At 41.4% G+C, this 139,745-nt stretch overlaps 8 protein-coding genes across 10 annotated transcripts; 7 read left to right on the top strand and 1 right to left on the bottom strand.

The window, feature by feature from the left end:
• The first annotated feature begins 17,710 nt into the window (after positions 1–17,710).
• On the top strand, positions 17,711–24,789 carry GCM1 (glial cells missing transcription factor 1). Its single transcript, XM_036379785.2, has 5 exons — positions 17,711–17,812; positions 19,339–19,591; positions 20,521–20,633; positions 21,588–21,716; positions 24,184–24,789. Exons 1-5 carry the CDS (start codon positions 17,711–17,713, stop codon positions 24,787–24,789), a joined length of 1,203 nt encoding a protein of 400 aa, XP_036235678.1.
• A 12,000-nt stretch (positions 24,790–36,789) lies between these two features.
• FBXO9 (F-box protein 9) lies at positions 36,790–55,612 on the bottom strand. 2 transcript variants are annotated; one of them, XM_036380617.1, is made up of 13 exons: positions 55,390–55,612; positions 51,572–51,645; positions 50,403–50,561; positions 49,912–49,969; positions 47,487–47,586; positions 44,305–44,435; positions 42,989–43,103; positions 42,360–42,478; positions 41,996–42,086; positions 40,896–40,991; positions 40,094–40,187; positions 39,242–39,396; positions 36,790–38,207 (listed from the first exon to the last, which is right to left on the bottom strand). In XM_036380617.1, the coding sequence occupies exons 3-13, from the start codon at positions 50,547–50,549 to the stop codon at positions 38,099–38,101; spliced, it is 1,215 nt and encodes a 404-aa protein (XP_036236510.1). In that variant the 5' UTR covers positions 50,550–50,561; positions 51,572–51,645; positions 55,390–55,612; the 3' UTR covers positions 36,790–38,098. The 2 variants fall into 2 exon arrangements, with proteins under 2 accessions (XP_036236510.1, XP_036236509.1); XM_036380616.2 differs by having other exon boundaries at positions 51,572–51,649; positions 55,390–55,501.
• A 224-nt stretch (positions 55,613–55,836) lies between these two features.
• Positions 55,837–82,422, top strand: CILK1 (ciliogenesis associated kinase 1). Its single transcript, XM_036380762.2, is given in 16 exon segments — positions 55,837–55,928; positions 56,126–56,227; positions 61,684–61,866; positions 63,740–63,794; positions 65,264–65,385; positions 66,628–66,707; positions 69,088–69,220; positions 69,652–69,755; positions 69,758–69,822; positions 70,369–70,536; positions 72,804–73,100; positions 74,185–74,375; positions 74,911–75,065; positions 76,358–76,489; positions 78,224–78,337; positions 78,808–82,422. Coding segments are annotated over 14 exon segments (1,872 nt in total). The 5' UTR covers positions 55,837–55,928; positions 56,126–56,227; positions 61,684–61,765; the 3' UTR covers positions 78,963–82,422.
• A 1,284-nt stretch (positions 82,423–83,706) lies between these two features.
• On the top strand, positions 83,707–92,691 carry LOC118685361 (glutathione S-transferase 3). The gene is made up of 7 exons (XM_036380861.2): positions 83,707–83,813; positions 86,145–86,251; positions 88,038–88,089; positions 88,805–88,937; positions 90,072–90,213; positions 91,246–91,377; positions 91,923–92,691. Exons 2-7 carry the CDS (start codon positions 86,165–86,167, stop codon positions 92,064–92,066), a joined length of 690 nt encoding a protein of 229 aa, XP_036236754.1. The 5' UTR covers positions 83,707–83,813; positions 86,145–86,164; the 3' UTR covers positions 92,067–92,691.
• Positions 92,692–106,762: 14,071 nt separating this feature from the next.
• Positions 106,763–112,915, top strand: LOC118685002 (glutathione S-transferase-like). The gene is made up of 6 exons (XM_036380331.2): positions 106,763–106,870; positions 107,551–107,602; positions 110,751–110,883; positions 111,206–111,347; positions 112,334–112,465; positions 112,606–112,915. The coding sequence occupies exons 1-6, from the start codon at positions 106,784–106,786 to the stop codon at positions 112,726–112,728; spliced, it is 669 nt and encodes a 222-aa protein (XP_036236224.1). The 5' UTR covers positions 106,763–106,783; the 3' UTR covers positions 112,729–112,915.
• Positions 112,916–115,506: 2,591 nt separating this feature from the next.
• On the top strand, positions 115,507–121,794 carry LOC118685611 (glutathione S-transferase-like). The gene is made up of 7 exons (XM_036381220.1): positions 115,507–115,534; positions 116,595–116,708; positions 117,319–117,370; positions 119,123–119,255; positions 120,130–120,271; positions 120,927–121,058; positions 121,379–121,794. Exons 2-7 carry the CDS (start codon positions 116,622–116,624, stop codon positions 121,499–121,501), a joined length of 669 nt encoding a protein of 222 aa, XP_036237113.1. The 5' UTR covers positions 115,507–115,534; positions 116,595–116,621; the 3' UTR covers positions 121,502–121,794.
• Positions 121,795–124,531: 2,737 nt separating this feature from the next.
• LOC118685610 (glutathione S-transferase-like) lies at positions 124,532–130,539 on the top strand. Its single transcript, XM_036381217.1, has 6 exons — positions 124,532–124,878; positions 125,489–125,540; positions 127,735–127,867; positions 128,731–128,872; positions 129,528–129,659; positions 130,021–130,539. The coding sequence occupies exons 1-6, from the start codon at positions 124,726–124,728 to the stop codon at positions 130,141–130,143; spliced, it is 735 nt and encodes a 244-aa protein (XP_036237110.1). The 5' UTR covers positions 124,532–124,725; the 3' UTR covers positions 130,144–130,539.
• A 2,066-nt stretch (positions 130,540–132,605) lies between these two features.
• On the top strand, positions 132,606–139,278 carry LOC118684979 (glutathione S-transferase-like). Of its 2 annotated transcripts, XM_054514311.1 has the most exons (7): positions 132,606–132,647; positions 133,710–133,823; positions 134,434–134,485; positions 136,680–136,812; positions 137,674–137,815; positions 138,526–138,657; positions 138,967–139,278. In XM_054514311.1, the coding sequence occupies exons 2-7, from the start codon at positions 133,737–133,739 to the stop codon at positions 139,084–139,086; spliced, it is 666 nt and encodes a 221-aa protein (XP_054370286.1). In that variant the 5' UTR covers positions 132,606–132,647; positions 133,710–133,736; the 3' UTR covers positions 139,087–139,278. The 2 variants fall into 2 exon arrangements, with proteins under 2 accessions (XP_054370286.1, XP_036236186.1); XM_036380293.2 differs by lacking the exon at positions 132,606–132,647 and having other exon boundaries at positions 133,443–133,823.
• Positions 139,279–139,745: the final 467 nt, after the last annotated feature.

The following is a 139,745-nucleotide window of genomic DNA, read 5'->3' as shown; positions in this document are numbered from 1 at the left end:
AGATGACAGAAGTGTGAGAAACAGCCCTGCAGACACCAAGGTGGGAGAGGAAGGAGGGGGAGGAGGTGTTGCTGGAGCAGATTCCCCTGCAGCCTGTGGAGAAGCCTATGGCAAGGCAGGTGCCCACAGTGCAGCCCATGGGAGGCCAAGTGGTGGAGCAGGTGGACGTGCCCTGAAGGAACTGCAGCTTGGGGAGAGCCCATGCTGCAAGTTTTGCCTCGGGGACTTAAGCACATGGGAAAGGCCCACACTGGAACATGAGTAGGAAGGAGAGAGGAGCTGCTATGGACTGATCAGAACCACCCCCACAGCACTTGGAGCATGGAGGAGGTAGAGGAGGTGGGAATGAAGGAGTGAAACAGCCTTGGAAGAAGGGGATAAGGAGTAAGTGTTTTAGTTTTTGTCTTTGTTTCTCACATTCAGCTCTATTTTAATTGGAAATTAATTAAATTATTTTTCCCAGAATCCATTTGGGCCATGACAATTATTGCTGAGTAACCTTCCTGTCTTTATCTCAAACCTCAAGCTTTTCATCTTATTTCCGCCCCCAATCCTGTTGAGGAGGGGGAGAGAGCAGCTGGGTGGGTGTCTGGCAAGGGGTAGCCAAGGTCACCCCATGCCACAGGGACACTTTGTTCTCTCACAAATCAGCAGCCAGGCAGAAGGCAGCTTCCTTGATCAGAAGAAAGATCTGCCAAAGGCCACAAGGTACCAGGCACCAGAAAACCTGAAGGCCATCGTGGTACAGCTGGCAGTCTTGTAGATCTGGGAAGATATGCTCCCTGGAGTGAACCAACTGCTTTGGCTTTGGGGTTTTTTGATTTGGTTTTTTTTTTTATTTTTTTTTTTGGTAGTTTATTTGGGGTTTTTTTTTTGTTTTGTTTTGTGGGGGTTTTGTTTGTTTGTTTGTTTTGGGTTTTTAAATTTTTTCTTGGTTTTTTTTTTCCAGATCTAACACATGTTAAAGCAACACATTTTGCAGGAATCTGTCCCATAATTCTTGGAAAGTTTTTAAACGCAGTGTAGGAACCTCCCATGTGCTAATGGAAGGTACTGCAGTGGCACACTGTGTGAAGGAAGCCTGTGTTCAGAAGATCCTGAATTCCCTCATGAGAGGAGTTGCTTCACACCCTTCAGAGGCAGCTGGAGCTCCAGCTCAAACGGGGATGGTCCAGCCACGCGACAAAAAGAAATGCAAAATCATACTCATTGTCACATTTCATTTGGGAGCAGCTGAGACTTCCAGTGAACTGAATGTGTTGCCATAAAAATGCAGTCCCACAGAGTTGTTTACACCTGTGCATTTGCTGCTCCTGTGCTGGTGTAATGGGGAATGCAAACCCCTGGGGCACAACTGCACTTTTACTGCCTGAGACTTGCCTAAGTGGATATTCACAGCATTTCCACCAGGATTAGCCAGCACCAGAGGTAATTTTATGTGGTGATAAACTACTTGGTAAAAATACTTACAGTGAAATTAAGTGAATTTTTTTCCAAACATACTGAAGCAAGGTATTGTGCTATTTGTGTAATTGATTAGACATATGGTGTCTCATCCCATTTAGCAAGCAGGAAGCATGTCTTTATCAGCTGTTCTGTCTGCTGCTGGAGGCCAAATGTTTACTAAATGCTACAATCCAATTTTACCAGATGTTGTAGAAAATCAGAATCTCAGCTCACCTACCAGAAGAGCTTTATGAAAATAAAATTAAAAAAAAATCTGTAGCTTTGTAGTTATTCAAGTGCCTTTCTTCCTTTAAAATCAACGGCATCTCAATGCTTCAGTGCCTTTCTAAGTCTAACACCTTTCTGTATATTTAGAAAGGATTGCCTCACTGAAAGATCTTCTGTTAATTTATCAAGTTGCTTTGTTTCCCACAGCACTTGGGGTTGGAAGGGAGTGTGAGACCAGCTCTTGGTGTGCTGGCCTGTTAGGGACTTGAGACATCTTTGATGCAAATGCACTTTTGCTCAGTAGAATAGTGATGAGTTTGTGAGAAAGACCAGGAAATGCATCCCATGCATATAGATGGCATAACTATTATAATCTAACTATTATCAGCTGTGCTTCCTTTTAAAATTGTTTGTACAGATTTTTTCAAATCATCGTGAAAAAGACTCTTGTGTTCTCAGAAGTTTTAATAATAAGGTAATAAGTAGTCTTTACATCTGACTCTGGTTTCCATGCTAAGTAGATGTGAAGAATTGCTGCCCAGTCCTACTGTATAAAGCTGTACAAGTAGATTTTTAAATGAGTGGGAACTCCTGAAACAAGGCCAGGCAATTTGGTGGTGGATGCTCTGCTTGGTTTCCTGGTATTTTTGCAATATGCAGTATTTGCCAGAAGCTTCCTTGCAACATAGGAAAATAGGAATAATTAATAACTAACTCTCTCTTGCTCAGAAAGGAACAACATACAAGGTTTCAGAAACCTCCAAAACTATGGGGCCAACTACCTGGCTCCATCCATCCAGAGCACTTAGAATAAAAATTATAGTCAATGTGAGATTTTACTTTTTGAAGTAAAAGTTAAAAAGTCCCAAAACCAAGTAGACAAATACCCACCCCCAGCTGCTCACAACCAAACCCCATTCATCTCACCTTGCAAGGATAATACTAAAACTAAACAAAAAAACAAAAAACCCAAACACAACTATGTTCAGCTTTGCCTTCTGGCCTCAAAATCGGAGCGAGTCGATCTAAACAGCATCTGCAGAGGTGTTTTGTCTCTTAGGCAGATGATTTTAAGGAGGTTCAAGAACGGTGTAAGCACAAGCACTGGGGTTTTAAACCTAATCCTCCAAGAGTCAAGACTGGTTAAACCCAGGGCTGATGCCAGCCTGGCGGGCTGAGAGGGGGAAGCGGAGGAGGTGGCAGCGGGGCCCGGCAAGTACGGGAGCATCCAGGGCCGCAAGGGGTGTGGGCGATGCCCGGGGGCTGCGCTCCCCGGGGATGCGCTGTGAGCCGATGCCCTCTCCTGGCGACACCTGGCAGGGGACAGCTGGGGACACGCTGCTGCTCCTGCACCCGGAGCAGGAGAATTTCAGAGCAAGACACCAGTGACAAATATGCCAGCATTTAGTACAGGCAAGGATGGCAGATCAGTATCTATATAGAGATAGAGATCTCACAGCCAGAGACTTTTTCCTTGCGATTGCACTGTAGTGTGTTCTTTGAAGATCATGTTTAGCCCCTTCTTAAAAGAGGAGGGCAGGGCAGAGAGGTAAGTATTAGACAAACAGAGCTCCTGACCTGTATTGGAAACATCTGCACAGTAGTTCCTGATAGTAGCACAGATGATCAGACTGCTTTTGAATACCACGTACAAGAATAAACCACTGGGTTGTCTTTCATTTCACTGTTGCAAAGACTTTGTAATCAAGAGCATTTCCTAGTGTGGAAACAGGGATCATAAAGGGAGAGAAGATTAAAAGCAAGCATATCCTACATAAGGGCTTTTATAATGCACCTGACCTTGATTGCACAAATAACCTTGGGAACTTTGGCTTTCATGGAAAAGCAGGAACTGTTTTGTTTTGAATTATCAGAATACTGATCTGTGCATCCTGATACCTAAGAATATTTTATAGCATTTTATAGGTAGAGATGAATTTATCCATTAAAGCAGGGAAGAAAAAAACAACAAATTCATTAAACTCAGGCCAAATCTCAAATCAAATGTATTTTCTCATTACAGCTTGCTCTGTAATGGTTATTAACATAATACATCACCAGCTGTCCTGCACATACAAGTGACTGGTAATTATTTAAGAGCACTCAGTATTCATCATGCTTTAGAGTTGATAAATTTAGGAGAGCAAACCCCAAAATGTCTGGCCTTGTAAGAAGACCATGAAGAGTGGTGCTAGGACAGCAGCTCCTCTGCATTACAGGAGACAGCATCCTCCCTGCTCTGACACCTCAGTAACAGAAGGCTAGTTTGGAAAAAATGAGGAAACAGTGCAAAGGAAAACATATACAGGAAGCAGAAAACACACAAAATGCTGGGAAAGAAAGCTAATGGGGAGAGAGGCTCTAGCAGGCAAGAAGAGAAGTTTTGAGAAGAGGGACGGGAAGAGAAACTGGAGAATATGAACTGAATTGCTCTCATTTTCAGCAAGGCAAGGGAGACTGTGCAGAGATGAGAATGTGACACCGGATCAGTTTTTCTGACTGGCCACAGTTACTGTCTCTCTCAGCAGTAGGTGTTTGAGTAACACCCAAAACCATCCCTGCTCTCTGCAGAGCAGCCACAGCTCAGCTTGATACGGAGGTAAGCTTCCCTCAAGCAGCATTACAAAATATGTTCCCTGTCTTTACTCCTTCCTTCCTTTGGCCTTACCTCAGAAGACCAGGTCCCCATCCAGGCAAGGATTTGCTTCTCGTGACTCAGTCTGGGTCTGCTGCCACCCTGCTGAGCCTCCTCCTCTCCTCTGCACAGAAACCTGGGGCTGCACTGCCACCACACATGGGGATGTTGCTGTTTGCTGCAAGCATCTTCTGCACTGGTTGTGTTTTGTTGAGTGGGAGCTCCAAGCATTTCATAAGCCTTGTCTCCAGACTTGATGGCTCTTGCTAAGCAGAATCATTTAAGTATCTGTAGAGGAAGAAATAGATTGACATCGGAGAGGCATGAATAGCATCCCAATACTGGTGTTGAAACAAGTGCCACAGATCTCTGTGGCCATGTTAACCCTTGATGTCTTTAACAGTGCAGCTTTGTGGGTTGTGTGGGAACACCTCTGTCCTGGGCAATGGGAGCTCAGCAAGAGCGGAGACCAATCCGGCAGGAAAATCAAAATACAGTGCAGTATGGGAGCAATGGAAGAGGTAGGAAAATGGTTACTAGGCTTCCTCCTCCCCTCATTCCCTCTGATCTGATCTTCCTGGGCCCATCCCCAGCACCATGCTGGGCTGGATTATCTCCTGAGGAAGTGAAGATGGCCAGCGTCTGCGAGTGAGTTTTCAGTCTGTCTCCTCATTGAAGCTCCTCCAGTACCATACTGTCCCTTCAGATGCTCCTACAGGGATCTGACAGCTGGTCTGACAGCTTCCCTGGGAACCCTCCCCCAGGGAATATCACATCCATTGCCTGAACACCAGGTGTCACTGAGGCCCTAAGGTAACATTTCCTTGCTTTTTATTTCAGATGGTATTTTTCAGTTATTTTGTTCAAAATATCGTGGATTTTTTTCCTTATGGAAAAAATATATGACTCCATTTCTGTCAAAGTGATTTATAGAAAAACACAACACAAAAAATACTCTCCACAAGCAGCACTGAAACATAACTTGAAAGAGAACACACAGCCTTCAGTGTCCAGAAGTCTGCTTGATATTTGTCATACTAAAGCAGCTGTCTATAAAAGCAAGCCTTGTCCAGCAGCTGCTGAAAGAGCAATTCACTTCCATGGAGCAACTTTTTCTCAGAATAATGATCAGAAACATATTTATGATTGGACCAGAAGTGCACTTTTGTTGCAGAATTGTAATAACTTTTCTGACTATTGAGATGCAGGATCCTCTCAAGGGAAAGGTTATACATTAATCATTTAAGGTATAACATGAAGAAACGAGGTCATAAGGAGACTGAACAAGTTCTAAAAATAATCTGGTGGAGAAATGAAGAAGTCTGCGAGATGCAAAATTAGAGGACATTCTGACTTGACTCTTTTGTCCTTTGAAACTTGAAGACCCCAGATCAAATCCTGACTGGGTCTTTAGGAGAATAAGAACTGACTATGTAAAGGAAGCATCCCAGGTTTAACTTTTAATTGAGTGAGGCTGTGTACCCTGCTCACCAATGTTCAGTGAGGATGACCTTTTTTACTAACTCCACTGTACTTTTAGGCAAAATGAGATATTTGGAAGTAGCTTGTCTGTACCTAAGATGTCTGAAGTCTTTCAGTTGTCCTCACTTTTTGAGGATGCCTATTGGCAAAGCACCTGTGTTTCTGGGTCCTTTGTCTGCCAGAGAGCATTGAGATTTAGGGAGCTGCAGAGTAAAGAGGGGGACACCTCACTGCTGTTATCAGCTGCCTGAGGGGTGATAAGGAGGAGGATGGGCAGAGTCTTCTTGGCAGGGCACAGAAGAAGACCAAGAAATGCAATGGAAGGACAAATGCATAAGTTGCAGCAAAGGAAATTATGATTAAGCATATGGGAAAATAATCCTTCACAATGAGAGCAGTCAAAGACTGGCACAGACTTTCCAGGGAGGCTGATCTCCATCCTTGGAGATGTTCAATGGCTCAGCCCCTGAGCATCCTACCATAAGTTTGAAATTAGCTTTGCTGTAAGGTGGGTGCTCTCCAGAGAGACTCTTTATCCCAAATTATTCTGTGATTGTGTCTGTGCAGAGAGACAGAGACAGACATCTGAGATTTAGTTTACAGGAGGGAAGCAACTGTGATAAAATCACTACTCTGAAAAAGTGGAAACACAGTGCCTTGGACTCAGCCCAAACCAAGCATGCCTGAACAGGAGTGGAAGGCTGGTGACAGCTTTGTAGCATAAGAACTTTGCATAGATGAACTCTGAGAGGGACTGAGAGAGAGCCTGGTTTGTAACCAGCACTACTGAGCTACCCATTAGTAAGCCAGTGGTGCCTCTTTGTTCCTCTCTCTTACAAGGATTCAGTCAAATAGAAGAACAAGCCTTAAAGAAAGGCAAGTTATAAAGATAAAAGAGCAAAGCTGGAAGAGAAATGTGTTGCACACTTGGGGATAAGGAAAGAAAATATCACCAAGGGCTTGCAGGTGATGTTTTTTGGAATTTGTTTCACCAAGGGAACAGCCTGCTATCCCCTACTGACAGAAATAAAGGCATTTATCAAAGACATGTTGGCCTTCTTCATCAGTGTTCTCTTGGATTGCATCTGGGAGATGGTGCTGTTCTCTGTGACAGAATGGTGGCTGATGGCACGTACAATTCCCTCTGTTACTGATTACACGGTGTGCTGAAGCATGCATGTCAGCTCACTGGCATGCCTCTCAATGTCCTGTCAATGCTCGCTGGCTCCAGGCTTTCAGTGGTGCGGAAGACAGCTTTGTTCCTGCCCTGGGACACTTTGTTCTCCTGCTCGGCCGGAGCCCCACAGGAACATTGCTGACTCCTTCCTCTAATTGCCTACACGTGGCAAAGACTCTCAAGATTAGGGAGCCCAAATCATGTTTGGTGCGGTTTTGCTTTTTTTTCCCCCCCCCTCTTTTTTTGGTCTGTGCTCTCATTTCGTGCCCAGATAGTAAAAGACACAGATCTCGATACTGTTAGGAAAGGAAAGGCGCCTGAAGGAGGCGAAGGAGCGGAGAAGGCCGGGGGAGGGGCGCGCTGGGCGCGGTGCGTGCTCCGCCGTGAGGGGGCCGGGCGGTGACTCTGATACGGCAGCGCCCAGCACGGCCAGCCCCGCCAGCGTTTCCAGCTAGCCCGAGCATTTACTGCTGCGAAATGATTCAGTGACCTTAAGAAGCAGCCAGGGGCTTTCTCTGGAGACTGCTGGAGAGGCAAAGTAATCTAATAGATGGGAAACTGCACTGAATACATTTTTTCTCGGTCTTGTTAATGATCTCAGCGTGCACAGCTCATTTCAGCCCTCTGAAAATAGCTGGCAAGTTGTTCCTGAGATTTTCCAGTCATTTTAGGGCTGGTATTCAGTTACTGCTGAAGATGATAAGAGATCTTTTGGCTGTGTAGTGTAAGCTTCCCAAAGAGATTTTTGAGGCCTTTTGTAACATAGGTGTCCATCTCTTACTTATTAAGGTCACTACAGAGCACTTTCTTCTAACAAAATAAAAATAAAAAAACGCCCTAAGGCAAAACTAAGGCACAATCTGGGTGCAAACTGCACACAGCTTGGAGTAGAAAGGAGCAATTCAGACAAGCAGTGGGTTTAGGTGAGTTTTGAAGTTTGTTACTCCCAACTTTACATTTCTGGAACATTTTTTAAATTACATGTGACTGTGCTAAATATGAAGGCACAGTACATGAAATAGGAGCTAGTAACATCCAGGACAAGCAGACAGTGTCTGTCCAGAGAACAATTTCAACACCTTATACATGTCCCTTTCAAACCTGTGCTTAGGAATGGTTGCTCAAGCTCCCACACGATTCAAATGGGAACTCGCCCTTTGAGCAGCTCAGGTGACATAGTGATTCCTGGAGTTATGCTGGAGCACACACAGCATAGTGGTGATGGTTTTCTGTTCCATCTCTGTAGAAATTGCTGATTTGTCAACATCCTGAAAGTCAGGCCAAGTCTTCTGCTGTCTGTAGACTACAGCAAAGCTCTGGTTTCTTAGCAATGAAGAGCCAGTGGCAGGAAACGAATGCTGGAAAACTGACACAGCAAACTGCCCCACAGCCTTTCACCTGGGAATACTTTGGGGCTGTTCCACCAAAGAAGGGTTTGAAGGTGGCTGGAAGTCTCTTCACTTTGTGAATTATTTCCATAGTTTGTCAAAGACAGGGACAGAAAATGGATGAGAGCAATGTGTAAGGACATTTTGCATCCTGGACCTGCACAAAGGCCCTTTTCCATGTTGTCCTCTGTTTTCTCTCTGTGTTTCATTACATGGTGGGTATGATACTAACAGTAGATGTTTATCACAAATCCAGCCAATTTTTAAATTATTTTCCCTAAAAAGTTGTTTGTTCCGAATAAGATGACTAATTCAAGTTTTTTTTTTTCTTTTGAACAGTTTGTTGAATAGGAGTGAAAGAAGCAGCTTAAACTTTGCATTCCAAGTAGTTTCATGTTTCTGCTTTTTTTTTTCTGCTGTTACGTGACTAATAGATGTTGTAATTGTTGCTATAATCATGGCTGAAAAGCCCCTTTGCACAAATTCTTTGTATATAGATAAGTGAATTTTATGGCTTAAAAAAAAAAAGCCTTGGTGAGCTCAGCTATTGCTGTCAGCAGCAGTCTCCATCTCTGGGATGATCACTCATTAAAGTGATACTCAATCCTCATTTTCCACATGTGCCTCAGAGAAGCTGCATGACCAAATCTTAATGCCAGTAGCCAGTATTACCCCTTTTGTTGATGTTGCTTTTCTCTATTTTCCTGTACAAAATCTTCTAGAGATTCATTTCTGTGATTTAATTTAAGGGATCAAGAGATATTAGTAATTTTGTGCATCCCAATATGCACAATAGCAGCAAAGGTAGAAGATATCATTTTTATGTCCAAGGTAATTTATAAGAGCATCTCTTGCTTGTACTTACTTAAAACTTACATAGTTCAAATATTTTACATTTTAAATGAGGAGAAGGAACAGCAACATTAAGCAGCAGCTAAGAAAGGAAATCATCATTTGCAAAGCCAGAGGACTAAACCATAGTCAATACATGTGGAAAGGAGAGAAGGCTCACCAGATGAAGAGAGGATAGTAGGAATTTGTTTCTGAGCAGGCAGCAGGGTGCAGGCAGTGAGCTTTTGAAGAAGGCATGAAAACTGCTGCCAGTTAGAGCATTAGGACACTATTTTAGCAGCTCTCTTCAAGTTGTAGTTCTTCATATGGACCTTTCCAGATCAGTTTGCTGCCTTTGTCAAGGTGGAGTCATGCATATACTGTGGAAGGAATGGACAAGAACATTCCCACTTTCTTTGTCTTTCTGACTTTGCAAGAACTTCTGCTTAGCAGCTTTGAAGGTAATTGGAAAGGGTGTAAAAAGCAATTTTCATTTATTTATCAACAACAATTAAAAACATGCATTTTTTTGCCACAAAATTAGATGATCCCCAGAGAAGCAAGGAGCTAAAAAGGCAGCAGGAAAAAGGGTAATTCAGAAAACAGCAGTAAAATTATTCTGGTCTCAGTGCTTTGAAGTGAGATGTACAGCACCCCAGGCCCATTGTTTCCATAAGGTTAAGATGTATAAATAACACCATAAAATAAGTAGGAGTTCCTGCCATAGGTTGTGAGTGTCCCTGAAGGATTCTGCCCAAACACACAGGTTCCCTGTCTGCTGCTGCCTCTCATTTGTTGCCTTCCTGTTTCTGGTGGCCCCACGAAAACAAGGTCTGGGTTTTCAGGACAGTCAATGACAACTTGCTTCTAATTAATGGACACTGTGCTGTAACTTCTGTCCTTGGTTTCTGCTTTCCCATGCTGATGCCAGTAGCAAGGTCCCTGGCCAGTGGCACCTGGGCCACATTGCACAGTGCCCTGCCTTGCTGCTGTGACAGATACAAGTCCAGAGACTTCAGTGCAGTGCAGTGCAGAAAAAGCTGCTGGGCTTCTTCTTCATGAAGGACAAATGGACAAGCAAAATGAAGAGAAAAGGAAAGACAGGCTTGTCCTTCTGTGCTGAGAGGACCAGGAGGTGTAAGGAAACCCAGTGGTGCTTCCAGACTCCTGCTGCAGTTTGTGCCATAGCATGACAGCAGATACTCAGGCAGACACTGGAGTGTGTCATCAGATTACCTGAACATTGCTGCTCTGTGTTATTAGATCTGCTGAAAACTGTACTGTATCTAGTTCCAAATGCACAGTCCATCTCCTGAGAGGGCAGTGGTTTCTTTGGAGCAGTCTCAGAACAACTTGCAATACCATGCCACTCATGTGGTTGGGCTTTTACAGCAAGGCTGTACAAACTAGAGCCAGCAGAGCTGAGTAACCTCGGCAGAGCAGCCAGGTAGTGTAGCTGCACAGCTTCCAGTGCCTGACCAGCTACCTTGCTTTATGGAGGCATACCCACTTTTGGTGGAGTGGAGGATCAGTTTGTAGGAGTACCTGGCAAGTCAGTCAGTCATTCTGCAAACATGATTCAATCCAGGCAAGAGCAGAGGTCAGCCTCACAGCTAAAGAACAAACCAGGCATCCTAGGCTACTAGTTTTGCTGCCTACTATTCTATACTAAAAAAAAAAAAACTACTTGGAAAATGTGTAGGTGTTGTAGATTGTAGATCATTGTCGTGCACTTTACTGTGCACTCTTCAGATAGCTGGGGAATAGGTGAGTGTGAATGGAGAAAGAAAGTGAGGAAAGGAGCATGACATGGAAAACAGTGCTGCTGTCATCACTTCTAGGAAGTGAATCTGTTAGCATGTGAGGACCTTAGCTGCAGTAGAGAGTCTACTGTATTTTCAGAGAACAAGGTGTTGTCTTGTGCCATTGGGTTGCATTACTGGAGTTACAGGTATCCTAATATGAATCCATGCTGCCAGTGAAACGAGGTCTGCAACGTGGCTACCACAGATAGAACCAGAGGAAAATACAGGGAAGGTGCACAGGCAAATATGGGGGTGAAGTCCCACCCACAGGGGTATTGTAGGTGTCAGACCAGATCACGAGCCTGGGAAACTCAGTTGTGTTCCTTTTCCTGGCGGAGATACAATAGCAGAGACAGGCAAAACTTATAAGAGACATTTTTCTCAAGCCAGTCTTGAGAAAGAAATAGCTTAGTTGTGCACTAGTGTGATAGATAAGCACCAAATGAGAAAAGGGCATGCTGGCCATTATATTGACAAAGATGCAATTATTATCACCTGATCAGTACAAGCAGGGACTGCCCATGTGGGTGGACAGATCTGTCTGGATTTGGCTTGTTACCAGTTTCCATAAGGCAGAAGTGTAGCTGGTCTTTACAAGTTTGTGAACAATCTACAAAAATAGTTGCTGGGGACTGCCATGAAGGCCAAGGAAAAAATTTTTGAATACAGGGTATTGGAGGAGCTTTTGTTGGGTTGCAGCAGATGAGACCAATGGCATGGAGGGAGCTGAGAAATTCCAGGGTGTGACAATGTCAGGAAGCTACACCAGACAGGCAAACCTGGGCTTATAGCTGGGATTCTTCTCTCCTAAAATGAACAGAGATAGGACCTGGAACCAAATAAATAATCAAGTGTAATCTGGCACTTCTCAAATTGTAAAAGATCTGATCTTGTGTCTCTGTTAACATTTCCACCAGCCTGCTGTATACTGAGCCCAGCCCGATAGGAAGAGTAGCTGTGATTTCTCAGGAGTAAAGAAAGCTGTGCTCTGTTGCAAAGCAAGTGACCAGAACAAAGCTCAGTTTCTCCACACAGAGCTCCTTCCAGTGCTCAGGCTGTGGAAAAGTGCCTCTCATTCTTGAAAGTATGGCAGACCAAATTAGTTAAACTTTTACAGTTCTGCCTGAACAGTTGAATCTGTGAGATAACATGGTTAGTAGAATGAGGAACACACACAGGATCTCCACAGCAGCTGATTATCCCAGAATCTGGCTGTGTGAAGCTAGGGCATGGTTAACTGATAGGAATTTATTTTGGAATTACCGTCAGCTGAGGATGGATTTAGTAGATATGCTACTCCTCCTGACCCGAAAGCAGAGCATGCTGTCAGAGCTACCAGAAATTAGTCAGCTCCAACAACTCAAAAATTAGAATGCATATTGCAGCAACAGAGTGGGAACACAGGAAACAGCAATCACAGTGACATATCAAATTCCTGTTCTGAAGCAGAGGGACGTGAAAGACAGCTCATTTAGCAATTACACATTCTTTAAATCACAAAAGGGAAAATCACAGAATTGTAAGGAAAAGCACTGCATTCAGTAAGTGAGTGTCAATCCATGAAATGAGATTTTTGCATGCACGTGATGTTCATGCCAGGCAGAACTGCAAAATTAAATGTATTTATACCAGATGCAAAGGCAAGATAAGAAATGGAATATCAGATCAAGAAACAAAAGGACTGAATGCCTTATTCTTTGAAACTAGCAAAATAAGAAAGCAGAGTGTCCATAAACTTAGGTAATTTTTAAATTGCATCATAATACTGTCACTAAGAGATTGTAATTTTTAAACATGACCTACAAAAAGTATTCCAACTAAAATTTTAGATGCATAGAAACCAGCGATTCCAGCTAAAGCATGTGAATTTATGATCTTAGTGAAAAAACCTCACAAAAACAAACAAACAAACCCCACAAAAGAGGACAGATAGTTTTTATGGTCAGACAGATGAACAAGTTAAGCCAAAATTTTACCCAGACCTACATTTTTTACAGCATCAAAACATTAATTCTGATATATTGCCCTGGTGATTTTGCTTCTGTGGAATAGCTATCATTAATTTTATCCCAGTAAGTTAATATGATGTCTAGAGCATCACACATTTTGCAGAGTGTCTGATATGTTAATACAGAAAAATTAAAGAGATCAATAAAGTAAATAAAAACCTAGACTTCACTGCCAAAGATTTATAGAACACAGCTTTAATAACATGATATCAAGAAATAAAGTGAAATATGTATTTTTATATACTCAAGCATTACAAACAATGATTAAAATGAGCTCAGGCCTCAAACCTTTCACTTGGAGCTATGTTCTTCACATGGCAGAAAAAGACACATTCCTAGAATTTGATAGTAAAACACTGTCCTGGAGAAAAAGAAAAAATATTAACAGAGTATTGATACTATTCTGTTCAATAGTAAGTTGTTCAACTACTAGGTTCTCAGCTGAGAACATGTGAACACAGCTTGGAAGCTAATTCAGATGTAGATGGATATCAGTTTGACTGAGAAGCCTGGCAAAAATATTTACCCTATGCAATACAAGTGTGTGGACATGAACCTCATGTGGCAGAGCCTCTGAAAAATCATGCCCCCAGCTGCATCTCTCTGGAAATAGCCAGAAAAGTAAAATAGAAAATGAAAAATGAGAATATTGCAGCCAAATGACTGTTCAGTTGACACAGAGGAAAAACTAAGATGGTTGCCGGCAGTTGAGTAAGAGCTGTTCAAGAAATTACCATCCCAAGAGCAGGATTTGAATATGCCCTCAGTAGATGGTCCATGTGTCCATCCTTGGTCTGTGCAGTACAGGCAGAAACACACAGCACCTCCCAAGCACTCTGGCAGAGACATCCTGAGTGCCTGAGTAGTAGCCTGAGCCCATGAGGGCAGGAGTGATGTAAGAAAAAGGAGGCCAAGACATGAATCAATGGTTGAGCTTTGAGATGAACTCTGTGCTAATCTGTCTGGTTTACAATCTGTGGTGTAGATATGTCTCTGTTACATGATGTCACAACCAGAGAAGCCTGCAGACTATGTCACCTGAGACAGTGCTCTAGAAAGAGGATGTTTGGAAAAGGTAGGAAACCAAAACTTGTTTTTAAAAGCATTTTTTAAAATTGTTCACTGAATGTGACTGAAGTAGCAAAGCCAGGAGAACTACACCACCTACAACTGACTTTTTATCCAGAGCAGTCCAGAATTCAGAAGTATGGTAACCGAACAAAAATATGAGCTCATCGTCTGTTACAGATCTCAAGGGCCATTAAAATAACAGTTTTGAGAAAAGAATTAAAGAGAAACAAAGTATAAACAAAATCAAGGATTTAAAAGTATTTCTGTCTCAAAATACGTCCATCTTCCTTCTAAGACCCAGATCACAGGGGAGAAGCTTCCACTTTTGGATACTGAATGCTGAAGATAGCATAAGCATTTCCAATGAGGTTGAATATAGAGGCAGCCAACTTGAGGATATGTCAGGACAATCTGAAAACAAAAGTTTGTCTCCTTGCCTTATTGAAAATACACAGCATCCCCAGTGAGTGCATTTTTCCACAGGCAGAAACTGTCTTCTCATTTTAAATGACACATCCGTTTGCAGTGAGTTTATACTCCACATCTGGGGATAATTGTATTGCTTCATCCTGCTGCCACAGTTATCAAACAAAAGGCTGAACTGGAAGATAAACTTGTTTTTATTTTTAAGTTTACAGAATGTATTTGAAAAAAAGAAAAAAAGTCAGGCCAGTCTGGAGCAATATTCCTCAAGGAGTATCAGTAGCATCTTGATATAAACATGCACATTCCTTGGTTCCTGTGGAGCAGCACCATGAAACTCTGCAGTAATAGAAGTGGGATGAGAAGCTTGCAAAGGCAAACAGCAGCAGTGAAGCAGGAGAGCTCCCACAGTAGGGTGAAACTTGCAGTGTCAGAGAAAATCATGAACTTGAGGCAAGGCACAAAGGCAGCCATGGATGATAGTGCAACATAGGCTGTTGGTGGGACAGGTAACTCAGCCCAGGTAAAGCTCCACTGACTGCACCTGACGTCACTTAAAGGTTGTCATGACTGAAAGATGACACCAAAGAGCAAAAGGAAGACTGATGGAAGCACTGACTAAAGAACCCTCTTTGTGTGCTGGTGAAACGATGCAAGGAAGGAGCCTGACCTGGAGACTGCCCTGTGACAGGTGACATCCCCGTGTTCCTGCTGCCAGCCAGCAGGACTGCAGAGCTGGCAGCTGGACAGGCACAGCTGCTTTCCTCCGGGGCTGCTCTCAGGGTTTGCACAGCCCTCTCCAGAGCAGGAGCCTGAGTGCAAGAGGCCTTTTACAGCTCCAGGGCTTTTTCAGTCCTCAGTCTCTTGCTGTAGATGGTTGCTGAAGAACTGCTGAAATCTATCTGTGCTTATGGTCTGCCAGACTGTCCTTCCAAATAAGATTTCACAGATGATATTGAATTAATTTAACCTATAGGCTCATGTAAATTGGTAATACACATCATTTGTTTTAAAAATTCATAATCCTTTTCCTAAATGGTCAGTACCAAGTACTTGTAAGGAAGATAGAGGAAATTTTCCAAATCCTTGCTAGTTAAGTTAGAGAATATATGGCTTAAATATCTTTCTAAATGTATTGTAACCCATCTCAGATGTTATATAGAAATAAGAATTAAATAGCAGAACTTCAAATATTATTTCTTTCCTATGTTTTTGACTTTGTCTTCCCTAGTGTTCATCTTCCATGACATACCACAGCAACACTAGTAGCAATGCTGTAGCACAAGAGTCTAGAGAAATAAGTAGTGGAAGGCTTTGCCTGCAAGTAGTTGAATATGTATGATTCTCTTGAACTTCATTTTTTGTGTGCATTATGATGAAATTATCTGTGTCTTTTGTTAATCTTTAAGGTAATATTTCATTATTGTTGTAGCCCAATTAATATAGTATAAAGAAGAAATATTCCATTTTCTCTAATGAAGAAAATTAAAAATCAATTTCCAAGCCATCTCATTTAGAAAAGTAATTTTAAAAGCAATGAGACTATAATTTTGAATTGTGTAACAAATCAATTCATGTTTTAGAGCACACAGTAGTCAAGGGTGATTTGTTTAGCAAATTCAACTCAGTTTTCTAATGCAGCTCATATTTTGTTTGTCCTGACCTTACTATCTCCATTTTCATTGTAGCACAGTAGGAAAATACATGGAGACCCAATGCTTCTTACAGAGGTTTTTATTTCTGATTACTGTGTTCCCTTCTCCTCTGTACTAACATCTCATTTGAACCTGTTGGTTGCCCTCCAAGTACAGTGCCCTCCGTTCAGATCTCTGAATTTAATGCTGACCACCAGACCCCCTCTGTGGGAGTCTGTTCCCATGGAGGATGTTTTGCTTCTTTTTCCCCCACAATCTGAGCCACAACATGAGGCAATGGTGCTCTGACTATGCTGCCAGAGAACCACACAGCCAAACATCTCAAGTGCTCTGCAAAAATCCACAGACAGAGTCTTCCTTTAGAGGTGATAATATAACATGAGAAAGTAAGATCACGGGTATTTTATAAATAAGTAAACTAAGGGCATAGAGGCCAATTCACTTTCTGAGGGTCATATATATATGCAGAGCCAGAAATAATAATGAAATAAATTATCCTTTTGAAAGTCTGTGTACTAGACTATCAGGTAGATTTTACTTCTCTCACTACCCAGTAGTCTTTAATAACTCCTTAATTGGCATAAATATAGTGACCTTCCTGAAAACACAGAAACTTCGCAGTTTCCAGAAAGAGCGAACTGATTCACCTTTTCTCTCCTTAGCAAAGGAAACAAAGTTTTTCATGCATGGGATCCCTGAGGATCAAACTCAAAAACATCTCTACATTATCAACCCTGTGTTCAGAACAAATCCAAAACTGCCCTATATCAGCCACTGTGAAGAAAATTAACTCTGCCCCAGACAAAACCAACACAATATTTTATTAAGCTTGGCTGGTACTGAAATTCATAGTAGGGCAGCCACATACTTTAAAAATTTCAGGGAAAACCTGTTGGTTTTAACAAACATACTTTGGTGGGGTTTTTTTTCAGTGTGCCATTGAAATAGGAAAATGCAGATAAGCCCAACCTCCTTTTCTATACTTCCCTGGTGCAACTGGTAAGCTCTCAGAGATACCAGCAATATTTGAAATGGTGGAGCACCATTTCTTCTGAAGTGGTAGAGCAGACCCCTCTTTTGCCACCTTTGTCACATGCAGAGTGAGAAATACGTAACAGGTAAGGAGCAACTCAAAGACCCCTCAACAGCTGCTGAGCTGTTCAGCCAGTTTGGCTCTGGGAGAACAGAGCCAGGGTTGGATCAGATGTATGAAGAGCCTGTGAGCAGAGTTACGTGGCTATAAACCTGGCATGAGAGGAGATTGAGCAAGCAAATCAGATGCCACAAGCACGATTTGCTTGCTGCTAATGATGTCTCTGTAACATCACAGGCTATCTCTAAGCTATATTTTCCACTGCCTTGCTGGCTTGCAAAACTTTTAATGGAACAAGTTTTTCTGGCAGAAGAACACTGATTTTTATCTTTAATGAGCAGCCTCTCTATCATTTAGCTTCAGGAAACAGCTTCCTGGTTGTAAACTGCTTGAGACTGCTGACAGCCAGGCAACTTCAAAAGCAGCCAGGAGCAACTTTCTTGCTAACTTTGGGAAGGAATTCAAAAATGCTGAAAGGTGCAGATGATTCTGTTATGGAGCAGGAGGACTCTGCTTCCCAACATGGAGAAATGACGAGTTGGGATATCAATGACATCAAGCTTCCCCAGGTACGTGCCTGTGTCATAGAAATTTATTTAGTTCTGACCAGTCATCTCCACCACTGATCTTAAATGCTTTCTCAGCCATCTATGACTCATTGCCTTTATTCTCTTTGTCACCTCGAGGTATGGGGGAGTTTTGCTAGAAAATATTGAGAAAATATTGACATTTCCATGCATTTCTCCTTAAATGTATTATTGAAAGAGCTGTTGATGCATGAAAAATAGCAACGCTGCAAAGGCATTGTTTTCGCTGGTGGATTAGGTGCAGAGAAAGCAGAGGAAAAAAAGATACCTCCTGCTGTGGGCACTTAATTAGAGCTGTCCAGGATTTGCTTTTTGCCCTGGATAGTGTTTTTTTGAGAAGGGAGCACAGCACCCACCACTGCCTTGCTACTGTGGATGTTCAGTCTCGTTGCAGATTGGGCTGCAGCTCCAGAGCTCAGATGGAGGCAAGTCTTTTCACGAGCACCTAGGGAAGCCTTGCTTCATGTTTGCAGAGGTTTGCTGGGAGACACGAGAGTGATCTTCCCCTCCCTCTGTCCTTTTCTAGTTCTCTTAGCTAAAAGTTTCAACCATGCTCTCCAGTGAAAGCCCACACACCCTGCACACCAATGTCACCTCCCTGTCTCTCAGCTCTGCATATTTCTGCCAGATTCCTCTAGCTGCAGTGCTTCAGCATCCAGCTCTGCCTTTCAGCTCCCAGCCCTGCCTTCTTACTGGATCCCAGCCTCCTCCCTACTATAACAGCGTTGTTTGCTCAAAGCCTCCATGTTCCAGAATATCCCCTTCCCTGCCCTTCAGCCCAAGGTCACCTTCACCTGCACTTCAGTCTAGAGGCATCATGGACACCCTTCCCTACACTATCCAGTGGCTACCAGGGGAGCATGGGAATTTTTCTCTTCTTGGTTGATGTTCTTACTGCTGTCATGGCTCTCAGTTCTGGGATTGGCAATTCAAAGGAAATTTCTACTAAGCTTTTGTATCCCTTACAAGAACTTTTCCCTCAAAATCATCATCAGGTATGGTAGATGCTTTACAGCTTTCTGCATTTTACTATATTGACTGTACCCACTGATGTACACTGATGTGATGTGTACATCACATCACATTTGTGATGGTGTTTGATTACATTACATCACATTTGATTTGGGTCTTTGGAGTTTTTTTCCCAGTTTTATTTTTATTACTCCTCACTCTGTTGTCCTTGAGGCATGGTGTTTGTTCTGGGTGGTTTTTTGGGGTTTTTTATTCTTTTTGGTTGGTTGGTTGGTTGGTTGGTTGGTTGGTTGGGTGAATGAGAACAAGCTCCTGGCCAGGCCTTCCCAATGCTCTGGGGCCTGCGGGGAGACACAAAGATCTGTGTTTTTCCTGCCTTATCTCTACTGCTCCCTCCTGACAACCAGCTTCACCTGCTGGGGTGCTGGAGTCACCTAGGCTACAGGAAACCCAGCAGGGGTCCAACTCTGCTCAGCTCCTGGACAAGCTTTTGTCTTCCCCAGCCTAAAATGTGGCTTGCTTTTCTGTTTTCACAGCATGTGAGACAGACAGACTGGTTTCAAGAATGGCCAGATTCCTATGTAAAACATATCTATAGCTCAGAGGATAAAAATGCTCAGAGGCACCACAGCAGCTGGGCAATGAGAAACACCAACAACCACAACTCTCGCATCTTGAAAAAGTCCTGCCTTGGGGTGGTGGTTTGTGGTAACAACTGCTCTACCTTGGATGGGAGGAAGATCTACCTGAGACCAGCAATATGTGATAAAGCCAGGCAAAAACAACAGAGTGAGTACGAACATGGCAGTTCATTGTATGGCAGCTCATAAGTGAACACATCAGAGAAATCAAAGTATAGGATACCCTTTGGATTACCCAGCCTTCCTTCTGCCATTCTTTATATTCCAATGCAACTCTTGATTTGGAACAATGCATTTTACACTTCTTATTGTTGGAGCGCAGTCATCTGCTTATTTTCTTTTTTTCCCTAAACATTTTTAAATCTCTATTTTTGCTGGTTAGGGATTGTTTCCCAGCCTTCTCAGGCCCATTAGTGAGGGTACTGAGAAAGCTGCACAGTGCAGGCAGTTCCTGCACTGCCCTGCTGTTCCTGCCCACCAGAGTGTTGGCTTCATTATTGCACTGGCCCAGGAGGCAAGACTTGCAGGAAAGAAGTTGCTCATAAACTGTGATGACTGGAAAATAGGCCCCACAGTCACGTCACTGGAGCCAGACAATGCAAACAGAGAACATGAGCTGCACACACATTTTTAACAAGACCATTCCAAACAATGTGATTGCTCAGTAGAGCTAGCACATACTGATTTCTGGATCTGAGTACATTTTAGCTAAGAAAGGTATTATTCAGGTGCTCACTGAGGCCAGAACAATGTTCTCTAGAAACACATATGACATTCCAAACACTGACAAGAGAAAAACTAAAAATAAATTATAAGATTGTAATAATATTGTAATAGAAATAATTTTTGAAGGTTATATTTAATAATGGACAGAATAAAGAATAAAATCCCTTCCAATGATTAGTTTGTTTATATTGATTTTTGCTTATGTTTGGAAGTTTTTCACATAGTTTCTCTCAGTGTAATTTCTGAGCACCAAACCAGAAGTGGCAATCTGCCACCAATGAACCATTGTATCACATGGGATTCATCTAACTGGTGTTGTATAGAAAATGCTTCCCCCTACCCTTGCTCCAGGGAAATGCTGTCCAAACTGCAATGGACCACTCCAGCTCCTTTCCTGCCGAGGCCATGGTGGTTACCCAGTTACCAACTTCTGGAGGCATGAAGGCCAATTCATATTTTTCCAGGTTGGTATAAAATTACTTAACATTATGCACATTAATTTTAAAGACTGGTGTTTTAAGTTTTATTTTGCAAATTTTTTTTGTTCCAACATATAGGGGTTATTGAATATGACAAGGTCAAATGACTTAAGGAGAAAAAATTTTCACAAGGTCCTAAGCACCCTGATCTAACTCTGAAGTTAGTCCTGCCTGTGCAGGAGGTTGAGCTAGAGGGCCCTTCCAGCCTAAATTAGCCCATGCTACTATGATTTTACAGCACAGCATCTTTTTTATTTAGGCTTCTGTGAAAACTTGTTGATTTTGAAGTGTTTTGCCTCAGGTACATAGGAACCAGCAAATCGTCAGAAATCCCATATTATGTCTTCTCCTTATCCAAGGCACTATGCATAATCATGAGGGAATCTTGGAAGAGGAAATGGTTGTACCCAAGGGACTGTCTATGGAAAATGCCATCTATGTATTATATGTAACTTATATCTGGAACACAGTGTATGCAATGTTTAAATAATGGGCACTATTTCTGGAAGCTGTAGTCCCGGTTTAGTAACATTACCACTTGCCTGCTTTCCACTCTTTCACTTATGTGCAGGCTAAATAAAATTAATTCTCTGTGGAAGCTAATGAAAATTAATGTTCAGGTAAATATGTAATATGTCTAAACTGTAAGAAGAATTAAAGTGACTGCAGGGAGTTCAGCTGGGGCTCTGTTGGGGGAACTGTCTTCTACAAATAAATGTGGTGCACTGATTTTATTATTTCAAAGGGTTTCTACCCTACCCATCCCACATCATCTGGGATATGCTTGTTATTTGAGCTTACAGTAACTAAATCCTGTTAAATACAGAGCATTAAATTAGGCCATAATATGTGATTTTGGCCTGTGGTATAAATTCTGTTCCCTTAAGATTATTAACAAGATTGCTTCTACCTTTAATGTACCATAATTACTTTCTAAAGTGCAAAGGAGCTCACGACCACCCACGTCCAGAAACAAAACTAGAAGCAGAAGCAAGAAGATCAATCCAAAAAGCAAAGACAGCTTTTTCTTCATCTTCTCTAAGACTAAAAAGAATCCAGGAGATTGAGGTAACTCTTGCTATTGGTCAATGAAATTTTGGTCAAGCAACCTGTGGTTCAAGGCGTGGTGGAGGCTATCTGGGCTTTGGGTCTGGGTGGGAGCAGGCTTTACATCTCCACATTCTGCATGCCCATGATCAGGCCAAGAAGGACCAGGGCTGTCCTGAGCATCCTGCTCTCCTTAGTGCTGTCATCCACTGCCAGCAGCTCCTCTCCAGAGGAAATTTGCACCTGGTGGCATCAGGAGATTGCATCTACACTGGTAAACAAAGCAGGGCTGCAGGGCAGGCTAAGTTTCATCACCATTCATGTGGAGCTTCCTGTGCATAAGTTTCTGCCCATTGCCTCTTGTCCTATTTCTTGGCACTACTGAGAAAGGTGAAGGCATGCTCCACCTCTGCTTGTTCCCCTTGAGTTTCAGCGAGAAAGGGGGAAGGTGCATAACCTGTACCTGGTTTGCCTGGTTTGAAGGCAGAAGAGTGCTTTGAAGGACTTTGTGAAGCATTGATGTTAGAACATCTACTCTGATGGGTGTGGAAACATTTGTGAAAGCATCTCCAGAGATCCTTGGGACTGCTGCATGACTGATGGAGGGAATCCCAGTGACTTTCCTGCAAAGGCTGTGTTAAACTCAGTTGTCATCACCAGTATTCACATGCAGTTTGTCTTTTGATATGTTAGGGGTGGTACATTCCCCCAGCCTGGTATTAGAGATAGTAATCCATGCCCTTTCAGCCACAGACAGAGGAGATGATTGCTCTGGGTGGGGACAGATTTCTTGAGTGGACAAGGGGATCTGGGAACCCAAGAAGCAGATAAAATATGCACACAGGAAGTTAAACCCATTTGAATAGAATGTGAATGTAGAAGCTGCAGCTATTTCTACTGGAAATACTCAGGAGGACACTAAAATCCAGAACCTTTTGACACAAGTGCCTGGGAACAAAAGCATAAGAAAAACCAGGTAATATGTCTAATTGTCTAACAAATACAAAAACAATGCTTTTCCTATCACTGGTTTAGTTCTGTCTCCATGAACACTGAAATAGTTTCCACCTAGGAAATATGACAGAGCCATGTGGCTTTCTTTCTTTTATAGTTGAGCCTACTGGTCAGCCTACTTGCTTAGGTCAAGTTTCCTGTAGACATGTCTTCATCTTTCCCTTCCTCAAACATCTTCCTGAGGCTTTCACTTTCAATTGTGTGTGATTAGAAACAGACTAAAGATGTCACAAATGTATAATAGTAGAGCCTGCTTTTCAGCTGTTCTGACTCTGTACAGTCAGACCTAAACCATTTATCCTTGTTGGTTTTCCAGTTCATGGCTCTCCAGCAGGTTTTCCTTGGGAATAACCCATCATATTCATGTTTTGCCAAACTAGCTGTGGTACAACTAACTCAGGAGTCTGATTTGTCACACAGAACCTGTGTTGCTCAATTTGCAAAAATATAATCTGAAAAGATTCAGTTTTAATGTGTTCAATCTGGAAAACGTATTCTGCAAAGAGTCAGTTTTAATGTGCTCACAAGAAATCAGGGAGGAGAACTTCAGAAAAAGGTATGAGCCCAAAATAGAGCAAGTGATTTATAGGATGGTCTCTCTATGGCATCTGTGGCAGGTCTGTAGCTGCAGGTGGGCTGGGTCCTACACCAGATTGTTGGAATTTTTTCTCGTGGTGAGTGGAGAACAACTGAAAGGCACTTTGCTGCTCCAGCAGTCTGCAAAACCACTATAATTAAATGGATGAAAAAGCAAAATTATAAAGAAGAAAGACCTCCAAGCACTCATTAGAAATGAATGTTCTGAAAGGAATTAAAGTTTGCATAATTATAATCCAATAATTGGAGCAATTAAAGAAGTTGTGAAATATCCAGAACAGAAGACCCAGAAGAATAATTCTTGTGTGCTGATCCCTAGCTGAATGAAATTTCTGTTTGTGGGGTAAAAAAAAGTAAAGATAGGAAAATTTATTAGTTAGAAATAGACTCTAGTAAAGCTGAAGAATATTTTTGTAGTGAAAAGATCACTTCAGAACAATCAGGATAAAAAAATCATACTTAGCTTTTCCAATCTGCACAGAAAAAGAAATCTGTGGTGTCAAATGTATTAGCATAATTTCATTTGTAGGTCCTTCTTCAGTATATGCTGGCAGTGGACCCAAAGGTCTAAACAACGCTTTCAGTGTAAAACAGGCTTTGGGCAAAAATTGGTGAAACAAAAGCAGAGCCAAGAGCTGGGAGCTGTTCAGTTTGCCCCCACAGCCCATGGGCACACCTGCTATGGTGGGAGAGGCTCTGCTGTGCCGTCTGCTTTGTTACCTGTGTTCACAGAACCACAGGATGGTCAAGGTTGGAAGAGACATCTAAGGCCATCAAACCCAACCATCGTGTTAGTTGAGTGCCTTTGTAAGCAGCTCAGAGAGGAGAGGTGCTGCACCACACCTTGTTTTACTAACCCATGCTTTGCTTTCCCAAGTCTCTGACAGGTGCAATGCCGACACAGGAGCCTTTGCCTTTGCTTCTTTCCAACCCGGATGCTCACATGCCACCTGCTAATTTCAGGGGACATTTAAGCAAAAGCTCCCAGGAGCCAACGCTGAGCAGCTGCTCTGGGCAGCTTCCATTCCCGAGGAGAGCTGGGGAGGATGGGGCCTCCAGAGAGACACCCACCTGGAGCCAAAGCCTGTCCCTCAGGGGCACCCCCAGAGCCCAGAGGCTGAGCAGTGTGCCTGCCGTGCCCAGCACAGCCCCTTCTCCCCAGCAGTGCACCCACCTCAGCACCCAGCACGTCCTGCCCATGGCAGAGGGTGGCCATGGCCCCTTCAGCTCTGACGTGGGCCCTCTGGGAGATGGACCCTGTGGGACAGAATCCCTGCTGGCCTACGGCGGCGGCTGCCCCTGTGTGCCGCCCCCCGCCGCACCTCAGGCAGGGCCCTGCCCCATGGCGAGGGGGGCACGGCCTCACCCACAGCCCCCGCTGCCTCCACGGGGAAGTGAAGGACACAGGGCTGGTGGAGGGCACCAAGTCTGTCTCAACTACTGCAACAACGACATGTTTTTTAACCTGTACCCATTATGGTGACTGGGTTCAAATGTCCCTGCTGAACCCTCCTTTGGCAATGGGTCCAATTCTCCACTCCTGTGGCAACACAGATGTCAAAGTGCTACCACAACAGGTCTCACTTTAGCTCCTCTCTCAGGCCCAGAAGGGACTTTCATACCTGAAGGCTTGTTTTTGTTCCTTTTTATTTAACAGTCTTATTTCCCACCACTGTTTCATGGATCTAATAAAAGCTATCAGCTCCTCTTACAGAGTGACTTGCTGCCATTCTGGTTTGGTAGTATTTCAACCCTCCTCGATACACAGCTTGTTCAAGCCTATGGGACTGTGGAAGGTGTGGATGGATGATCTCAAGGACCACAACTATCATGTGCAACCCTCTGCATTCTTCCAGCTTCTTCAAGCAGTCCCTCTTCAGACCTAAGTCCTTGCACTGCACCAGCCTTGAACATGTGTTGTATAAAGCTGGATGAGGACTTCATATGGGATCTCAGGAGAATGGAGTAGATGGGGAGAATCCTCCTCCTCCACCTGTGGCCACATTTCTTTTGATGCAGCCCAGGATACGTTTGGGCTTCTGAGCTGCATATGCACATTGCCAGATCGTGTCCAATATACCAACTGCCCTAAATTCTTGTCTGCAGGGCTGAACCCACTTTCATGTATGTATATATTCAAGGTGCCTTGCTGCTTTTTCCAGGCACTTTTCATTTCTTTCATTGCAGACTGTAAAGAGCCCTTCAGCATCCATTCCATACATCATCCCCTTTGCTGACCACTACCAAAACTGTATTTCAGCAGGACCTATCAGTTCTCTACATTTGTTTAAAAAACTAAAGTGCCAAATAGGAATTTTCTTGCCTGAACTTAATAGCTCAGACACCTTTGGCAAAGATTTCTTTATGTTTTCCCATTACTGACATCTGATGGCTTTGCTGCATGACTGGCCTCTGCTGCTCTCTGGACTGGGTTTCAGGGACCACCAACCTCCCCTGCAGAGGCAGGCACTGACACACAGCCCTGCTGCCACCTCTGCAAGAAAGAGCTGAGGGATGTCATGTACGATGTATGGGGCCACATTGTCTGGGAGGACAGTATTACAAAACAAGTGGCAATAAAAACTTCACAGTAACTCAGAATGGGATGTATCACATGTTCATCAGATAGGTTCAGTCTTAGCTTTTTTTCCCCCCTAGTTTTTATATTAGTTGCTAGGGAAACCACTTTCCTGGTGATGAGTGTAGTTCAGAGACATTTACAAGACAAGAATGAATTGTATTTATAGAGTGTTTCAAAATGTTTATTGGAATTTGTGAAACGGGATGCACAGTGATTTAAGTGGAAAAAAATCTAAATGTAGATCACAAAATAACAGTGTACTATAATACATGAAGGTCAACTCACCAAACTTTTTTTTAGTCATTGAGTTACTCCCACACTAATTCCAAACTTGGCATGTTTTATGATTTTTCAGATCATTAACTCAAAGAAGGAAACTTTGATCAACATTTGTAACAACCTTTAAGACACAAAAAGAGAAATTAATAGGAGCCATGAACACTTGTGCTTCAGGAGGTGAGCAGCAGTATTAGGGACAGGCAAGGCTGCTGGGGCTGGTGTCCCATAGCTGGGATTCCTCAGTCCAGTCACAGAGGTGAGGGACCACACAGGGCAGGGCTCCTGCCATGGCCATCTGGCTCTGTCTCACCTTGTCTCTCCTCTGAATTCCTTGCCTCTCCACTGCAGTGCTGCCAGCATCACCCCTGAGCAGTAGTGCCATTCACATGTGTGGCTGGGAGGCTCCTTGGTAATTGTTTCCACACCAAAGTTCTATCAGTTCCCCTTACACTCACCAACCACTTCCTCTGTTTTTAGAAACTTCCAGCAAAGGGGATTTGATAACCAATCCTGTTCCATGGCTTCTCTGTTCTAATCCCAGCTGGTAGCATTTTTTCACTCATCTGACTTTCTTTCCTGCAAATCAGCCATTTCTTCAAGTCTTTTAAGATGGGTAGAATCCAGTTACTAAGTTTCACAGGTTTCCTAAGGGTCTATTACAATCAAACCTCCCTAAAAGATAATTACTACAAACCTTTCTCCCTGCCTGAGAAGGAAGAGCCTTTTTGTTGGTTTGCCTTTGAGTCTTATTCAAAAGGTTTCCAAAATGAAACCTACTCCAGTGATCTCAGCTCCCCTGAGTAGCTCCCTGCCATAGAAGAGCCATCCCCCTTGCAGCTTCCATGTTTGTAATCCTGCGCAAGCAGGACTGTCCTGCAGTTTGGGGTGACCCAAAATTCATGCAGTGTTCATGCAGCGTTCATCACACCCAGCCTGTTTCCAACAGAAACAAATTTCAGGCTCAAGGAGGACAGGTTCTTAATTTTTAAAAAGGAGGAACTAAACCTTTATGATTTTTTCTTAGGTTAGACACAGAAAGTCTTTCCAGATTTATAACCTCCCAGGGTCATTTCCAAGCTCTTGAAGCAACTTCTATGCTGGCAGCAACTCCCTCCACTTCAGGTACATTCAGCACGATGGGTCAATGTAGCACCAAATTTAGTTCTGTTTACAAAGATACCAATCCCATCTCTGACCTTCACAAAAATTAATTTTTCAATGTGTTTGGGACATGTGAAAAGAAACATATATGTATCATTGCTTTAAGCCTCTTTTACCAGTTCTAAGGTACTGTGCCCAACTGGGCAGTGATAAGAATAGTAGAATCATAGGATGGTTTGGGTTGGAAGGGACCTTAAAGATCATTTAGCTCCAAACCCCACTGGAATGGGCCAGGACACCTTCCACTAGAGCAGATTACTTAGAGCCCCATCCAGGCCCCCTCTAGGTACTGGAAGGTACTATAATGTCATCCCAGTGCTTCTTCTCCTCCAGGCTGAACAGCCTCAGCTCTCTGAGCCTGTCTTCATAGAAAAAGGTTTTGAGCCCTGTGATCAACTTATGGCTTCCTCATTCCAAGATGGACAGGTCCATCTTTCTTGTGCTGGGAGCCCCAGACCTCGATGCAGCACTCCAGTCTAGGCAGAGTCTCACGAGAGCATAGTGGAGTGGGAGAATCAGAGGTGAAAGAGCACTGGATGCATGATCCTCTGATCCTATACTTAAGAAAATATGATGAATGCTCAGGTTATTCAGATTAACTTCATTAAGAAACACCAATTGATCTGTGAGGATCCACCCATAGGTAACCCTGTGACCTTGTTCTCTCCTGCAGAAAATGGTTTTCTGCAAGGCCCATGTGCAGCAAAGGATTAGGAAGCCAGTAGAGGTGCAAGGAGGTCAGGGTGTAGATGATTACACAGGCAAAATGGTTTATTCTGGCTTATTGCTGTTTCTGATGGCTGTAGCTACTGGCAAAGCTAACACAAATCCCCATACATGGCGTGGATGATGATACTACATTCCTGAGCTCTTAGCTCTGAAAGCACTGGGCTTAGTATCTAAGGCTAATTCTTTAGGAGCAACCTCTGTGCTTGCTCTGAAGCAAGTATTGTTATATATAAGGACTCTTTTGAGGCCCTCAGAGCATTACAATGTTCCTCAGAATCCTACATTAGCCAGGCTGTATTTTACAGAAACCTAACTTCGATGTTTGGAGGATTTTGACTCATGCAGCATTTAAAGGTGAAATAGACACATAATGATAAGGAACTATAGGACTGTGCCCCCTTTGTCCCCTCAAAAAGGAAAGAAGCTCAGAAGTTTCTCTCCTTGATTCGGTGAAAAAGCCACCTCATAGGCCTAGAGGACTTCACCTCAAACTTAAGGATAGCTAATTGGACTGGAGCAAAAAAGTCCTGCCTGGGCAACTTACTAGAAGAGAACAAAGAAACTAATTACTTTTGTAAGGTGTTATACCAGGAGCAAGGACCTCCTGCACCTGGCTCAGTTTTTCTCTGTTATTTTGCCTTTTATTAAACCTTTTTGTTTCCAACACTGCAAAAGAAGCCATCCTGCTGGTTTTTATGCCTCCAAGGGTAGCTGAGCTATCTTGGGTGTGTTATAGGCCTCCAAGAGGTTATGAGACCTGGCTCAAGGAGGCTACTATAACAAGGAACTACCTACAAGGCAGCAACTGCACATCTGAATTTATTAGTGCATTTATCCTGAGAACATCAGGTTGAGAAAGGGTAATGTTTTTGTATCAGTCCCAGCAAAGGGAAAATGAGAAAACAGAACAGGGATTTGACCCACATCTCTCCAGCCCTGGAAACATACACTGTGTTTCTTCTGGCTTTCCTCTCCCCAGGACCTCTACCTTTGCATGTGAAAAAAATTGCAGGTCAGACTGAGCAAAGACATATTTTCTTTTCAACCCCTTGTACAAAGCTCCTGCCCCTGGGAAGATTGGTGAGGCTATGGACTATTTTCTACAATATGGTCCTAAATGTATTTTCTATATTTTTAAATGAAACAAGGTTGTCAAACTTCTGGTGGTAGAGAAAACTCCAGCTGAGGAAGCTTTAGGGGATACATCTCCATTCATTGTAGAGAGCTTTTCTTTCCTTGTGGTCTTTGGGATATTTAGTAATCTGTGTTTCTGGTATTCCTGGCAATTTTGCTCTGCTTTCCCTCAGGGTAGTAATTTGGGGATTTTTAATAATTATGGTTCAGAAGTCAGTGTTTTACTTCATTGCAAGCAATATGTAGAAGTGACCCCTGTGGTGGATCTCAGCAGGGACATGGCTGGGAAAAGGCTCTATACTGAATCAGGATCAGTCAGCATAGATTGCAGGAGTCAGATTCAACTTTGGGTGTTTAGATGTGCAATTCCAATTGCTATTCATGCTCTGCTTTGATTACTGATTGCATCTATTTTACCCTGACACCAGCTGACTTCCTTAATTTTTCTTTTTAAATGAACTGTATCATTTTCCCATCCTCCTCTGCCTCTCCTTGATCCCCATGCCGTGTAAATCCTCTTCCTCCCTGAGCTGCTGCAGTCCCCAGGCACTAAGGGGTTTTTGTCTTTCACAAGGTGAACTTCCCCAACATTGCTCATCTCCTGAACCAGGAGGACTCACCATCAATGCAGGGGAAACAGGTTAGGGAACACTTAAACAAACCCAACATATGTGAGTCCATGGGCCCTGATGGGATGCACCCATGATCACAGAGGAAGCTGGCAGGTGTTATTGTGAGGTCACTCTCAAAAATCATGAAAAGTCATCGTGATTGGGAGGGTCTGAAGACTGGAAGAAAGCAATGCAACTTTTGTCTTCAAGGAGAATAAGAAAGAGGATCTGGGAAACTACACATTGCCCAGCTACGCCTTGAAATGTGCAAAGGTAATGAAAAAAATCCTCTTCATAACTTTGCAAACACACAGAAGACTAAAAAGTGATTAAGGCCAGTCAGCCTGCATTTATGAAAGGGAAACTGTGCTTAACCAACCTCAGAGCAGTCTACAGTGAGAGGACTGGCTTGGTGGATTGAGGAGAAAGCAGTGGGTATTTTTTATCTTGTCATTAGCCTGTCTTTCAGCACAGTCTTCCAAAACATCCTCAGAGACAAGCTGATGAAGTATGGGATTGTTAAGTGGACAGTGAGGTGGACTGAAACCTCTGCTATGTTGGGATTCTGGTAACAGTTAGGATCAGCCATAGCTCTTCTCATACCAGAGAGCTGCAGTCTCCAGATGTTTCTGTTTTAATCAGCCACGTGCAGTGTGGCATATGCAGGAAGTTATCTGCAATGTGGCATATGAAACACCCTGGGGCAGCAGGACACAGCCTTTGTGGCCCTGAAGACAGCAGCATCAGCAATGTGGTTGCCACAAGCATGCTCTCCTTGTTGTATTATTTGATTTCTGTGAGCAATGTGAGATGATCTCCTGTACAGCATAGATGATGTCTTAGGGGACAGGACAAGTGAGGAAGGTCTTTGGCCAGCTTTTCACTCTGAGCTCATTTCTGCTGTTTCCAGTTAGTAAGTGAGGAAGCTGAACTATCTTGGGGGGGCATGTCTCAGATAAGTTTTTTTCACTTCTACAAATCAGATTTAAACTTCACATCTTTTGGCAATTGTGTCATCAGTGATGTGGCTTAAATATTTTGTTTCCAAGGGTTGTCCAATCTATTTGTTCTTATGAAGAGAGACAGAAGGCTGGGGTGGCCTTGGCAGCTTGGTGAGGTTGCAGACTCTCCACACAGCAGATCTTGCCTGACCCCACAAAAAAGGTCTGGTTTGCTCTTTTCTGTAAAACTAATGCTTTCTCAGAAGGTCCTTTCTAGATGCCCACCAAGGGAGTGCTTCAGTGTTTTTAAAAAGTTGGTCTCTTGAGAGCCCTATTATATAAGAGAAATAAATCTCATAATTCAGAAAGAAGTGTTAAGTTTTTCTAAGCAGATCTTTTTTTCTTGTCAGTGGGTTTTTCTTGGCCACCCACATCCCCTCAAACAAGATACAGCTACTCTTCTCCAATCTGGATCACTCTTCATTCTGGAAACCCAATGTCCTGAACTCCAGACAGCCTTCTCCCTCTCTCCTGTCATTGCACAGAGTGGATTTATGGTTTTCTACACTTATTCTCAAAGTTTAATTTCACTTGTAGAAGCCCATGCAAAATTTTACCTACTTGACTAAAATCTTGGTCTTACATGGCAGAAATTGTGAAGCTGGGCTTGGCTTCCTCTGCCAGACTCTCCCTTATGAATTCTTTGGGTTCTAGTAATGAAACTGTATTAAATTATTATAAAGATCATTTATGATTATGGAAATAAAACCTGAAAATAGATGTTGTATAACAGGCTTTCTTCCCATGCAGATATCAGAAATATGTCTCTTTCCCCCATTGCCTACTTTCATCATTGGAATTTGGTTCAACTGAATTTTTGGTCCATCTGTCAAATTTATTTCAAAATTGGTCAGCAAGTTCAAAAGCTTTTGGTGGAATCTGTCAGGCATGACAAGATGACAGGTTAACATTAGTTTTGTTAGAGAACTGTAAAAAAGGCTCTACAGAGGCATCTGGACAGGCTGAATTGATGGCCCAAGGCCATCTGAGGCTCAACAAGGCCAAGTGCTGAGTCCTGCACTGGGGTCACAGGCTGGGGGCAGAGTGGCTGGTTCTGTTGGGTCTTTTGGGAAACTTTAACTTAGGCTTCCTGGAAACCTGGCGTAACCTCTTCTCTGTTCAGGTGCCATAAGTTTTAACTTGGTTTAGGTTACAATTTTTCTATAGCAAGAGCTTGATTAGAAGCTGAACTGCAATTTTAAGACAAGAGGATCAGGAATGCTGCTGTGCTGCAGCACGGTGATCACCAGTTGATAACAGTGTGTCTCATTGTTATTTTTTAAAATTCCTGTGGACATTAGTAATGACATGCTGACAATAGAGTATATGATTATGGTTTCATAAAAGACTCTGAGTCCTTCAAGAAGAAAGAAGAAAAACTTGATTCGCTGTGTTGCACACACCCAGACAAATATTCATCCTGTCATTAGACTACTTTTGTGGTAGTTTTTCAGGTTCTACAGTCTTTGGTGAGCTGTTACGTGAAATGTTTAAAAAGGCACACTTTTTAAAGAGGGAGTAGGTTTCAAACAAAGTTGCTGGCAACTGTGTTAGCCCCCCACAGTCTTCTCCCTCTATTACCACTGGGAAATGTGGCTGACTTTAATATCTGTAAGTTTATTTTTCTCAGACCTTACTTGCCAGATCACCATCTGTCTAGACACTGTCAATTACTAATATGTGTACTCAAGGCAAGTGTAAGGGTACTCAGTATTTTCTTTCTAAATATTTTTATGATTAAATTTACAGGGAGAACAGATCTAACCCACCATATTCATGTTTGTCATTTAAGGCAGATGCCAAATTGTCCAAAAGAAATTGAAGACCTTTGCATTGATTCAAAGTACAGAAGTTGTGAAAAGTACTCTGAACCTCAAAGGTCTTAATGAAGTTTGTAAAATAGGAGCAATATTTTCCTTGGGTATCCCCTCTACTCCCCAAAAAAATCAGTGAGGTGTGGGAAGGTCATACCCATTTGGATAAATCAGCTAGTAAAAAAACCCTAAAGCCCCTGATAGATATACTCTTAATGATAACTGTAATAATAACCTATTATTACAGATAATAACTGTATTACTTTCATACACATTTGTCAATTTTCCTTTATATGAAGACATATGTGTATTTTATTCTACACTAAGCCACTGAATCCTATTCCCCAACCCTGAGATGCCTGCTCCTCAAGTTGTCTTGAAAGCAAAAGTCAGCTCTTCATGTGAACACTGTTTGAGTCAGGAGGCAACCTAAAATGGGTTCTAGGGAAAAGGAAGAAAAAAAAATTGTAGGCTTTTTTCCTAGAAATATGCAACTGAGAGCCAATAAAATATAATGCCCCTATAAAATATCTTAACTGGCCATCCCAGGTTAATAAACTCAAGTGTGAAGTACTACAAGCTGCCTGAACGCTCCTTGAAGTAAGAAACCCCTACAGTATCCTCTTAAAAATATGAGCAAGGATTGCTCCTTTTTGCTCCCTGAAGACAGCAGGTGATGCAACATCAAACTTTGGTGGAGATACACATCTTCAGCTCATGGGTTTACCTCTCTGCTCTCACCGAGGCACCGCATTCATATCCATGTTTACCAGTTTTACAGGGTTTCTGGGGAGGTATTTGTTATTCCTTATTAAAGCTGTTCTAGAATAGATTACTTGCACATACTGCAGGGCAGGATGTCCAAAACCCCCAAAGCATGTCTGCTTGGCCCTGGCTGGGGCCACCAACCTTGCCCCAGCAAACTTAGACTGGACAGAAATGTTCAGAGCAGGGCAGGGACTGAAATGATGACTCCTGCTTTGGGAATGTACACTCTCCTCCAAGTGGCACTTTGTTTCAGTGCATCATCCTTCATCATATAACTGTTCATATTGGCTGCCTCAGATCCCATTTGGAAGCCATGATTCTGTGATTCAGATAATTAAAATCCCTCCCAAGAACTGGCCTTTCTGTTTATTCCCATTCAGCTGTGTTATTGTGAATGTCTTCCTAGTGCAGAAACATCAGGAGATGAAGGCTTGCCAGGCTAAATGTAATGTGTACCGATTGCTTGGTCCATTTCCTCTATTTTTCCTGGAATGTTCTCAAAATTTAAGTTGTAGGGGAAAATAAATATACTTAGTTTATGAAGTACAAAGAAAAGCTTCACACTGTGGTAAGCCACCTCACGGCACAACAGCAACAGTGTGCACCGCCCCGGGAAACACAGGAAGCTGCATCCAAAGCTCTTGTTTACCACTAAGCTGCAACAAGCTGCAGGGGCAGCACTACCTCAGATATTAAATTTAAAAAGAGGAAAAAAAATCAAGCTGGCAAATTCTTTTGCCAAAAAAAAAAAAGTTTGCAAACTAAATCTGGCAGAAAATTTGTTTTAGCAACTTCAGCAATCTCTTACCCTCACGGAAGTAGAATTAATTAAAAGTTGTTTACTTAGTGCATAAATTTAGTATGTAAATGCAGGGGTCACGGTGCTTGTATGAAAGGGGAAATTAATTCCTTCAGAAATAAAATGAGTGGAAAAAATGTCTACTCATCTTGGCCTTTCACATTAAAGAAGTATTTAATTTGGCAGGATTTAAAAGTCCTAGTTTCCTTACCTCTGCATCATATCCACTGTTCCTCATAGAGCATTCTGAGGCTAAATTAATAAACATCCTACAAGTATCTTCAAAAGATGTCAAAAAACTTGCAGTTGCCAAGGAAGGATGCCAATCCCCAAAGATGCAGGAACGTTGTCTTCAGAAGCAGTCATGCCCCATGATTTTTTTCTTATTCATACTCTGAACATGTGTTCCATGGAGTTGCTCTGTACTGTAAAGTTAACATGTCTTTTTCTGCCTTGAATGATAGGTACAGCAGCAGCATGGTGCACCTTTCACATGGGCTACACTACCAGAGCTGAAAGCGGTCCTAGCTAAAAGAGAATGCCACTTTTATATATCCTCAGAAGGTCCATTTGATGAGTCTTCTTTCTCTTCCCAATCCTTTGTTTCAGTCAGTTTTAGATAGGACTTCTGGCTCTAACAGTTATTTTAAGGACTCAGGAACTAGACTCTGAACAGGCCAGAGGCAAGGCAAAGGTGTTGACTGTTCCTTTTAAGCAAGAAATTATACAAATTATTTTAATAAGCCAGCTGCTAGTCTTAGCATAAAGGACAAAGCTTGAATCCAGACTGAGCAACAATTAAATGGAAATCTTTGATTTCTCTACAGGTGTTAGCAATACTAAGTAGCATAGGTAACAGTAATTTCTGAAATCCAAATTTCACAAATGTATGGCAGCTTTTATGTTTTTCTCATATTGGACCGTAGAAAAAATGGTGATGCACCTCAGTACTTCAGGCATTTTAAAGCCAACACAAGTTTCCAAATACCCTGGCACACATTCCAAGGGAATTCTGAATTAAAAAAAAAAAACAACAAACAAAACAGATTTTATTGTTCTCTTCCATTAAAGAACCTCATGTAAGCACCACACGTTTTTTATATCCTTACCAGCTTGGCTCAGGGCTATTGAGTGACTCAGGAGCTGAACTAGCAGCTGGACAATGTCTACTTGCTGGTCCCTTGCTCAGGGCACTGAATTACAGAGTCTCTTTACACAGAAAGTTTAACTGATGCTAATCTCCAATCACACTGAGACAAATCAGTTTAACACTTGATCACCTTATCATCTTCTCTGCATGAAACAGTGCACCCTGCTGTCTTTAATTCAATGTATACAAGAGATCTACAGCTCCAAGAATTATGTTTCTGTCACCTTTTGTAGTCTCCCTTTGATTTTTATAAGTTAACTTGTCTCAACGCCTTCAGTAAACTCTTGGGAAAAACGACTGTATAGGTGCACACCTTATTCTTTTAGTCAAGTTACTAATACAATTAGTAAAGAACAATTTCATAGCAGTAAACTAGTTATCCCAACTAATGTCATTATATGATAATTACAAGCACAATAAAACTAAATTATAAAAACATAGAGCCTCTAGTAATTAGAGCCCTGAACTACTGAAAAACACTATACAGAATGAAGGAAAAGCAACTAGTCACCAATTCTTTGCTGAAGCAGGTGCTATTTTAATAGCTGCACAAGAACAAACAGTAATAGTATCTGCTCATTAACCATTTCAAAATACAAAACTAACTTGACTCTTAAATTGCTTATTGCAAGCATATTCATCACATCTCAGTCTCATAGATAGAAGGCTCAGATAACTTTCTTGGTGAAATTCATAAAATCTTGGTGAGATTCATAAAATCTCAAAATAATCATTGCTTCAGACTTCTGTTGAATCAACATCTCTATTTGTAACTAGCTATCTTTTCCTTACGCTCGGACTAATACATGGCCAAAGCAAGGAAAAACAAAAGGTCAGAAGAAGCAACTAAGTCTTGGTATGAAAAGAGTTCTGAGCTAAAAGGCTCCTCTATTACATCCAACTTACTGGACAAGGCTGTACCTAAACTAATAATCACTATCACCATCTGACTCTTTTGGTAAAACTTTGACATTTCTCAGCAGGCAGAATCAGACCTTTACCTTTCACCCTCAACAAAAAGTCTAGGTAATTAACAGATTTTCCTGTTTACAAACTTTGCAATATTTCAGAACCTCAAGCAGATATTCTAAGCAGTTGCTTTTCCTTTGAGCAATGAGAACACAATAGACTCTTTATTAAACATTCTGTTTATGAAGTGATAAGTGAAACAGCAGTCTAGGGAGACAGACCAAGGTCTTGTAGGCAGAGCCTTATTACAGTAGCTAGAATCATCATCAACTTTTGAGATATACACATCCTTATTGAGAACTCATGTACCTGAAAACTTCTCTACTTTTCTCATATAATCTGTAAGCAGTGTAATAAAAAGTCTTAAGAGGTTAATTCTACCTGTCAATGTTACCTGGCATGTAGTTTATGCATGGTAGCTCATAACTAATCACCATTAACTGTAGGACAATAAGAATTTATTGGGAAAATAAGAAATTGCAAGGGATTGCATGTTCAAAATCATAATTTATTGATGTATTTTTTAATCATGTAGCTCCTTGCAAAGATACAGTTTATAAATTATAAAACAAGTATAGTTCTTTCCACAGCTTCCATATTTTAGTCCTGAAGTCCAGGTCAGTATTTTGAAACAAGACGGTCAAAGGTAAATTATGCAAAATGGCTTAAAAAAAAACTACAGTAAAAAGCTTCAGTTCTTCCAGGATCAAAGATACACACATAATAAGCAGCATTACAATGTCTGCACTACACCCCCAAGCGATAAATGCAGGAGAAGCAGCGTACAGTACCTGTACCAGACCTCAAGGAACACTTCATGATTAGCAGTACACAGCACCTGAACATCTAGCAGCAGCTTCAAAATGTATTTAGTAAAACAAATGCTCAAAGGGTTTACAGCATGTGTGGCAAGGTTAGATGATGGGTTGTAGCAGGTGACAATCATGTCCAAGTGAGCCCTGCTTACCTGTGCATTCACACCAGGCCAGTGCACAAGCAGCACACACCACCATTTCACCCCTGCCCTGTGACACTGCCCAAGCAGGGCCACGTACCTGCAAACTCATCCTACAGTACAAGGGAACAACTCACTGCCTGCATCCCTCTCCCCTCCACACACATCCCGTGGAGAAGGCAGGCTCCACTGAATCCCTACCAAGATCAAATTACACTGATGACAAACTGACACCACTGCATTGGTGGGAATGTACCTCTGCAGTTAAATTTTATATTTTGTGCTTCCTCGCCGTTGACGGTTTTTCCATAAGGTTGATGTCAACAAAATGCCAGATCTTAAAGGCAAACAAAATAAGTTTAATTTAAAGAAAACATTTATTTGAAGTTCTTTTAAGTCACAGAGTTTAACAGATGACAACTTTTTCCCTTTTCACATTTCAAGTCTTCAGCAGAGACCATACACACTGTCCCATGAAGAGTGAGATTTTCCTACTGATTCCTTTTAAACGAATCAGTGTCTAGGCAGATGAAGATTCACATTTTAAGCAAACTGATTTAAAATTTTTTTTTTAAAAAAACCCAACACAACAAAACAAAACTTTGTTTATCAAATTCTTATCACAGATAAAAGGTGTTTAACACTCATAAGCTTCTCAAAACAAAACTCAAAACAAAATTGCAGAACAAAATCCCAGCAATTCACAATCAAATACAACATACTGCCTTCAGAAATTTCCCAGAATTTTAAAATGCTCCAAATATATACACATTTATAACTTAAGTGCTTATTAGCTACAACCTTTTACTCATGCAAAAGTTGTGAGAGGAGAAGGTGTTTCTTAGAGCGGCTTTTCTGAATATGCAGTAAAACTCTTCACTCGTGCAAAGAACAAAGGGGTGTACATTTTGTCAATGTCGAAAGTAGTAACAGCTGTCTCACCAGTTGATCTGCAAAGAGCATTGTAGAAGTTAAATGAGACACAAGTTGCTGTTTGAGTCCCTATGTTCCATAGTACAGAGTGTGCATCAAACTACAGTTGGAATAAAGTGTCTTTTGTAATGCCTTGTTCTGAAAGCATGTGAATTTTAGCTGAGTAACACTATACAGAATCCACTTCTACATTCATACCTAAGAAACCACTTTCTCTTTCCACTCTTATGAGCTCCAAGACCTGAGCAGTACAGAAACTTCATTCTGAAAAGAATGTCTGCAGTATAAATCAGGTAGGACAACACTAGATTTTACAAAAGCAATTTTTCTGTTTATGGAAGTTACCTATACTCCCAGCCCCCAAGTAGTTTTTTTCCTGCATTTTATATTCTCACAGCTGAATAGCTAAGCTATGTTTCTATAAAAACACTGAATATTAAGAACACTGGAAGACAAGGACTAAATCCACCCTAACTGCCAACATCAAACATCTGGAAAGCCAACTTGCCAGTAATTTGAAGTGTCAGGTGCAAGAACAGTGGTCATGGCTCCTGCCTGGCAAGTGATCAGAAGGGCTGGTCACATGCCCATATTCTGCACTGCTGAATTATATAGTTAGTAACATTGGAATTCTCACATGAAAAGTACAGACATCTTTAGTCTGCACATCCACAGTGGAAAAGATATTTATCTTAATGAATACACACTTTCCATACCCCCTCACTAACACCACATTAAGTCATTCAACCCTGATTGAGTTCTGAAATCAAACACTCTGCATAAATCCTTTAAAAATCTAAAAAGCTATAGTTACACTACTTAGGAAACTTCCTATTATCATTAAAACAGGTTACTGAAATCTTGGGATTTCTTTACGTAAAAGTGCATTACGTATTTCAAATCAGGACCAGTTACTGTTTTCACTACATTTTGTTAAAGTCACCAAAGTTCTCAGACTCTACATTTTCTGTACTTCGTACTGGACAAATTAATGCCACCTTTAATTCTACAGTTTAATATCTTTCTTTGCTCTTGTTCTCCATTTACTCACCTGCAAGTGATGTGACAAGAATGATGTATCCACACAAGTTTGTTGAACCTCTGGCGCCCACTGGAGCACAACTGTAGTCCTACATGGAAACTGTGATCCGTTTCTTGAGCAGGAACTCGGCGGAAATACCTGTATTTGTGATAATCAACTGGTTTCTGTACAGAGAAAGAAGAAGTTTCATGACCTACAAAGAACACATTGTGCAACTATTTATCCTAAGTAACTGTAAGACCAGATTGCTAAAACTCTCATACTTATAAACAAGTACTACTGTTCCTTCAAAATACATAAATGTGTATGTTAATGATGGAAGAAGTTTTCACAGAAAGCAAAAGAAGCATGCAGGACACCACCCAACTGTGCATAGTCACTGTAACACTTCTTACTCTTCAAAAGTTTCTCTTGACTAGCACTTTGGTCATCAGAAGAATTTTTAAGTAAGTTGATCAAATAATTCAGAGTTCAACTAACAAATACTGCTTATATAGTTTTACTAAATGTTGTGGAACATAACTGCACACAGTCAAATCTGTTCTCAGAAAATGACCTGTTCATCCTTCTTTCCTGTTAACAATGCTGACACCTAATACCACCATATATGAAAACTAAGGGGGAGAACAACTTTTCAATTTGAACCAGGTATTTATTTCCAAAATAAATTATTACAGATTTGGGGACAAAGGTAAGTGACATCACCATGCTTATTTATTTATATTTTATTTTTAAACAGTTTAAAAATTAATTTAATTTTTTAATCTTTTGGTGTAAGGCAAATCTTTGGGTCCCTTAAAACACTCAGTCTGAGTAAAATCTTGTAAATCTATTTCTCCTCTGTTCTATTTTTCTACCTACCTCTTCCTTTTTCTTCATTATTACAGCAAATACTTTGGTTTGATTGTCTGTTTCCTGGGAAAGGCGATAATGGCCAAGCAAGATTGCATCCGTTCTGGAAAGTTAAGAAGGATGATAATGTCAAGGACATAAAAATATTCTGTGTCTCAAAAGTGTGATGTTCTTATATTAAAAGTATCAGCCATGAAACAAAGACTCACTATATAGCATGATGATACAAACTATTTCTTATTTCCATTCAGTAAGCCTAATCAATGATATTAAATGGTGAAAACATTTTGGAAACTTGCTTCTAATTTTCCCAAACAGGACAGTAAATATAAGTTAGTTAGTTCTACCTGGCCTACTGCTAAATATTTACAGATTTCTGGTGAATGGCTCAAACCTGTTTTGAAGTTGCAAATGATTTTCTATGTTTTTATGTCCAAATATCAAAAAGTACTAATTGCAACATATCCCACTGAAATCTTCACTTTCATTCTGTTAAGGAAGTGTGAGAAGGCAGGCAGTAATGAAATAGTGTCTTTAAAAGGATTGTTCCATCTACTTGCCTTAAAAATTTCAAATCACATAATGACAAAGGAAATCTAATTACAATATGAGGACCCTAAAATGAAAGATACCTTTGCATAAGGATCAAATTTTTTTGTAGCTCTTAGAAGAGAATTATAAACATCTATAACACAATATAAATAACATTGTTTTGCTAAGCCAGGATATAGAATCTTAGACAAAAGTAAATAGAAATTGCTAGGTAAAAGCAAAATTAAAACTGCAGAGCCAAATACTTTATTTCAATAACCTTGTGTTTTTAGTCCGTAAGCGAGGAACTATAGATTGAGGATCTTCAGGAGTTGTTAGCATCATAACTTGACCATCTGGAAGGAATCTCAAATACCTGCAAAAACATAATTACACAATGCAAACCTAGAAAATATATTCCTTTCCTGTTTTTTTTTTTTTTCTGTTTGTTTGCTTTTAAAATCACAGGATGTTACCCAGAAGGATTTAGAACTTAATTGGTAATAGCATTTCAAAACACATTTCTTCACACGTAACAGAAAACAAAGGAGATCAGAAATCAAAAGAGAGTTATGAATATTGAAAGAGGGAGTTATGAAGATTTGTCACCTCTACCAAAGCAAGGTGGCTACTCTGGCATCAAAACTGACCTCAAGTTTCTCTATTCCTGTCCACTGAGACCAATGCAACAAAATCCCAATTACAGTAACAGTACAAAATTAGTAATGTCCTATGGACTTTTTCAGGTTCTGGAACTTGATTGATTTTTACTCAAGTACTGTAAAAATGTTTGAGACTACAGCAATAGCCATGAGGTTCAATGGTTTCTATGAGCAGTTTCCAGCCTCAGAAGAAACAGCAGAATGAAACAATAAATGCTGGGACCAGCAAGATGAACAACAGGAAAAAAAACAAGCTAAGGCAACAAATGGCAAGGCATTTACAGCAAGATGAGAAAATTCAGCCTCTTGATTTTTACAATTGATTACATATATGCTAAATGACTGCTCTTGTATAATCACATGTATTCTGTTTGCTAAATTGTGTCATGGGTTGTATCAGACTTGTAAAGCAAAAGTTGTTCAGGGAAAGAAATCTGTAGGTCAGTATTAATTGTTATAAGCCTTCAAGCTTTCACCACATGGTTTAAGTGAGCATGAAACATGTTTCTAAGCTCATTTCTAATTATCATGGAATTCTATTATTGAATCTATTATTAGATTCTATTTCTAAAACCTATTCTCAAAAAATACACATTGCTTTACACACTGTAGTCTCATTCAGTTTTCCAGAATGATTATTGTCTGTGATAGCCAGGGGTGGATTTAAAGAACTTAAAAGAGAGAAACATTTCACTCACTCATTGTACTACTGCTCTACCTGTAATATTCCACTTGGTGCCATGCTCTGTAGAAACCATCAAGAGACTGTTCTCCTTGACGTATGTATTTTGTCTTGCTGACATATACACCTGTAGAAAAGGAAGATACATGAACAAAAACTAAGAATGTAAAATATTTATGATGAAAAAGCCAATAATCTAAAACTTTTGAGTATGGTTTTGTTATTTAAATACATGGAGGTTTTTATTTTCATCCCTTGCACCTTTCCCTTCTATTTGCAGATACTTGACAAATTGAAACGCACAAACAAACTCAGATTAGGTCTAACAACATCACAAACATCAAACCCACCTGACTGTTTCTGTCACACAGTTACAACTATTTCCAAAAGTACAGCTTACCATCAAATCGAACGCGAGGCCTCTCCAGAAACATGTCCCTCCAAGATGCATATGGAAGAAGTTTATTGCAGCTCCTGCCCCATATTTTCAAACAGACTTGATGCCAGATTTCAGGATCTCTAGTGAAAACAAGAAAAAGGAAACCCCATAACTTCCCTACAAACCCTGTTTAGCTTTTATATATCAAAGTAACGCTCTCTTAATTAGTTTGGATGCAAAATTTCTCGAACGAAAATAGCTCATAATTTAAAACCCTTGACTAATTTACTTCATCCTGGAGTGTTTGAAAGCTTTTTCCTCTTCCCAGTGAAACTGAGGAACAGAATGTCATTTTCATCCAAGTACAGAACCACAACACTGCAGCACCCCTGGCACGTCTCTGAGTGGCTATATGAGCATGGCAACAACATTCTGGAGACTTTAAACACTAATTTACAAACAAAGTAGAACAAGTAATACTTTCTGCTAGATTTTTATTACAGTAAAGTAATCTATCTCACAATTAGTAATGTATTGAGAAACTGATTAGCACTGTGAGGAGCTTAACATGAAAATGTTCATGGGAAGGAAAAGCAGGATATACTAGTGCAAAAAAAGAAGTTTCACTCTAGATAAATTATCTACAATACCTGGCACAAATGTAAAATCCTCGACAAACAAGAGATAATTGCTCCAATGATCTCAGATCCAAGTCACTTGAAACCACCCATCGGAAAATGTACATTAGTACTTCCATAGGCAACGCTAAAGAGAGAAAAGAAATCCTTGTTAGATGCAACCTGTAAATCAATAGGTTATTTATAATTCCAGGTTTGACTTTGGACTTTTCCATTAAAAATCCTACTTTTCACATTGTAGCCCAATGCCAGAGAACAAAAAAAATTAACTTAAAAGGTTACTATATATTAGATATGAAGTCTATAAAGGATCCTTTTGATCCTTTTCAGCTAAACTTCTGAAGGTGATGTGATTTTAAAAAGTTTTCTTTCTGCTATAAAGAAGTCAGTAAAAAAGATACTGTAACACAGGACTAGCTGGAAAGTAGAATATAAATCCAGAAAGACCAACATTGCTGCTCAAAGACACATCTCCTGATATCATTTTAGAGTAATGTCTGCAACATCTTGTCTTGACTGGTAAAAAAAGAAAATACATTTTCCCAAGTGTACAACGCACCAGTTATTAAAATAAAATAATGTTTAAAACCCTGTTTTCTTTATGTTTTGATTTACTTCACTTACTCTATTTTCTTTCCTTTGACCAGATCAAAGGAGATCAGGCCAAGATTTCAAAGTGCAACTGATAATTTAGGATGCAAAACCAAGCCATCTGTTTTTAAGAGAGATCATAGTTCATATACACTCTCTACAATTTAGATCTCATAAGGAAGTCTCAGGATAACTGTCCTAGAACTGAAGCACTGAAAGTCATTAACCTTCAAAAGACTTTCTAGCTTTGTTATTTAGTCTGACCCTGAAAACATACTTGTTGCAAAAATCTCATACAGAATCAGATGAAATCAAGAAATGTAAAGATGCACAGTCTACAAAACAATTGTTTCTTATTCACACTTAAAAATTGTAGTAATAACTGTACTTGCAAACCAAACTAAAAGAACGGGAAGGAAAACTGGAATACACTTACTTCAGCAAGTCCATTCCTAGAAGTTGTGACTTTTAAGTATGCCTCTGATCCTGAAAATCCTACTCAGAAATACTACTTGGAAAAAGCTTGTGTGATAAAGACAAGATCTTGATGAGAACAACATTTGTTTACCTAGCTGATAATGTTTTCTCCTTTGTATCTAGCTACAGAAGTAAATAAAGAGATAATGTATGTGCTTCTTCAAAGGTGACTTTTGAATAAAGGAGAGAAATGTTTTAATGAAGTGAAACATCAATATAAATTCTGCCTCTCAATTCTTACAGAGTATCTTAACTCTTACCTGAGATGTGGGTCTGGCTGACATAAACTTCAGGCTGACAAAGTTTGACTGAAGATTCCTGAAGAGTTAACTGCTGCTGGAAATCTGTCAGGAGATCTGCCATTTTGTCATCCTCTTTGCTATCCTCAACACTAGAAAAGGGGCAATGCCAACACTGTAATATTGGACAAAACATACCAACAGCTGCCCTCATCTTGACATCAATCCACTGCCATACTCCCATTCAATAGAGTTGTTTCCTGTACATTTTTAAAGCAATCACATTTCATCATACAATAAAACAACTACTGAAATATGATTAAGGTCATTAAGACATTGCTGGAATGCCTCTGAGAGTAACAACTGCGGCTTTTTCATTACATTCCCATCCCAGTTTTTTGTTTTGTATTTCACTTTTTTATTGAAGTTACTGAAGAATTTCTTGACCTCATGAAAAGAAAAATCTTATCTTTTACTTTGTCTAAGATATGGCATATGCAGGAAATAAAGTGTCGTTAAATGAAAGTTGTATTTTGTAATCCTTCTCATGATGTAAGATATTGGAAACAATTAAGGATTATTTTCCACACTCGTGCTATTCACTAAAGAGTGATCCTTGGTGGGTGTATTCAACAGTAATGAAGGAAAACAACTTTTGTACCTATTCTGTAAACAGGCAGAAATAATAAATTTCAGGAGCCAGAACAAGATAGCAGAACATAAACAACAAGCTTGCTACTCATCAGTAAATTTGAAGGATTACTAAGTGATAAAAGAACATTACCACATTAATAAAAGAAATCTAAATTTAAGTTGTATATCACAATATGATCTTTTAATAGCTGCCTGCTTGCTTGTCCCCAATAACCAGAAACGACACAAAACTCCTTGAGCACATCACAAACCACCTTATGTTCCCTGACTTGGTATACTGGCTAATTAAGAAATCTTACAGTCACTTTTTAATACTGTTCAATTCTACTCTAAATAAGCTACTAAAACGAGTTGAGAATATAAGCAAGCAACTGGTAGACCTACCAATGGGTTTTGAAGCATCATAGAGAAGACAATTATGTTTGGGCCTGTCCTAAGACTACAGTAAGAAGTTGCACTGAACATACCTTCCTTTATTTTGATGAATATGATGGTCAGTCCCAGTACCTACAGGCCACACTGTAAACTGGTTTTTCAAATCTAATTGTGTAATCTGTTTTTTCTCATCAAGACTGTATGAAACACCTACAACAGTAATTCGGAAAGCACAAACTAAAATCTCTCCCAAGAAATACATCTCTACAAGTACTGCTTTTAAAGAGTAGAGTAACAGTTGAGACTAAGGGTTGTTTTTCCCTCACTGCCACAAACTGCTTGGAACAGTACAGCAACGTTTAAAAAACCAAATAAAAATCTACAGAATTGTAGAATCATTTAGGTTGGAAAAGACCTCTGAGATCATCAAGACCAACCATTCACCCGGCACTAAACCATGTCCCTAACTGCCACATGTCACATCTTTTAAATACCTCCAGGCATGGTGACTCAACCTCTTTCTGGGCACTCTGCTCAAGCACTTGACAACCCTTTCTGTGAAGACTTTTTCCCAATATTCACTCCAAAGCACACCCTGAGGCCATTTCTTCTTGTCCTGTCGCTTGTTATTTGGGAGAAGAGACCAACCCCTATGTCAATACAAACTCCTTTCAGGTGGTTGTAGAAAACAGTAAGATCTCCCCTGAGCCTCCTTTTCTCCAGGCTAAACACCCCCAGCTCCCTCAGCTGCTCCTCACAGCCCTTGTGCTCCAGACCCTCACCAGCTCCACTGCCCTTCCCTGGACTCACTCCAGCCCCTCAATGTCTTGCTCACAGTGAGGGGCCCAGAACTGGACCCAGCACTGGAGGTGTGGCCCCAGCAGTGCTGAGTACAGGGGGACAATCCCTGCCCTGCTCCTGCTGGCCACACTATTGCTGATAGAGGCCAGGATGTATGAGCCTTCCTGGCCACCTGGGCACACAGCTGGCTCATGTTCAGCCACTGTCCTATCAAGCAGGACCCCACGGTCCTTTTCCAAGAGGCAGCTTTCCAGCTACTCTGTCCCCAGCTTGTAGCTCTGCATGGGGTTGTTGTGACCCAAGCACAGGATCCAGTACTTGGCCTTGCTGAAATTCACACAATTGGCCTTGGCTCATTGATCAAGAATATCCAGATCTCCCTGCAGAGCCTTCTCACCCTCCAGAAGGACCACTCCTGCTCAACTTCAGGTCAGAGAGTCTTAATGGAGTAGAGAAAATGATGCTAAAGTAAGAAAATAATCCTACAAAAAACAAGGTTTTTACATGACTATAGCACATGATCCAGTAGTTTTCCTAGTGCACAAATGCACAGCAAAGATTTCATGCCAGCAACACATTCAGATATGAAACTAATGGATGGAAATAAAGCACTTAGCTCATCCTGCACTCTTTTATATTAAGTCAACAGCTGCATTGGAGCTGTACGTCCTGGGGCAACAAGACTGAGCAAGTAATACGACAGTGACACAGTCACTGCTTTCCTTTTTCATTCTCCATGTTAAAACTCTGGATTTTTTGATGCAGCTATCAGGAGCACCAAGAGCTGCTATGAGTAAGCAAGAATTTGGGAAGCTACGTTGTCTATATTAGGCTGCAGGGGCTGGAACAGAAGTTGTGGCCCCCTTAAATATGAGTCTTGGGCTCAAGTTAGGGCAGCCTTAAGTCACTGCACAAAGACTAGACTACTCAGATTGCCATCTCTGAGCTTCTAAACCTATTGCTCTACTGAAAATTCTCTTGTTTGGCTGTGTTGGCACAGAACAGATTATTCCTTTGCTTAATTAAGATGCCTATTTTATTAGTATGAAGCTTTAATTAATTAATCATCTTTTGCCATCTGAAACTTTGTATATCATCCTAAATCTGAAATCAAAAATCAAAATAGTGACTGATGCCTTTTTTTTAATTAAGTAACACCATAACTATTTGTAATCCTTCACCCTGACATTAGCTAGCTCCAAACAAGCTTGTTACTGCCTTTGGAAAATATAGTCTACTCAAGTGAGAGTAGGTTTTCCAGATACTGAGAGACTTACAACTGCATATTACAGCAGAATATTGATATCCTTCAGATAAAAAAATGTCATGTTTTAGTACTCCTATGCACTTAATTAGTAAAATTTCATACTCACCACCTCTTTCCAACTCCATCACCATCTGGGGACCGTGTATAGGTGATCTTAAACTCTATATCAGGTACAAGCTGCATGGCTAGACGATAAAACTTGATGGCTGAAAATAAAGGTTTAATGTTCAAACATATCCAATGTCCATACTAGCTTATCAAAGCAAAGACTATTTTCAGAGAGATAGTTTCACCTAAAAGCACTAAAAATGTGGAAAACGTCTTTGCCTAGGCAAGCTTGTTTAGTCTAAACTGTTAGGTTTAAATTCAATACAGAAGAGAGGAACATTAAAGACCTGTTTTCAAAACTAAAAACCTCATGTACTTTTTCAGAATAAAGAGTTAGCTCAGCTTTTACAGATTTACCTTAATTACCACAAATTCAACTATGGAGTTGAAAATTTTACACTAGAACATTACGAACTCCTGATGTTGTAGGTGCCTGGCACTTGCAAAGATTTCCCAGAGAAAGAGGTTCAAGAACATCATTGTGGCAACAAACTTATTTAAGCTGCAGAATGTCTTCCTACTGAGTCAGCTACGTGAATCCTTCTTAATTTAAATTAATTTGATGTATGCACATTAAATCTATTTTAATACTAGTAGTGAAATCATGTATGCATGTATATGTTTCTTTGTATTCTGACACAGTGATACCAAGATCAGAGGGCAATTCTTCTTTAGCTTGGACTCTTAAAACCAAAACTCAAATAGAACATCAGTCAGTGTGGAGCTCAGAATTTGTCTGATGAGTCTGAGAAACTTGAGTTTGGGACTAGTAAATGTTCCTATTTCCTTGAGTTCATGACTGACAAATAGTATCCTCTGGCAGTTAAGGATTGGAAATACCAGGAGCCAGCTGAATAGAGAGCAGTCTCAACTTTAGCATTTCATCCTGCAGACAAGGCCTCTGCTGTACTTAAGCAAGAACAAGCTGCAGCACATAACCAAACATCAGGAATCAGCAGATTTCAGAAGCAGGTTTAGATTCTGGTGACCTGGGCCAGGTCAGCAAATAAAAGCCTGGTCTGAAAACAGATGTCCCAACATGTGCTCAGTAATATATCTGTGTCTGGCATAAGACTGTGCCCCTAAGGTCTCATATATCATATAGATCTAAACTAAAAACCTCATGTACTTTTTCAGAATAAGGAGTTAGATCATATAGATCTATGTGTAGAAATAGTTCAGTTTAGTTTCTCTGAGTTTTGAATCAAATTCAATTGAAAAAGATGAATTCACATTCATGCAATCCAGATGTCTGAAACACTTTTGTGACTGGAACTGTTAGATATTAGTATTTCTTTCCTGCTTTTTAGTTTTAGGTTTTTTTGTTCTGACATTATTTTTTAGTGTGCATTTAATCCTTTACCAAACACCCACCATATCTTAGCCTAAAGTAATCTTGCCCTGTAAAAACATGTAACAAATTAGAAATTGAGACAACTGATTTTATTAACTACAGGGGCATCATATTTCTCTCAGTTAATATGAGATATGAAACAACAACCAGAACTCCCTTGAAAATGAAGGAAAAATTCCCATGGTGAAGTGAAAATTTTGTATTCAGCAAGTGGCTGAGTTCAGGAGCTTCCAGAGTTCTCTGAGATTTCTGTATCTTACTTATTTGCACCTGCACTTTAAACACAGTGGCCAAGCCCTCTGGTGGATGAGCAGGATGGCACATACATTCTGCTTTGCTTTCTTTCTCATGTGAAAGAACCAGAAAATTGGTATCTCCACTACTGACCTACAGGACTTGGAAGTTAGAACAGTCTTCTTACTCTCTAGACTCTGAAAACTAAATATAAGAAAAAAAGACTTTGAATTTCCATTTTTACTAGTGCTGATAGCAAGAGTGTAGGTAAGCAAGCTAAGCACCTTAAATATTTTCTGACAAACCTCAAAGACTACCAGATTTGAATGTTCATTGCCAGAATTCTTGAAAAAGCTATTTAGCATGCTGTGTTAATAAAAAAAAACCAAAACAAACAAAACCCCCCAAACCCAAAGAGCCCTCTCCAAAAAAAGAAAACACCAAAAAACTCACACAACCAAACAAAAAAGCATTAAAGCAGTAGATTTGTTCACAGTAGAATGATGAGAACTGTGAGCACAGGAATTAGTTTATTGCCTTGATTAATTATTATCCTAATTTCAAGTTGCAGAAGTCACATAAAGAGGCATTCTAAGATACTGTTATATTGCCTGAAAGAAATTCCTTCCTTGATGTAATTTTTACTTTACCTCAACCTTAGAACTGATATGATGGTTCCTTCTATAGCATGTTTGTTTGCTTATCTGAATGATGGAGCTCTCAAACCACTGTTAGCCCATAGTTTAGGTTCAATGGCACAATGAAGATTTGCCCATAAATCACAGGTGTTAAATTTCTCTACAATAAGGGTGTTCGTTGTAGACTTTCATATTACCTTCATAAAGGGCCCCATTTCGTTCTTCTTCCACTGCCTTCAGGAAAAGTTCTTTTGCCTGCACAATAAATTACACAGAGCAGTTCTTTAACTCCTCATAAATACAAGTGCAACATCACTTGACTTAGAATTATTTTTGATCTTACCTACTGTACCTATGACAGAGATACCAAAATAAGTCCATAGAGAAGACATACTCATGTGCTACAAGACATAAGATGACTGAAATTCCCAATTAACAAACTCTCTGTATTCCTGCTGCTCACCCCTTACATACAGTCTTTCAGAAAGCAGATTGTGAAGGTGACACCAAGGCAAGCATAAAGACTAGAAAAATCACTGTAGGATTATGTAGACATTAGCATGGAGTTAACGAGATAATAACCTCTGTTGTTTCTCCAGATTTAATTCAGCATTAGCTTTTAGAAAAGTTAAAGTGGAACAGTAATACAGACAAATTGAACCTTAATATTATGCATATTTTTCTGTACCTTTTCCTCTTTTGCTATCTCCTGTTTTCCCCTAGCATCGACAGATTTTAGTCCAGGTTCTCTTGATGATGCTCTGCACGGCAGAGGTTCCAACCCACTAGAACTCACACCTGGGGAAAGCTCAAACATCCACTGAGCTCTGAACATCTGGAGCTCTGCCTAAAAAACATGATTAATTCTACATAGTATCACATATTCAGACAGTATATCTTCTGAGGAGAAATTATAAAGTACAAACACAAAAAAGAATTTCAAAACTATGTTTTCCAACTCTTGATGGCTTCAGTGAATTTAGGCACAGGAAGTCAGCAGTTATTTTACGGTAAATTAAAACAAAAAAGTGCACAAGTACTTGTTCAGTCTCCTTCAATAACAAAAGTGCTTTTTTCTGGACTGCTCGCCTCAGAAGAAAAACTGATGTTTCAAGAAGTGCTTGTTAGTACTATGGTTATGACCTAAGATTCCACAGAAAAGTGATCTTTTCTGTGATGTGATCTTTTCTCCAGATGTGATCATGTTTGTTCTTGTTCATTTAGAATTATCATAAGCAATAAATCAATTATGCTCTTAATATTAAAATTTAGAAAATCCAGGCTTTTTGTACGCAAGCATTCTAAGCTATCTAACATTCAAGATGGCAATTTATATAATATACAAGTAAGACCTTACTTCCTTCTCTTTTAAAAAGTATGGACTATGCTCTGTGAAATAATACAAGTTGCAATTCCTGTCATGCCTTTTTTGGAGCATCTTTGAAGTTACACCTTACAGGTCTCTTGCAATCAGCACAACTCGTGGGGAGCACCTACACAGAAATCTAGTGTTGTAGGAGAACACACTTTTCTACTACACTGCTTTTATCAGCTTTCTGGTCCAGTAGAAAGTGACAAGTTAAACTGGAATTTGATCACAGAAATCGCTGTCCAAGTTCCACAGCTCTTCGAAGAAATTCCAGATCTGTCACAAGCTTTCTTTTCATCTACACAGATAGCTGAAGACTGAATCTGACACTTGGAACACAATGCAAAGTTTATCTCACTTTTGGAGGGGCAGGAAGATTAAGCATTTGTCAGATCAACAAATGTGTGGTAAATAGATGAAGATAAGCGATGCAGTTTAAATCAAAGCAGTACTATGTTTGTAAAAACCCACTAGCATGAGAGACATACCTGAAGATTTGTTTCACCAGATCTTTCACTGTCATCAGTTCTTACCAAATCAGCGTGACAATCTTCTTCAGCTTCTGCCTAGTAAAGAGCAGTCAAATCTCATTACAGGGTCTGCATAAGTCCCTACAGCACATTCACAAAGAACAACTGTCATGGACACACATTAAAAAAAGAATTAAGCATACTTCCCTTTTGATGATAAAAATTAATTTTAAAACTAATGAGATCAGTTGTACTTCCATATTAATGAAGTTCATATTCAATGAAGATGGGTTTTGCATTTTAATCCAACACAGATTAGCTGTGTATCACTTGAAGCCTTCCATGCTGCAATACACCAGCATACCTGACTAAATACACTGTGTCTGTGTCAAAGCACAGAGCAAAAGCTTCAGTATTAAAAAATAATGTCCTTCGTCCAACAAATTAAAATTGAATCACTATCTTCTCATTGTAAAGATAACCAGTAGTTTTGATTTGTTTAATATTTGCAAGAGCACAAAAGTGCTTTGAATTAACAACAGATAGTTTACATATACATGTGAAACTAAACAAGAAATGTACTGGAAAATAAAATAAAAAGCTAGCATGAGAGCTTGACAGTTGGTTTTATTTACAGTACAGCTGTGAGACAGGTTAAACAAATAAAACCTGAAATAAGACCTTTGCCTAAACATGGCTCTACATAGGAAGTTAAGCTAGCTAGTTTAAGAGGAAAACTTAAAAATATGCAAATTATTATAGTGAAATATACTAAGATTTATGGAGTCTATACTAAAACAAAGTAACACTAATTCTGAGCATTAATGAGAAGCCACTACAATGACAATAGCAAGATACCAGTAAGGGGGAAAAAACACCTCAAAATCTCAACTAAGACATTTGTTTAAGGTTCTTCCTGCAGCTGAAGCAAACCAGTTTTCCTACCATTCTGCACTGAAATTCACATCTAGAGTTCTGCAAGTAGATAATGCAAAGTGAGATTACAAGCAGGCAAACCTAACATTAAGATTATCACAACTACTTAAAAAAGTTTTATTTCCCACTCCTTTCTATTGTACTCAGTACTCAGAGACTTGAAGTGACATTCTGTCAGTGAGATTCTACCAAGCTCTCAAAAAGAAATCTCTACCTCCTGCACAGTCAAAGGGCAGAAATCAAAGCATTCTCGTACTCAGAAAATTTATACCACTTTTAGAACACTTGGAAGTTCAGATCAAACTACAGACTACCAAACGTGATGGGAAGGCAACCTTTAATCTCTCTGTCTTGGTGACAAGGACCTCCCCGGAGTTAGCACATGTCTTCAGATTCCCCAACAACCATAAACATACTGCTTTGTCATTTCTAAAAGTGCTTTCACTGAGGTTTCAGATAATTTATCATTTACAATTGACAGACATGGTTGGTTGGCTGAAGATAAACAGATATTCAATCTACTTCTGCATTCTCATTTTAATTTCCGTACATTTTTCATTTCCCAGTAGAGGAAACAGGTGAGCCAGAACACTATAAAACAGTAGTGGCATTAAATCTCAGCAAGAAGTAAATAACTTGGAAATTTAATGGGCTTTGATTCCAGAATTTAATTGCAGGCAGTTAATGCCCTATGAGTTGTGACAGTCCTACCACATTATTAGCATCCAGGAATATTTTGTTGGCCAAGCAGAGACAGCTTAGGAATGAGCTAGCTCTGAAATGGGTGTCTCTAAGTGCATTATTATGGCAGTGGGCTGACAGAAATAAGGCCTAATTCTGTCTGTGCAGAGTGCAAGTCTTCTGGTTTGCAGCTGAATTATGTCCAGGCAGCTCTCCAGTCTGGGCAGAATAAGCCTGGTTTTATCTGCAAAATGCAGAAATTAGCAATTTCTGAACTAAATCAACACACTATCTTCTCGTGCATAAAGCCACGCCCATTAAAACCTTTAACTCCCGAAGTCTGTAAACAAACTGATTTAAGCTTTGAAACTGCTTAGAAGGTTAGGAAGCTGGATGAAGTTTACCTCATTCAAAAACTTTGTATTTCACTAATCTGCTCAACTCTTGATTTTCAACCCCTCCTCTCCATTCAGCTGCTCTATTTCTTCGTTTCTGAGTCACAGTCAGACATGGTAGTGGACCAACTGCATCCAAAATGTCATTTAATGCTCTTTGAAACTTAAATATGCTCTCAATTCAAACCAAAAATACTATGAAGACCTGGCCTACAGTCTAAAAATTGTCAAAAACCATCATGAAATTGATTACAACCGAAGTGTTGTCATTACCTTCCCTATACTGTACGCATGTGTGATCTGCAATCTCTCATATCAAAGGTCTGTCTTGTGGCAGTAGTAGCAGCCTAAATGGCCAGCCCTCTGAACTTACTGGTAAAGCAGTGAATTCATTACTACTGCATAGGAATGAGCTGGAAAACTGATGTCTATTAACAACCTTCCACTATTTATTTGACCTGCTGAAACCCTATGATTTTGCTGGGACAAGAGAGTAAACACAGGTACTGTGAAGCAAGGACCTTCACCAGCAGACAGCTCATGAGATCACACCTTAAGCACTTCACAACGTGCACAAATTGGCTCATTGCCCCCACTCTGAGAATACTTGTGTTACAGTTTCTAAAATTCACAGAACACTGCTCTAACAGCTACTTAGGGGATAAATCTAGATAGTTCATCGTTGTGCTGCTGGCCTTTCTCCTGATACAAGTCAGCTGTCACATGGAACAGTGACTTCATCCTGACTGAAAGGAAGGCATCATACTGTGTACTGGCTGATTGGCTTGATTAATTTTCCATGAGGAAAGTAGTAGTCTATCAAACCACCAAAAGGTAACATGGCAAAAGTAAACACCTGCTTTAGACAGCAACTCATAAGAAATGAAGTCAGCTGAGTAGATTCAATTCTGATTTGCTTGCAAAGCTTTAGAAACAATTTGCCAAATGCAGAACTAGTTTATTTGCACAGTTCAGGTTTTGTCTTGCAATCAATAATTGCATGCTGATTTCCTCAGAGTACATTAACCGCCCACTAAACTGTCTGTAACGTCAGGACCTTTAATAGTTCTCATCTCTGTTGCAGCAAAATAAAACCAAGATCAGAAACAGCTGGAAGCTGAGTGTCACCAGTTGAACAGGGCTGTGTTATGTGTGAAAAATACAGAACTCAGGGAGGAGCAAGCACGGCAAAGCAAAACAGTGACTGCCAGCTAACATTCCTCTTGGTTTTATAAAAAAAATGAGAAAGCCACCCTATTTTTCTGTAAATGTGGTAGAAATAACAGTGTTCAAAACCAAGAGTTTTTATAACCGTGGTGAGACATTTTAACAGGTCCTGTGTGATAGAAATGGTTTAACTTTGAATGATCGAGTTCTCATCATGGATACTTGAATCCATATTGAGGCGCAGTCAATAAAGCAATGCCGAACCAAAGAGTATTTCTGATATGTTAAATGACAAACTCAGCTCGAGTCCCTGGCCCACAGAGTCCTTTAAATTACTGAGTGACTTTATGCCACCACATTTTTGATGGAAGAAAGGGAAAAGAAGGGCACGCTCCCCTGTAATGACACAGGGATTTTGTTCACGCGTTCTTACGGAGGGCTAGATCGCTCCAGAACCAAGCAGCCCCACTCATCAAAACCCTCTGCGGGATCACGGCACGTTTCCCACATGCATCGCCCGTGCCCGGGGGCGGGCAGGGCAGGGCAGCCTGCCAGCAATTCGGCCAGGGGGCCGCTCCCACGCACGCCCTCCTCGTCCTGCTCCCGCCCAGCCATCCCTGCACGGCAGCCGAGCCCCCGCCGCCCGGGCCCGCTCACCATGCTGCCGACGCGCGGGCGGCGCTGTCCCGTCCCGGGGGCTCTGCTCCCCCGCTTGGTCCGTGTGTCCTCCCTGCCCGCGAGGGGCACTTAGCAGAGTTCTCGGTCGGAGAAGCGCACCACGCAGCGGGAGTCCCTGCGGGCCCTGCGGACGGCAGCCATCTTCCCGGCGAGCAGGGCCGGCGGCGGGAGCGGCGGGACACGGCCCGGGCGAACCCGCCAGGTCAGAGCGCCGCCTTCCGCGCGGGCCGCTACGACGCGCGACCGCACAGACTCCCCGTCCCAGAACGCACCGCGGCCCCTGCCGCCTCTGCCGCCAGCGGCGGCGCGGTGCAAGGCCTGCTGGGGAGCGTAGTCCGCGGCGCATACCAGGGGAAGGGCGGCAGAGTAAAGGCTGCCGGGAACTGTAGTGAGTGGGAATCCCGGCAGGCGCGATCCCAGAAGTGGGAGCCGAGGTGAAGTGGCGATGTTGGGGAGCCGCGATTTCCGCTGTGACTGCGGTCAGGCCGGGACCTTGGCGCAGGCGAATTGCCGATCAGGTAACGGGAGAGCGCTTGGTGCCGCGCTGTGGAGATAACAGCGGTGCCGAGGCCATTGAATCTCGTGGCCGTGGTAATTTGCCCGTCCACTTCAGTGAGCGCAGTTATCACCTGCTGTCAGTACACGCATTGTCAGGTTTTCTAAAAGTGGACGAAACCTATTTTCATAAAAGCGTATCACAGTCTTTTTGTTCCAGAAGAAAACCACGTGTATGGATCTGTGGACCTTTGTGCCAGTCTACTGCCCTGAGCGTTTTCAGGAGGAGGATGAGGAGGCGTGTGTCTTCTCTGGAGAGCAGGTGAGCCCTCAGGCTTGGGCAGCGGGCCCGGGGAATGGGGCTGCAAGGGCTCTGGGAGCCGGCATCGGCACTGGGTTTCCGATCTAGGTGAGTGTAGCGCTGATCCCTGGCCGGGCAGCCGGGGGTGGTGCGGAGCTGGGCACTGGGTGCTGCTGTGGGCTGTGTGAGCAGTAGAGATGACACGGCATGGCCACCTGAGGATTTGAGATGGGGTGCTCATGTCTACAACTGGTTATCAGTAGTGCTGCTTCTCGTTTGGAGTCAAAGCTGATTTTCTCCTACCTGGGTGTGCCTCTTCTTAGATACTAAACGTTACATTTTAGTAAAAAATCCTTCACTGTGAGGGCGGCGAGGCGCTGGCGCAGGTGGCCCTGAGAAGCTGCGGATCCCCCATCCCCGGCAGTGTTCAAGGCCAGTTTGGGTGGGGGTCTGAGCAACCTGGTGTAGGCGAAGGTGTGTCCCTGCCCATGCCACGGGGGTTGAAACTAGATGATATTTAAGGTCACTTCAAATCCAAATAATTCTATTATTCTATTGGGAATGGAAAAGCCTTGCCAGTAACAAGAGAAAAACGGCATCCTGTGGCTGTCGCATGGCTGAGTGATTGCGCTCGTGGGCTGTAATATGGGTAGCTTAAAGCAGAAATCTCATGTAAGTGTATACTGCTCCTCCTGGCTTCACTGAGAATCATGCCTGTCTCTTGGAGGGAATTTGAGTCTTTATGATATATTCATGTAAATATAAAGATTAGCCTCTGACTAGAGGGGGTGGGGGAGAGACCCAGAGCTTTGTTTTTCCCCACACCTGTTTTAGCCAATGAATGTCTTGTCCTACACTGTATTCCTGAATTACAGCACTAGCTCATCCTGTCTTTCCAAACCCTGAGAATTAACTCTATGCTTTACTTTTAAAACCTAAGGGATGACGTGTAAAAAGAAGCTGACACTTCCTGAATCACGATTACAGTCCTGATAATCAATTGTTTTAGAACAATTTTTTGTTCCTTGTTTTCCTTTTACTGCTCTTCCTGTTATATCTTAAGCTGATCCTGTCAGAGCCAGAGTGAGCTGCTGGTGCTTGGGTGAGGAAGGCACAGGCCCCTGACTTAAAATTTCGATATTCTTCCCATTGTTCACAGTTTTGCATTTCCACATTCTAGTTTTGTTGTTTAAACTCCTCTCTGAGATGTGAGAGGCCCATCAGTGTGGGGTTCGTGTTTGTTCGGCTGGGTTTTGTTTTCACAAGGATCACAGAACTCTTAGGGTTGGTGAGGTCTTCTGGAAGTCATCTAGACCAACCCCCCTGCCAAGACAGGCTTACCTAGAGCTGGTTACACAGGAACACATCCAGGGTGAGTTTTCAATGTCTCCGGAGAGGGACTCTATGACTTCCCTGTGCAGCCTGGCCCAGTGCTCTGCCACCCTCAATGTAAAGAAGTTCTTCCTCACAGTTAATGGAACCTCATGTGTTTCAGTTTATGGCTATTGGTCCTCGTCTTGTCACTGAGCACCACTGAAAAGAGTCTGGCACCATCTTTCTTTGCACCCACCTCTGAGATACATCTACGCATTAACGAAATCCCCTCCCAGTCTTCTCCAGGCTGAACAGGCTCAGCTCCCGCAGTCTCTCATAAGAGAGATGCTCCAGAGATGGTTTGTTTGTTTTCTTTCTCCTTAACACCCAGCTCAGCGCCCCCTCTGCGAGGGGCCCGGCGGCTCCCCGGCCGCAGTCGTGGGGCGCTGTCCCCCCGCGGGGAGCCCCGCCGGGCCGGGCCGGGCCGGGCCGGGGGCGCGGGGGCCGGGCCGGGGGGGGCGGGGGCCGGGGCCGCGCCATGGGCCGAGCGAGGCCGGCCGGGGCCGCTCTGGGCCGCAGCTGCTCCGCGGGGCGGCGGCGCCGCCATTCCGGGCCTGTCCGCAGGCCGGGCCCGAGCGGGGAGACGCGTCCGCGGTGAGTCCTGCCGGGCACGGGCACGGCTGGCCGGGGACCCGCGGTCCCGTACGGCGAGGAACGGGAGCGGGGGCACGCGAGTGTACCGGGGTCGGGCGCCGCCGCAGCGCGGAGGCCGGGCAGGAGCCGGGAGCTGGCCTGAGCGGCGGACCCGCCATCGCTCATCTGTCCCTGCCTGCGTGTGCAGCTCATGGGGCACCCCCGGAGCCCTCCGTGACAAACGGGGCGGCCGCGGGGACCGCACCCATGGACACCCACGGCTGTGAACCCCGCCTTTCTCACTGCTGCCTGCTAGTAATACCTTCGAGTAATTGCCACGGCGCAGGACAAGTTTAAAAAGGCACATGCTGTTTGTTTACTGTCTGCGTTTCTCGGCTGTGGCACCGCGAGCCAGTTTCGCTTTCAGTTCTCGGTGCTTCAGTACTTCAAACTGTGGTGGATACGTATTTAAAGGGTTCATAAGCGACAACAGTAGGTTTGAGTTGTACTTAGTTAAAAAGCATTCTCGATATATAGAATTAGGCTTGCTGTTAAAGGCGTTTTGCTGTTCGATTTCTGCGGGGATAAAAGTATAGGGGAGGTAGAGTTTGAACTCGGAGTTAAAACACGCTGGAAATAAGGGGTTTACATTTTACTCTGTGGTATCAACACACTTTTTGCTTTAAGATATTTTTGCAGTTTATATTTACATCCTCTGGTGGTGTGAATTTGTGTAGATTGTATTTTTAGATTAGATGATATATGTTGTAGCTCTGCAGACTGCTTGTTGGGAGACTCATGCTCTTTTCAGTGGGGCTCAGGCGAAAGAGTCTGAAGGCCAAGTAAAGTAGATTTTAAAACAACCTCACTATAAACAACAAGAAATGGTGCTGATTGAGTTAACCAGAGAAGACTTAATTCAGGTTTTGTCAGTGGGTTTTCACACAGGTGGATTTGTGCTTCCAGGGCAGCTGGGTTAATTTCTGTGCATCCTGGCATGTTTTTTAGCATTAATTCCTCATTGAAATAAGTGTTTTCTGACTTTTGTTGTTGTTGTTGTTGTTGTTTTGGTTTCCTTGGAGTTTTTTGTTTGTTTGTTTATTTTGGGTTTTTTTTGGTTGGTTGGGGTTTGGTTTTTTTTTGTTTTTTGGGGTATTGTTTCAATAGTGTGGGGGTTGGTTTTCTTGTGTTTTGTTTTTTTGTTTGGTTTTGGATTTAGGGGGTTTTGGTGTTTTGGGGGGTTTGTTTTTGTATGTTTGGGGTTTTTTGTTGATTTGTTTGGTTTTTGTTTTGGGTTTTTTTTCTCACTTTTGGTCTTCAAAAATATTTCCATTAGTCTGTTTTGGTCACATTTGACAAATGCAAAGATAATTTCATACAAGTTTTTTTGAAAATTGGTGGCTGTGGGAAGGAGAGGCACTTAATTAGTATCCTCAGTAACGAATAAATAGTTAGGTTCACCACTTGCATCTGTTCAAGAGACATCAAACAAACAATCTATCCAGCCATTGGTGATTATTGCAAGTAGTGCTAAACATCTTTAGTTTTGCTGTGGCTCTCAAATATGAGGCAAGGGTGCTCCTCCACTCTTCAGTCACAGTTCCTTGAAAGGGATGTGTGAATGGTAAATAGGGACAGCATAGGAGTCTGAATTTTAAGACATCACAGCTGTTAGGATCACAGTTTCAGAACTGTATCATCAGGGCAGCGTGTGCAGAAGAGTCCACAAGTCCCAACTGTGTTGATTTGAAATTACTGTATAAAATTGTTTGGATATTAATACATTTTAGGTTTTCAGACTAGGAGAGCATGCAAGACAGTGTCATTGTTTGAAATCTTGTTGCCGAGTATCTGAATGAAGGCTTTTGAGCTGCTATCCAGTCACTGACCAGTTGGAGTAAGCAGGTTAAAGCTTTTTAACCTGGATGCAGACCACTGAACATAGCTTTGTGCTATTCAGGTGCACAATCTGAAAACCAGCCGAAAAGGAACTGGTACTTGGAACTGCTGTTGTTAGGGACAGGCTCTGTGCTCCTTGGCAAGTAGTACAAAATGTGGGATTAGGTCTCTAATGTAAGGTGCTCAGTCCTGCGTCTCTGTAGTAGTGAGCGTGTGGAAAGAAACAGATACTGCTACAGGGCAGTTCCTCCTGCCTGTCTGGGACACTGACCAGTGTCTGAGATAGATTTAGAGACATGATGCACAATGGGTAGATTGTCAAAAGGTCTTCTAACTTCAGATTTCCTGGTCTTCATTCCTGGATCAGTATTAGTGGGGCTAGTAGGCTTAGAAGATGGAAAATAAAGGATGTTCACAACTTCTTGCATCTACAGGATTGTGGCTCTGCATTGATGTCAGTTCAGAGTTCCAATAACATAATCCCATTACCTCTAAAATTGCAACACAACTTTGTGAAATAAGGGAGATACAAGGCTACTGCAGAAAAAAAAAGTGAAAATGTAGTTAAAATACACATTACAGAAGGCAAAAGTCACAAGTCATGAATATTGTTGTCTTTTTAAGGGGTGAAGAGTAAGAGAATGCAAGTGACCAAACCTTCATTGCAGGGGAATTTTATTTCAAATGTATGATTAGTTTACATAGAATGGATTCCATTTTTTCTAAACTATAGTGGAGGAAATACCAGCAACAATTACATTAAACTAGAAACAAGAAGTTCTTTGCTTTATTATCTAGCAGAGATTCTGTGGATGCCCCATCCCTGGAAGGATTCAAGGCCAGACTGGGTACTGGAAGGTGTCTCACTCAGCCCATAGCACAGGGGTTGGAACTAAATGATTTTTAAGGTGCCTTCCAACCCAAACTGTTCTATGGTGGTTTTTTTGGTCATGCAGTGTCGCAACAAAAGATTAGGTAGATAATCTGATGTAGCCACTACTTCTAGAGACTGATTCATGCTTAGAGTTACTGTAGTAAAATACATTTGGTCTTACCTGACATGAATGTAATATTCTTCCTCTGCACACTTTGTTTAAAAGAATGCATATGGCTATGCTCTCTCACATAGGACCATATGGAAATTCAGGATATTGGTTTAACTGATGGCAGTGTGACTTGTAAGGTGATGACTTACATGCCTAAAAATCTGGCTAGGACAGATCCCCTCCTATTGTATTGTAGAGCTTCATTTTTTCTGCTAGCAGATGATTTTCTCCAGGCCATGAGACTTTATCCTGTGACTTTAGCAATAGTGTCTCCCATCAGGAGACACTATTGCTTTCTGTAAGGTACCTTTAGCTTTTGCTTGGGACTGGCTTTGGGGATTATACCCAGTTACATCCAGATACAGGCTGGCTCTTTCTGGTGAGACACCAGGACAAGTCTATGTGTATGGCTCACGGGGACTGTTCCTTTGGAGGAGAGTGGAGTCTGCAAACAAGCAATCTCAGAAGGGTACAGAAATCAAATGGATTATGTTCTGTGCTTTCAGACCAAAGGCTAAATCTTGAAAACATGATTCCTGCAACTGTTCACACTGTCCTGAGTGCTCTGTATTTATGCTGCCACAGAAAGAACTGGTTACACTTGGAGGAGAAGAAACACAGGAAACGCCAAGGACTGAAATGTGCTTGCAGCTGAAGTATCCTCATCATGAATAGGTACAAAACTATCAGACAGCTTGGTGATGGGACCTACGGCTCTGTTCTCCTAGGGAGAAGCATTGAATCTGGAGAGCTGATAGCCATTAAAAAGTAAGTGTTCTCATACATTACTTAATAATGCATAGTCCAGGTTTTTCCTTTCTAGGTCTGCATCAACTTGGTCATGCTGCTTTGAGTACTTCACATTCTGTGCAGCTTTTTAGTATGGAGTTGTATTTGGGCAGCATGATAAAGTGCCTTGTATCCTCCAAAACCTCAGCAGGAGTTAAGGAGGGTGAGATATATAGGCTTATTGTGTAACAGCACTCTGCTGCTATGTGCAGTCAAACGAGTTTTATGTATTACTTAGAGTATTCTGCAGTGCTGCTTTGGAATCTACAGCCCTTTTGCTGCTGCATACATGGAACATATATTTTGTAGTCTAATTTTCAATGGAATATTAATACTGCAGTGATAATTAACACAACTGATCTCATTGTCCATTATCTGTATCTTTTATGCTATGACATACTGGTCTTTTCAACTGAAGATTTTCTTGAAATCTCTTGAGAAATTCACTTGATTTTTTTCTTCTGCTTCAGTAGTGACTTTAGTTGGTAAATGCTTATTTGTCCTATGGTAAGAGACAGCTGTAAAGCATTGCAGGCACCTTCCTGAAATACTGACCATGACAAGGGACAGATTTGTCAAAAGAGCTTTCAGTACAATGCTGTTTTGTATGAGCAGTCAATAGCTGGCTTTATCAACTTTCTAAGTCCCCTCTGCTGAGGGTATTTTGCCTGTATCAGACCTTGCTTAGAAGGTCTTGCTTTAATTTTCAGTTTGCAATATGGGAAAAACTCAGAAAAATCAGAACAAGCCAGAAGTATTCTCTTACTTAGGTGTTAATGCCGGTCCTTTGTTAAAAATAGAAGTGGCCCAGTAACTGAGTGCACAAGACAGTAACTGCAAAAACACTGCTAAAAAAATATCCAGACCCCTTAATGACATGAGGGGCTTGTAGTTCTTAAACTACTCTTAATTGTGAGAGCCATTTTCAAACTGGAAATTGCTACAATAATAAGTAATACTGAATCATCCTTAAAGGCAAAGACTCAGATCCTCAGAGAGTGCCCAATTCCCTCTGAAATCCAGACTCTACACAGTTGAGTATTTTTGTGAGTTTTAATCTGTGATCTTCTGTGTGCATGTATATGTGAGCCTTCATCCTTTTGGTCTTGACGCATAGAGTTACGTCTCAAAGAACTGAGTGGTAATCAAAATGTATGAACACACAGGACCATACGTTACACACAAATGTTGTGTTCAGAGTTACAATCTGGCTTGGGAGAAAACTGCCCCACAGTTTGTTTCTGTTGGAGCAGAGTTGCTTGTAAGCTTGAAGGGGAAAGCAGAATTTGAAAAGCAGTTGGCATGATAGATGCACCTTGCAAGGGAAGTAGAAACATGGGGAGTAGTGGACAAAGGAAAATGTGGAAATACAGCAAAATACTAAAATCACAGAGAAATCAAAAATAGAGAAGAGGGGCAAGGAGGATATGATAAAATTGGAGATCCAGTGAAGCGATTGGATCTTATTTGATTTGTGTCAAAACTGTCGAAACTACCCTTGTTCTTTTTACAGTTAGACTCTATTCTACCACATTGTTATAGCAGAAAGAAAAATAGCATGCCTGGGCTTGTTGAAGGCTCTGAATTATTTTCAGCAGGATACATATACAGAAAAATGCAATCCTGTGTAATAGTAACTGTTATTTGACTGTAATTGTATTTGAGTGTGTATTCTAGTAAATCAACTTGCCTGTACCTTGTCTAGAGATGTAAAGTCTTTTGACGAAGGAGCTAGCATCGTACATTTTCATGGAAGAACCGTATTGTTAAGATGCAGTGAGGCTTTTGGTTCTAAGAACAGCTGATATTTTCAATGTATTGTTAGTTATTCTTTCCCCCTCTACTTTTGTAGAATGAAGAGAAAATTTTATTCCTGGGAGGAGTGCATGAACCTTCGAGAGGTTAAGGTACTTGTTTTGTTCAGTGATTGACTTCAAATTAGGTGATCACTGTCACATCAAATTCTTTACAACTCTTGTGTCAAAACACTACTCCCAAAGTGAGCTGTAGCATGTGACATTACTGTTCTGTTTCCTGACTCTGCATTAGAAGGGAGTGTCTTATAAAAATGCTTATTGAAATTTTGTAGTCTTACAAAAATTATTTGTAGTTGTAGAGAGCTGCAGTGAGGAGTGTGTGAGTGAGAGCTTTCCTGTCACAACACCTGGAGTTGATTGGTGCTTGTTTTTCAGAGCTTGAGAACACATGCCCTTTGTGCAGCATTAACTTTTGTACGTGCAGTTGTTTCTCTATAGTTGGCTTGGGGACAGACATACAGCATGAAATTCTGATGCCAACAAAACTTTGAGGGTAGGGTCTAGGGGCCTCCTTAATTTATAGTCAGCACTGAAAACATGCAGAAAACCTAGGTAATTTTTCTTACAGTACCTTGTAAAAATGGACATTGAGTACACTGAAAATCTAAAAAAAGAAAGAAGAGCCAAGTTTGGTAGTTTCAGCTAGGGTAGAGTTAGTTTTCTTTGTAGCAGCTTCTATGGGTCTGTTTTTTGGATTTCTGACCAAAACAGTCTTGACAACACAGGTGCGTTTTAATTATTGTTGAGCAGTGCTTTCACAACCTCAGGCCCTCTCTGTTTTTCATGCTTCCCTGTCAGTGAGTAGGCTGAAGGTGGGCTAAAGGCTGGGAGGGGACACAGCCAAGACAGCTGACCCAAGGGACCTGCCATGTGACATTGTGCTGAGCAATAAAAGGTGGGGAAAGGAGGAGGAAGCAGGAGACCTTCAGAGTGATGGCAGTTGATTCCCAAGTAACCATTATATGTGATAGAGCCCTGCTGTACTGGAGATGGCTGAACACCAGCCTGCCCATGGGAAGCAGTGAATGAATTCCTTAGTTTGCTTTGCTTGTATGCTTGACTTTTGCTTCACCCATTGAACTCTGTATCTCAGCCTATGAGTTGTCTCACTTTCTGTCCTTCTGATTATTTTCCCCATCCCGCTTGGGGGGCTGAACAAGCTCAGCTGCCTGCAAAAGTTAATCCACAATACCGAGGAAGACTTTCCAGGGTTGTTCTTAGTCTTGACTCTAACCTGACTGTTGCCAGTGCAGGTGCAAGAAGAGTCTGAATTCTGCCATTAGGAAGTTTCTTACAGAGAAAATGCAGTTGTTTTGGTGCTGACAGTGACAGCAGATACCTGGCTTTTGAATGACCAGCACATAAATTGCTGTGTAGACTGTATATGCATGTGGTAATACTTGGAGATCTGTTCTTTGTTCTCAGATCTGTCTGATTATTTAAGACACCAAAGAATTTTTCATGTTAATCCTTCTGCAACAGTGAAAAAAGTTGGGTTTTTTTCCTCCTTCACTATATTAAGACCCTTTTAAAATCTGGCTTGTATTTTCTGTTTCTAGTCTTTGAAGAAATTAAACCATGCCAATGTGGTAAAGCTAAAAGAAGTTATCAGGGAAAACGATCATCTGTATTTTGTGTTTGAATACATGAAGGAAAATCTTTATCAGTTAATGAAAGAGAGGTATGTAACAGCATCACCCATTCCTATATAAATTAATTACTTGTGTAATGTGTTTTTAACCCCCCTGATACTGTTCAAAGGACTTTGGATTATTTGTTCAGGCTTGGATCACTATAGCTTAAAGCTGCAGGCTGCAGCAGGAGCTGTGACTGTCCCTTTGGGCATATCCCAGCCCGTCCAGTGAGTTTCCAGTGTCTTGTCCCACATTAGTGTGGTAGGGTGTTCTTTTGAGAGGTAGAAACTGTGGGTTTTAATAGTCCTCACTCTGTGGAGGCGTTGGACCTAGAACTTCTGATTTTTGTGTAAGTACTCCCATGGTGCTTTTATAAGAGATTGGTCTCACCATCTCTTCTTTTATGGCTTCCTCAAATAAATGAATAAATAAAAAGTAGTTGGAACAGTAATCAAGAGATGTCAAACTTCGGATTGCTTCCAGAAATTATTTTTCCTTGCTGTTTGAACTGACGTGACCAAAGACTGCTTATTTAATTTGTCAGCATTCTGAATAAAATGTAGCTTTTTGGTATTTGCTGGAGCATTAAGAAAGTCTTAATTTTAGCCTTTGGGCCATGATAACATCCACCAGAGGATAACTGAGGGCAGAATTTCCTGCTTTGAATTGTTTCTCTCTATGGACCATAGTATCAGCCTGGCAGATGACAAGAATCTTCCTTGATTCAACAAAGTAAGGTCATTATTATAATACATCTATGTGAATGCCACATGAAATACCTTTTTAAGCATAAAAACACTATGCATGCACAGGTATCGAAAACTGTAATTTAATTGGGCACATATATGGATATATATTATATGAAATAATGAACTTTGAAGAAATGGTTCAAGTCTATAACAGAAACTAGTTATCTTTGGGAATGTCATAGAAATGCTTGATATCATACCTTCTTATGAAAACAAAAAGCCCAGATGTTTCTAAGAGTATGTTTTGCATCATACTCTACAGTTCAGCTAGGCCATGGACTTTTTCAACATTGTGTAAATCAGACCTTTAAGAATGTGAATTACTCCCTTAATTCTTAGTTAATTGTCAGTTTTGTGCCAAGGGACTGTAGAATAAGAAATAAGAATTTCTTCGGTAACAAGAAAAGAAAGTAGGCAAATATGAAAAGCTGACTAGCAGTTTTATTTGTCACTGCTACCTTTTATCGTTGGTTCATTAGATAGCATAAGCTAATGTATGAATTAGTCATGAATATTTATTTCTTCCCTTTTATTCCACAGAAACAAACTGTTCCCTGAATCTACAGTTAGGAATATTATGTATCAGATCCTGCAAGGGCTTGCATTTATTCATAAGCATGGTAGGTTACATTTTTGTTATAAACCTTCTGAATTAGAGACAGATAGTGTTTGTGTAAGTTTTTTGATTAATACACAAGCAATTACATTACTAACTTTAGTAGCAGGAATGATCAAAAGAATGGCTCTGTATGAGAGATTCAGATGATTGAAAACACCTGTATTTTATAGTTGCCTAATACTTCATTCTGGAGGTTTTCTCAGTTCTTTTCTGTAGATTTCCACTTTCTCAGTCTGGCCACTCAAGCTCGTTGGATGTTAATGAGCACATTTCTTGATAGATTTAAAGGTCCCCTGAAACTGAGAATAAAGAAGAAATTACTCTTTTCTCCAGGTACTAACAGATACCTAAATAAAACACACATTTTCTATAAGATATACTTAAAGTAAGAAAGTCTGAGTGACAAGCAGCTTTCATTGCATGGGCTTCTGACTAATATTTATAACAATGGTGAAAGCTAAAGCTGATGTACCAGCCACTAGTAACAAGACCCACTTAACTAATAAAGAAATCTCAAAACAAACATCTTATTTTAACAAAAGCTTCCTCACTGTTTTTTGCTGACCCCTGCAATTCTGTCCACTAGATAAAGTGAGGGTTCTGGTGCTGGGCAGCTCTCTGGGTTATCAGAGAGAACTGACATCAGTGGCCAGAGTCCTCGAAGTGAAATGCTTATAAGGACCAGTGTTACAGTTCACTTGAAGAGCACATTTAACTGTGTTTTGCAAAATACTTTCCAGCTAATGACTTTATTCACTCTTCTAATGGAGCTTGGATACTCATCTGAAACCTAACTATAAATTCCAGTCTGTTTCGGTGACATGCATAATATGTAAACACAGAAAAATATTATGCTTGATATGCGAAAATCCAAGACAGATTTTTTCAGTGAATTGTCAAATGGATCACAGCATTTCAGAACAGCTTTTGTTGCTATTTAACTTACTGTTGACTGTTGAGCTGTTGAGACTGAACAGTTCTGTGTCAAAACTGCCTTCTTCACTGACCTGCTACCACACTAGACTTGTATTTCTGCCAAGATGTTGCAAATCTATAGTTAAGAACACCTGGAAATATTAGGCAAGCTCAACGGGATGGTTGTGATGATATTGTGGCTCACAGAGTAAGAATGAGTTCCAAGATTCTCTCCACAACAGTTTTGGAAAAAATCACATGAACATTTTTTCACTCTCTCTGTTTCTGCATTCTGCTCCTGTGTAGCATAGAAATGCTTGTCAGGTAAACTTCTTACATTCTTTGTCCATCCAAACTCTTAAGCATCTTTTTATATTTGAGTACACAGTGGATTGCTCTTTCTACAAGTTTGTCATGAAATAAATTGCCTCACAAGCATTCTCTTGGTGCATGTCTGTGCAACAAAATATAGAAGTGATTGTCCTAAATGTTACGAACAGCTTTGATTGCTTTGCCTGGTACCTTTCACAAAGAAGCAGTAATTCAGGCTGGCACCAGAATGTCAACTCAGCATCCCTAGGAAGGATGCAGTCTCCTGGTTAGTAGATACCTACAGCACTATGTCTTCAGTGATGTTATACATTAATCTAATGAACAAAAGCTAATCTAGTTATACTGGACAATGTAGACACATCCTGTGTCAATGTTTAGTCCATTCTCTGTGGGAACATATTCAAAGTCATGGAAAAAGTAAGCATATTGGAGTCTCTGGAAAGGAGCTGGGAGAGCTTCAATTAGGTACTGCAGAGGGAGCTGTATCTCAGAACAGTGGTTCAGGTGCTTGCAAGAAAGAGGCAGAAGGACAAGATTTCCAGACTAATGGTGGAAGCAAATTTCAGAGACAGTAGTCAGTCAGTAGACACTTCTCTCATTTGTATTAAAAGAGCTCTTGCCAAGCATTCATTCATGATCAGTTTTTGCTGAATGCAGGGAACACTAAAAAAATGCACTGAGATCCTCTTACATGGTGTTGAGTAGCTCAGTGCTTGCCAATTATGTTCTCAGATTTAAAAAGAAGTTTGAAGCGCAAAAAAAGCCCTCATTGTTTAAAATAGCATTTTATGTAATTGATTGATAACTTCATTGGTCAGTTGCCAGTTAGAATGAAACTAGCATTAAAATGGTGGAAATTTTTTTATGTTAGAGGAGTCTCACTTGAAAGAGAGCTGTCTGAATAAATGCTCTGAATTGTTACAAGATAGCCATCTTGTGTATACTCTTTTTTCACAACCTAATAGAACAACACTGTACTGATCAGCTCTGCTGATCACATAGTAAGTACTTTGATATCTGTGTGGTGCTATTTCAGCTTTGATGCTAAGAACTAAAGCAAAACTATCCAGTTGGAAAATAAAGGATACAGCTGTGACATCGCAATCCACATCAATATTTCATTTGAATTTCAGGGTTCTTTCACAGGGACTTGAAACCTGAAAACCTGCTTTGCATGGGACCAGAACTTGTGAAAATTGCAGATTTTGGCTTAGCTCGAGAAATCCGATCTCGACCTCCTTACACCGATTATGTATCCACAAGATGGTAAGTGCTAGTGCTCACTTACATTGTAAGAACTTGCAGTCAACACTTGAAAGTAGTACAGTACTGAATTCGTGCTGGTTGTTGTACTACTTTTGATGCCTCCTCATTATGAAACTTTTATTTAAGCTTGGTGTAATTTGAAAAGCTTCAGTTAGTGCAAGATAGTTTACAGATAGCAACAACATAGGAGGAGATTGGGAGAGTAGTAAGGCAGGTGGGAACATGCTAGGATTGCTGTGTCAGGAAGGTGTGAGAGAGTTTACAGAAGATTATATAGTTTTAATCAAAAAAAGAAAAACAGTCTGTGTACAGGAGAGGAGGTTTTAAAATAATGTTTGCTCTTAATAGCAAAGAATGAAGAGGTGAGCAATTTCATGTATGTTTGAGTTGTGTTGATTGTTCGGATTTCCTTTTCTTTCTTTCCTCTACAGGTACAGGGCTCCTGAAGTACTTCTGAGATCCACCTCCTATAGCTCTCCAATTGATATTTGGGCTGTTGGGTGCATAATGGCAGAAGTTTACACACTGAGGCCTCTCTTCCAGGCGCTAGTGAAATTGATACTATATTCAAAATTTGCCAAGTCTTAGGGACACCAAAAAAGGTAACTGAAGTGATATTCCAGACTGCACTAATCCTGCAGCTGTTCTACAGTACACAATGGCATGGTAGCAGTAAGCATAAAAAGAATAAATTTTCTTCCTTCTTGTTAATTTATGGTATTGATCTCAGATAAAATAAACTAAATTAAAACTTATTTTCTGTGCAGTAATTATGCTGTACCTGACACATAGAAGAGGAAAAATAGGCCCCTGCATAGCAAACAAAGTCCTTAGACTGTGATTTCATTAGGTGGGAATTTAATTTTTTCTTGTAGATTGCATAAAAACCTATGGTTTAAGAGGTTAAAAATTGGGATCATGGCAAGATTCCTGTTTCCTGATTCCATTTGTGCCCTTGACTCTGTCAGATGTACAGCAAGACTCACCTCTCACCAGAGGTTTAGGGTGAAGATTCACAGTGAAATTTTCAATATAAGACCATAGTAAGCTGGACACGGTCTGTTTCAGGTAGAATATGTGCTAGTGTGTTTAGGCACTGATACTTTACAGCTGAACTTCTTTTGTGTTTGAAAATCTCATTCTTGCAGAACGACTGGCCTGAAGGCTACCAACTTTCAGCTTCCATGAATTTTCGCTGGCCTCAGTGTGTACCTAACAACCTAAAAACTCTCATACCTAATGCTAGCAGTGAAGCAGTGCAGCTCATGAGAGACATGCTGCAGTGGGACCCCAAAAAGCGGCCAACAGCTAGTCAGGTTTGATTTTATTTTCTTTTTATCTGCTTGTGATTTTTTTCTTTTACTGCAAGGAACAGTCATTTAGCAGTTGCTCAGGGGTGCAGTTCTTAGAAGGGAGGAGAATCCAAGGACAATTTGAAAGACAAAGAAGGGTAATTAAGAGAGAGTAATTAATCTTTTGCATGAAACATCAGCTGCTTGGGGTATGTGCTTAATAATCAAATGTATAAATACACTTAAGTGTAATCTAGTCACTGTGAATAGCAGCAGAGTGAAGGTAGGATATATGGCTGAAGGCTGAGGTGCTGTTCTTTCATAGTGGTGTGCCGCAGAATGACTGGAATCTGGTTCAATCACCTTCCCTAGGCAGCCTGTGCCAGTACTCAGTTACTCTCAGAGTAAAGAAGTGTTTCTTGATGTTCAGAAGGAGCTTCCTGTGTTTCAGTTTGTAGCCATTGTCATTGTCACTGGTCACACCTGAAAAGAGACTCAGTCAATCTCCTTCGCACTTTCCCTTCTGTTTTTTTGCATACTTTGATAAGATCCTCAAGAACCTTCTCTTCTCCAGGCTGAAAAGTCCCAGCTCTCTGGTTTTGCTCATATGTGAGATGCTCTAGTCCCTTGATCACCTTTGTGGCATTTTGCTGGACTCTCTCTGCTATGTCCATCTCTCTCTTTTTCTGGGGAGGCCACAACGGGACACAGCAGTTCAGGCATGGCCTCCTGTGCTGAACAGACGGGATGGATCACTGCTCTTGACCTGCTGGCAACATTCCTGCTCAGGCAACCCAGGACTTAGTCTTATTTGCAGCAAGGGTTTATTTGGTAGCTGTTCCATGTTTCACCTTGTCTACCAGGTCCTTCCCTGCAGAGCTGCTTTCTAGGTGGTTGACCCCAGCATGGACTGGTGCATGTGGTTATTCCTTCCCAGGACTTGGTATTTATCCTTGTTAAATTGATGAGGATCCTGTCAGCCTGTTTCATCAGCCTGCCAAAGTCCTGCAGGGGGGCAGCACAGCCAACCAGTGTGTCAGTCCCTCCTTCTACGTGTGTCATGAGCAGGCTTGCTGAGGGTGCACTCTGCACCACCAGCAGCATCATTAATGAAGGGGTTGGAACAGTATTTGCCCAGTAATGACCTCGGGGGACACAGATACTTCCTGGCCTCCAACCGAGACTTTGTTTCACTGACTGCCACCCTTTGGGCCTGACCTTTCAGCCATCTGTTAGTCCACCTTGCTCTGTGTTCCTCCAGCCCAGTGTTGCCTGGATAAGGCTTGCTTTTGCTGGGCAGCCTCAGCTCAAGTGCATTGCAGATATGTTCCAACATCCTGTACATAAACCTTGCCCAGGTCATCAGTATTGCATATACAGGTGGTGGTAGCTGCTGGTTTTGGGTAGTACTCAACTAATACAATGAGCAGGGCATCTTTTGGAAAACAGATGGGATTCTTGACACTTGACTTCAAGGGCCATAGCTGAACCTTTGTGATTTAATTAGACCTTCAATATAAAGTGCAATTAAAATCTTGAAATTTAATGAAAACAGTTAAAAAGTTAAATAGATTATGAATTCTCAAAGGTAACAAAGAACAAAAAAACGCTGACTGTAACAGTATTTAAAAGCATTAACAAATGTTTTACAGTAAAGTACAAATAGAGTGAGGAATCTGAGCTTTTAGAAGCTTTTTGCAGTAAGAGGTCTTTGGGAATGGAAGATGAGTGTGCCTGAAACAGCAAGATAGATTAATTGCCTTTACTGACAACTTCCTAATTACTTGTAAGGCAGATAAAAATACTTTTATTCGCTAACTTTACTAACTTGTCAGAAAAGGTAGAGACTAATTTCCAAAAGGGTTGTGTTTCTTTCACTTAATTCAGTCTCAGAAGTGGAGAATGGAGGAGATATCTCTGGGGTCATTGAGTTTTGCTGGCTGAATCTTGTAATGATGAGGGGGATGTGTTTCACACATACACATGAAGAGACAGCATGAAATGAAACATGCCTTTAGCTGCCATATACCTGGTTAACTATCTTAATTCTGCAGAACCTTTCCCTCTGTAGTAGTCCACAGAGGATTTGATAACTCAGTATCTCTTGAAATTTCTCTACTATTGCAAGTTTTTTGAAGTGGATTGTGCTCACTGGAATCTAGTGTTTAGAGATGGGTCTTCTGCCGTTTCCTACCCCACAAACAAAGGAAATTAAATTTGTGCTGGCACATAGGACTGGGGTAAATGAAAAACTTTGGTTTTCTAAGCCTAACATCTTTATTACTTTTTAGGCACTTCGATACTCGTACTTCCAGGTTGGGCATGCCCTGGGCATTCAGGAACTGGGAAAACAAAAGGAACTGCAAAATAAATTGTCTCTGCATATTAAGCCTGTCCCTCCAGCAGAGCCCCCTCTGAAACCTCATGCCCGAATTTCATCAAGGCCTTTTCAACAAAGCCAGTCTTCTCAGCACGTGGTGTATGCGTGTAAGACAGACAACTCTGGGGCTGAGCACAGTAACTATGCACAGGAGGACAAGTCTAACCAGGTTCTTCTGCCTGCAATACACAATAAGGTTCCTCAGCAGGTAAATGTCCATCTAGCATAGCATAAGCTTTCTGATACAGTGCCTGGCTTTTTTCCTTGTGTTTCTTTTTCTTGTTCTCTTTCAAGGTTCTTGTACTTCACAAGACAAAAAGGACAGTGAGTGGAACTAAAAAATGGTTCCAATGTTCCAACTTTCTGCTAGAAACTGGAAGTTCCTCTATTGAAATCTAAATTCAGTTGCTGTTAAACAAGCAAGTAAATTTCTCGGTTTAGAGCCATTTTGTGGTACCCTTTACACCTGCACCACTTACAGGATGACACTGATTTCATATGAATAAAAAGGATGTAAAGTGTTCAAAATATTAATGGGATTGATGCCAGAGAGAAAAGTATGAAACTAAATAGTATTGAAATTATGGAGACTACTGCCTTCATCCATTTAAGGCATCCAATTTATTGACTGGGAATAATAGTCCCTTTGGTCTTCCAAACTGGACATGGAAACCAACAGATTCTTCTTGCAGCATGAGAATGTACCCTTTCTGTCTACCTATGAGGAGACTGGATTAATAAAATAGGTGATGAGAGCAGACAGTGTGAATGTTACTGCTACAGGGTCAGTCATAAGCAGGGTCTGTACTGACCAGTGTCACACAAAGTCAAAATGCACTGCTGAATCTGAATGACTGAAGAGACACAAATTTGTGCCTGTGCTGTCCTGCAAGAGAAAAAAAAAATAATGTCTAGACGCAGGCTTGTGCAAACATAAGTGTTCATGCAGTTTTATATTCCCAACATGGGTCTAGAAGTAAAAATTGAGCATAAGGTGATGGTTTGGGAGGTGCATACTGGAGCATGAATAGAATTGGAATTGAGACCCAAGAAACTTCTTCTTCTGTAAGTTCAGGATGCTTTATTACAGGACAAAATGCAGAAGATCTGTAATAATGTCAGCAGGCTACAGATTGTGTTCTTAGGATGTTAGATGGAAGTTGAAGATTGTTGTTACAGCTCTACTACCACTATTACTCTTTGAGATAGAGGAAAAAAAAGTCCTTTTTGCTCCTGTCACCTAGATTGTGGTCTAAGCATGTGGGTTTGTTTCTTTTCAATCTTTGTAACAGAAAACATCTGCTGAGTCTGAGAATATAAATGGTGAACTTAAACCAAAACCTAGGCGAAGATGGGGACATCTTCCCAGGACAGTTAAGAGTTCTGAAGACTGGGATGATTTGGAAGACCTTGATTTCAGCTCTTCCATCATGAGAATGGACTTGAAAAACAAGAAGAGGCAGAATGATGAAACTCTTCGTAGGTAAGGGGGTTTTTATGTGTATGTGCTATTTGGTCTATTTCTTTGCCCTTTTCCTCTTTCTTAGTAATGTTGCTCTTCATGCTTTCTTTGTATCTAGAAGTGTATATTTATACAATTTCATGTTCTTTTTTTTTCCCACTGAAAATTATAACTAGCTTAAGTCTTTCAAGTTAATTTTTTGATATATACTTTCTATTTTACATGTGGACTATTTTGACATATTCCACGTATATAAACTGTTTTGGACAAGTCTAAGCTGCAGTTTCCATGGATCATATACAGAAGAGAGAAACTTACTGACTGACTTACAAAACTTTAAAAGCAGTATATAAGGGAACTAGAAGCACAAATCTGATTTTCAGGGGCACTTGCATGACTTCAGGTTGATAATATTCCCTGTTGCCTGTGTGTTTATGGTGTAGCAAACACATTACAAGGAAATGATTCCTGGAGATAGGGTCTAGTTGAAAAAGTCAGCTGTGAATATACATGTGCTATAAAAATTGGACTATACATACCAATTTTTCAATTACAGATTTGAAAGCATTTTGGACCTGAAGCCTTTGGATGCTGTAGGCTCTGGCAGCAGTGCACGAACTTCCCATGCGACCTTTTTGCGGCAGGACACTCCTACATCGCGAGTTTCTGCAGCAAAGCAGCACTACTTAAACCATTCTAGGTATCGACCTGGTTAGTAAAATACTTTTCGTTTTCTTCCTGCAATTCCAACAGGAGTATGAAATAGTCATTGTACATTTGCTCTTATCCTTTGAACTCATGGAGGCAGACCACTGCTCAAAGAACATGAGGACAGAAAGAGCTTGTAGTGTAAATGGCCACAACACAAACCACATTCTAGTAGTCTAGCAGTACAAACTAGGGGACAGGACTGTTGGTACTTCTTCCTCCTGATGGATACTTTTATACTTGGAAGTGCATTAGAAAATGTCTGTATATGTGCCAAACTCTTCCCTGTCTCCCTAAAAATTATAAGACTGGTCTTCTAGACTGGAAAAGAAATTGTCATGTGTTTACCTCATGAGCGTATAGTACCATGAATAACAGGCAAACTAGTAGTGGGAATAGAATTACATGCCTGTCTTCATGATAACCTCTGCTGTACTGACACCAGTGCTGAGGCAGGATGAAGTACAGGAGGCAGACAGCATGTCTGCCAGTATTTAAAATGAGATGAATATAAGTATATTCTTTCTCATCATTTCTATTCATAAAGGTAGTGTTAGCTTTCTATTCATTTGTAGTACTACTTCTTCAAAATTAATTAAGTAAATTAGAAGCTATTGTGACAGCAAACTCAGTCTTTTTTCCTGAAATAATAATTGACTTCAAATTGTCTCACTTAGAGTTTTGGTAGCTAAAACTTGTTTTTACTAGAGGAAATTGTAAAATTTTGATCCCAATACTGCTTTTAGCCATATCCTGAATTGTGAGTGCATTCTTGAATGTTAGATACCCTGCTTAAATATGGGAGCTATATTAAAAACAAATAATAGGTGTCATCTGAACTGTACTGCAAACTGTTTGCATAATCTGAGGTTTCAGTAGAAACAAAGAGTACAGTACTATGAGAAATGGAATTGCCATTATTGCCTCTCAAGTTATCTTGTTGCTGTTAGGCTTTTATTGGAAGCACAGATTTCATGTACATAGCAAGGTTCACTTTCTGTGACATGAGAGTATTTGTGGCCTTGATGTAAGGACCCTGTCCTGTGATATAAGCAACCATTGATGCTAGTGGAGCTACTTACATTGTGATTTCTGCAGGATTAGGGCCTGTGGCTAGTTCCAGCATTCCTGTATAATGAGAGGATGGAGAGTGATTCAGAGTTACTGAGAGGGGAGAGGTTTTGGCTAAGTTGAACCAGACATCTGCTCTAAGATTGTGCATTAAGTGGAATGAATGCAGGCCTGTGTGGCAACAGGGATTTTAGTGAAGTAATCTTTGCATTTTTGCAATATAGGAATAAGCACCAGGAATAACATAGTCTCCACTTCAAACAAAGAGTCTGTTCCATCTAATCACTGGCCCAGTTCTGATTTGTCTGGGAAAGCCTCTGGTTTGGGAGGAAGTGCTACCAACAGGATGAATTCAGGTAAGAAGGTGTGCTTAAGACTCTGAGGAATGATAATAAGTGATGTCTGTGCAATTCCCCACCGGTGTATTTTGGAGTCATCCATTTCCAAAACATCAGTTCTGAAGACACCTTCTTACCCTGTCTGTTCTTTGTGTTAAAATCAATTATGAGTGCTCTTCTGTGGGAGACTGCCTTAAACTGAAACATAGTAATTTCTTCTAATGAAACCTCACAAGTCTGACGTGCCCCATGCATAGAAGGCTGGACAGCTTAGTTCTGTTCAACCTGAAGTACTTGCTCCTGCTTTTAGTTTCTCTCTTCAGTTTCTTTAAGTCATGCTTTCTCGTTTTCAAACTATTTTAGTCCACCTAGTGCATAAATGGCTGTCATTACAGGAGGAAGCTGGTATCAATTGAACTAGCCGTACACACCACTCTTGTTACATTAATTAAGCAAAGAAAATCTAAGAAAATCTATCATTGTGTTTTTCAATTGATACTGTTTAAAATAATGTAGTATAGTTTAAAAATTCAGACAAAAAGCAAAACTCTTTAATCTTTCTTCTTCAGGGTTTTTTTTGGCAGTTGGTATTTCAGGTATTTAATCACCTGTTTGAGTTGAAGTAATTAATTTGTTGATTTTTACATTAGTTTTTATCAGATATAACATGTTAATAACACGTTGGTGGTTTTAGATTGTATCTATGTTTAGATTGTATCTATTTCGTCTCTAAACCATGGCTTCAGGTTTTCATGTGATACAGTTCTGCAGTGCCACACTTCTTTTGCATATGTTGTTTTGAAAGTGTTTTATTGCCAAAGTTTGTGTTGAATTTGACCCAAAGAAGCATTTTGGGCCTCTAGAAACTCAGGTTAAAAAAAACCCAAAACAACAACCTAAAGTTTTGGATGTAATTTAATCAGAAAGATTTAAGATGGGAGGACACTGTAAATAGCTAAACTACATGACAACCTTTATATACATAGGACGTCTCCTTCCTGGCTCTTTTACAAGTTTTTGTTTCTTTTGTAGCAGCATAGGATGTCATTAGATTTTTCTTTATTTATTACCATCATTTCCCCCAATAGGCTTTGCCACTGCTCTAGGACAGCGTAGGTACATGTGTGATGGCCCTGTTCTGTGCATGATATCTTGTTTAGTGCCCCTCTGTGCTATAACAACTCTAGACTGTTTTGTTCCATTTCTGTGGCTTATCCTGCAGATCAGTCAAATCTATTTCTGCTCATCTTAGGGACCAGTTTTGTAGCTGGCTTTCAAAATCTGAAATGTGAATCTTTACCACATTTTTAAGTTGTGCTCTCACAGGCTTCACTAAGAACTTTGTGTAGCACCAAAGCCCCAGACTCACTACATAGAAACCATGAGTCAATATATTCTTAGCACATAGTTGCTGAAAGTCAAGCAAGATAATTCCAATTGAAATGCTAAGTTTTGAAAGCTTTGAGAAACCTTGAAAAAGCTGAGATGTCAGAGAGAACTGCCATTCTCTCTGACAGGTACAATTTGTACATATTTTCCATTCATCTCTAATGCAGTCTGATGCTGACACTCTCCTGAATGCAGGTGTTTATATAGGAGCTATAGGATTCAAGTGCCTTCAATTAAGTTCTTGTTTTGATCACTCCATGATCAGGCTTGGTCTTGAAAATGATCCCTCAGGGCACACCTTTGTCTCCTGTTGACAGTATGGGAGATTCATTGTGTTCAGGTGTTCCTTGCCATTTCTTTCAGGGCCCATAGGATCAAGTGGTCTAACAAATGCTTATGTCCCTTCATTTCTGAAGAAGGAAGTAGGTTCTGCTGGGCAGAGGGTTCAGTTAGCACCAGTTGTGGACCCATCTTCTGGTAAGTCCAGTACTAAAGTTCTCTCGGTCCCTTGGTCAGTACTCCAGTGATGCTGTATGTATGCAGCACTGAACTACTTCTCTTTGCTTTATTTTATTTGTCAGTATATGACTGACTAGAAGTATTGTTTGTAACCTTGCAGAACTTCATATGGAGAAGGATTTGGTTTCTGTTTACTTTTGTTTATTAAATATGTGGGTTTATCTACATATCTACAGCTTATTTCAATGGCACCTATAGGTTGGTGTGAGAGCTGGCGTAGAATTCACACTTGCCAAATCAGTGATGTAAATACTCTTTGTCTGCTAAGGTTTTAGGGATTGCATCCACTATTGTTTCACATCAGCAAACTTGGTTAAAAAAGGAGACTTACCTCCTGAAGAAGTAAGGATCTGAACCTGCACCCAGTTGTTGTTCAGTATGGACAGCTCTCACAGAACCTTTTTATCACAGAATTTTTTGTCCTTTAGATTTTGCAGCTCTGACATCGGTCAGGCCCCTTCTTGGATGGCCGTCGTTCAGCTCGCCCTCCAAGAGCTCGCCGCGGTTGATGCCCCTGCCGCCGGCAGCGGAGCCGATCCACGGCCGCATTGACTGGTCTGCCAAGTACGGTGCTCCCCGGTGAGCCGGGGAGGTGCCCTCCGAGCACTGCGGGCATCCCCCGAAATGGTGTCCAGCGTGGGACGTGCCGTACTGCTTTATATACCTGTGCGTTTAAAAGGAGCAGATCTTACATGAATGAGACATTTTGGAGGGTTTTTTTACTACTTTGCATTAATCTGAATGCAATCTTGTACCTTTTTGTATAAAAATGTTTTGTTGTATACATGGGTCCAGTTATTTTCATAAAAGTGATGCATTTTGTATATAAGGCTTAGGGTATTTGGCATTTTTATACAGTAAATTTTTATGATGAACTTTTAAAAAATTTAAATTTTTTATTAGACTCAACTTTTTTTATAGAAGTAGTTTAAAAAAAAACGTGGTGCAATATTGCAGTGAAGAAGTACTGAGGAAGGGGCATTCATTAGACATTTTCTGAAGTTTTATGTGCTAATTGAGGCTGTGTAATTTCAAGTGATGCCATGTCTCAGTGCCACACTTCTGTTGTCCTATGCTCATTGCTTCGTACTGACATCAGAGGGAGTGAGTGAGTGACTTAACAGTGTAAACTCTCCTTCACAGTCACTGAGAGACTGCTAAAAGATAGTGGGAGGCACCTTTTTTAAATTTATTTTTGCCTTTGAAAGGTTTTTTGTTGGACTGCTATTCAGATTTACCAAATCTTACTCTTGTTTGGTGAAGGGTAAATACTCTTCTGTGGATCCGTTTTCCAACACAGCTTTCCTTTTTCCTGCTTAAAAGTTGTTCTTTGGCATTGTTCACAATGAAATAGAATGTGGACCTACCTCTGTTAAATTTATGTAAATGGTCTAATGATTTCTAAGGAGAAAAAAGAGATTCTGTTTCATCTTTTTCTTTTGTTGCAAATGTAAAAGCTGGAGATATATTAAGAACATATTAACAATAAATTAATAGCACTAATAAAACTGGTTTCAGAGTAACAAAATATTAATGATATGCCAGCAACATAGTTTAAGGAAACAAGATCTATGCAGCTGACTTATTTTTCACAACTGTTCTAAATCACTTAAGGGAAAAAAAACTTCAAAAAAACCAAAACAACCCAGAGGAAATGAGTTGGTCTAACCTTACTTATGTTTATACTCAGTTCTTCTTCATTCAGTACATCTTTTACAATGTGAAGAATATGTCAGCTTCCATAAATTTGGCCCAGAGGCTCTACAGGAAAAAATGGGATCTTATGTGGTCGTGTTAAAAAAATGTTGTAAAACTGTGGTTGATTTCACTGAAATTGATAAATTTTAAATTGGTAAAACTGTTCTTTGAAGAGCAGTTTAACTCAGTTTATGAGAGTATGATTTATATCAAGGTATAGAGAAAAGGAAGTAGCCCCATAATCTGGTTTAGTTCTACTCTGGAAAGGAGTGCCAGAGTCCAGCCATCAGCAGAAGATTCTTTTAGAGCACTGCCAGCATTTGTCTGTTCTGCAGCTCCTTCTACGGAAGAAAGATAAAACTGTTCAGTGCTGTGGGAGAAGACCTTCCATAAGCTGCATTCTGGAGCAATGCTGCCAAAGCTGAAGTGCGCTGAGAAAATGCATCTCCCTGCGGAAGTGTGCCGAAATACTGATCTTACTGAGCTCATTGTGTGATCAGCTCAGGAAAATAGTTTATTTATGAGACTTAAATCCAGCCTAAAGGGATCAGAGCAGGTGCATTTCTCAGCTTCCAGCCATTTCACAGGAATTGAATAGTTTCTGTGTCAATGAGATCCTCTCCATGGGATCTGCCAGCACACAGAAGGGGCAGCTGCTGTGGTCGAGATTGAGAACATATTCTGGCCTTTTCAGTGCTTCCCGTGGTGAATGTGTGGGATTTTGAGGATACTGTACGCTAGGGTAGGCTGCTGGTTCAGTGCTACAGGGGGAACCACAAGGAGCACTGCTCACTGTTTGCTTTTATAGGCTCAGCCCACAGTGAGACAGTACAAGACAAAGAAAGAGCAAAAGTGTGCATGAAAGACTTACACATGCCAAAGACCTCTCGTGTGTGCTGCTGCCCTGTTATCTGGGCATAGCAAGTACTAACTCCAAACCATACCTAACTGCTTCCACAGCAGTGATGCCAATGCTTAGCAGTAAAGTAAAGCAGCCATTTGATTTCTAAAGTGCACACTGATGGGTGTCTGTGGGTAAGCGGAAAGGGAAATATGTATATTTGTGATAGAACTGGAAAGACAGTTGTTTCTCTTGGAAATAAATACCTGTATTTATGTCTATGTATCATTTAATTTATTTTATCACCAGGTAATTTGTCTCAAGAATGAACACCCTGAAACTATCGCAGTATCCTTAGACCTCAGTAGGCCATGTAAGTAGTCTGGTCTGTACACTTAGTTCCTACAAGTGGAAGGAGACAAGTCACGAGAGCAGGCAGCTGAGGCTTGGATTCATCATACCTAAGTATGAGCTCCTTTGTTGTGAGGTGACTCACCCCTGGTGAGTGAGAATCATGTCAAAAGAAACCCGTCTCATTTGAGAGCATACTAACATTCTGGAGATAGCTGAGTCTCTACTGAGGAGGGGGACAACTCTGTGAGATTTAAGTAGCACAGGATGAATCTGAACCTGGCCTGTAATCTCCGAACCTTTATCAGGCCATCAGTGATTCTCTTGGCTATAGCATTCAGGCTTTAGTTGGTCCAGTCAAAAGATTAGAAAAGTAAGTTGTACTTATAATTTTCTTTTTTTATATATCTCCTCCTTTCCTAAGTTAAAGCCTTTTATTTTGGGGAAAAAAGCTAATAATCTTGACATTGAGAATCACAGCTAGTTTTAACTTAGTGAGACAGAAAATTAGCTAGATGTAATGGCTGTATCCTTTACTCAAGTACATTCTTACTGAAGCTGGAAAAGTTCTTTTTGAGCAGGATAGAGCTGAGTTTATGTATTTTACCGTGCTGTCCCTGTGCAATACAGATATGGAAAAGATGGAGGTCTTTATATACTGAAATCTGGACAAGCAGCATATCTGAGAACTTATGATATGTAACCTACTACTTTGTGCTTTAATATATAGCATCTTTGTGGAAAATGTTTTTAGAATTGTACTGTTTACATTTTCTCAGGCATAACGTGTAATAATAAAGGAGTCTGACAGTGGATTCATTTACCCCTGTAATCCATATTTTCCAAAAAGCATTGTGTAAGTGCCATAATGTTAGCAAGAAGAAAAAAAAGCCAGAAAATCCACTCTCTTGGTGTTCCTGTATCTGATATGGCTGTTGATATGAGCAGGATGTTCCATAATGTGAGGAGGAAAACGTGTACTGAAGGAACATTTTAGAACTTAATATGGAAGGAGGGGGTGGAATTGTCAGAGATGTGGAGAAATAATGGTTCTTGTTTATTCAGTGTTTTTGTTCAGCAGCATTCTAAATGCTTGTTTCATTCCTTCTGTGTCAAATGTCCTGCCCAGAATAAAGTTATCCTTGAGGATGCACTGGCTGACTGACTTGTTCTTTTATTATTCAGTTTTTAATGAAAGCACTTTAGTTTGTTTTTTGTTTGGTTGGGGTTTTTTTAGTTGGAGTTAGATTTTTTTTAATAAGCCACCTTCGAGGGACACTGCACATTCACTGGCCACATGGTTTGAGTGTAAGCATGTAATTCCTGCAATACACTGTGAGCTCCCTGTAAAACTGATCGCTTAGTCTTCCTTGGCTGTCAGCTGCTCTGAAACTACCTGCTAGACTGAATTGCAATATGCATAACACGAGGACAGGCAGCTGAACTAGATTGTTGTGGGTCCCTTTCTAAGGGAAATTGTTCTGTTCTGTTCCTGTTCTATTGTTCTGTGTCTTGTGTCACCTCTTTAGCCTTCTCCCCTGCTTTCAAGGCGGCAGAAGCTGAAAACAGTTTATACCTTACAAGCCCAGCCCTTTTGTTAGCTGTTTAAGTGGGCTGACAAGCACTTGTGCACAGGTGAAGAACTAGGTGAAAAATACATTTACATTTGCAAGGATTCCAGTTTTACCTGGGGGGGAGGTGTGACATGAGTAGCTCACGGATTTGTAGGTGAGTGAGGAATTGAAGAGGCAATACAGTGAAATAAAATAATTTGCATACACACACCGTCACTCACGGAATGTGCATATGAGTACAAAACGATGGCAGACTGCCCCATGCAGCGCCTCACTTGGATGTGTCTGCAGTCTTGGAAGCTTGACTACCCTACGTTCTCCTACAAATGGACCTTGAGCTTGTTTGGAGGTTCTAGCAGGGGAGCGCAGCTACCGTATACCCTTGACCGATGAACGGTACCGTCTCTATCGGGGAGGTCGTCCTCTTCGACCGAGCGCGCAGCTTCGGGAGGGACGCACATGGAGCGTTGAGGGAGGAAGGGGACACCCGCCTAGCCAGCCAGATCAGCCGAATCAACCCTGGCGATCAATGGGGTGACAGATGTCGCAGCCAGATCGCCCTCACATCCAGACAATGAGGCTCCTCAGAATGTATTTATAGCTCAATACTGCCGGTTCCCTTTACTTCATGGTTTGGAAGATGGCTCAAAACCCAGTGACACAACGCATGGAATCATCACTTTGCAGCGACAAAACCTAGAAAAACCAGTTCTTAACCCCGTTTAAAAATTTTAGCGAAATTCTTTAGGGTGAGATGTCTTTCCAGAAGGCTTTGCGAAACTTGCAAATTGACGGCTTCCCATTGGCGGCTGCTCCGCTCGTCGCCGTCCCGTGGCCTGGGCGGGGAGGGCGGCAGGCGGGGCCGGCTGCTGAGGCTGCAGCTGATCGCGGCTGCGGGCGGGGCCGGCCCGAGTGCTTTGCCTTGGGCGTCGTGTGCTCGTTCGGCATCACCGCTTAACCCTCCGTGTGTGTGAGTAATGCGGGCCCCTGGGATTTCCCTCTTCCCGTTCCCCCTCCAAGCGGTCCTTGGCTCAGGTGAGGCGGGGAGCCGGGAGTCTGTGGCGGGCTCAGGCCTGAGCCGTGGATCCGGTCCCGGGCTCCCCGTGTCACAGCGCAGACCGCTCGTCATCTCATGTCTGCCGAGGGCTTGTCCCCGGGAGGGGAGGGAGCCGATGGCCCCGGGGCTGCTGCCTGTCACACGCTGAGCAGGGGACGTGCCCCGGGCTGGTGTTGCGGGTGCAGAGTGGAAGCGCTGCTGGGCTGCTGGATGCAGGCAGGGAAGATCGGGCCCCAGAGCCCTGGATGTGCGGAACGTGCCAAGCACAGCTGCTCCCCTGGCCCTCTTCACCGATGTCCTTCTGCTCCGTGTTCTCCTTGCGTGGGAGCGATCGTTTCTTGCACTGATATTCATGTTCCCTCATTGCCCCGTTCGCCCAGGTGGCCTTCATCAATCACAGCAAAGGAACAAATTCTTCACAAAGTCTATTTTCCTGTTGAGGTGTCAGGCTGAGGGGAATGGACAGCAACCTACCAGTAATTGTGGCTCCTGGCTGCAAATTGCTACTTTACTGCTTTCTGATAAAGGGCAGAGAAGGGAGAAGTTCTTTGCCCATCACTGAGTGCTCTTTCCATCAGATTTTAGTTCACAAGTTGGATTTTCTCCAGTATGGCATAGCAGGCTCAGTCCTAGGAACCTAGAATGCTACAGCTCATTTCAAAGTTTGTTGATCCCCTGGCATTTAAGAAGATATTATTTATAAAGTATTATAAAAGAAGCACCCACCATGCCTTTACCTTGAGGTGTGTTGGGCATCAGTGACTTGCTTATGTCCTGTGACCTGTTCACTGGCCTGCTAAGAGCACGTCTCCACAAGCGGCACTGAGGAAAAGCGATTCTTCTGTTTCTTTAGTTTTTTAAACTACAAGTTACAAATCACCTTTGGCCTTTTTCTTCTTTCTCTGTGAATGTAACTGTATTACAAGTAGCTCCTGTTTAATTCTGTTCTTTTGCGTTGTTCACAGTGATACTTTTCTAATTCACTGCTATATTTATCAGTGACAGAGATAGTACTTGGCAGTGTTTTAGTTCCCTGTCACCTAAGAGCAATCAGAGGCTCCTGAGCAGGCAGGGTGGAATAGCCAGGCTCGTTTGAATTCCCATGGCCTGATGCACTCTCATATTTTGTGTTCTCTTTTCATGCCTGCTGGCTAACAAGCAGATCACTTTGTGCATGCCCAAGGTCTTTTTTCCCTCTGCTTATGAAGGAGCTCTTGGAACATTGGAAACTGGAGGTTATTGTTCACTTGCCAAGAGCCTCTTTTCCAGAATTACTTGAACTGTGGATTGAAGTGACAATTCCTTACAGAGGGAAAACAGCTCTCAGTTGCAGCAAGGACTTGCTATAAGGGAGTTCTGCATGTGAAATGCCAGTGTGATTAAATTTGATTGCTCTTTTGTCTTATGGCTCTACAGCAGAATCCAGTTTCTGCTGAGGCCTAAACAGTAGTCTGTCCAAAAAACAACAATTAATAGCCTCATTTATGAAGTCATTAAAGAACTTTATGGACTTTTCAGATGATCCAGTGCAAAGCAGCATTGGATCATCTGAAAAGTCCATAAAGTTTTGCATAGCAACAGGGTTTATTAATAGAAAGAAATGCAGCCTCTAGAAGGATAAGTAGTGCAACACTCTGAAACTCTGTATTTTAATCTGGATTATTACAGAAGAAACAAGTCATTCTTCTGAAGTTTCTACTGATCCTCATATTGTGATATTTTTGAAGTTGCTACTGATTGCTAGATCACCACAGCGAGAAAAAAAAGTGAGAGGCTTAAAAGTACATTCCCATGCTTCACCCAAACGAGTAGAATTAATGTTTAGATACTTTTGGCATTCCTTGATACAAGATCTGCCAGTTTTGGAAACTGGGTTTCCTACCTCTTCTCCTTGATCAAGACTTGGCTTTTAGTGGTGTCTGTGTAACTTCAGTGCTAAAACTTACATTTTCTAAACGTTTTAAGGTTTTTCTTCATGGTGACTTATTTTTTTTTTCTGTTATCTCCTACTTAGCAACTTGATACTTACTTTTCCTGAATTTCAGGGGGATGAAAAGTGTATGAAATAGTTTGACTTGACTGTGCAGCAAGAAAATCGAATCAGTTTAGACTGAAACTTTGCTAAAATATTTTATCAAAAATTAACTTAAATTTCTGTTGTGTGAGTGACCAGTGAACCATTATTCCAGCTGCCATCAGATTTCTGTATAATTATTAACTTTCTATCTCTTATAACTCTTTTAGATTACAGAAAGTTCGAAGTCATGTCCACAAAACCAAAACTTTACTACTTTGATGGAAGAGGCAAGATGGAATCGATTCGTTGGTTGCTGGCTGCAGCTGGGGTCGAGGTTTGTTTTAGAGTTTTTAACTTCTAGCTGCACATTGGTAAGCTCGTCTTTGAGGCAGATCACTTGTCATTATTCAAAAAAGAATAGGCATGCCAAGATGCAATAGTAAATGAAGGTTGGCTATTCAGTGTAATTAAATACTTTTACTTCAGGCACACAAAAGCATGGCTTCAAGTTGCATGTTTTCTGAGCAGTGACACTGTAAGCAGTGGCACTTGCTTAACACAAGAATGTGCAGTCCTTAATTAAGCACTTGATTAATGAGCCAGAGCTGCTGAGCTGATAGATGTGTTGCTTGCATAACAAGTGTTATCTGGTAGAACAGCAATTTACTTTCTCTAGTCTTCCTGTTTTCAGTTGAATGCTCACACAGAGATTTTTGTTTTATTTTTCACTCCACTGGCTGCATCCTCCATAAGCTGTAACACAAAATATGTTGTGTCTAGCATCATTTAGATGAAACTTAGGAGGGTGAAGTGAGCAAATTGACTCATATGTGTAGGGAAATCAGAAATCTTTAAATACTTGGGTAAAACAGCTAAAACAGCCTTTACTTTTTTCTGATGGTATATGATTTACTTATTAATTTGCTGGCCATCTTGGTGGTAAACTGGTAATACAGTTTGAGGACATAAAGGACTAGTATTTGCTCTGAGTGCCCTCTTTTACACAATAAGCTGTTACAGTACATACAGTTACTTGTGAACTGAGCCAAGGAATACAAGTTTTTTAAAAAGACCACCAGTGTTTTTTTGAAGGCCTTGCAGAAGACAGAACTGTCTGCTTCCATCCATCATTTGTTCCTATGTTTTAAGTCCCTCTCTCTTCTTTTTTGAGTTTAAAAAAAAGCTGTTGATAAGTAGCAATTACTACATTTTTTTCCATGGAATATTATTTTCTCAGCTTCTCCTCAGCAGAAACCTGGGTCCTGAATTTTAGACTGTGATCATCCTTGCTGTGGTTGAACATTGGCAGTGTGTTAATATGCCTGATCTTCTGGGGTTTCTCTAGTATAGCAAATCTTAATTACTGAGTGGCACAGATGTTATGAGAGGCTGACTGAGCAAGGCATTTAGGGATTGGTAACATCAACCATTTTCTAGTCTCCATGTTGTGCACTGATCACAGACATGCACGGCACATGCAAACACATACATGTAGATGTCTAACTTTGGGGTCTTAATCTTGAACTCAGTTTCTCCATAAATAACACTGATTGGACCAGCCATCCTCAGCCGTACTGAGTGCAACTACATCCATCTGATCACCAGCAATTCTGTATCTTTTTGTTTCTCATCTTGTGAATATTTACTCTCAGGAGTCTGAAACATGCATCTATATCAAACTTCCTGCAGGGCTTGCTACTTGTACACTATTTTGTAAAAGCTTGTTTTAACTTCCAAAGAATTCGTTCCTGTCTAGCTCCCAAATCAAAATATTGCACAGCAGGTTTTTTCCACATTCCAGAAAGCATATTAAGGACAGCCTAGGCTGTATTGTTGATTGTTACACATTATATTGCCGGTTTAATACCAAACAAACCATCCTCACTCCAGTTCTTATTGCCTGTTCTTCTGCTAGGGTTGCCCTTAGCACCATTTATCAAGTGTGACAGTCCAGGAGATACTGCCAGCACTTCTGTCCTTGGTGTGATCTTCCTTTCCCATCTGAAATGAAAAGACCCATGATGTATATTCTTTTCCTTTTATGGTGCTTTAAAAGTTTATCTCTTCTACAAATGTGAAAAGATTCTTATTTCCTCTTCTTCCTCACTCTCTTTTGTCAGTTTGAAGAAGAGTTTTTGGAAACCCGAGACCAGTATGAGAAACTCCTACAAGGTGAGTCCATGTGAAACCTCAAGAAATCTGAAATCAGACTTAGAGAAGATGTGTGAAGTCTTTGAAGACTTTTCACACAGAAGAGTAAAGCTGAGAGCTGTGAGCAGCTGCTGAGGCTGTTTTTTTCCACATGTGGACAGATGAAATTGCAAACTGAGTATCTTTCCAACCTGCAGGGTTTGCCCGGCCTCTGGATTCTTCTGTTCTCTATTTGTCTACACATCCCACCTGGTCCCACAAACTTAACCATGGGCTTCAGTAACCAGAAAATATGTATCTCAAAATTTCATGTTATATCCTGATATAGCCTAAAGATTGGTCATAAGAGGATCTAACATTTGCTTCAAATAGTGTTTGAATAATGGAACAGAGGGTTTTTTACATTGTTTGGAACTAGACACTTTTTACTCAGTTGAGATGTTTAGTGTGATTGTCTCCACTGCATTTCAATTTCATTTCAAAAGCTGCTGTACATAGTCCTGACTGAAACTTCAGGGAAATTTTTTTAAAGGAAGGATGGTAACCCGCAATAATTGTGCTTTTCAGTTGAATTTGTCTGCACCACTGGAATTTATTTTTTGCATGGAAGAACTCTAGTTTAATACAATGGCTACCCACAGCAAGCTCACCATAAAAGCAATGTTCCTCTGAAGACAGCAAGAAATCTGACATGGAGTTATTACATCAGCTGAATAATGTGTGTCTGTCCTTTTAGGTGGATCCCTGCTGTTTCAGCAGGTGCCCATGGTGGAGATTGATGGGATGAAGATGGTGCAGACCAGAGCCATCCTCAGCTACATTGCAGCAAAGTACAACCTCTATGGGAAGGACCTGAAGGAAAGAGCCTTGTATGTAACAGTATTACTGTTCTTGAATTTAGTATAGTAGTTCAGATGCATCTAGAATTAATTGCATAGTTGCACACACACGTGTGGGCTCAGCAATACACAACTTGCAGTGAGCCTGAGAAGCCACAGTTAGATGCAAGCCAACTGATTTGTCCTAACTCAGTTACTTTTCACATACAAATATTTGAGTCATGGCTTTATTGTGCCTTACTGAAAGATTAATACAGCCTGACAGGTATTTGAGAGGTGACTGGCATGTAGATGCTGAACTACTTCTGTAACCAGAAAACTCTGGAAAGAAATGGTTAGTTTCTAACTTTGGGCTACACAATAAGAGTGGTCATTGATATTATCTGTGGTTGCATGATGTCCCACTGCACTGAAAAACTGTGTGGTTTAGATCTTTGAAAGCTAGGGAAAGAACAGCTAAAAGCTGTTGAAAAACTATTGGTTTCATGTGAAATAACATCTGTGTGAAATTACATCTTGATGTTGTGTCTGTGAAGAAAAAAAAAGTATGATGGGGCTGTCTCAGTATGTAGCATTTTAAAGGTCCATCTACAGTACAAAACCTGCTCTGATAGCTCTGGGAAAGGGACAATCCAAAGAACTGCTATACTGATAATTTAGCTGGATGAAGAACCTGGTATGCTACAAACTTCCAACCCCATTATTTATCTGTTTGGCACTACTTGGACTTTGGATGAAATTCTGAAGATGGGATACATCCAGACAATTAAGTCAGTTGGGAATGACTCCTTGTGGTGCTGTGTGTTTCTTTGGTGATTGTGAAGTGATCTGTAACACCAAAGGTACACACTTAATCTCTGTGCAATCCTGTTTAAACTTGCACAATGAAGCAAGTAAAGAGCCAAAATCACTACAAATACAAATAAGACTCCCACTGTGACATATTTTTTTAATTGCAGAAATCATTTCCATGAGGGGGTTTGTTTGAGATTGCTTAAAAAAGCATTTCTCAGATCACTCTGCAGCCTGGAAAGGAGTGTGGGGGGGAAGGCACCACGACAGGGGGATGGGAAATTCAGTGTTTACTATCCTAAAACAAATATAAGGTGATTTGGCTTGTGAAGGTGCCTTCTATTTAAGGTTTTTGTTTGCTTTGGTTTCAAGGATTGATATGTATGTTGGAGGAACTGATGACCTTATGGGCTTCATTTTGATGTTCCCTTTCTTATCAGCAGAGGATAAAGAGAAACAACGTGCTTTAATAATTCAAAAGGCGACAAGCAGGTATTTCCCAGTGTATGAACAGGTACGGAGGAGGATCATTTCCTTCCCTGATTCTGGAGGGATGACAATGGGAACACTGGGTGTTTCACCACAACCAGAAGCAGAAGTGTCAGTGCAGTACTTTACACCAGAACATCCATACTGTCTGTTGCCTGGAGGGGGATCAGAGCAGTATCAGATACATTGGGGTGGGTCAACCCAAGAGACTTTCAATGTATTTTCTTCCCCATGTCCAGGTGAGGAAGGGAGGGATACAGCAGCTTTGATGGACTTCTGGTACCCAGCCAGGGTCAACCCCACCACAGTAATTTGCATTGCAAAAGCAGTGCTAATTGTCTTCTTCGTTTAACATTTCAAATACATTTCATTTGGGTTTTTGTAAACACAGTAATACACAGCTATCACTGCTGGCTTCTAGCCATACTGTAATCTTGGTGTTTCCCTAACTGATCATTTGAGAGATAGGACCCAAGAGGTACTCTCAATGGAAATTAATATGTATGGACAGGATGATCTAGCAGGAATAGTTCCTCTCTATTTTAAAGACTAAAGAGAAAACAGTTTTTCACTTTGCAAGGTCTCCTATAGGTGGTTGCCAGGGTGCATTCTGCCCTATAGTCCACTTGTTGCATCTTAGCCCTATTGCTTTAGGCCAATCTCTTTTATACTATATATCTCTTTTATACTTTCATACTCTCTATTTTCCCATTGAAGCTGTAAAAATAGATAGAAAAAATCCAGATAAATTAGACTTGAAAGATGTGAATACCAAGAAGGTATCTAACCCTATAGTCTAGTACACAAGGTTACCTAGAGTTGTAGGAAGAAAGGATTGGTAAGAAAAACTCTGGGATTTGGTATTCTGGATTTCTGCTGTAAAATGATCAGTGACTGCTGGTGTATACCCTGTTCCCCCTTTTAGCTGCATGGGAGAGAAGGATGAAAAGGAAAGTAGTGTTGTCAAAGAAGGTGTGCCTATGAATTTTGAATTTACTTTCTCTAGTAAACTGGCTGGCTGTCCAGACCTGAGTGTTTTCATCTATGACATTTCTAGGTTTTGAAAGACCATGGGCAGGACTTCCTTGTTGGCAACAATTTTAGCTGGGCAGATGTTCATCTTCTTGAAGCCATTTTAATGGTAGAAGAGAAGAAGTCAGATGTGCTCTCAGGCTTTCCTCAGTTACAGGTACCTTGCTTTAAAAAGATGTCCATATGGCTATAAATGTGATAAATTTTATTTCAAAGTCTGTTCCGTGTAAATAATTCCACAAACATTTGTTACTTTTTCATTGTAGTCTTGCTTTTCCTGCTTTAGGAAGAGCCTTGTAAGATGTTTCATCTAGAGAAACTGTTATATTTTGGAGTAACCCCTGTACACAGATGAAGAAATGCAACCTCCCTTTTTTTGACACTCACCAGTTCTGTGATACTGCTAAGTGGAAGATATTTTCTGGATCACAAGAACGATCTTAGTAATGTACATCTTAGAAACCACAGATAACTTAACACTTCATCCCATATCAATACAACATAGATGGCTCATTTGTTACTGTGGAAAATAAAAGGGTTGAAGAGAGTGGGAGTAAAATTCATCCACACTTGAAACCATATTTCCTGTCTTGTCTCCACATGCAGCTTGTTAAAGGATGTTACACAAATCAGTAAAGTAGGGTTTTTTCTTGTGTTACTTTCTGTTCTTTAAATACCCTGTACTTACTGTTTGCCTTTTAGGCATTTAAAGCAAGGATAAGCAGCATCCCCACAATCAAGAAATTTCTGGAGCCAGGAAGCCAGAGGAAACCTGTTCCTGATGATAAATATGTGGAGACTGTCAGGAGAGTTCTCTGCATGTATTATGATGTAAAAGCAAATTAGTTTGCCTGGCTGCAGGCTGTAAGAGAGCTGCCTGATTGCACATGTCCAATTACACTCTGAAGGAAGGCAAAGGGGTGTTCCAGAAGTGTTTCAGTGGGAAAGAGGTCATGCCCTGACACAAAATACAGCAGGCAGGTGTCTTTTAGAACACTTCAGTACTAGCCTATTTTCTCCTTCATTCATCTCGAGATTTTTTCTGGTAATTTTAAGCAAGTGAAATGGCAGCAAGCACACTGTTTTCCTAGAGACTTTGTGGAACAGCAGAAAAGAGAAATGTGAGTTGCTGACTGATAGCTTCAGTATGTCGTGCTATTTCTGAGGACTTTTTTCTAGATCCAGATCAGATTTTTATATGATAATTGCTTCCAATGTAGGCCTTTATTCCTCTTCAATATCACTGTTGGCAAATGAAACAAGTGGTTTTGAAAGAAAGTGGGAGTGAGTTCTTTCTCCTGCAAGTTCTACTGGACATCAGTGACTTGTCTAAATGTCAACACTGTGCCTTTATAACTAAGCTGCACTTTTATTACTGAATTAGGAAATAAACTGACTGCCAAATGATGCTTTTGTTTAACTGCTGTATCTAGAGGACCTGTACTAATCAAATAAACTTTTTATATAGTCACATTGTCCTGTTGTTTTGTGAATGAAAGCTGAGGCTTGCAAACATAATTTTTACTTTTCTTGGAGGATAAATTCTTTTTATTTTATATGAGGAGGGCCGTTGCTAACTCACATGCCTCATGGAAAGGTATATTTTGTTTGTGTTTATAAACAAGAGAATAGAGATGTGAAGGGGAGGTAGTAAACCATTGCACAAACCTGATATGGCTCCTGTCTAGTACCAACCAAACTCAAAATGTTTCTTTTCCTCTTTTATTAAAATTCTATGTTTTCCACAGACACCTAGACAAAGGAATTTAAAATTGTTTTAATCACTTCAAAAAATTGCACTTAGTTTATGAAAAGCTGCTCTGCAGGATGTTACCTTGGTGTTTAATATTTTTTATTTATAGTTCTACATTAATGACATAGCTTACAAGAAAAGACTTGTGCTCAATCTCTGATGGCCCTGGTTTATTCCAGTGTTAGCTGTGGGTTGAGAAATAAGGATGCTGCTTGACACTGGGATGTAGTAAGTACACTCATCTGATATTTGATGAAGAAGTTCCCCACCTGTGAGCTCGTCAGACTCCCCAGCTTGAGCAAGATTGAAGTTTGCAGTGCTACAAACACTTTCCCCTCATTGCCAGGTATACAAAGTTTGTATTGACCTACAGTAATTTATCAGCTAATGTAGTGTCAATTGCAATTACAGTTCAGTCCTTGGTTTAATCTCAGATTAGTTCATTAGAAAAGTTTGGAAAACGCTGTGGTTGTTGATCATAATTCCTTTGCTAAGTGAACTTTTTCTCCACAAAATGAGGAAAGTTTTTGTGTAATGCTGTTCAAGAGTTCCACAAGGAAAGATGTAGCAGATGTAGGAGGCGCCTCTGCCAGTACCTGTTGGTGATAAGCCTAACAGCTGATGGTTATTCCTATAAGTATGTAGAGTGGTACAGCAGCAATGAATGTCAGCAGAAGAACAGCTGGCACTGAAGCCTTGTCATCGACACTGCATGTGTTTGGGACAGGGTTAACTTCAGCAGAGCTCAAGAGTGGTTTTGTGGACTGAATGACACTTAAACAGCATTTGGTGCACTCTTGAAGCACATTTTTCAGTTTAACTTCACCCAGAAAGAACTCCAGTTTGTACACTCCAAGATCACACTATGATGGGAGCCAAAGCACAGTTAAGAAATTAATTTTTAAAACATCCTCCTGTTCCAGACCACTAATGCAGACATACCCTGTAAGGCTCCAGGTCTGGCCCAGGTGATGGTTCATTTCCTGATATTTCAGTAAATTGTTGATAAGAACTTCCAATTTTATTTCATTTTTTTTTTTTACTTAGCTTCTTGGTTTGTTTTGAAGTGAAAAATACCTAAAGGTGTTTATACATCATGAGGACTTCTCCATACAAAATCTACAGCCATGTTTGCTTATGCAAGGCTGCACAGTGTTGTGGGTTAACTCTGATAGCCTTCTTAGTTTTATATTCCCATCCAGGTTTGTCAATTTACTTTCTAACCTGTAAAGAGCAGCAGGTTTACAAACTGTTAGGGTGATCTTCCATATTCTGGGCAAACTAGGGATGCAATCAGCTTAAATCTAAGCTTTTTACAGAATATCTTTTTTTACTGAGCAACCTTGAGTCCTGGTAAGCACTCTAGCAGTAATTATTTAGGGTGTTAGCTGACTTCAGTAGTGCTTTTACAACACATAAGAGCTCTTCAGTTCTGTTACCAACCTTCAAGACAGTGGTAAACAAGTAAAATGTACAGATGTTTGTTGCTGTTTCTCCTATGTTTCACAATGTTGCCAACCCAATAATTCCTGGCTAAATGTTACTTAATGCACAGTAACCTCAAGATTTGTTTCACTCTTACCTGTCACAAATCACTTAGGTGTTAGACAGGCAGTTTTGATGTGTTCTCCAAGAAGGACTAGGAGTTTTCTTCAACTCTTGCTCTGGTAAGACCTATTTATGTACAAATCAGCCTGAGCATCATTCTGATAGCCAAATAAATTATGCTTGGTGGAGGTAAGGGTTGTGATCCTATACAACCATTTTTGGTTTAAAACACTCTGCCAATGGAATGACAAGTTCATTTCCATTGAAAACACTGGGATAATTCTCACTGATTTACTAGCAAGTACAGGATATTTGCTTTAGTACAAGTTATGGTTTCTGATGATAGTATGGGATCTTTACTTGTGCTTGCTGATGTTTTGGTAGATTTCAGTTAATTCCAGTGGAACTCTGCTATTTGTTTAAGCACATCTGAACGTGCAAAAGAAGCATCACCTATTCATAGGAATTTTTCAAGTCTCCTGCATGCTTCTTGTGGCACTTCTTCTCACCTGACTATAGCAACATGAAAAAAAAAACAACAAGATGCCAGATCCAGGGAAAACTAGCCAGGTCGACTGACTGGAGGATTCCTAACACTGCTTCTAGCAGGCATTTGGCAGATATTCCTATGTTTAGTATCACTTGCCAATTGCCACCATAGGCAAAACAGACTCGATTTGGGGAAAATTTCTTTATAACCAATGTTATAAATGATCAAATCGGAAGCCAATTTTATAAGAAAATTTAGCAAGGATTTATTAGATCGTCAGCAAAATAGAATTTTGAAAACCAACCACCACAGCCAAGAGTCAGCATCGAGCCTGGGTTTGGTGCTGGGTGAACAAATGGATCTGACCTCCCGAATCGAATGGCAGAGTCTCCCCCTGTTCACACCAACTGCTTCTCACAGCGAGCTTATATACAGTTTATTCTGCCTGGGGCAGAAATGACCCAATGTTCCTTTGTGTCCCTTCACATGCAGAACTGGGGCCATACATGTACAGGGGTAGACAAAAGTCCGGTTCCAGGTGTCCAGATGATGTCAGAGCACTCTGGAGAAGTCAGTATTCACATGTAAAGGGTGGCACCGGTAGTAGATGCAATCTCCGATGAGCAGATCACTCTTGGGTGGCCCAGACATTCCAGGGAAGTCAGTGATCATGGCCCAGGAAGGTTCCATTCATACATCAACAGGCTTGATATTATCTTAACGTTGTCCAGGAACTAATTGAATAAAAATGAGGCTCTGCTTCCGGCTGGAGTGGTCAGAGACATAGCTTGGATTTTACAATATTTTATACATAAATAGCATGAATTATCTCTACCATATACTACAACCAATTCATATAGTTGGTGAGAAAGAAAAACAAAAACTTGAACACCTTCCTCCCATTCCTTTTCTTCCCAGACTCAACCTCCCTCCTTTGTTCCTGACTCCTCTGCCTTCTTCCCTCCTTCTCTTCGTGGGTTTGCAGGCACTTTCTCCCCTGTTTTCCCCTGGCACTCTGCCGTACAGCGTTTGCCCCCGTGTTAAACTCACTCCCCACTCCCGCCCAGGCCGTGGCTCAGCCGTGTCCAGCAGGGGGCGATTGGAACCGGCTGGAACCGGCTGTGCCTGGCTGGAACTGGCTTGAACCGGCTGTGGCCGGCTGGAACCGGCTGTGTCTGGCTGGAACGGGCTTGAACCGGCTGTGTCCGGCTGGAACCGGCTGTGTCCGGCTGGAACGGGCTTGAACCAGCTGTGTCTGGCTGGAACCGGCTGTGTCCGGCTGGAACGGGCTTGAACCGGCTGTGTCTGGCTGGACCCGGCTGTGTCCGGCTGGTGCAGCCCGGGCCTCCCCTCACGGAGCCGCCGCTGGAGCCGATGCCCCGCACAGCCGTGCCTGGTTTAAAAGGCTGGTCCCTCAGCAGGTTTCCAAGCGGGTCGCGGGGATTACCGGGACCTGCTGGTGCTGACCACACCTTTGAGGTCCAAGAGGGCAGAGTTCGTGTTCCAGAGGTGTGCAGGACGTGGACACCAGGGCGCCTGGACACTGCTGGTGCAGAGGAGTTCTCAGGAGAAACCTGCTGCACTCGGAACGCAGCCTTGCTCCTAGGAAAGGCTTTTTTTATTTGCTGCTAGGGGAAAATTTGAGTCGTAGGCAACTCCTCGGCGTGTCCCCGGGTTCCCTTTAAACAACTCAGGAGCTCTGGGCATGGAATTAGCCTGCCATTACTTTTCCTGCCCCCAGGTGGGGCCCTGCGCTTTCCGCAGGGGCCCGCGGTGGGGTCTGGCTGGAGCGAGGCGGTGCAGCCCGGAGCCATCCTCAGCCACAGAGCCCCAAAAGTACACCCGCCTGAGGGACAGACCCTGCTGCAGCAACCTCCAAGCACCAGATGCTCGGTTTTAACATGTGACGCTTTTGGAGTCAGTGGCAACAAATAATGTTATCATAATGTATTTTATCTGTAAGGCATGGTTAACCTCTGAGCTCCTAAGTGGAAGCATGTCTGCAAGCTGCCTTGGAGTGCAGGGCAGAGAGAAGGATATATACACACATTTCCAGCAGCTCCTTCCAGGCTCTGTTTCAGTGCACATATCTGTTGGAATTTCTCTTGCTGCAGCCTGTGCCTGTTGCCTGTTCTACTTTAACTATGGTCCTCTGAGAAGAGCCTGGTCCTGACCCCTCTGCAACTACATATTAGGTAGGTGAAGAAAGAAACCAGCTCCTTGGCACTTCACTATTTCACATTTTTATCAAAGAGGTAAAAGAATAATTCGCACATTTCATAGTAGATAAAGTAATAATAAGTAGGAAAGTTGAAACTCAGTGATCTGAATCAGTATTCCATCCATAGGAATTAATAAACCAGAGGCATTTAGTCTAGTTAAATGCAGTTTGCCTAAATTCCCACTGATGTGAGAAGCAGGAACCCAGAGGAGGAGCAGCTGAAGAATACAGTGGATTATCAGCCATATGCCAGCTCCCAGTGTGCCACTGACATCTGAAAATGCTTATGTGACCTGGGTGTATAGTGGAGATTTTCAAATAGCATCATTGTATGTTTGACTCTGACATTGACCCAAGGGCTACCTAGTTTAGGCATCACTTAATCCTAATGCAGAACAGGGGACAATTTTCTAGTTATGCTGCAGATTTGTGTTGCTTACCCTACAAGCACTACTTTTCATTTCAGACCAATTTCAACACTGCAGCTCTACCATTTAATCTCACACCTGGAAATGTCATCCCAGAGATGGAATGGAATGTTAGGCTTTCTGGAAAGAGAAGGGGAGCTTCACCTGATCATTGAGCCTCAGATGCCAGAGCTTAGTACATAGGACCCCAGCCCTGCCAGCCTACTTGGATACACATTAGTTCAAGCAGACAATATCCTTCCACTTACTTTCTCAAGGATGTAGTTATCTTATTTAACTCTTGCTATATTCAGCAGACAGTTTTGCTGCAGAACATTAGTCAAGGGGTGATCTGGAAGACAACTCTTCTGGATTCCTTTGAAAACCTGATTGAACAATTAGTTCTGAGAAGTTTCAGAATGGGTTGCACAGAGACATCTTTGAAATAAGCAGTATAACTCTGATACTTTTCAGAGCATCTTGTTCTGCATTCTCCCAGAGTATGCCCACAGAGCAAAACAGAGCTATGACAGGAGTGTTTGTGTCTTAATTAGACAGGCACATTATTTTTCTAGTGCCATGGTGCTTTTTTGCTAATAGTAACAGGTGCTAAAATGAAGGCAGTGTAGGGCTGAGGCTGGAGAACATGTATCTGCAGGATCTGGGGGTAATTTTTAGCCTTACCATGTAAGACTTCACTAGTTGGGTAGTGTCTTGTCTCTCCTTGAAGAAAGAGGGATGCCTCTTCAAAACTGACAAATGAACTGTATAGGTTTGGGCCCCAAAGATTTTTGTGTCTTTTCTGCTCATTCCAATATAGAAGATTAGGAATCTCCACTTTCAGCAGTGAAACATATCCCCATCAACACTTTTCTAACATGAGTGTACGTCCTGTATTTTATTATTACAATTTTATTACCTTGTGTATAAAGACCACAGGCAGTTTCAGCATGGTTCTTAGGCACACCCAAGCCATCTTTCAATATTGGTGCTATGGTAAGGACTGTGCAGGTCTCTGTGTACATCCATTCAGTTTAACCTCTCACCATGCAGGCTGGTGAAAAGAGGCCTCTATGTGTAAGGGAGCTGTTGCCTTTGTGAACTGGGCACTGAGGTCTATAGTGCTGCTAACTAGCTGGGCAAGATGAACCAGTTTCCTATTCCATTATCAAACTTGCATTGAGAACTTCCCTTTGAGAACAAGAGAACAAAAGCACATGAAGGTTTGTATCTGACTCAATGCAATTATCTTTCCCTTAACTTTTTATGTATCTTGTACCATATTGCTAATTTCTTCTGATATTTTTTCATTTGTAGTTTTTATGGGAACATAACAACTGTTGTACATGCGCAACCTACAGAACTGACTAAGGATGCAGAAATAAACCTGAAATGAAGGTTTAGATTGTTAATGACTTCATTGCCTCTGTTCTGGAGCAAAACTCAGAAAAGTCATTAGGTTTTTAATTCCTGTAAACATTTTTCCTCTTGAATCAAGCAGGTTACAATCTTTCATATCTGTCAAACTTCTGTGGACAGAAGTCCAGCAACTGATGGAAGCTGTCCTGATGGTAGAAGAGAAAGTCCCCTCCATTCTCTCCAAGTTTCCTTTTCTGTGGGAAATTAAATCAAATAGTTATGCACACATATTCATTTTCAGTTTTGAGGAAGACAGAATGTTTGGCAGTTTCTTGCACTCTTACAGAATGCAGATGTAATCAAGAGAGTATCAGGAAATACAACCAACAGAGCAAAACACAAAAGGAGAAAAGCAGAGCTGAGAAATGCATGTGAGAAGTGAATTACAAATCAATTAGTTACAAAAATTATTAGATAAATTATTTTTTATGCATGTGATTTCAGTACGAGAGACAGGGAAGGGCTTTCATTTCCCCTATCTTATGATGGAAGTGGAAGAACACAATTAAGCAAATAAAAGCAACATTTTCACACTAAGACAGTGGATCTCATTGTTAGAGGATGTCATTGAGGCCAGGAATTTAAATGGATGAAAGAAATGTGAAGGATAGCATGAACACAGTGAAATCTTGAAAGATATTGAACATTCAGGGCTAAGCAGCTCTCCAGTGCAAAAAGATTAAACTGTGAAAGGCAGGTTATCCCAGTATTGATCACTGTGTGGTTTTTAACCTTGTGTTGTAGGCTTGTACCATCTGACTTGTATCTGCTTTTCTCTGAAGTTGGACCATCTGCTCTTAGGAAATTGCCTCCTCCCTCATCAGCCCTGAGCCACCATCTGATGAAGCTGATTTCACAGGCTTTTTTTGGCTTGATTAAAGGTTTTCCCACCCCTATTCCTAGTAGTAGAAAATAAAAATATTCTTTAAACCTAAGTTTAGGTTATTAGTAGTTTTAGTTGTAATAATGCACATAAAGTGAGAGTCTTAGAAAGATCCCCAGAACACAACAGATACCAAATAGAGGAAACATACACTAATACAAGTTTATATCAAAATGTGATGTAATTACAATACATGAGCTATTTAAGTTAAATATTTTACAATTAAATTTGTTAAATATACTAAAGGTATGTTTCAGTTGTATTGGAAACCTTGATCTTGCCTATCTCGTGCCTTGATAAAGCAGCCCTTTGACCATGTTGAGACAGATCAATAAAGACTAAACAATCCAAATAACAATGTACTGAAAACCAGGTCTCCATTTAAACTCTCCTCACAGCACTACAGTGGGTGTAAATTTACAGTGGGTGTAAATCAGAATTAGGGTTATTGTTTTCAGACTTTTCTATGCCAGTGGTCCAACTGAAAGCCAAAGAGCTCAAGGAAATATGTGTGAGGGTTACTACAGGCTTGGTTAACCTTGCTTTGGGCAGTGGGTAAAGCTTCCTGTACAGAACCTGAAGGTTTGCAGCAAGGCTTGAGTGATGCACGACTTGTTCAGACTATTCATGTGGACTCAAATTAGCACAGTGGTGTTGTGTGTCAGTTTAGGAGCTTGCATGTTTAGGAGTGCAATAAGCAGCATGGGGAGAATCCTCCTACCCTTCTATGCTTAATTCTTTGGTGGCATTTAGTGATGTACCCTGTGCTCACCTCGGAGAGGATGCTGCAATCAGGCATCATTCCCCAGGCCAGCTGCTTGGTGTTTTGTGAGGATTGCAGGTAGGTACATTTTGACAAGACTTTGAACCTACCTCATCTACAGCACAAGGAAGTGTGTCTGCAGAGCAAAGTGGGAAGGTGACATGCCAGGGCATGGTATACTCACTAGTTAAAATCTGTCTTTGCCCAAGCCCAGATCCCTTCAGCAGCACCTGGGCCCCATGCCCACTTCTTGAATACTCATGGGTGTGGCTTAACAAATCATGTGTAGAAGAAACTTATTTTCTTTTCTGCTCTGGAGGTTTACAGAACACCTATTCAAATTATAGATAACAGCAACCTCCTTGATATGATTACCTTCAGGTTCCAAAGGAGCTTTGTAATTACATTATGAAAGGCTGTGCTGGAAGCAAAATAAAAAGAGAACAAGGGAGAAAGTCTTTCTGCCAAACAAGAATGGATAGAAAGGCAACAACCAACAAATCTAGATGTGGCCATAGTCAGCAAATCCAAAAAGTATCAGAATGCTTTGCTTGACCACTCAGTCATCCCTGACCCTTAAATTAGGGACCTCTCCCTCCCTCTCTTTGCCACCAAGCCTACTGTTGTCCTTGGCAGCTTTTGAGACTGCAGAGAGGACAAAGAGACTACAGTTACATGCATGCTCTTCTGTGGTCTCTGTTCCACACACTCAGGTGCATGCTGATATTAAACACCTCAAAAGCAGGAATAGAGTAATCTTGATTCAGTACTGGATAAGTATGAACAAATGCTCCTTTCCTACTCAGCTCTCTCTGTATGTGCTGCATTCCTACTGGAGCCACATCTGCATTACACAGGGATCACTGTGCCCATGCTTGGTAAAGCATGCATTTACATAATATTCAGGTATTCCAAAACATGGTACCTATTCTGCCAGCTGGGGATTTTTCTGGGCCTCTGCTGGACTTCTGATTCATATTTAGGAATTTTCTCGAGGGTAGCCTGGTAGTAACTGGGTTTGACATAGAAAAAATACAGACACATGCATTAAATGTCATGCTTTACTCAGCATATTATGAACTTATGAGAGAGTTAGAATTAGGCAAAGTGTAAAGAAGCACCATACAGTTCAGTTTTGCTGACAGCATCAACCTCCAAAGCACATAAATTATAAATTTGCAGGAAGCCTCTAAGGGAAGTGCACCCTCTGAAGAAACTGCCAGCAATTGCCAGGCAGAGAAACCATTACAAAACTCCACCTGAGAGGAAAATGTTACCTGGAGACTTTTGTCCTGAGATTCCCCATAGTGAGGTGCTAGTGAGATTCCCCATAGTGAGGAGACCTTATCTTGGCACCCAAATCCCTTTTTCCATTTGCTATGCTATCCTTGTGTCTGTTCACATCCACTTTCAGTTTTGGGATTTTTTAGCTGAAATACAGATAGAAAAGCTGAAACAATTACTTCTCATGGGTGAGAAAATCATCATTTATTTAATCTCTGAGTGTTAGCCATGTACATTCAATTTCAAAAATAAATGCTATTGCCTTGAGACATAGAGTGGGTTGTGACATAAACTGCTCATCCAATTTTTATATCAAGTAAACTTGATACTGTATTTCAAAGTAATTGAGCCCTGTTATTCCATACTTTGAGTAACTTCTCTATGCCATACAGCAGCAAAAATAAAGACCTGCCAAATAATTAAATAAGCCTAGAAACTTTAGTGGTTTTTCTTTAAATTATTACTATTACCTTAAATATGACTCAGGAAAAATCTATAATTTTCTCAGCGTGTTCAAATATCTTGCTTTTGTATTTGGGTAGAATGCCCCCAAAATTCCAAGAGAACAGTTTGAATAGATGGCTACCTTAGAAACTGTGAGGTTGGTGTCATAGTGTAGTCAAATCAGCAAACAAAGACTGTCTCTGCTTGGGTGTCAGTTTTCAGAACCATACCACTTTAAACTGGATAGTGTCGGTTTAAGAGCAATGGGAGGCTTTTTCTCTTATTGGGTATGGCTGGAAACTCCCCTAGGCTGCAGAGTTTAAACAGCCCTGGGGAACCTGCCTGTGCTGGGTGGGGTCTGAGTTAAGGTCAGAAGGTAAGAACTTACAAATTCCTTTTTCTTAAAGTGTTTGTATGACTATTTTAAAGTGACACAACTAAGTTTTTTAGGGCATCTGCTGGTCTAATGTAAATTCTCTGCTTTCCTTAGTTCGTCTGTGTGCCAGGTAGACTAAAAATTGCTTGATAGTTATTCACCAGTGGAAGCTGCAGGAGAGAAAATACCAGAGAAAGGTGTGTTTTAATCAGGAAATTAATTCTATGGTGCAGTCTAGAGCTGACCAAGGCAGCCATGAAACTACTGAGAGGACAAAGTGCAAGTCTCGAGCACTGTGTTGTTTCTTCTGGGTTTGAGCAGGAAAGCTGGCCCATGGGATATGCTGGACTCTAATCTCAGCTCCAGGGCTAAACAGCACTTCATGCTGAGTCCTCCTGTTTTTGGAAAATGATGATCTCTTAAATTGTTCTTGCATCCCTGAGATGTATACTCAGAGAAATTCTGGACAGGCATGTTACTGAGGCTTACAAGGCAGTAGGAAATGGAATAGAAATATGGATTTTAGACAAAAGCAATTTAAAAATTGTATGTAGTCAAATTTTGTGTTGAAGCTTTTGCTAGATGTCAGGGCAGTGTATGCAGGATGCAATTATTTATTTTACTGCAGCATAAATTCATGACATGAACCAGTTCTTCAGCAATGTCTGGGTTAGTGCAGCAGTCCCCAAATGTCCTGAGTAGTGTTTTTGCTATAGGAATCAGATATTACTTAATTAAAATTACAAGGTTTTGCATGCCTGTTCTCAACAGTCCCTGGACATCTGGCTGTTTGTACCTTTTGCAAGAGTCAATTTTGCTCAGCAGGAGCAGTCAGATATAGCTTTTCAGGAGCAAGAAACACCAGCTCATATTGTGGACTACTTGTAAGCGTGGTGGTTTGTACTGTTGTTACGCAATGTATGTTAGACCATTTCCTATCTCTTTTTTGTCCTTCTGCCATATGGTCAGGCTGACACGTTTCTCTGGCAATTGTATAACTTTAACAGTTCAGTAATTCATGGAGCATTTGATAGTTTACTTCCACTAGAAGTCATAAATCCACACAGCTTCCATAGCTGCCCAGAGGCACGGCACACTCCAAATGCATACTGAGAATCAGCATCAATATTTACAGACTCGGAGCAGCTGATAGATCTTTGTTAATGCAATTAATTCAGCTGCTTGTGTGCTCAGCTTTGGACTGAGTGGTGGAGTTTCTGCTGCTTTATTCTTAGTAGTTAGTCAATAACCTGTATTCCAGGTTAATAATAACGTGACCACCCACAAATAACAATTCCAGATTGGTATTTAGAAACAGCACATCTGTTACATCTGCTTGAGCCTTTTAGGGTTTATGGCTGGTTACTGCACAGCTGTGATGTCATTCCTTTCCCAGGTGGAAGGAGTAGCATAGTGGGATTTGGCATGTCAGTTACTGTCCCAGAGGCTGTTCCTTGCCCTTCTTGTGCAAACAAGGTGAATGATTTACCACAGTGTGGCAGTCCCCGGACAACTGCAGCTAACTTCAAAATCTTCAACACACAACCTTGTGTGTTGCCCAGTGAATGGGTCCTTCATCACCTTAGGTTATCAGTATCAGGGGTTTTCCTATTTCCTTGAAAGAGCTGTCTGGCACTGGCAGAATCCTACAACTTCTGAAAAGTGTTAGTTTTTAGTACCTTGTCTTGGAATATTTTGAATTATTTTAATGTGATTTTCAGATAATAGCTACTCATCTTACTCAAGAATGTGTAAGGGAAGTACAGAATATCTGTGCAACAAATTGTAACTTATATAGAAAGGCCCAATGATCATTTTTAATTAAGGCAAGCACAAACTGAAAGTAGCTGCCTGTATGTGAGCTACAGGTGTCAGCTGCTGTATAATCAATGGAGATGCATTCAGCAGATCTAAAGATTAAGGTGACTTTTAACCAAAACTCAAGAGGGTTTTTTTGGGATATTTTTTTTTGGTTGGTTGGTTTTGGTTTTTGTTTTTTTTTTTTGTTGATGGTGTTTTTGGATGGTTTGGGGTTTTTTGTGTTGGTTTTTTGTTTGGGGTTTTTTTTTTTTTTTTTTTGTGTGGGAAGGTTAAGGTAACTAAAATCCACTCAGAGCTGACAGAGTTTTTTTAATTAAAAAAAAAAATCTTATGGCAAATTTTAATTCTATGTTTGTCATTGTTCTTCTCACATAATTTAATGCTACATAAAATCTCTTGTTCATGTGAAATGATAAAATGATACCTGAGGCTTCTTACTCCTACTCTTCTTTGCAAATAAAAGACAATGTTTCCAGAAGGATTCAGGTTCATATACTTGATATTTCTGACGTTGGCTTTTTTAGTGAAAGGAAAAGTCTTATTTACTGTAAGTTTCTGTGCGTTACAAGTTGGGGCAATGTGTGTTGACATGATAGAGATGCAACGAAGCTGACAAGTATGATAATGAAAGAAGCACTAGCTAGTTGTTGTGAACTATATTGATATACTGCCCTACAGTGAAAAGTAGTCACACAAGATGCAGAAACTAATAAAACACTGTCCCTAGAGCCAGACATTGTAATTAGGAACAGCTATTCACACTTTAAAACTGAACATACTTTTTCCCATAATGTGTATTTGGATTATGTTTATTAAATTACCCCAAACATCCCTATTTATTTTAGTAGCATGACTTGGTTCTTACTGGAATTGCTCAAGGGGCAACTCTCAATTTTGATTTTTATTTAAGTGAAGTTTGGGCAAAATATGTTCCAAATGTACTTTGTTTTAAGTACACCTACAAAGCACTGTGGCTTGAAGAAAACATACTACTGGAGTGTACTGAGCCTGATTCAAATAGGAAGTGTCAAGTGGATGCAAGGTGTGACAAATGTAATGATGCAGCTTTGGCTTTAACTCTGGGAAAACTGGAGTCATCTGGAAATTTTATTAAGTGAGGCACTCTGAGCCATTAGGATATGATTAGAAGATCTATTTTAAAGGGTTTTTTTTCATCGTCGATGTATGATACAAACATCTTTGTGAAGGGGAATGCTATTTGTGTTCTTTCAGTAATTAGGGCACGAAGCACAGAGCAATTAGGGCCCGAATGTAGAAGTGCTTACGCTGACATCTGAGCACTGCCATCCACATACCCCAGCTGGTTGCTCGGGGTATGCAGCAGCTCGGTACGAACGCGCTGTCTCTGCCGTGCTCTGGGAGAGGTGCAGGTACAGCAAAGCAGCGACAGCCTCCGTGTGCCTGTCCCCCTGGAAACAGAGGGCCCCCCGTGCCCAGGGGATACTTCTCAGGGCACATGGAGCCAATGCAGCTGGGTTCTACATCTGGCTTTGAGGGACACCTCCCAGCTGCCATAAGCAGCAAGGAAATGGGCTGTAGCCATGCAGCTGGCTACAGGAAGATGGCCAAGGAAGATCATCCTGTTTAATGAAATAAAGGAGATCAACAATTCATTCACCCCTATTTGAGGGAAGATATGGACTGCATATGAAGCTGCAAAATACACATATGGCAAACAAAGCTAGACAAATTTCAGCCTACTGGTAAAACATGTTTTCCTTTTCTTCTTTTCAATGATGATGATGGGCAATGAGGTGAGGTGAGTAATTTCCCTGAGGATGTGGCAGGATTTTCAGTAGCTTTGTATAATTGTCTTCATAGGCAGCAGTTCCCCCTGTAGCTAGGGACTTGTTTAAACAGGTCTGTGTTTGCTTGCAGTCATAAGAAACCTCCCCGGCAGCACTGGGGAAGGCTTTACAGATTCACACATCTTTCCTTTCCTAGCACTGGCTGTGTGGTATCACTGGCCTGTCTCTCATTTTATGTAGGAACCAAATGAAGTTTAAACTTCAACAGCTATATAGCAAGAATAAAAGCTGCTAACTCCCCTCAAAGCAACGGTGCTTAAAACACCAGTTTTATGAGATACTGTTTCCTGCTTAGTATCTTTCAGGGAACCAGGAGCTCAGGATCATGTCGGGGAAGCCCAGGCTTACCTACTTGAACGGAAGGGGCCGGATGGAACCCATACGATGGCTGTTGGCAGCAGCTGGTGTGGAGGTTGGTTGACATTTCCAGTAGAGTGTTACAGACTGGTGTTCTCTACTTTCCTCAGTGAGGGACAATTTAGCATGCATGTGGCAAATAAAAGCTGCATGAGGGTGGCTAAATTCTTTTGTCCAATGGCACTGCATGTTTGTAACTACCTTGTTCCCTGGTTGATACTTGGGCTGCAAACTCAGTGGCATTCAGAGTTTATTAGAAGTCGTAGCAATCTCCTGATGTGATTAATCATAAGGGAACAAAATGGGGATTTATTTAAAGGGCCTTTATTAATCATAAGTTATCTAGCTGTGCTAGCAGTCTTATTAAGTTTGCAGTTGCAATGTGTGTATGCTGGGGTGGGGTTAGAAATATTTGATGTGCCTTGTGTTTCCCTTGGCATTGGCTCCAACCTGTCTTGTTTCTGTAGATTCCTGCACACTGTTTGAGCTTGGTCTTCAGTTATTTCTGAATCAGTGCACTGATGCAGAAGTGTCCAGGCCCTCCTTCTGCTCCCCATCAGCTGCCAGGGTGTGTGAGGGATCCTTGGGACATCTGCACCTAAACAGTGCAGCTGCAGATCTGGCCCATTACCTTTTGCTTGACTCAGTAATTCTGGGCATGGTTATGTGCTATCACTTAACAGAAGAAAAATGTTCAAATACAGCAGCGTGACATAATTCTTACTCCTTTTTCAGTTTGAAGAAGTTTATTTGGAAACAAAAGAGCAGTATGACAAGTTAATCAAAGGTAAGATTCCTGACACCTAACACTTAGTCCTTCAAAATAATTGTCCAGCCTAGCTAAACTTATGGTTTGAAATAATTTACTTAAACCAGTGGGACTTCTGGGTGCACACCTTGAATAGTGCAATACTAGCTTTGAGTAACCTGCTATTTCCAGTGCTAAATAACTGGTATAAGCTAAAAGTTAGAGCTTCTGTGATTGTGTTTATTCTAGTACACTAAACAAGCAAACACTTCTACTTAATACAACTTACTTCCTATGCTGTTGAATGGTACATTCCAGCATGGTACCTTGCACATTTTTGGTTCAGGACAAATAGAACTCCCTGAGCCTGAGATGGGAAGCTTCCCCTAGTTAAAAAGCATGGAGCCAGCAGGGAGACCTGTGGAAAGCCTGGCATGGTCAAAGCAGCATGCCACAAAGGCTTCATGCCAACCTTGGGAGCAAGACCAGTTCTTCCCACACACCAGTGCAAAGCCCTAGCCACTGCCCTTGATATCTGGTCAGAGTAATCCAGCAGTGAACCCCTCTACAGACACCCTGGAAAGAGAAGACCTTCCTGCCAGAGTGGAGAAGGAGTTGGGATAGTGAGGAGCAGCAGAGAGAGTATATGCCCCACAGTTTACCTGCTGCCCAAGACAAGTGAGAAAAACCTCAGAGCAGGCTGGGCTTGCCAAGCTATACAAGGAGGCTTGGAAGAGGTCTTGCCTGCATTGTGGCTGAATGCAGAAAGAAAAAACTGTGTCTAAAGAAATTCTGACAGGGAAAACTAAAGTGAACAAAAATAAATAGAAGTGGTATTAAGTAGATAAGAATTAAATTTGCAGGTCCAGTTTGCTGGGACTCTTACAATGTGGGAGGACAGCACAGTGTACAGAAACCAATTATAGCTCTAAATGTAAGAGCACAGGTACTGAAAGCCCAAATTTCTATATCTTTCACAAAACTGGGTTATCTAGAAGCAGTGATACTGTAACCAGGATTGTATCTGAGCTTATTGATATCCAGAGAGAAGAATTAAATGGTGGTGAAAAGGATAGGGAAGTTTTATAAAGATCAAGCATTTTATATCTATATATTGAGCTTAAGATGGTGAGAACACAAAGAAAAAAGGTGTGGTTTAATAGAATGGGTTGAAGAAAGATAGATAAATTAGTCATCCTGATAAAGGAGCCTCTGGAATGTTGCCAGTTGTGCAGGGCAGGACTCAACAGGAGTAACTCCACATTACTTCTCCCTTAAACTTTTCTCCTCTCCCTACCAATATGATTTTTGACAGTTTCCTGTGTTTAGACTCTACCACATCGTTAGACTGGCCCAGGCATGACTTTGGCCTGTGCCAGCTGATGATCCTCCAGGCAATGCCCCAGCAGTGTCAGGATGATGCCTGGGCCAGAGGCTGTTCCCAACAGGCAGCTTGCAGAGAGACAGCTGTTTTGGAGGCAAAGAGAATTAAATACCCTTGGCCTGTGCAGACCTGTACCTCTTGGCCTGCGGGATGACTAACCTGGCTCAGTCTGTGCAGCCAAAGGTTGCCCAGGTGCTACGTGGGTATCAGTGAGCTCTGCTGGTTGGTTACAAATAGCAGGTGATTGTTTTTTGATGTGTGCTGCACAGACCACCTTTGGAGAGAACAACCCAATCCCTGGAATTACGGGTAAACTCCTTTTAATCCTGCATATGTATTCTGTGCTGTGGTTATGTGAAGTGGTTCTCCCTACAAAATGAGGGAGGAGAGGCAGTCCACTACTGATTTTAAGAGGGACTCCTCTTTTCTGTAGATAAGAAACAAATGGTGTATTCAGTCATATTTGCTGCGTTGCTTTTGTCAAGGGCCAGAAAGACAAATGTTATTTTTCACTTCACATCTTTCTGCTGAAAAATATCCTTCCAGATCTATTAGTTTTGCTATTCTATTGTTTCTGCTAGATAGGTACCAAGTAATGTTTCTTCCTTAAGATGCAGAGGTGTGTTCTGGAAAGACAAGAACACACATGATCTTTCTGTGAATGTTTACAAGAAGCAAATACAAGCTATTTGTTGCTGCAGAGATAACTACTCTTTGAATTTCAACTGTAAATTAATAATGTAGAATGAGTGAAGAATATTAATTCTAGCCTAGCAAGGTATTTTAACAGCTCTGAAGAAAAAGGCAGGCAGATGTGCTTGTTGAAATGAACTTTCATATCTGAAAGAAGGATTCACCAAACAGATACAAATTGAGCAATTAAAATAAATCATTGACTTTGAGTAATGCAAGTGGCAGCTGCCTATTTGGATTTGGAGTTCTGCTGTGATTATACACAGGGCAGGATTGTTTTCTGGATGCCATTAGTGTGTAGATGGAGGAGGGAGTGTCTCCAAAAACAGTGAATTAGTCCAACAGAAAACTGGTCTAGAATAGACTGACTTTGCAATGCTAAATCTCTGTGTGTACTTAGCTCTCAGAACTGCCTCACTGAAAGCTCAGACAATTGCTCCTACCAGCACCAGCAGAAAATGGGACTATAAAGATGTTTCTATATAGGCCTAAATTGTTAGAGAATGGCACTGGGACTAGGCCTGTAAAATCTATGGAGACACTCAAACTCTGGTCCTGAAGTGACTGTGTGAAACTTATTCAAGCACCAACAGCTATCACAGGCTCTGCCTTTAGCTCTGTAGCTTCAGGATGTTTAAAGGGACCTAACCCCTTGTAATCCTGCAGCTTGGTCTTGCTGCAGTACTACCTGTGTATGTCCCTGTCAGGGAATTGATCTGCATTCAAAAGAATTGGATTTTTTTCAAGTTCAGATTTACTAGGTATCTTCATTCTCCTCCTGTGCCTTGGGTTGGAAGTGCTGGTTCAGGCTTTTCCTGCCAGCATGGGCAGTCTCCAGAAGTGCAGAGGTGCAGGCAGGGCCAACTCCCACCAGCCACTGAAGCTCTGTCAATGCTGTCAAGCCCAGGGCCCAGCTGTTCTGTGGTGACTTTGCAGGAGTGTGATGCAGGCTGTTTGATCCTCCCCACAACGTTAGTTGAGTGCTATGAGTTGTACAGTTAGAGCAAGACATCAGTGGTCTACACTGCAAGAGAAATGTGCTCAGTGTCTCCTTCTCCTGTGCACCTTGCAGGAGGAATTAACAGGCTTTCCTTCACCTCTCCACCCTAGATGGATTCCTGCTCTTCCAGCAAGTGCCCCTGGTTGAGATCGATGGGATGAAGATGGTGCAGACCAGAGCCATCATGAGCTACATAGCAGGGAAATACAATCTCTATGGGAAAGACTTGAAGGAGAGAGCCCTGTATGTAACACCTCCTATCACTAACAGAGCAGTCAGTTATTTGATAGCTACATTATATAAACCAAATTCAATCCTGTAAACCCCATATAAAGGCATCAAAAAGGCTAACAATAAGATTTAACCACTGCTTCTGAAATGCTCCTAACAGAAACAGGCTTCTTTTCTTTTAGAAAAATATTCAGGTTTCGTTCATGCTTAGTTTTGGCTGTGAAAATTGGCACTATATTGGTGATATAAAATTCCTGTAAGTTGCCTTAGTTAATTGGAAAACAGATGAAATAACTTCTGTGCTTTTTTTCTCCCATCTTCCCCTGACCAATAGGATTGACATGTATGTGGAGGGAATATCAGATCTGATGCAAATGATTTTGATGTTTCCTTTCTCTCCACCTGATGCAAAGGAGAAAAATCTTGAGTCAATTAAGGAGAGAGCAACTAACAGGTACTTTCCCGTCTTTGAAAAGGTAAGCGACAGCAAGTATGTGTCTATCAAATTATCCAAAAAAGAATGTGTTTGTAGTGTAGGTCAGTTCCCAATCCTCAGCTTTTTTGGCTCTCAGAAAAGGGGAAATAGAGCAGCACATCTTCCTCTCTTTGTTTGCTTGTGTTGTCAAGGCTGTGGTATTTGAACATCGTGAAGCAATATGTTCTCAGCTGTACAGAAAAACTTTTCACTAAAAGTTTTTGGGATTATTTTTCTTGAAGGAGTAGTTCTAGACTTATATTTGTTTGAAGCCCATCTCTCCGCCATATTTAATTTCATTTGGAAAAGTTTCAATGCAAATGCAAAACTTCCTCATACACAAATCCTGTAGAAAGGAGTACTTTAGTAAAACTACAGTCAGAGATTTATAAAACAATAAACCCAACCCATATGATTCATGCATCTGGCAATATTTCCCACTTTTGTAATATTGATCTAGTTTTCTTGCAAAACAATAATAAAGGCTGAACATCACACAGGTTCTTAGCACTAAAATAGTCTGTTCCCAAAATCAGGGATTTTCTTTAGTTAGTTGTTGCAATTCTGCATTTCTAAGTTTGCTTCCTGATATCAGCATTGGACATCACTTCACATGAAACATGTAAATGGAAGTTCTGTGAATTCCTTAAATTGCTTGTTGCTTCCTCCATTGTCCCTGTTTCTAATTCTAGGACTGTTACTAGTCTACTGAAGCACGTGGTTTTGTTTTTGTTCCTAGTGCCCATCATCATTCATTATTACTTAGTGACCAAAGTTTGTAGTCTGTGTATTAGAACACAAAATGAACAAAACTTCATTTTTTCCCAGCAATAATGAAATTTAGGCTCAGCTTCAGCTGAAAGGTCCACCCTGAAATTTCAGATAGAATTGCTTCTCAGCTCTGCAGCTGTGCTGTGAGGTTTAGCTGCCAAGGATGCCCATATGCCCCACTCTCATCTGCAGCCCATGTTTTCTTGTCTTCTCCAGGTTTTGAAACAACATGGCCAAGACTTTCTTGTGGGCAACAAATTCAGCTGGGCAGATGTTCAGCTAATGGAAGCCATTTTAGCAGTGGAGGAGAAAGTTCCTGATGTGCTCTCAGGGTTTCCTCAGTTGCAGGTAATTTAATTACTGAGCATGCTGTATTCAGGAGCTAGAGGTCAGTCCTGAAGTAATCATCTCCCCATGCTGGATAATCACATTTTTGTGGCTGGAATTCCTCTCTTGCTCTGTTTTTTAATTATTTCAATCTTTTTTAGGTGTTTAAAACCAAAATGAGCAATATGCCTACAATTAAGAAGTTCCTGCAGCCTGGCAGCCCAAGGAAACCCCCACCAGATGCCCATTATGTAGAAACTGTGTTGAAGGTTTTTAAGAAATGAAATCCTTGCCACCTTTGATGAGACCCAAAATGCTGGGAGAGCAGGAGAAAGCAGAACAGCAACCCCAAGCCCTAAACCAAAGGAGAAGGAAGCTCAGCAAATTAGTATTGTTTTAATTAAAACCAGTGCTAGAGGAACAAAGCAACCCGTACCAGAAATAAAGCATTCTGTTACACTGGCAATGTGACAGCAGCTTTTTCTTTATTGATATCAAATGCTTGGCAAAACATGAAAACAAAGGGGTATGGAGGCAAAGAACTATTTGTAGGGTTGGGAATTTATTAATTTGGAAAAAACAATGCAGTGTTAGTATTGTCAGAATACAACTTGTTGGAGAAGATATTTTCTACATGAAAAGAAGCTCAGAGTAAGAGCTGTGGAAGAGAAGAAAGAGAAGATGTGCAGCACCACTTAGCCTTTAAAGAAGTAGACTTGTTTCAAATTTCCATTCTCAAATTTAAAGCTTTACATGAATTGGATTTTTAAGGTCCCTCAGTAAAGTTTTTGCAAAATTTTTTTTTTTTTTTTTTTTTTTTTTTTTTTTTTTTTGCTGATTACTTTTGTCTATAAATCAGGTATTTCAAACCTGAATGATCATACCAGCTACTCCCAAGCTGCTTACAAATATATTACCTCTTGAGAGCAAAGTGTTGTGAAAGCAAGGTGCAGTCTGCTTTGCAGACTGTGGCAAGGCAGAGGGGGTTTATTTCTACACCTTTAGGACAGAACACAGAGCAACAGATACTCGCAGTACATTTAATTTCAAATAAAAATATTACAACAGACAAAAAACAGCCTTGTGAAGTGGCCTGATGCAACAGAGAAGCAGCTGCTTAGAAGGAAACTGTGTTCCAACAACTGTCAGTAACCAGATCTGATGCTTAATAGTCTATGACATGAGCGAAGAAAAAAAGAAATTAGAAAAAATATGGAAAAATGAACCTGAGGGAGACAACAGAAGAATAATATTTCCCAAAATAGCTCAGTGAAGTGACATTTCTGAAAGTCAAGTTATGAGACAGACTATATTGGACTTAGTTGCCTGAAATCTCAATGGATACTTGTGACAGAACAAGAAATGTCAGTGTTGGCATTAAATCACCCTCTGAAGAGGGTGCTCCTCTCCCCTACCTCTAAGGGAAGGCTGAAGGGACTGGCTTCATCAAAACTTTTAACTATCTCAGTTGAGACACAATCATTCTTGAGTAGTTCAGCTGTAACTGAAGAACATGCTGAGGGATTCCTCCTGAATTTGGACCTACTGGAAGGCGACTAGACAGCTAGACCAGATGCAGGTGTCTACAAAGTTAGGTGAGATGGGTTTTTCTAAGTTGTCTACACTATCATTAACTTTTAGGCTTGAACTCGTGTTTCCCTACCAGGTGATCACTAGACTCAAGGATGTCTCCTAGAGTTTATCAGGGGCAGGCCTACAAATGTCAAATCCAGACAAGTTACCTAAAAGGGAGTTTGGGTTTGTGAAACAGCCAGATGCACATTGGTGCACATGTCACTGCATGAGAGCTTCAGTCTCCTACATTATCCTAGATTCTGTGTCCTAAGTCATGTGTGTCCAAAAATGTGAGAAACACTGTTTCCAACAGTGTCAGAGGCTGGATGGAGGACCTTCCCAAAATGTAAGGAGGGGGCAGAGGGACATAGAGCCCTAACCAGAATGGGGAGCTACAAGAGGTGCTCTCAGTCAGGGGTCCTCTTTTGTGAAGCCTGGCTCCCCTTATGTGCCATATGGGATACAGTGTTCCACATGGGGACTAGGCACCTCCTAAAAGACAATACATTGAGTGATGACTCTTTTGATGCCTTGTCCTTCTGTGATTCTAGCTCTAAATAAATTATTAAGTTTATTTTATTGTCAAGCATGGAACACCAACAGTAGGGATTGACAGGATGAGGATCATTTTCAGCTACCAAGCAATCAAGGATGCATACTGGAAGGACATGAAAGAGACAGCCTGCTGTACTGTAACTGCAGATGATGGCTACAACAATATTACCCAGGTAGGTTAGATAGGCAGGAAGGTACATGGGAATATATGCTGTATTTGAATGTATGACTTTTTGAAATCTATTGAGTTGTCCAAAGAAAGCAGTCAGGAGTGCAGAGTGCAGTTTGCCTTCTGATGCCACACTTCATTTACTGTCCCTTTCAGTCAAATACAGTCTTTGGTGTGTATTTTCACTGAGTCAAATTCAGGAAAAATAAAAAAAACAAACCAACCCAGATGTCCAGAGAGGATTCAACAGAAGTCACCTGAAGGAATATTCACTAAGCAAGGCATAGAAGCTTGTGAAAGATTCGAGCTGAATTAGTTGATGTGATTAATGTAAAATGGCAATGTGTAAAAAGTAAAAAAAAAACCAACAAAACAAACAAACAAACAACAACAAAAAAAAAACCCCAAAAACCAAACAAACCCTAGAATAAAAGTGAGATTGCCATAGCAGTATTCTTTTAATCTGAGTGAGTTTTTCAGCTGTTATAATTATTTTTAGCTAGCATGGTAACAAGCAATGAAAATCAGAGGCATATAACCATTTTGTGCTAGCATAGATATTTCCAATGATCTGATTTATTTTACATTTCTACATAGTCAGCATTAGTCAGGAATTTATTTTCTGTAGGTGGGAAGTAGCTTAACAGAGATAATGGTTTTTGTTTGCTTAAGAGAGAGAAGTCTCCTGCTTGCAGAGAGCTGTTTGGAATGATCAGTGTAGGAGGAGCTCCAGAGTTATATAATCTTAAGGCAGAGCTGCTGTAAGTTCAGAGTGGGTTACACTGTGCAAGGTAAGTGAGTTTTTTGCTTTATTTTCCCTAAAATGCAGGGACTTGTACAGGAAACTCAGTCATTGAATGGGTTTTATAGAATAAATGTGTGTATGTATTTTCTTTAGTAATATGGATATGTGTACCAAATGTTAATTCTTAATCAGCTGCTTTTGAGGTGCACAGAATTAGAAAAAGAAGTGCAGATACAACAAGTGGGGAATGTTTCCTCTCACTTCCTCCTTCCTCCAGAAGCTGTCATGTTATTTACAAGGGGATTATGGTGGTGGTTTGGCCATTTTCCTTTTGCTGCTGATAAAGCTTCAGCTTTGTTGCTACAGGGTGTCAATAGCTGTGAGGCTGGTCTAGGCTGGGCACAGTTTGGGCGTCTTTGTGGCTGATGTGCACACATGGTTCTGAGTGGGGTGGGTGACAGTCTGCCTAGAAACTGTTGTTGCTTTAAGTTTCTGCCTAGAAATTGTTGTTGCTTGAAATTCCAGCAGAGTTGGAACTGGACCAAGCAAGCATAGCCCTGTGGCTGTGCCTGTGGTAAAGGCAAATCTGATGATACCAGGGGCAAAATTAACTTCCATGTTTTGGAGGTTTTGTCTAAAGACATTTCAGAAGCATGGGGTGTTGTAAAAGGGATTGACTGAAGGAAAGAATTCCTTCCTGGCTGGTTATAATGGAGCATAATGGCTGCTGGAGAAAGCAGAGCAATTGCTGAGTTTATAGCATGTATCTGATTAAACAGTAACTGAGTTCTGAGATAATGCCAAAATACACGAAGAGCACATGCAGCTTTCTGGTCAGAACAGAACACTTTGGATGCAAAGTTTAAAATACTTTAAAATCCTTGTTCTCTGTCAGGGCCAATTCTAAGTCCAGAATTCTGCTTAAATATTCTGCATGTGTAAGAAATATTTCAAGGCAGAATGAATCATGGCAGTCTCTCAATATAATCTTTTACCTCCACTGTTGATTAAGTAAAGTCTTGGACGATAAATCATTGGTTTCAAAAAAGACAACTTTGAAAGCGAATTAGAGACTCAAAATTGCAAACCTTCTTTCTTCATTGCAGATACCAGGGAATCAGGCACGTGGAAACATGTCTGGAAAACCCAGGCTGCACTACTTCAATGGACGTGGCCGCATGGAATCAATTCGGTGGCTCCTGGCAGCAGCTGGGGTTGAGGTTTGCTTCTGGTCTTTTGTGCTGAGACCCTGTGACAAATATGTGCTTCTCCTGTTCCTTCTGAAAGCATGACTGAGCAGCAGCTTCAAGCTCTGCCTTCAGTGCATTGCTGAGCAGGCCAACAGGGACCACCAGCTTGCCCTAAGCAGGGGGCAAGTTCCTGTCTCACTTGCATGCATCGTGTGCAAAGCCTGCAGGTAGCACCACAAATGCTCCTCCCCTGTAGCTAGAGAGAGAAGAAATTTAAAACCCCAGCAGCAGAACCTGGCTTCTTAATCTTCTGATTAATCACAGAGGTCAAGCACCTGCAATTCTGAGTACCTTCAGTTCAATTCCAATGTCCAATGTCCAAAACTACAGCAGTTTTGTTTTTTTTTTACCTCTGACAGATTCTGATACTAAACCAGAGATGGTGTATGGGAGTCTGTGTGTTTCAAGATCACCCATGGGTTTCTGTCACAGTGCTGGCCATGGTGCCTGACAGCTTTAAAATACGATTTATGTTATAAAAATATAAAATTGCTCAAAACATATCTCCTTAGGTCTTCTTTACCTAAATGAAGAGAATCTAAATCATGGAATGACAACAGAACTTTTCTTCTTCCTGCAGTTTGAAGAATCGTACTTGGAAAAAAAGGAGGATCTGACAAAGTTACAGAAGGGTAAGTTTCCTTCACTTTTAGATAATATCAGCTCAATAGTAAAAATAGGAAGAATCAGAATTAACATTAGAATTAGAGTTACTTGTCTGAGAACACTTAAGAATTGTTAAAACTTAGTGCCTTATAAGGAAAGTCCCTTAACTGGATTGTACATGAGCTCTCATAGGTGCAGAGAGAGGTCCTGCAGTGTGTTAGCTGATATCATCCACCCAGTTGCTTCAATCTTCACTGAATCCAAGATGGGCTGAGGTCAGAAAGGATGTCTCAAGATTATCTACTCCACCTCCCCCATTCAAGCAAGGCCCCCTCCAGCCAGTTACCCAGAACCACGTCCAGCTGGGTTTTGCGTATCTCCAAGGATGGAGAATGTACAGCTTCTCTGGACAACCCACACAGTCAAAGAGCCTTTCTTGAAGTTCAGATGGTTGACTCTCCTTTGCTTCAGCTTTGTGACCATTGCCTTCCATCCTATGGCAATAGAGGCCTTTGTCTTCAGATCATCTTGAAAGTCTTTAGCATCTTAGGTTGCCTACAAAGTTGTTGTTTTATGATCCCTATGAAAACAGAGTTCCAGATTTCTGAGTTTACCTGTTGCTCTGCAGCATTCCTGCCTCCCAAGGCAGCTACCCACTGTGCTGGCTTCAGCTTCTGTGTTCCTGGACATGATAATCATGTTTCCTCCAAACCAAATTGCATGGCTGTGCCCTTCACCTGGCCTGTGGAAACAAAGCTGAGCTTGGGTTGGCATTTGCAGTCCTGCTTTCCTGTAGGAATAATGACATGGTCCCCCTGTTACAGGCTGCCTTTCAAAAAGTATTTTGGGACACAATTATAAACCTAAATGCAACCTTACAAAAAGAACATAGCTGATCAGTCATCTGAGTCAAGAAATATGATTCCTTAAGCAAAAACTCTTGCTGACTCTCTGATCTGATACCTCTCTTTCTGGTGATATTTCTTCTTGCTAGGACAAGGCTTCTGCATGCTAGCTGAAGAATTTCATGGCTCCAGCCTCACTCCAAGTGATATTTGGGTCTTGCAGGAATCTCATGGAACTCACTTGTTGGTCCCACTTCATGCTTGTACAGATGAGCTGGCATTTGTAATGTCAAAAAGCTGGCACAAAGATCTTCTTTGCTTTTCTATTCACTACTGTTTATATATTCATTATTATTCACATTATATGTTGGCCAGTGCTTAGAAAGTCCAGATGTATTTAGCAGAGCACGACAGAAACTGGCTGGACCCGATCTTTCACTCCTTCTCATCTCTATGAACCTGCATGAAAATCACCTGTGTTAGAGCCATGCAGTGCATGTATTTTTCAGCGTGTGACTGCTGCCAGTTCTGCATTTGACTGTTTCCTCAATCTGAAATTTCCACAACTTCATTGCTATTGTATTAAGTTGTTATCATGTCACTAAGAAGAGGCTGCTGCATGGTGAGCATTTTCCACACCTGCCTGTAAGAATGAGGAAGGTTGCTACCAAAAGGGTTGTCAAGCATTGGAACAGGCTACCCAAGGAAGTGGTTGAGTCACTGCGTGTAGAGGTGCACTTGGGGAGAGGGTTTAGTGGTGGAATTAGGCATTGTTGATTTTACAATTGGATCTGATGATCTTGGGATTTTTTATCCAGCCAGATTGATTCAGATTCTAAAAAAAAGTAATCCATGTGGTTACTTTGCCTTACACATGCTGGTGGTTCTCACTGAGGGACTGAACTTCTCCTTGTGTTATTCCCTTTGGCCTAGATGGATCCCTGCTCTTTCAGCAAGTGCCAATGGTAGAGATCGATGGGATGAAGCTGGTGCAGACCAGAGCCATTGCCAACTACATAGCGACCAAGTACAACCTCTACGGGAAGGACATGAAGGAGAGAGCCCTGTACTGTAACAGTACCACCTTTGCTTGTTAGACCCCGGCTCCCCCTGTAGCTCAGGGAAACACAAGGGTGTGCAGCTCACAGCTCGATTCAGTGGGAGAGGGCAGCACTGCACGAGATCACTGTGGCTGCAGCTGATGTCTACAGCAGAGAGAGCCAGCTGGATTCCATAGGGCAAGCGAGCCCAGGAATCATCAGTCAGAGGTCAATGCACTTACCAGAAGAAAGCAGTCAGGGGGGCAGACTGTCCTTCTGATGCTGCATTTCATTTTCTTCTGCAGTTGTCAGCAGTATCATTTCCTCCTCATCACATTCAGGGAAATGTCTTTTAAGGGAACCAAAACCCTTCTCTCACTACTAACCAGGAATTAGTACAGATTTAATTACAGGTTGTTAGAGGACAGGACTCCTGGGCCACATGTTTTGACCTGAGGTATTTCTGAATGCTTGAAATTACTAAGCCCTGGTAAACACATGCGTCAAGATATTTGCTCGAAATGGTATGGACCTGCTGTTAAACTTAGGCTGATTGGATTTTTAACACAAGTCTGGATGGCACACATGACAGTTTTGTAATCAGGTTCAAAAACTCATATTCCAGACAAGAATCAGTCCCAGTAAGAAGTTGGAGTCCTACAGTCTTCATGTTTCCCTAGGAATTTTGCATTTGCCTTTGGCCCAAGCTCCCCCCCTTCCTGGCCCCAGTGCAACTGCAGTCCAGGGGGAACTTTGCCAGGGTATTGGTGTGTGTGTGGCATAGAAGGGGCAGGGATTTCCCAGCATCTCAGTGAGGTTGTGCCAGGAGTTATTGTGCTCTCCAGTTGGACAGGTCACTACTCTGTGTGTGACCTGACCAAGTGGATCTCTTCCTTTCAGAATCGATATGTACGTGGAAGGAATTTTCGATCTGAATGAGTTACTCATGACATATGAAATCCAACCAGCTGACAAAAAGGAGCAGCATTTTGCAAATATGATGGATAAGGCTGAAAACAGATACTTCCCAGTCTTTGAGAAGGTATGTGGCAAAGAGTTGTAGCTCAATTGATGCTGTTACCTTGAACATCCATCCTGGAAGCACACACGTTTCATGGAGGAAAACAGAAGAGAGGCTACCACTGGAATATCTATGCTCTGGTTTTTAGTGGTGCTGGGATTAAGGTGGAGACAGGATACTACAGAGGGGACAGAAGGCACTTCAAATCTGGGAGAGATGTACAGCTGCAAAAACCCAGCACACCCAGAGCTCCCCAAATGTCCGTGTTTCAGAGTGTCTGTTGTTTCAGACAAAAGACACTACAGCACCAGCTTTGACATCAAGTTCTCCCTGTATTGTAGGTGGCCCATAGATGCTGTGTACCATACATGCTGTGTAAAAGCATTGCAGTTCCTCCTGTATCTCATACAGCTCAGCCTTCAGTGCAGCTACAGCAGCCAAGGCAAGTTGAGCACAACTGAGCTGCCAGACAGGAATGTAGAAGTGAAAGAGCTGATAGATGATGCCTAGGATGGCAGTGCCTTCAGATCATTGTTTGTACTACAGGTGTTTGAACTGCATTTCCTTCTTTCGCAGAGAACTCCATGCAATCTGTGACCCAGCTTTGAAGATATTACATTATTTATGAGAAAAGAACTGATAAAAGACATCATCTACTTCTGTTCTCTGTTTTTAGGTTTTGAAAGACCATGGAAAGGACTTTCTGGTTGGCAGCCAGCTGAGCAGGGCAGATGTTCAATTACTTGAAGTAATTTTGATGGTAGAGGAGTGGAAGCCTGATATCTTTGCCAAATTTCCTCTCTTACAGGTAAGTGAATGGGCAGTTTGAATGGAGAATTAATTGGAAAGGACCACTGACTTAAAGTGGCTGGGAAATATGGGACAGTGTGTGGGTCAGAAGTGACATGCAAAATAATAAAATACCCTAAGAACTTTTAGCTGGCCCCACATTCTCATTGTTATTGCCACATTTTGTCACTACAACCCCAAAAGCGTAAGAGAGGGAAGCATATAGTTTCTTCTGCAGCATCAAGCTGTAATGTGACTTTCAGAGCACGGCATAACATTGAAATGTCTGACAGCTGCAATGATTCTTAAACGTGGCGCTGTTTTGATTTTGTTTTGTAGAGCTTCAAAGCAAGAATAAGCAATATCCCTACAATAAAGAAATTTCTACAGCCTGGCAGCCAGAGGAAACCACCATCAGATGACACTGTTGTAGACCAAGTGATGAAAATTTTCTACTCCTGAGCAGCACCCTAAAGTCAGAGAAACTCTGTTTCACTGTATTTGCAGGTAGTAGCAAGATGAAATTAATCAAAAGAATGGAAACGTCAAATTAATGTAGCGAGTGAAAAAATGTTTTTGATCTTTCCTTAGCTACAGGACTGGTTTTAGCCTACTGCAGACACTTCATTGTGAAACTACATGAGTGTAACAGCAAAGGAAATAGTTCACTAAATAGGGGGTAAATTGGACAACACAGAATGCCTTAAATAACTAAAAAACTACCTGAAATAAATTCTTACTATTGATACTCAAAACCTGGCTGTTCATTGACTTCTTGCTGCTACCTCTATGCCTAAGATCTGTCTAATTCTGTTTTTATTGCATTCCCAAGAATTGTTGGAAAATTAGGAGAGATTATCCCAAATAGTAGGCCATGTTTTTTTGTTTTTTTTTTTTCTGGGAAATTCATAGAAAAGCCTACAGGTTCTGGTTAGCTGAGGCTGAAAGTTTGGATTCAGCTTTCCTCTGAGCTTAACTTGGAATATCCTTGGACCAGAGCTCCTACTGCACCTCTGCTTTGCCAGTAGACACTTGAAGTCTTGTACTGCAGCTTCACCCATGTTTCCTTTATCAGAGGGTCTATTGCAGCAGCTAAAAGCCCTTTGCAGACTCTGAGAAACAAATGCTGGGCACCAGCTTAAAACTTACTGAGAAAGGAGGAGTCAGGATGGTGTCAGGTCTTAGTGAGACCCTGGAATGCAGGAATCCATGTTTACTTATGTCACTGAATATGAAACCAAGTTTAATACAAGTTGTACTGCAGTTGTTCATTGTAATCACTTTGATCAAGCTCCACTACTAAGGTTAGCAAGACTGTTGAACTTTGATAAAAATGTGCATTTATGCAGTGAAATGTGTTCCTGCCCAGGGCAGGAGGGTTGGAACTAGATGATCTTTAAGGTGCCTTCTACCCCAAACCATTCTATGATTCTGTGATACTACTTAAACACCAAATCAAGCAAGTTTGTAAATGAAAGAGTCAGTGCCCTAAATCCAGCTACAACTAGAGCACTGGCAGTTTTCAGCTGGGCAAACTCAGGGCTCTGTAGCTCTTGCTAAAGCCAGCAGTTTCTTCATAGGAGATGTCATGCAGGTGGAACCATTTTTTGTCATCAAAAAAGAAAATAAACCCATGTTTTTCAGCAGCAAAGCATGCTGAAAGATACAGAGAGTTGTTGCAGGAGCTGTTTCTCTCCTGCCTCACTGAAGCATTTGGACAACACTTGCAGCTTGTGTCCAGGAAGGACCTGAGGGAGAAAGCCCCTCCTATTGTAACAAACCGATTGTATTGTGTGACACACTGCAAGTTATACAACCTCCCTGTGTAACATAAGAAGAATATTCCTGCCCACTGCCATGTTCAGGGTAATTCAGAAAACTTTTGCATGTGTTTTTTGACCTTGACCGCAGGTACTGCCTACATCAATATTAACCATGTAGATTAGATAGGCAGGATGGTGCATGGAGGATTATTCTGTACTGACTTCCTCAGATCAATACAATTCTCCAGTGAAAGCAGTCAGGAGTGCAGAGGGCAGTTTGCCTTCTGATACCACACTTCATTCATTGTCTCTCACAGTTCTCTTTGGTGTATATTTACACTGAGTCAAATTCAGGGAAATGTTTTTGATGAAAAATTGTCAAAACCCACCCCAATGTCCATTGATGGAATTGAGCAGAAATGTCCTGAAGGAATATACACTTAGCAAAGCATAGAAGCTTCTGTCAGATTTGAGGTGAATTAGTTGATGTGATTTATGTAAAGTGGCAATGTGTAAAAAGTAAACACCCAGAAAACATTAGAATAAAAGGTGATTGGCATAGCAGTATTTTTTTAATCTGAATGAGCTTTTCAGACACTATAATTATTTTTAACTGGCAAATAGGAGGCATATTACCATTCTGTGCTGACACAGATATTTCCAATGATCATGTATCTTACACTTCTGCATTGTCATCATTACTCAGGGATTTATTCTCTGTAGGTGAGAAGTAACTAAACAGAGATCATGGGTTTTATTTGCTTAAGAGAAAGAGGTTTCTCATTTGCAGAGAATTGTTTGCAATACTTTGTGTGGGAGGGGCTCTAGAGTTATATAATCTCAAGGCAGAACGGCTGAGAGCTTAGAGTGAGTGAGTTACACTGTGCGCAAGGTAAGTGGGTTCTTTTATTTTGGACATGCAGGGAGTTGTTGTATGTGAAGCTCAGTTAATGTTTATAGATTGAATGTGTGTATGTACTTTCTTTACTAACATGGTTATGTGTACCAAATGTTAATTCTTAATCAGCTGCTTTTGAGGTGCACAGAATTAGAAAAAGAAGTGCAGATACAACAAGTGGGGAATGTTTCCTCTCACCTCCTCCTTCCTCCTAGAAGCTGTCATGTTATTTACAAGGGGATTATGGTGGTGGTTTGGCCGTTTTCCTTTTGCTGCTGATAAAGCTTCAGCTTTGTTGCTACAGGGTGTCAATAGCTGTGAGGCTGGTCTAGGCTGGGCACCGTTTGGGTGTCTTTGTGGCTGATGTGCACACATGGTTCTGAGTGGGGTGGGTGACAGTCTGCCTAGAAACTGTTGTTGCTTTAAGTTTCTGCCTAGAAATTGTTGTTGCTTGAAATTCCAGCAGAGTTGGAACTGGACCAAGCAAGCATAGCCCTGTGGCTGTGCCTGTGGTAAAGGCAAATCTGATGATACCAGGGGCAAAATTAACTTCCATGTTTTGGAGGTTTTGTCTAAAGACATTTCAGAAGTATGGACTGTTGTAAAAGGATTGACTGATGGAAAGAATTCCTTCCTGGCTGGTTATAATGGAGCATAATGGCTGCTGGAGAAAGCAGAGCAATTGCTGAGTTTATAGCATGTATCTGATTAAACAGTAACTGTGTTCTGAGATAATGACAAAATACACGAAGAGCACATGCAGCTTTCTGGTCAGAACAGAACACTTTGAATGAAAATTGTTCTGACTGACTGCTTCTCTGTCTGGGCCAATTGCTCTAAGTACAGAGTTCTCCTTAAATATTCTGCATGTGTAAGTAATATCTGAAGGCAGAATGATACCTGGCAGTCTCTCAATAAATTCTACCTTTTACCTCCACTGTTGATTAAGTAAAGTCTTGGACGATAAATCATTGGTTTCAAAAAAGACAACTTTGAAAGCGAATTAGAGAGTTGAATCCGGGATTATGAATGTTTATTGTGCAAACCTTCTTTCTTCATTGCAGATACCAGGGAATCAGGCACGTGGAAACATGTCTGAAAAACCCAGGCTGCACTACTTCAATGGACGTGGCCGCATGGAACCAATTCGGTGGCTCCTGGCAGCAGCTGGGGTTGAGGTTTGCTTCTGGTCTTTTGTGCTGAGACCCTGTGACAAATATGTGCTTCTCCTGTTCCTTCTGAAAGCGTGACTGAGCAGCAGCTTCAAGCTCTGCCTTCAGTGCATTGCTGAGCAGGCCAACAGGGACCACGAGCTTGCCCTAAGCAGGGGGCAAGTTCCTGTCTCACTTGCATGCATCGTGTGCAAAGCCTGCAGGTAGCACCACAAATGCTCCTCCCCTGTAGCTAGAGAGAGAAGAAATTTAAAACCCCAGCAGCAGAACCTGGCTTCTTAATCTTCTGATTAATCACAGAGGTCAAGCACCTGCAATTCTGAGTACCTTCAGTTCAATTCCAATGTCCAATGTCCAAAACTACAGCAGTTTTGTTTTTTTTTACCTCTGACAGATTCTGATACTAAACCAGAGATGGTGTATGGGAGTCTGTGTGTTTCAAGATCACCCATGGGTTTCTGTCACAGTGCTGGCCATGGTGCCTGACAGCTTTAAAATACGATTTATGTTATAAAAATATAAAATTGCTCAAAACACATCTCCTTAGGTCTTCTTTACCTAAATGAAGAAGAATCTAAATCATGGAATGACAACAGAACTTTTCTTCTTCCTGCAGTTTGAAGAATCGTACTTGGAAAAAAAGGAGGATCTGACAAAGTTACAGAAGGGTAAGTTTCCTTCACTTTTAGATAATAACAGCAGGAATAATAATAATCATCATCAGAATTAAAATTAGAATTCGAATTGCTTGTCTGAGATCACCTAAGAATTCTTTAGTGCCTTAAAAAGAAAATGTCTTAGACTGGATTGTACACTCTCAGAAGTGCATACTGCAGTATTAGGCGATATCATCCACCCAGTTGCTTCCACCTCCACTGAATCACAGAAGGGCTCAGAAGGGAGCTCTCAAGATTATCTACTCCACCTCCCCCATTCAAGCAAGGCCCCCTCCAGCCAGTTACCCAGAACCATGTCCAGCTGGGTTTTGCGTATCTCCAAGGATGGAGAATGTACAGCTTCTCTGGACAACCCACACAGTCAAAGAGCCTTCCTTGAAGTTCAGATGGTTGACTCTCCCTTGTTGTATTGCACTAAATAGTTGATTTAGTTGTTGTTTTGCACTGGGTGTCTGGTAAATTGCACTGATCACATGGTCTGTCTCCTTCTCCCCTTTCCCCCCTAAGCCCCAGTAGTAGTGGTTTCTCCCTGGTCTCCTCCTCCCCTCTCCCCCTCCTCACTTGTATCCCACTGCCTGTGGTTCTTTTCCTCCACCCTCCATTCACTGGTTCAAAATCTCCCACTATCGAGCATTCCTCCTCTTTTCCCCCAGGGATGTTGCCTGGATTTCCAGGTGACACCTTTCAAGGAATAAAGTAGGACTTTGATCCCGAGGAGAAGAGAGCCTCGAGTCTTTTACTTTTGTCCTCGTAAAGGCTGGGATGGGCGGGGGTCCAGAGCAGCCGGATGGGACCGGAACGGCCCCAGAGATCAGCCCCTACAGCTGCACCCAGTGGCCGTCTCCCACGTCTCTCACTCCTTTGCTTCACTTTGTGACCATTGCCTTCCATCCTATGGCAATAGAGGCCTTTGTCTTCAGATCATCTTGAAAGTCTTTAGCATCTTAGGTTGCCTACAAAGTTGTTGTTTTATGATCCCTATGAAAACAGAGTTCCAGATTTCTGAGTTTACCTGTTGCTCTGCAGCATTCCTGCCTCCCAAGGCAGCTACCCACTGTGCTGGCTTCAGCTTCTGTGTTCCTGGACATGATAATCATGTTTCCTCCAAACCAAATTGCATGGCTGTGCCCTTCACCTGGCCTGTGGAAACAAAGCTGAGCTTGGGTTGGCATTTGCAGTCCTGCTTTCCTGTAGGAATAATGACATGGTCCCCCTGTTACAGGCTGCCTTTCAAAAAGTATTTTGGGACACAATTATAAACCTAAATGCAACCTTACAAAAAAGAACATAGCTGATCAGTCATCTGAGTCAAGAAATATGATTCCTTAAGCAAAAACTCTTGCTGACTCTCTGATCTGATACCTCTCTTTCTGGAGAAGTGTTTTTACTTCTTTCAGGCTAAGATAGGACTTCTGCTTGCTAGCTGAAGAATTTCATGGCTGCAGCCTCCCTCCAAGTGATATTTGGGTCTTGCAGGAATCTCATGGAACTCACTCATTGTTCCCACTTCATGCCTAGAGAGATGAGATGCCATTTGTAATATCAAAATGTTGTCACAAAAATCTTCTTTGCTTTTCTATTCACTAGTGTTTATATATTCATTATTATTCACATTATATGTTGGCCAGTGCTTAGAAAGTCCAGATGTATTTAGCAGAGCACGACAGAAACTGGCTGGACCCGATCTTTCACTCCTTCTCATCTCTATGAACCTGCATGAAAATCACCTGTGTTAGAGCCATGCAGTGCATGTATTTTTCAGCGTGTGACTGCTGCCAGTTCTGCATTTGACTGTTTCCTCAATCTGAAATTTCCACAACTTCATTGCTATTGTATTAAGTTGTTATCATGTCACTAAGAAGAGGCTGCTGCATGGTGAGCATTTTCCACACCTGCCTGTAAGAATGAGGAAGGTTGCTACCAAAAGGGTTGTCAAGCATTGGAACAGGCTACCCAAGGAAGTGGTTGAGTCACTGCGTGTAGAGGTGCACTTGGGGAGAGGGTTTAGTGGTGGAATTAGGCATTGTTGATTTTACAATTGGATCTGATGATCTTGGGATTTTTTATCCAGCCAGATTGATTCAGATTCTAAAAAAAAGTAATCCATGCGGTTACTTTGCCTTACACATGCTGGTGGTCTCATTGAGGGACTGAACTTCTCCTTGTGTTATTCCCTTTGGCCTAGATGGATCCCTGCTCTTTCAGCAAGTGCCAATGGTAGAGATCGATGGGATGAAGCTGGTGCAGACCAGAGCCATTGCCAACTACATAGCGACCAAGTACAACCTCTACGGGAAGGACATGAAGGAGAGAGCCCTGTACTGTAACAGTACCACCTTTGCTTGTTAGACCCCAGCTCTCCCTGTAGCTCAGGGAAACACAAGGGTGTGCAGCTCACAGCTCGATTCAGTGGGAGAGGGCAGCACTGCACGAGATCACTGTGGCTGCAGCTGATGTCTACAGCAGAGAGAGCCAGCTGGATTCCATAGGGCAAGCGAGCCCAGGAATCATCAGTCAGAGGTCAATGCACTTACCAGAAGAAAGCAGTCAGGGGGGCAGACTGTCCTTCTGATGCTGCATTTCATTTTCTTCTGCAGTTGTCAGCAGCATCATTTCCTCCTCATCACATTCAGGGAAATATCTTTTAAGGAATCAAAACCCCTCCTCTCTCAAATAACCATGAATTAGTATGGATTTAATTAAAGGTTATTAAAGGAGAGCACTCCTGGGGCACATGTTTTGACCTGAGGTATTTCTGAATGCTTGAAATTACTAAGCCCTGGTAAACACATGCGTCAAGATATTTGCTCGAAATGGTATGGACCTGCTGTTAAACTTAGGCTGATTGGATTTTTAACACAAGTCTGGATGGCACACATGACAGTTTTGTAATCAGGTTCAAAAACTCATATTCCAGACAAGAATCAGTCCCAGTAAGAAGTTGGAGTCCTACAGTCTTCATGTTTCCCTAGGAATTTTGCATTTGCCTTTGGCCCAAGCTCCCCCTCCTGCCTGGCCCCAGTGCAACTGCATTCCAGGGGGAACTTTGCCAGGGTATTGGTGTGTGTGTGGGATAGAAGGGGCAGGGATTTCCCAGCATCTCAGTGAGGTTGTGCCAGGAGTTATTGTGCTGTTCAGACCTACTGTGTGTGACCTGACCAAGTGGATCTCTTCCTTTCAGAATCGATATGTACGTGGAAGGAATGTTCGATCTGAATGAGTTACTCATCATGTATGTTATCCAACCAGCCGACAAAAAGCAGGAACATTTTGCAAATATGATGGACAAGGCTGAAAACAGATACTTCCCAGTCTTTGAGAAGGTATGTGGCAAAGAGTTGGAGCTCAATTGATGCTGTTACCTTGAACCTCCATCCTGGAAGCACACAAGTTTCATGGAGGAAAACAGAAGAGAAGCTACCACTGGAATATCTATGTTCTGGATTTTAGTGGTGCTGGGATTAAGGTGGAGACAGGATACTACAGAGGGGACAGAAGACACTTCAAATCTGGGAGAGATGTACAGCTGCAAAAACCCAGCACACCCAGAGCTCCCCAAATGTCCATGTTTCAGAGTGTCTGTTGTTTCAGACAAAAGACACTACAGCACCAGCTTTGACATCAAGTTCTCCCTGTATTGTAGGTGGCCCATAGATGCTGTGTACCATACATGCTGTGTAAAAGCATTGCAGTTCCTCCTGTATGTCATACAGCTCAGCCTTCAGTGCAGCTACAGCAGCCAAGGCAAGTTGAGCACAACTGAGCTGCCAGACAGGAATGTAGAAGTGAAAGAGCTGATAGATGATGCCTAGGATGGCAGTGCCTTCAGATCATTGTTTGTACTACAGGTGTTTGAACTGCATTTCCTTCTTTCGCAGAGAACTCCATGCAATCTGTGACCCTGCTTTGAAGATATTACATTATTTATGAGAAAAGAACTGATAAAAGACATCATCTACTTCTGTTCTCTGTTTTTAGGTTTTGAAAGACCATGGAAAGGACTTTCTGGTTGGCAGCCAGCTGAGCAGGGCAGACGTTCAATTACTTGAAGTAATTTTGATGGTAGAGGAGTGCAAACCTGATACACTTGCCAAATTTCCTCTCCTGCAGGTAAATGAATGGAGAATTTGAATGTACAATGAATTGGAAACAGCACTGATTTAAAGTGGCTGAGAAATATGGGACAGTGAGTGGGTCAGAAGTAACATGCAAAATGATCAATTGCCCTAAAAATTATATAGTAGTATAAATATATGTTATCATCAAATGCCCTAACAATTTAACTGGCCTCACATACTCAATGTTATTGCCCCATTTTGTCATTACAACCCCAAAAGCATAAGAGAGGGAAGCATATAGTTTCTTTTGCACCATCAAGCTGTAATGTGACTTTCAGAGCACGGATAACATTGAAATGTCTGACAGCTGCAATGATTCTTAAACGCGGCGCTGTTTTGATTTTGTTTTGTAGAGCTTCAAAGCAAGAATTAGCAATATCCCTACAATAAAGAAATTCCTGCAGCCTGGCAGCCAGAGGAAACCACGAACAACAGAGGAAGATGTCGCCAGAGCAATGAAAATATTCCGCTCTTGAGCAGCTGTCTAAACCCATACAAGCTGTATGGGTATTTCATTGTATTTCCTGTTAGTGGCAAAGTGAAATTAATGGAATGAGTGAAAAAAAGGGGGTTGATCTCTCTTTCCTTAGCTACAGGACTGATTTTAGCCTACTGCAGACACTTCAATGTAAAGCTACATGATTGTACCAGCAAAGGAAACATTTCACTAAATAGGGGGTATATTGGACAACACTCGATGCCTTAAAAAACTAAAGAGAATACTTGAAATAAATTCTTACTTTTGATACTCAAAACCTGGCTGTTCATTGATTTCTTGCTTCTACTTCTATGCCTAAGATCTGTCTGCTTCTGTTTTTCTGGCATTCCCGAGAATTGTTGGAAAATTAAGAGTGATTATCTCAAAGAGTAGGTCTTTGTCACAATTCAGCTAATCTGTAACTGGACAAATAAATCTGGCTATGATATGAAACCTATTTTGGCTCTTCTAGTTTGATAAATAACTCCGTAGGTGAAGAGTAATAGGATAGATTTGAACTCAAACACAGCACCCCAACCAATCCCTTTCAACCATAAATGCAGAGACATTACTGGTAAGAGTATTGGGCTGTGTTAAGACCCAGACCAAACAGCAGCTGAGACCTGGTAGTTTAGAGCTGCCTATAGAAGAAACTCTGAATAATAAAACACGTGGCTTGTTGAGGACTGCTTGGTGAGTCTGTGTTGTGTCTGCCTCCAACCAACCACCCATAACGTAAGAGGTCATGTATTTTTTTCTGCGAAATGCCAGGAAAAGTCTACAGGTTCTGGTTAGCTGAGGCTGAAAGTTTGGATTCAGCTTTCCTCTGAGCTTAACTTGGAATATCCTTGGACCAGAGCTCCTACTGCACCTCTGCTTTGCCTCTAGACACTTGAAGTCTTGTACTGCAGCTTCACCCATGTTTCCTTTATCAGAGGGTCTATTGCAGCAGCTAAAAGCCCTTTGCAGACTCTGAGAAACAAATGCTGGGCACCAGCTTAAAACTTACTGAGAAAGGAGGAGCCAGGATGGTGTCAGGTCTTAGTGAGACCCTGGAATGCAGGAATCCATGTTTACTTATGTCACTGAATATGAAACCAAGTTTAATACAAGATGTACTGCAGTTGTTCATTGTAATCACTTTGATCAAGCTCCACTACTAAGGTTAGCAAGACTGTGGAACTTTGATAAAAATGTGCATTTATGCAGTGAAATGTGTTCCTGCCCAGGGCGGGAGGGTTGGAACTAGATGATCTTTAAGGTGCCTTCTACCCCAAACCATTCTATGATTCTGTGATACTACTTAAACACCAAATCAAGCAAGTTTGTAAATGAAAGAGTCAGTGCCCTAAATCCAGCTACAACTAGAGCACTGGCAGTTTTCAGCTGGGCAAACTCAGGGCTCTGTAGCTCTTGCTAAAGCCAAGAGTTTCTTCATAGGAGACGTCATGCAGCTGGAACCAGTTTTTGTCATCAAAAAAGGAAATAAAACCATGTTTTTCAGCAGCAAAGCATGCTGAAAGATACAGAGAGTTGTTGCAGGAGCTGTTTCTCTCCTGCCTCACTGAAGCATTCAGACTTGCAGCTTGTGTCCAGGAAGGACCTGAGGGAGAAAGCCCCTCCTATTGTAACAAACCGATTGTATTGTGTGACACACTGCAAGTTATACAACCTCCCTGTGTAACACAAGAAGAATATTCCATCACACTGCTATGTTCAGGGTAATTCTGCCAAATTTTGCATGTGTATGTTGACCTTGACCGCAGGTACTGCCTCACAATATCAATATTAACCACGATAGGCAGGATGGTACATGGAAGATTATTCTGTAATGACATTTTGAAATCAATACAGTTGGCAAAAGAAAACAGTCAGGAGTGCAGAGGGCAGTTTGCCTTCTGATACCACACTTCATTCATTGTCTCTCACAGTTCTCTTTGGTGTGTATTTACACTGAGTCAAATTCAGGGAAATGTTTTTGACGAAAAATTGTCAAAACCCACCCCAATGTCCATTGATGGAATTGAGCAGAAATGTCCTGAAGGAATATACACTTAGCAAGGCATAGAAGCTTCTGTCAGATTTGAGGTGAATTAGTTGATGTGATTTATGTAAAGTGGCAATGTGTAAAAAGTAAACACCCAGAAAACATTAGAATAAAAGGTGATTGGCATAGCAGTATTTTTTCAATCTGAATGAGCTTTTCAGACACTATAATTATTTTTAACTGGCAAATAGGAGGCATATTACCATTCTGTGCTGACACAGATATTTCCAATGATCATGTATCTTACACTTCTGCATTGTCATCATTACTCAGGGATTTATTCTCTGTAGGTGAGAAGTAACTAAACAGAGATCATGGGTTTTATTTGCTTAAGAGAAAGAGGTTTCTCATTTGCAGAGAATTGTTTGCAATACTTGGTGTGGGAGGGGCTCTAGAGTTATATAATCTCAAGGCAGAACGGCTGAGAGCTTAGAGTGAGTTACACTGTGTGCAAGGTAAGTGGGTTCTTTTATTTTGGACATGCAGGGAGTTGTTGTATGTGAATTTATAGATTGAATGTGTGTATCTACTTTCTTTACTAACGTGGTTATGTGTACCAAATGTTAATTCTTAATCAGCTGCTTTTGAGGTGCACAGAATTAGAAAAAGAAGTGCAGATACAACAAGTGGGGAATGTTTCCTCTCACCTTCTCCTTCCTACTCTAGAGAAGCTGATATGTTATTTACACGGGGATTATGGTGGTGGTTTGGCTGTTTTCCATTTGCTTCTGATAAAGCTTCAGCTTTGTTGCTACAGGGTGTCAATAGCTGTGAGGCTGGTCTAGGCTGGGCACCGTTTGGGTGTCTTTGTGGCTGATGTGCACACATGGTTCTGAGTGGGGTGGGTGACAGTCTGCCTAGAAACTGTTGTTGCTTTAAGTTTCTGCCTAGAAATTGTTGTTGCTTGAAATTCCAGCAGAGTTGGAACTGGACCAAGCAAGCATAGCCCTGTGGCTGTGCCTGTGGTAAAGGCAAATCTGATGATACCAGGGGCAAAATTAACTTCCATGTTTTGGAGGTTTTGTCTAAAGACATTTCAGAAGTATGGACTGTTGTAAAAGGATTGACTGATGGAAAGAATTCCTTCCTGGCTGGTTATAATGGAGCATAATGGCTGCTGGAGAAAGCAGAGCAATTGCTGAGTTTATAGCATGTATCTGATTAAACAGTAACTGAGTTCTGAGATAATGCCAAAATACACGAAGAGCACATGCAGCTTTCTGGTCAGAACAGAACACTTTGAATGAAAATTGTTCTGATTGACTGCTTCTCTGTCTGGGCCAATTGCTCTAAGTACAGAGTTCTCCTTAAATATTCTGCATGTGTAAGTAATATCTGAAGGCAGAATGATACCTGGCAGTCTCTCAATAAATTCTACCTTTTACCTCCACTGTTGATTAAGTAAAGTCTTGGACGATAAATCATTGGTTTCAAAAAAGACAACTTTGAAAGCGAATTAGAGAGTTGAATCCGGGATTATGAATGTTTATTGTGCAAACCTTCTTTCTTCATTGCAGATACCAGGGAATCAGGCACGTGGAAACATGTCTGGAAAACCCAGGCTGCACTACTTCAATGGACGTGGCCGCATGGAACCAATTCGGTGGCTCCTGGCAGCAGCTGGGGTTGAGGTTTGCTTCTGGTCTTTTGTGCTGCAACCCTGTGACAAATATGTGCTTCTCCTGTTCCTTCAGAAAGTGTGACTGAGCAGCAGCTTCAAGCTCTGCCTTCAGTGCATTGCTGAGCAGGCCAACAGGGACCACGAGCTTGCCCTAAGCAGGGGGCAAGTTCCTGTCTCACTTGCATGCATCGTGTGCAAAGCCTGCAGGTAGCACCACAAATGCTCCTCCCCTGTAGCTAGAGAGAGAAGAAATTTAAAACCCCAGCAGCAGAACCTGGCTTCTTAATCTTCTGATTAATCACAGAGGTCAAGCACCTGCAATTCTGAGTACCTTCATTACAATTCCAATGTCCAATGTCCAAAACTACAGCAGTTTTGTTTTTTTTTACCTCTGACAGATTCTGATACTAAACCAGAGATGGTGTATGGGAGTCTGTGTGTTTCAAGATCACCCATGGGTTTCTGTCACAGTGCTGGCCATGGTGCCTGACAGCTTTAAAATACGATTTATGTTATAAAAATATAAAATTGCTCAAAACATATCTCCTTAGGCCTTCTTTACCTAAATGAAGAAGAATCTAAATCATGGAATGACAACAGAACTTTTCTTCTTCCTGCAGTTTGAAGAATCGTACTTGGAAAAAAAGGAGGATCTGACAAAGTTACAGAAGGGTAAGTTTCCTTCACTTTTAGATAATAACAGCAGGAATAATAATAATCATCATCAGAATTAAAATTAGAATTCGAATTGCTTGTCTGAGATCACCTAAGAATTCTTTAGTGCCTTAAAAAGAAAATGTCTTAGACTGGATTGTACACTCTCAGAAGTGCATACTGCAGTATTAGGCGATATCATCCACCCAGTTGCTTCCACCTCCACTGAATCACAGAAGGGCTCAGAAGGGAGCTCTCAAGATTATCTACTCCACCTCCCCCATTCAAGCAAGGCCCCCTCCAGCCAGTTACCCAGAACCATGTCCAGCTGGGTTTTGCGTATCTCCAAGGATGGAGAATGTACAGCTTCTCTGGACAACCCACACAGTCAAAGAGCCTTTCTTGAAGTTCAGATGGTTGACTCTCCCTTGTTGTATTGCACTAAATAGTTGATTTAGTTGTTGTTTTGCACTGGGTGTCTGGTAAATTGCACTGATCACATGGTCTGTCTCCTTCTCCCCTTTCCCCCCTAAGCCCCAGTAGTAGTGGTTTCTCCCTGGTCTCCTCCTCCCCTCTCCCCCTCCTCACTTGTATCCCACTGCCTGTGGTTCTTTTCCTCCACCCTCCATTCACTGGTTCAAAATCTCCCACTATCGAGCATTCCTCCTCTTTTCCCCCAGGGATGTTGCCTGGATTTCCAGGTGACACCTATCAAGGAATAAAGTAGGACTTTGATCCCGAGGAGAAGAGAGCCTCGAGTCTTTTACTTTTGTCCTCGTAAAGGCTGGGATGGGCGGGGGTCCAGAGCAGCCGGATGGGACCGGAACGGCCCCAGAGATCAGCCCCTACAGCTGCACCCAGTGGCCGTCTCCCACGTCTCTCACTCCTTTGCTTCACTTTGTGACCATTGCCTTCCATCCTATGGCAATAGAGGCCTTTGTCTTCAGATCATCTTGAAAGTCTTTAGCATCTTAGGTTGCCTACAAAGTTGTTGTTTTATGATCCCTATGAAAACAGAGTTCCAGATTTCTGAGTTTACCTGTTGCTCTGCAGCATTCCTGCCTCCCAAGGCAGCTACCCACTGTGCTGGCTTCAGCTTCTGTGTTCCTGGACATGATAATCATGTTTCCTCCAAACCAAATTGCATGGCTGTGCCCTTCACCTGGCCTGTGAAAGCAAAGCTGAGCTTGGGTTGGCATTTGCAATCCTGCTGTCCTGTAGGAATAATGACTTGGTCCCTATGTTAGAGGCTGCCTTTCAAAAAGTATTTTGGGACATAAACAGAATGCTAAAAGCACCCTTACAAAGAAGAACATAGCTGATCAGTCATCTGAGTCAAGAAATATGATTCCTTAAGCAAAAACTCTTGCTGACTCTCTGATCTGATACCTCTCTTTCTGGAGAAGTGTTTTTACTTCTTTCAGGCTAAGATAAGACTTCTGTGTGCTAGCTGAAGAATTTCATGGCTGCAGCCTCACTCCAAGTGATATTTGGGTCTTGCAGGAATCTCATGGAACTCACTCATTGTTCCCACTTCATGCCTAGAGAGATGAGATGCATTTGTAATATCAAAATGTTGTCACAAAGATCTTCTTTGCTTTTCTATTCACTAGTGTTTATATATTCATTATTATTCACATTATATGTTGGCCAGTGCTTAGAAAGTCCAGATGTATTTAGCAGAGCACGACAGAAACTGGCTGGACCCGATCTTTCAGTCCTTCTCATCTCTATGAACCTGCATGAAAATCACCTGTGTTAGAGCCATGCAGTGCATGTATTTTTCAGCGTGTGACTGCTGCCAGTTCTGCATTTGACTGTTTCCTCTAATCTGAAATTTCCACAACTTCATTGCTATTGTATTAAGTTGTTATCATGTCACTAAGAAGAGGCTGCTGCATGGTGAGCATTTTCCACACCTGCCTGTAAGAATGAGGAAGGTTGCTACCAAAAGGGTTGTCAAGCATTGGAACAGGCTACCCAAGGAGGTGGTTGAGTCACTGCGTGTAGAGGTGCACTTGGGGAGAGGGTTTAGTGGTGGAATTAGGCATTGTTGATTTTACAATTGGATTTGATGATCTTGGGATTTTTTATCCAGCCAGATTGATTCAGATTCTAAAAAAAAGTAATCCATGTGGTTACTTTGCCTTACACATGCTGGTGGTCTCACTGAGGGACTGAACTTCTCCTTGTGTTATTCCCTTTGGCCTAGATGGATCCCTGCTCTTTCAGCAAGTGCCAATGGTAGAGATCGACGGGATGAAGCTGGTGCAGACCAGAGCCATTGCCAACTACATAGCGACCAAGTACAACCTCTACGGGAAGGACATGAAGGAGAGAGCCCTGTACTGTAACAGTACCACCTTTGCTTGTTAGACCCCGGCTCCCCCTGTAGCTCTGGGAAACACAAGGGTGTGCAGCTCACAGCTCGATTCAGTGGGAGAGGGCAGCACTGCACGAGATCACTGTGGCTGCAGCTGATGTCTACAGCAGAGAGAGCCAGCTGGATTCCATAGGGCAAGCGAGCCCAGGAATCATCAGTCAGAGGTCAATGCACTTACCAGAAGAAAGCAGTCAGGGGGGCAGACTGTCCTTCTGATGCTGCATTTCATTTTCTCTGCAGTTGTCAGCAGCATCATTTCCTCCTCATCACATTCAGGGAAATGTCTTTTAAGGAATCAAAACCCCTCCTCTCTCAAATAACCATGAATTAGTACAGATTTAATTACAGGTTATTAAAGGAGAGCACTCCTGGGGCATATGTTTTGACCTGAGGTATTTCTGAATGCTTGAAATTACTAAGCCCTGGTAAACACATGCGTCAAGATATTTGCTCGAAATGGTATGGACCTGCTGTTAAACTTAGGCTGATTGGATTTTTAACACAAGTCTGGATGGCACACATGACAGTTTTGTAATCAGGTTCAAAAAGTCATATTCCAGACAAGAATCAGTCCCAGTAAGAAGTTGGAGTCCTACAGTCTTCATGTTTCCCTAGGAATTTTGCATTTGCCTTTGGCCCAAGCTCCCCCCCTGCCTGGCCCCAGTGCAACTGCATTCCAGGGGGAACTTTGCCAGGGTATTGGTGTGTGTGTGGGATAGAAGGGGCAGGGATTTCCCAGCATCTCAGTGAGGTTGTGCCAGGAGTTATTGTGCTGTTCAGACCTACTGTGTGTGACCTGACCAAGTGGATCTCTTCCTTTCAGAATTGATATGTACGTGGAAGGAATGTTCGATCTGAATGAGTTACTCATGAAATATGGCTACCTACCAGCAGACAAAAAGGAAGAACATTTTGCAAATATGATGGACAAGGCTGAAAACAGATACTTCCCAGTCTTTGAGAAGGTATGTGGCAAAGAGTTGGAGCTCAATTGATGCTGTTACCTTGAACCTCCATCCTGGAAGCACACAAGTTTCATGGAGGAAAACAGAAGAGAAGCTACCACTGGAAAATCAGTGTTCTGGATTTTAGTGGTGCTGGGATTAAGGTGGAGACAGGATACTACAGAGGGGACAGAAGGCACTTCAAATCTGGGAGAGATGTACAGCTGCAAAAACCCAGCACACCCAGAGCTCCCCAAATGTCCATGTTTCAGAGTGTCTGTTGTTTCAGACAAAAGACACTACAGCACCAGCTTTGACATCAAGTTCTCCCTGTATTGTAGGTGGCCCATAGATGCTGTGTACCATACATGCAGTGTAAAAGCATTGCAGTTCCTCCTGTATGTCATACAGCTCAGCCTTCAGTGCAGCTACAGCAGCCAAGGCAAGTTGAGCACAACTGAGCTGCCAGACAGGAATGTAGAAGTGAAAGAGCTGATAGATGATGCCTAGGATGGCAGTGCCTTCAGATCATTGTTTGTACTACAGGTGTTTGAACTGCATTTCCTTCTTTCGCAGAGAACTCCATGCAATCTGTGACCCTGCTTTGAAGATATATTTTTTATGAGAGAAGAAAAGATAAAGTTATCATTTATATATTTACATATTTTATATCTATATTATATTTTATTAACAGAGAAAATACATAATCTGCTTCTGTTCTCTTTTTTTAGGTTTTGAAAGACCATGGAAAAGACTTTCTGGTTGGCAACCAGCTGAGCAGGGCAGATGTTCAATTACTTGAAATCATTTTAATGGCAGAGGAGTGCAAACCTGATACACTTGCCAAATTTCCTCTCTTGCAGGTAAATGAATGGAGAATTTGAAAGGAGAATGAAAGGAAAGGACCACTGATTTAAAGTGGCTGAAAAATATGTGAGAGTGAGAGGGTCAGAAGTGACATGCAAAATAGTAAAATATCCCAAGTACTGTAGCTGGCCTTTTTATTTGTGGTACCTTCTGTCATTACAATCCCAAAAGCATAAGAGAGGGAAGCATGTAGCTTCTTCTGCAGCATCAAGCTGTGATGTGTCTTTCAGAGCATGGATAACATTGAAATGTCTGACAGCTGCAATGATCCTTAAGCACTGTGCTGTTTTGATTTTGTTTTGTAGAGTTTCAAAGCAAGAATAAGCAATATCCCCCCAATAAAGAAATTCCTGCAGCCTGGCAGCCAGAGGAAACCGCTAATACGAGAGGAAGAGGTACCCAAAGTGATCAAAATTTTCTACTGAGTCTAAAGCTGCAGAAACTATATTCATTATGTTTGCCGACAGTGTGAAAATAATGAAAACACTGAAAACCAAGTCTTGATCCTACCAGCAAAGGCAATAGTTCACTAAATAGGGGGTATATTGGACAACACAGAATGCTTTAAATAACTAAAGAGAATACCTGAAATAAATTCTTAGTATTGATTCTCAAAACCCAGCTGTTCATTGATTTCTTGCTGCTGCTTCTATGCCTAAGATCTGTCAGTTCTGTTTTTATTGCATTCCCTAGAATTGTTGGAAAATTAGGAGAGATTAATCCAAACAGTAGGTCATGATGTTTTTTTCTGGGAAATGCCAGGAAAAGCCTGCGTGTTCTGGTTAGCTGAGGCTGAAAGTTTGGATTCAGCTTTCCTCTGAGCTTAACTTGGAATATCCTTGGACCAGAGCTCCTACTGCACCTCTGCTTGCCACTAGACACTTGAAGTCTTGTACTGCAGCTTCACCCATGTTTCCTTTATCAGAGGGTCTATTGCAGCAGCTAAAAGCCCTTTGCAGACTCTGAGAAACAAATGCTGGGCACCAGCTTAAAACTTACTGAGAAAGGAGGAGCCAGGATGGTGTCAGGTCTTAGTGAGACCCTGGAATGCAGGAATCCATGTTGACTTATGTCACTGAATATG

This window comes from Molothrus ater, chromosome 3, assembly GCF_012460135.2.
Source record: "Molothrus ater isolate BHLD 08-10-18 breed brown headed cowbird chromosome 3, BPBGC_Mater_1.1, whole genome shotgun sequence".
In the NCBI taxonomy this organism is placed as follows: domain Eukaryota; kingdom Metazoa; phylum Chordata; class Aves; order Passeriformes; family Icteridae; genus Molothrus; species Molothrus ater.
Note: the sequence above shows the minus strand (reverse complement) of the source record. Positions and strands in the feature narration are given on the sequence as shown.

Coding starts and splice junctions, on each gene's coding strand:
- GCM1 (XM_036379785.2), top strand. CDS start 17,711: ATGCTGAAAGGTGCAGATGATTCTGTTATGGAGCAGGAGGACTCTGCT. Junction 19,592..20,520: donor AGCCAGGCAAAAACAACAGA/GTGAGTACGAAC, acceptor CCCTTGCTCCAG/GGAAATGCTGTCCAAACTGC. Junction 21,717..24,183: donor AAAGAATCCAGGAGATTGAG/GTAACTCTTGCT, acceptor TGCTTTCCCAAG/TCTCTGACAGGTGCAATGCC.
- LOC118685002 (XM_036380331.2), top strand. CDS start 106,784: ATGTCGGGGAAGCCCAGGCTTACCTACTTGAACGGAAGGGGCCGGATG. Junction 107,603..110,750: donor GTATGACAAGTTAATCAAAG/GTAAGATTCCTG, acceptor TCTCCACCCTAG/ATGGATTCCTGCTCTTCCAG. Junction 110,884..111,205: donor GACTTGAAGGAGAGAGCCCT/GTATGTAACACC, acceptor CCTGACCAATAG/GATTGACATGTATGTGGAGG.
- LOC118684979 (XM_036380293.2), top strand. CDS start 133,671: ATGAATGTTTATTGTGCAAACCTTCTTTCTTCATTGCAGATACCAGGG. Junction 134,486..136,679: donor TCTGACAAAGTTACAGAAGG/GTAAGTTTCCTT, acceptor CCTTTGGCCTAG/ATGGATCCCTGCTCTTTCAG. Junction 138,658..138,966: donor CCAAATTTCCTCTCTTGCAG/GTAAATGAATGG, acceptor TTTGTTTTGTAG/AGTTTCAAAGCAAGAATAAG.
- FBXO9 (XM_036380616.2), bottom strand. Junction 47,587..49,911: donor AAATGGGGCCCTTTATGAAG/GTAATATGAAAG, acceptor CTTTATTTTCAG/CCATCAAGTTTTATCGTCTA. Junction 44,436..47,486: donor GATGGAGTTGGAAAGAGGTG/GTGAGTATGAAA, acceptor CCCCTTTTCTAG/TGTTGAGGATAGCAAAGAGG.
- LOC118685361 (XM_036380861.2), top strand. CDS start 86,165: ATGTCCACAAAACCAAAACTTTACTACTTTGATGGAAGAGGCAAGATG. Junction 88,090..88,804: donor GTATGAGAAACTCCTACAAG/GTGAGTCCATGT, acceptor CTGTCCTTTTAG/GTGGATCCCTGCTGTTTCAG. Junction 88,938..90,071: donor GACCTGAAGGAAAGAGCCTT/GTATGTAACAGT, acceptor TTTGGTTTCAAG/GATTGATATGTATGTTGGAG.
- LOC118685610 (XM_036381217.1), top strand. CDS start 124,726: ATGAATGTTTATTGTGCAAACCTTCTTTCTTCATTGCAGATACCAGGG. Junction 128,873..129,527: donor ACTTCCCAGTCTTTGAGAAG/GTATGTGGCAAA, acceptor CTCTGTTTTTAG/GTTTTGAAAGACCATGGAAA. Junction 129,660..130,020: donor CCAAATTTCCTCTCCTGCAG/GTAAATGAATGG, acceptor TTTGTTTTGTAG/AGCTTCAAAGCAAGAATTAG.
- LOC118685611 (XM_036381220.1), top strand. CDS start 116,622: ATGTCTGGAAAACCCAGGCTGCACTACTTCAATGGACGTGGCCGCATG. Junction 117,371..119,122: donor TCTGACAAAGTTACAGAAGG/GTAAGTTTCCTT, acceptor CCTTTGGCCTAG/ATGGATCCCTGCTCTTTCAG. Junction 120,272..120,926: donor ACTTCCCAGTCTTTGAGAAG/GTATGTGGCAAA, acceptor CTCTGTTTTTAG/GTTTTGAAAGACCATGGAAA.